The sequence below is a fragment of the Pygocentrus nattereri genome, chromosome 4 (genome assembly GCF_015220715.1).
Source record: "Pygocentrus nattereri isolate fPygNat1 chromosome 4, fPygNat1.pri, whole genome shotgun sequence".
Classification (NCBI taxonomy): Eukaryota; Metazoa; Chordata; class Actinopteri; order Characiformes; family Serrasalmidae; genus Pygocentrus; species Pygocentrus nattereri.
In genome coordinates, this window is record NC_051214.1 from 36,359,213 (window position 1) to 36,503,391 (window position 144,179).

Here is a 144,179-nt window from a genome sequence, read left to right on the forward strand (position 1 = left end):
TGTAACATCTTGCTTGAATTTCTGTGATTCATAGAGCTTAAAGTGCTTCTGATTTGTGATAGACACAAACTCAAAAATGAATAACAAGACAATGAGTCACAGGTTTCCACAAATGTAAGGGAAACTGCCCTTGAGGTGTAATGTTCTGACAGGTCATAATGGAAATATAGCAATGTGTTTTGCATCTGATGCCGATTTTTACGCTTTTCTACATGATAACTGAACAATCCTACAAGACAAGTGCTGCATAACTGTGATGCAATGATGCAACAAATTGTGATGTTAACCCTGTAAGTCCAACACACTTAATCTCACATTCACATACAGATTTACTCTCTGCCACCCCCAACCAAAATAAACCCCACAACAACCCAAACCTTCCCCCCAAAACAAACAAAAAAAAAAAACACCAAAAAACTTTCCCCACTATTCTGGCTTCTGGGCACCTCCCTGTTATTTTTACTTTTTAAAACAAATAATAAAAAAACATCAAAACATGGAAACGAAGGCGTCCCTGTGCAAAACAGAACATGAGAAATGTAAAACCATAATGCATATGCATTCATCCATTTGGACTTGATCACTCATGTTTAAACCCTAAAACATGATTGTAGTAAAAGATTTATATAAAACTTAATACTTTACATTTAGTAAAAAGATTACTCAGTTTTCTGTGATGTCAAGAATAAGAAATTGCATATACCCGAACTTTTGCATCCCATATCTAAATAAATGATTGATTCATTGTCATATATTGCTGATATGCTATATCTCACTACCTACTAATAGTTTACGATCATAAATTCACAATTTATGCTGGATTGTCTCCTTAAAATTTCTTTCCATAGTGATTGGCCTTCACTAAATGGAAATAACGTTAAGAATGGTGTCGGTTATGAAATATATCTCTCACGATCTTGGGATTTGCACTAAGTGGGGTTCCGTGTTATGATGTTTCACGAGAATGTTGAGGTCTTTTTGTCCGTTCATTTTTATTGTTTTTTTTTTAAACCTTTTGAAAAACAAACAAAAGCACAAAGAGCAATACATGTATTTCATTAGAGTGCCCACACTGACCACTGTAAAATGTATCTCTGAACAAAAGATGAATCTTTATGAAGTTCCGTAATATTGTTACAAAATTAACCATTTAACATCCATTGAACAACCTGCACAGCACATACTGAACTCCTCTTGTTTCCAAAAAGAAAAAAGCTTATTAGCTGATTGCCCTTTACATTCCCGTTTACCTCTCCTCTTCAACACTGCAATGTTTTTTTTCTCCCCCCCATTTTGTCAGTAAGCTTTTAAAACAATGGATGGTTTTGTTTACAATTAGTAAATACATATACACTAAAATGTGCATACATTAGCAGCTATAAACAGTACATCACATTATGTCAGGTCATATGAAAAATGTACAAAACATGAATGTTCCTCAAAACATTTGCCATTGGTAATCATCTTTAAAGCAAGGCAACAAATAAGTTAGGTATTTTTTCCCCCTCAAAAGCATAACAGAATCATAAATAATGCAAGATAATACAATAAATTACAGCAGCAAAAAATCATAATCATTATCCGCATTTGTACATGTTTTTTTCTTGTTTCTTCATTCCTCTTTTTTGTTTTGTTTTTGCTGATCAGCGCTTGCGTATGCGACCCCATTACCTGGCAGCGTCTCGGCGAGCTACACCTGGATGCCCTGCACAGCCTGTTTGATGTTCTCCAGCAGGGCCTTGTTCTCAGGGCTCTGGTACTGGTCCTGATGAGTGTACATATCTGTCAAAGTGCTCACGTAACTATCAAAGTTTTGCTCGTTCATCGGCTCCTGCGAAACAGATTGGAATCAGTGAAGGTTGGCCAAAGTCAGAAGTGCTCTTGAAGATGAACTTAGAATTTTCACTTAATGTTACTTAGTACAGATTTTGTAGAATATAACAGAAAAGGGACAGGGGAGAGGTAAGTTTTAGGGAAAGAAGGGCCTCTTTATTTTAATATATCTAGCTAAAAGGGACAGAATAAGTATATAAAAGTAGAGTGTATACATAGTTAATAATTTAAAATGTCAAGCATTACCTTCAACAATTTCTTTTGACACATCTAACAGACTTATTCTACAGGCAAATCATTCTAACCAAGAAATGTTCTTTTATTTTACACTAAACTGACAAAATCATAAGATGGACAATGTAACAAAAAGGCAAATGTGCTATGAGTGCATGCCTTATGGTGAATTTCATGCATATGAGTGTTTCAGCAGTACTGATACTCACTAATGAAGTAAAAACACAAAAGTGGCAGTGTCATGGAAGGCAAAGAAGTATCAACAAGCACCAGCCCACTAAATGTCACTCTACCACAGGCATGTCAAACTGTGAGGCCCTCCGGGCCAAAGTGCTGCAGATATTAACATGTACCCTAATCTAATACTCTGAATTCAGTTCATGAAGGCCTTGCTAACTGGTTGATAAGCTGAATTGGGTGTGTTTATGAGGCAGTGTGCTGAAGTCTGCAGTGTTTTGGCCCGCAAGGACTGGAGCTTGACACATGTGCTCTACCTGGTTGGAAACATTTTAACGAAAGACATTATGCAAATGAATAAATATGGCTCATACTGTAACCCCAGCTTGTAAAGTACGAGCTGCAATAAACTGTTGTTCTGCACTTTTTTAAACTTATTGGCTAAAATGTGGCAACATGTATGGACATTTGTGATGTATATACACCACAGTGTGTGTAACGGAGAGGAAAAGGGCTACAGGGAAGAAAATGATAGTGAGGAAAAGGATAAAGTTAGACTATGGAAAATGAATCTCTTACTCTGTGGGGCATCTGTAAACAGCAGTAATTTTTAACAGGGGCCTCTTTCAGTGGCACCGGTTTCTACAGGGGAGAGGTGTAGAGAGAATACTATTAGCTGGGCATGAAGCTTTCTTACAGATGGTGCAAATTTCTCTGTATGATACAGTAAAAAATGCACAGCCAGTAATCTAACAGTTGATTTTCAGAAACGCTATGTACCCACTTTGGTTTTGGACTCCTAATATACAATGTAAAGAATTAGAACAGCACATAAAAAGCCAACAGTCATCCAATGCTGATGAGATGTGAGGAACCCCAACAGGGTTCCTGCATTCAGTTCCATTTCACTGAGGTGGAGGTGGAGAACTGAGGAGCCATATTCAAAAGGGACATCTTTCAGTTGTTTACCAACATGGCTACCGCTGAAGAGCAGGGATTGTCCAATCATACCCTCTTTCAGTCAGTACAGACCTGTCATGGTCAGTACCATGAGCAGGCGCAGCAGCCATGTTCTTACTCAACTGAAAAGCAGTCGCTGGAGTGAAGTTTTTTTCATAGAATGACCAGTAAGGGAAGTGACCTAAGCACAGAAGCACATGGAGCTGCGAGAAACTCAACAACATACATAAAGAAGCAGATGGAAGGAACTCAGCTCTATCACTGTCCCATTAGAAAGACTTGGGCTATGTTAACACTGTCCAGTGCTGCTTCATACTATACATTATGGGAAAATTTTGATTTGACATGACTTGATCTTTTGAGTTTTGCCAAATAATTTGTAGACCATTAAAGGAATAGTTAAATGAAAAATCACGTTTACACAATTTCCCCCCAGATGATTAATCAAGACAGGTTTGGTGTCTGAAGCTTGCTTTCTTAGTTTTGCACTGGAGCTATCAGACTAATGTAGCCAACAAGTAAGTAAAGCTTAGCATAGTTCAAACTGCAATCCTAAATAATCTAACACTTGCTAAACGCCAACCTAAAATTAAAATGGACCTTTTTCTACTTTGTTAGAACTGGTCTCTGTCCATATTATCACGTCATATAATGTAAAAGACAAAACTCTAGTATTTTCTGTAAGCATGGTGCATTTTCTTGTGTGTTGTATTTTCTGTTGACTTTTACCTGCTTCTAAAACATCTGCTGATTTTTGATTGCATCACTGTGCACTAGTGGTTGGTAAAAATCCTCCTCCCACCACCTCATCAAACAAAATGCTGAACTAGCTTAGAAACCCTCCTTGATACCACGTTTCATTTCAAAATATATTGCAGTACACAATGAGAATGAATCTCAGCATGAGTTAGAAAATGAATTCAAAGTCATGTTGGCTTTAGACCAAATAAATTAATCTCAAATAGACTTGCTTATGTGATTCCTAACATTATAGGACATTGTTTTTGTAGCAGCAGCTGTCTTGAATGCTATCTGTTTTTTCCACTGTGCTAATATGTTGCATTCCTTGATAACTAATTTACCCTCATAGCTCCAGTGCAACACTAAAGAAACATGTCTTTGCTGATTGTCAACATTGGGAATTATGTAAATTTAATCTAATGCCATCCTATTCCTTTAAGGAGATTAAACATAAAATGGTTTCCTTCTTAGATGCTCTATCATTGACTTCACTGTTCATAAGTAACTTGGTTATTAAATTTCTGTAACATATTGAGTGTGTGATGCAGGTGCTACACTGTCTCGTACCATATGAGGGAGCTGGATGTTGGCCAGGCTGTTGATGAGTGACTGGCTGAGGTTGGCCAGCTCATGCAGCAGTGAGTCATTCTGCTGCTCAATGGCCTTGTTTTCCTCCTCCATGGACTTCAGGTTGGTCTCCATGGTGGTTATCTGGATAAGGACAGAGCCAGTTGCCATGATTACAGATAAGTGAATTTTTGCAGATCATGAAAAATGAGGGGAAATGTCTTACCTGAGTCCTAAGTTTAATCATGTCTGACTCTACTTGATTGTTTGATTCATTTAGATCTTTGATTTCTTCATCCAGCTGTTTGATTTCTTCATCATTCTCTATCCCTAAATAGAAACACAAAGTGACCCCTCTCTTAATAACATGTGGAACTTCATACTGACATACTCTACTTCTGTAAACCAGGAATACTATCACATCATGTCTGTTGGATGAAATTGCTGTCACTGTGTTTATTACAAAAAGTTAAATTATAAAGTACCTTTGCTTGCACGCTGCTTGATAGTAAGCATTTCCACTCCAGTTATCCTAGACTTCTTCATGGCTGAAGTGGCACGGGGACAACCAGACAGACTGCACAAAGGAAATACATACATATACTTCAGCAGTGAGTTTATCACAATATACATTAGAATTAAGTCATATTCATAATTCAAATAAACATAAAAACTTGTTAATATCACCAATAACATCATGAGCACAATTTAATGAAGCACTGATTGGTCAAATCAGGAGATGCTTCTTAATTACATATAATACTGAGCTTGCTTGAGGAGAGGTTTGAAAATGGTCAAACAAACACACTAAAATCATTATTGAGTAATATTCTATAAATTATAAATCTATAAAATTAAAAACTACACAAATAAATAGATAATCAATTATTTAATTATAAGCTGCACTTATTTTATTGTACTTCACTCTGTATTGTAGTTTATTGTATTGTATCTTATTGTTATTGTATTGCATTGAATGGCACAGAGTTCTGCGTTCAACTCTGTTTCTTTTTCTCTTGGTGTCTGCAGTGACATTTGTTTCTAGCAGTATCTGAGCTCAGGACTGTCTTTTTCTCTAAGCTATTGTTAACTTGCAAAGATACTTTCTCTAGGTTGACAAAGCACTTCTTGTAAGTCGCTCTGGATAAGAGCATCTGCTAAATGCTGTAAATGTAAATATTGAAAATGTGTCTTGGGCGCCTAAGACTTTCACACATTACTGTATATATATATATACACACACACACACACACACACACACTGAGTGACACTAAAGCACTTGTACCAGCACAATATAGACTAAACACTTCAGTTTCACTGCAGCGCTGAGATTGATCCACCACCCAAATAATACCTGCTCTGTGATGGTCATGTGGGGGTCCTGACCTTAGATCAAAAGAGTATAAGGGGGCTAATAAAGTGTGTAGAGAAACAGATGGACTACAGTCTGTAACTATTGAACTAGATATTGCATCTATATGGTAAGTGGAGCTGAGGTATACATGCTCTCATACATACCTGCGGTGTGTGAGGAAACTGCCACTGACATGGCCTGAGCCATCACAGCCGGGCGTGGGGCATGTCATGCCATCCGTCTTGCCAGACTTCCAGGCAAACGGAGCTCCATTTACGAAGCCATCCTTCTGCCGCTTAGCAGCCAGTGGGCAGCCGGAGGCGCTGCGGTGAGACACATACTTTCCTGTCACATGACCCTGACCGTCGCACCCTGGTACAGGACACCTGCAGATACGAGGGGAGTACTGAGTTCTGAGCATGTACACACACTCATACTGATGCTCACGCTGTAACACAAACAGAGCACAACATGACCCCAAGACATACAAGCTGAGGAAAACTTACTTGATCGGCTCCTGGTCGTCCTTGTCCTCCTTGCTGTGCATGATTTTAATTCCACTCTTTTTTGCTCGAGGACAGCCTGACAAACTGCAAGAGAGAAACCTTATTATGTTTTGTTGGCACTACTTAAATCAAAGGTTTGGAATCACCTGTCATATTAACTGGGTAATATATGAAATCGTGTAATCTTGAAACAGCTCAGTTCGGTAGCTGGCCTGGAAGATTGGACACATTTACATTTACAGCATTTAGCAGACGCTCTTATCCAGAGCGGCTTACAAGAAGTGCTTTATCAATCTAGAGAACGTATCTCTGCTAGTTACCAATAGCTTAGAGAAAAAGACTGAGCTCAGATACTGCTAGAAACAAGATGTCACTGCAGACACCAAGAGAAAAAGAAAAAGAGTTGAATGCAGAACTCTGTGCCATTCAATGCAATACAATAACAAACAATACAATAAACTACAATACACAGTGAAGTACAATAAAACTCATGCCCTATTGAGTATGCTTCATACCCTACATCTACCACACCTCATCTACGAGTAGCACTTTTATTATCACTGATTTTTCAATCTTCAGATCAGATTTGATTGTTGCCAGTCCTGTGCACAAAATTAATTTGCAGTATTTTGCAAACACTTTTATCACGAGAGACGGTTACCCTGTTTCAAAGGAAACCAAACCTAGTGTTAGGAGTTCTTCATATATTGCAAAAGCAAAGATTCAGACTGCAGGTTTTTCTGCCAGCATAATGGAAATTGATTCATAAAATCAACTGGAAAAAAAAGATTTGTAACTTATCAGATTAACTAGGACACTGTTGGCTCTATGTGTGTGAAACATTGTGATTCTGTGTTGAGCTGCTAGTGAGTCATGAGGGGTAAAAAAGGAGGGATGAAAATGTCATACTGTGAAAACAATTCACACCTATCCACAAAGATGGAATAGTGAAATTGGCACTAGGGGGACTGCAGAAAGAGGTCAGAATAATTTTTTGCAATAATCTCCAACAAAACCCAATTTCACATTGTTGAAAATGTGATTCTATCATTTCAAATTGTGATTTAAAACTTTTGGCCAGCATTGTATCTAAATGTGTATTATACAGCAAGTGTAATGTTTGTGTATATGTGTGTGTGGTTACCTCCTGTGTGAGGCGTAGTTGCCTGTTATGTGCCCGGAGCCATCGCAACCTGGAGTTGGACACCTGTACACAGATACAGCAAGAATCCACAGGGCTAGACCTCATTTCTGCACAGCAGTGAAGGACATGTGACAGGATATGAACATGATATCGTCAAGCTTACTTCAGATCCTGTGAATTGGTTGCCATCATGCCACGCATGCCCTTGTCAGCCAGCTGGCAACTGGACAGCCTGGGGAGACAGATTTAGAATTAATGACCATTCTAACGTTCTCAAAAGCCATTATTTGTTAAAGAATGTGAGGATGCCGATCTTACGTGAGGAGCTCTTTCTTGCTCTCCTTGCAAGGGGTGTATTTGTGTTTTGGGCTGGGGAGGGACACCTCTCCTGGGTACTGCTGATCCTCCAGCAGCTCCTGAAATGGATCCAGCTCATCCTGATAAGGACAGAAACACAGCAGGAAATGTATTTCTCATTTATAAACAATTGTCTTGTTTGGGGTATATGGATTATACTTAGTCCTTAATAGAAATTTGCATTTTGACATGATTTCAGTGACATTAGAGACCCTAATAACATTAGAGACAGAATAACATACTAATCTGAAGGGTGTGTATGTGGGACCAGACTTTAATCTCCCCCCTTTCATAACTGCATGACAATTATTTTGATAGGTGCCTTAAGCTTTAAGATTACTAACTGAAAACTAAAATTTAAGGAGTAAAGTTATCATATTTTCCATCACATTACCCTGCTGGTTTGCTCAAGCTTTCATTCTTCACCTCTGTACCTTAACAATATGTGATAGTTTTAACCTATAACAAAAAAAATCACATAAAACTGAACAATAAGCCATAGGATGTAAAACATTTGGGAATTTAAAAGGTTAATCCTTTGACTAGTCAGGCAATACGCAGTACTAGCTTTTACCACTAGATGTCACTCATGTTCTTTTGGTGGAATAGCTCATCCATCTTTTTTTTAATACTACAGCAAAATACCTACTATATCCTTAGCTTTTATATCCCAGCATTTGCCCCAACGTAAAATGCAACAGCCTGTAGTATCTGCTTTATCTGCCACCCTGTTAAAATGTCACTGATTACTCCGATAAAATACTCAGTACACTGACAAAACGCTGATCGATCCCATTCTGCCATCTATCTGTATTCACTTCTATAAAGCAGCAGTGCTCCCATGTGGGGAGCTGGAGGCACTACCTCTTTGTGGTCCTCATGCAGCCGCTTAATCTTGGTGTAATCCACGGGCGGGTCCCAGCAGTCAGCTGGGCTCATCTGGTAGCAGCGGCTATTGAGCAGTGCCTGGCGCTGCGGGGACATGGGCTGTAGCTGGGTGAGAACTGTAGCCTCCCCCAGCCCACCTGCACGACCCACACTCAGATCCAGTGTACTGTTCTCCTCTGCATCCCGCTCATCTGCACTCTGCACAGCACAGAACAGGAGAGGAGACAAGGAAGGGTGGGAAGAAAGATAGAAAAAAGAAGAAAGAGTTAAGCAGAATTCAATAAAAATTCATGGAAATACACACAGAACAGTGCATAGTATCAAATCACAAAAATGATCCTTCCTAGGTCCCTCATGGCATGTCAGCCTCAAAGCACCACATCTTATATTTTATATTAATTATTTCTCTCCCGTAGCTCACTAAAACAAGTAAAAAAATATGGTGGATTCAAAACTTTGAAGTAGAAGAAGAGATATTTTAGTATTATTTGGATCTGATAAGTTATTGTTATGCATACAGTTTTTTTTACCAGATTTGTTCCACCAACTTAGTCATGGACAATTTATACCTAATACATGATGCAAAAAACTATTACAGTTAACAAGTTCAAATGACTAAACTGTTTAAGCTTGGACACTAACTTTTTTAAAGCTCAAACCCCCTTTTTATCTCCTTCTACGATGATACAAAGCTGGGAAGATGAATGCTAACATGTGCATCTTCTGATGCACATAAAGTGAGCCACTACATGCTTTCAAACTACGGCTAACATAAAGTCAGTGACAGCAACACATCTAGAGGAGAATGCTAACTGCCAATTCTGTTACATCAGCTAACAGACCCCCATGTTCACTAGTATCACAGTGTTTTATGGGGAGAGAGGCCATCCTACCAACCTAGAGAGATATAACACGCAGTTATGCTCTCTTGGCATCGTCAGGGATCAATTTTTGCCGTATTTGTAACAGTTTGTTTATCATCAAAACATGCAGAATTGAACCTGTTGATAAAGTATGTAATCTGAATGTAAATGTAATTAATTACATCATTTTGTATTAATTACAGAATAATGTAATTGTACATAAACAATTATGTAAATTAAATTAAATATACAATAAATGGATAATAACTGTGGCTTACAAAAAAAAAAGAGAAAGTGAGTTGTAGGAGGTGGTCAGAAGAGAGGCAGAGGAGGAAACCAAAAGAAATATGGAAGGAAGAACAAAGAGACTGAAGGCAAAGATAAAGAAAAAATAGGAGTGGCAATATGACGATATTTGCAGAATTAGGTCACAATATGTTTTTCTAAGTAAATCATGGATATCGTCAGTAGTTCTACAATACGGAACAACTGCATGTTTTTCTTTAAAAGATAGATATAGAGTACATATAGACAGCCCTCAAAAACAAACTGTAACTACACTGTAACTGAATTGAAATTGCATAGTAACAAGGAACTGATTTGATGTCAGCTAATTATCCCATCATTATCATTTTATTAATCAATTATTTACTAGTTTTTTACTTGTTTTGATTTTTCTTCAGGTCCTCCTTAAATAGTTTTTTTTTTTTTGAAAATGTGGAATTAAGAAAAAATAAATCATTTCTGCACTACTGGTTTCCCAGTACATTTCCAAAAATGGTCCCTAACAGTGGTTTAACCACTGGGGCAGAAGGGGCAATTGCCCATGGTCCTCCAAATTTTTTACTGGGCTCCTTCAGGCTCAGGCTGCCCATCATGAGTACCGAGAGGTTTTTTTTTGGCTAATAGCTTGACAGTCACTTGACTGAAAGCTAACCTAATGTTTATTTATACTAGAGCACAGCCACATGCATTAAGATGTTAACTTTATTGATAAAAACTTTATTTACTCTGGAAAGTTTAAGTGATTGAGCAGATTATTGTACTGTCATGCTACGTGGATGATATCATAGTTGGGTAGGTTATTTGGTATCACATGATACAGATATATAGTTTGATTGCCCAGAATAATTTATTATTGTGCCTAAATAACAATATTCTGACATAAAAACACTAATCTAAAGCTATTTATGTTACCATCTTATTAATTGAAAGGAATTTCCAGATGGGAGGCTCATTCATTTTTTAGACCCTAGTTATAGCCCTTTCCCCCAAACCTCTGGAAAACTAAACATTATGATGCATATTGTTTCTCATGTAAATGTGAAATGTGATGTTCTGTTCTTTTCCTGCTGCCCACCCTTATGAAAAAGGACAGCAGGATGATGCACTGTTCCCTGTCCTACATCTCCATCTATAGTCCCTCATTAGTGATCATCCCCACTGCCTCTTTCTCTTGCTCTCTCTTTCTCTAGGCTTTGGCTCGTCCCAGTGTCCTTAAAGAGAGGTCACACTCTTTCTACTGCACCCAATGGGAGGACAGGCCGGGCTTGAGCTGTAGCTGAAAACACCATCGATCCAACTTGTCTCATACAGAGAGAGAGAGAGAGAGAGAGAGAGAGAGAGAAAGACAGAGAGAGAGAAAGAGAGAGAGAGAGAGAGAAAGAGAGAGAGAGAGAGAGAGAGAGAAAGAGAGAGAAAGAGAGAGTGAGAGACAGCGAGAGAGAGAGAGAGAGAGAGAAAGAGAGAGTGAGAGAAAGTGAAAGAGAGAAAGAGAGAGAGAGAAAGAGAGAGAAGAAGAGAGAGAGAGAAAGAGAGCGGGCTAATACTGCACCAGCTTTCTTCCTGCTGTCAGATGCTGCTTTCGCTCCTGTTATCACCTTTCAGATTATCTCCACAATCGATGTGTCACTAAAGCAATCAAGACCTGCTCAGACCATTAAGCTCATATGATGACCCACATAGCAGCTGCTCGGCATGCCAAATCAAGGCAGCCCTGGCACCTCTGTAACACCACACCCAGCACACGCAGTCTCCATGCCACCCGCTGTACCACTGCACAGGAAAATGGAATAAATGACTTGCTTCAGACTGCTCAGAATGAGATGGAACTAGTTTATCATTCAGTCAGAGCAGCAAAGCAAAATTTAAATATAGTTAGAGGAAACTAATGTCTATCTGCCATATCTGTAACATATGACTGATTACTACTGTTGACTATACTGTATATAACAGAAGGCAATGGAAAGGCCTGCCAAGAGCTGGAAATATTTGTCCAAACCTGACTGCTAATATCATATTTGGTCAGGTTTGGTTGTCCAAATATGCTTTGTGCTCGAGTTCTGCTCGGATGTTCAGATTTTCATAGCCCACCTCCAACTTTGAACAGGTTTTACCCTGCATTTCCATTGCTTTAGTTTTATACCTTACTTTATTCTTCTTTGCTACTGTCTTTACCTGCAAATAGTTTTTAATCTAGCATGCTGGAATTATGCAAATTGACAGAATTTAACAAAAAAGAACAAGCTCATGAAAAAATAGATGCACTGGAAATAAACAGCAAATTTAGATTAATTTACGTCGATTTGGCCAAAAAGTAGCTCATGACATACATTAAATATGTTGTTATATTACTGCTGTCAGAACAAAACTTGGCATCTCCCTGTAAATGGTAACTTTGCAGGAGAAAAAAAACATACTTTATTCTTAATGTGAGTCAACATTATAAATAACCAGTATTTTTTCACAATTTAAAGAGTAGCAATCTCTATTGTATTATAAAAACGACAAAAATGTAGATACAAGGTTTGGCAGCCATATGTTCTATGTAAAAAAAAGAGTTTCATCTTTCTTCAAAGAGTTAAAATCTTGATATGTACATCTTAAGAATGGCATATTGTTGAAAGTTTATTAGAACAGCTGAGTATTTTATTGTGGCATACTATTTTAGATGTTTTATATTGTTTAGCTATTATTGTAACTACATAGCAACTAATACCATCCTGTCAGGTTTAATTTTGTACTGTGCATGATGATGGACTGGCTCAGGTCAGTTTCAGACAGAAAATTCTCATATTATATTTGGTTTCAGACCAACATTTCAGACTGGATTAGAGCACTTATCTGCCTTATTGACTATTATTGTAAATTTTTTCATCAACAGAATTTCTGTTTTCTAAGTAAAGGCAAATGCATCAAAATGATTGTCTATGGCAATCAACTGTGTGCAACAGATGCAGTAGATAGAGATTAAATTAAAGATGGAAGATTATTCCTTTAAACCTGTAAAAATTAGAGCAACAATAAGAGAATCAGACATTGTCAGAAAACTAGACCACATACAAATAAACCGCACATATTTTCATAATTTCATTATTAATGAGTAACTCATGGCCAGTGTAAAAATAAGCCTCAAATTTCTGCATAAATCAATTGTTCAGATGCAAACAAGTCATTCAAAGTGGTGTAATGTGAGACTGCAGTGTACAGAACTTTATTGACTCAGATTTCTTTACCATGGTGGTGACACGAACCAGGGGTTGTGATGTCTACAACTTAACTTACAACTACAACTTATTTGATTTAATACACAATATAACGAACGGATCTGCACATTCACAGTTCTGGCCACAGTTTATACATGCAAAATTAATAATGTTAATAACTTTCTGTGAAGTAGCTTTTAGAAACTCCTGGATGTTCTTATCACCACCAATGGGAACAGGTCAGTAAGTTTCTTTTGAACAGAGCATTTCACATCAAACTACTCTGAATGACACTCCTTACATTTTAACCATTTAACTGTGCAAACTTTTAGCAAAATCAATGAAATCGCCATTTAAGACATCTAACTGAACAGAACACCTGGGGTTTAAGTGGTGAAGTGAGAGAGACAGAGCAGGTGCTGGTGCTGACCTGTGCGAGCAGTTCGGGGCCTTTGCCAGTCAGGCTCTGGGGCATCTCTCTGCAGCGTGTGGACAGGTTGAGGATGGCTGTGGCTGCCATGTGCGCCGCCTCCATGTCGTGTGTGTAGTCGAAGCTGCTTTTGCTGCAGGTACTGCTGGCACTGCTCTCTCCTCCTCTGCCCCCCCTGCCGCCCCCACAGCTCAGGCTGCTGCTGCTGCTGCTGCTAGGAGCGTAGCTGCTCGTTGTACTGCTGGCCGGACTGGAGGTCTTACAGTAGCGCTTAGCTGCTGTCACGCACAGCCCACACACAAAAAAAACATACACACATGCACACTTACTATCAGAGATATAGAACTGTGACATATGCAAAAAAGTGCATATGTCTGGCACAGGTGAACAGACTTAAAGCAGGCTTAGTGGAGGACAGAACGATAAATAGATAGATAGATAGATAGATAGATAGATAGATAGATAGATAGATAGATAGATAGATAGATAGACAGCTTTGATAAATACTGTGAATCTATCTAAACAGATAGATAGATAGATAGATAGATAGATAGATAGATAGATAGATAGATAGATAGATAGATAGATAGATAGATAGACACCTACAAGACTCGCTTATTGGATGATCTGATGTTCCATGATGAATGCTGAGAGCAAATGTGTCTGAGAGAGAAAAACAGAGAGATACAGAGAGAGAGAGGGAGAGAAAGAGAGAGAGATAAAGAGCGAGAGAGAGCGAGAGAGAGAGAGAGAAAGAGAGAGAAAGAGAGAGAAAGAGAGAGAGAGAGAGAGAGAGAGCAGTGTGACAGTGTATCTACGTTTCCAACATAGGGCTACACATTGTTAACAGGAATTCACTAGCACCTTCACTAAAAGCATTTTCAGGCAGAATTGTGGAAAAATTAACCTTATGGAGGATCAACCATAAAAACAGACCAGAATAAAACATCATCCATTATTCCACTTCAAACAAGCAGTTGCTTAACTGCAGGATAATATACCATGGCTGTGGATATGGTAATAAGCTCTCTTTTGTCTGACAGGACAATGTAAATTAACACTGGCCATGAATGCCACTGGAATCCCTTTACATATATTTAAAATATTCATCAAAGTAACCTTTTTCATTTGTTCGGTTGTTTCTTTTTTGCTTTGTATGAATAACAGCATTTGCTGTGCAGTGTAAATCAACTGCACAATTCTTATACAATGTCCTCTTTCACATCACAAAACTAACAAAATAATAAAAAAAGAGTAACAAAAAGTGAGTGTACGTGTGGGACTAACTTCACCGAAAGATGCAGATTCAAAAACTGAAAGACTGCCCACGTCTGACTGGCCTTCTTAAGAAACATGCAGTTTAGAATTGAAGCGAAAATAATCCCATGTCAGTGTGAAGTACCTGCAAATCCTATTTCAATGATTTGCACATCACTGTCTTGGAAACACAGTCTAGTCTCTTTTATTTATGATTTTTTTTTGCATTTGTACTTTACACAGAGCCTGCTCAATACTCTTGCCGCAGAGAGTATTGATATAGGCTACTGAATCTTTTTTCAATCTCCTAATGAATATTTTTAAGGGCATAGATAGCAGAATCTCACTTTTCTGTAGGTTCTGCTCTGTTTAAACCCTCCCAACATGACCCCATTATTATAATTATATTAAGTATCTGCACTGTCTGATTTAGAACTTGAGACAAAACACATAAACATTGGATTTGTTTTACCAGAGAAAGTTCTTTAATGAGCAATATAATGAGTGGGACTTGAGTGGCCAATTCACGCTTAACTAAGTGTCTGTGTAATTTCCTGTCACATTTTAAAAACCCCGGAGGTTCACATCAGAATGAAGAGACAGGCCCCACACTCAATAACAATAACAACGCAGTCATGACTAATAACAGATTTTTGTATTGACGCAGGAAGAAAAGGTGCTGCAGCATTCTCAGATTTCAGACTTTAGATTTCATGTTGCTAAAGCACAAGAAAGTTGAGGTGCAAAGAGACAGAGTGTGTTCAAAGCTTTCTGCCAGTTTTGTGTTCCAAAGCTATCTAATACTGTTCTGTTAGATGTAAAAAAAAATAAACGTAATAAATTCTCATCTTTTGAATACATTCATTTTTTAATCAACCATTATATCTCCCGCTAAGGGTCTGTTTGAGTGTTAAATCTCTGTGTGTGACTGTGGGAGTGACACAATCAGTCACTGTGCCGAATATCAACAATCTGATTAGTTGCCACTCAAATATAAAGTTGCATTAAGTTTGCATCAAGAACAAGAAAGCAGGGTGGGTATTAACTGTGTCAAGTACATGTGTATAATGTTGTCTCTTGCCACATTATAGCATGTAGTAAGATGTTATTCTGATCATTTATATATGAAAATATATAAATGATCAGAGTTCATATGCAAAAGTTTGGGCACCCTGGTCAAATAACGTTTTATTGATGTTGTTAGTGAACATAAGTTAACACCCCCTCTACAGAGAACATACTTGTGCACATTTTAACACAAAATTTTGGTGTAATTGCTGAATTTCACATATTAGGAAAAATAAAATATAAACCATGGCTTGTGCATAAGCTATGGTACATTTTATAAGTGATGTTTGTTTTTCAGTATATTAAACTCAGACAGAAATTGTGCACTAAAAATGACAAAAATGGTATATGTAAGTGTATTCTCTTAGATTAGTTAGATTACCTGCGTGCATCAACAAAACATGTCATTTTGGGTTTTCACGCAACTGTGTACAAGTTTAGATGCTGCTTAAAATTTCAGCAATCTGACTAAAAAACACCTTCCCCTGTCCCTGGGTTTTTAGTATTGTATTAGCATGAGGTCAGTTTGAGCAGGACTAATAGTAATACTCCAGTAGAGCTCCAGGTTCAACTAGTGAAAGGAGGTTAATAGGAGGTTATTTATTCCACAGTCATTACTGTCAGGCTGTATAAAACATAGACGTTGCCAGTTCATATTGGAATTAAATCACAGATCTTAATGATAATCACTTAAATTTGTCCCTTCCCAAAGAAAACCAATCCACCTCAAATATGAAGGTCTGACCAGGGACTTATCAGTTCCTGCCTGTAAGCTTGCCATTTGTCAAAATGAAGAAAGGCAGATCACCACCAGCATCATCTCATAACCCAAATCTCTGACAGACTCAGGCTACACGGCTCGCCTGAGATTTAGGAGGTGAGCTATTTCTACTGTAGGCCAGAAATCATCTTGGGAACTCCACCCCTCCACTGCTCCAAAACACTCGCCTTCCATTCAATGAGAAAGCTTACTCGTGTAAAAAAATGACCTATGCTGCTGAATTCATAATGATATCTTCACTGCAGATCGACAAGAGATTCTGAGATAGATGTTTTCATACTTCTGGTAAAGTAGATGCCCCAGTGCAAAGCTTTGTGGACTAGCTATCAAAGACTCAAATAAGGGAGCCCAATTTGTGCTGGATTCTGGCCTTCAAAACATCTAGAGTCTATATCATTTGGAGTTCTAATATAGAGAAGAGATTCACAGCAGCGATGTTCACTACTGTTGGCTGAAGGTCTTCGAGATTAAAGCTTTCTGATAACAAGATGAATGAATATACAAATTGTTACATCCCACATCCAGAGAGAAGATCATCATATCTTAGATTTGTTGTTAAAGAAAGCTTCCAGAAAAAGAAAAGAATGAGCAGGTTGTACTCACCATCGTATCCCCTGGGCAAGGTGTCTCGTCCATGGTTCTTCTGGGTGAGGGAACGCTTACTGTAGGCATGGGGCTGGCTGTCATAGCCCCCACCATAGTCGAAACTGGTCTTGGAGTATTTCTCCAGCTCCTTAGCCAGGTTGGAGCGGGGCGTGCTGGTAGAGATGTTGTTCTTGTAACCGTATTGTGGGATCTCCAGTTGTTTCACAAAGCACATTGGCCTAGAAGATAATCATCAACAGAGAAGGCCTGTGCATTACTGGAATTGAAAGTCAGTGGTACTGGATATTGCTTGGTCTACATACAGCTACTCTCAAAGTCTATGTCAGTTTTACATTATGTTTTATGTTAGTCTATGTCAGTTTTACATTACCTATATAAGTTAACTCTTAGAAGATGAGAGTAGTGGTGGGAACATTATTTATTGTTATTGTGATAAGTTATATCACATTAAGTCAAAATATGCCTTTCTGTGAATACTTTGAACATCTTTAGTACTTTAAAAAACTGACAAACATAATAAAGAGAACATAATTAATGTTATTTAATTGGATTTCAACACTTTTTTGACAGAAAGTATTGACACTCTGTACTGTTAGTATCTTTCTCCATCACCTAATGATTATTTTTAAGTGCATAGAGAGCAGGATCTCAATTTTCTGTAGGTTCTACTTTATTTAAGCCCTCCTAATATAACCCCATATTAAGTATATGTACTTAAACTTGAAACAAAACACTGGTTTGTTTTACCAGAGGAGGTTCTGTAATTTAAACGATCTAATGTTGTTCTGTTAGGCATAAAAATAACATGTAATGGAATAATGTAACATTTTTAAATAAATTTTTTAATAAACCGTTAAATTCAACAAAATCATTGTATTCATAGTTTTTGAGATTATTTTTAAATGTACCATGACTGGTTCTTTTTATCATTAAAAAAAGATTGTCTTAATACAAAGTAAGCCTGTGTGCATAAATTCAAATCACACACACATCTTCTAAGCCGCTTCTCTTTCTGGGTCGCATGGGGGGGGGTGCTGGAGCCTGGACAGGTTGCCAGTCCCTCGCAGGGCAGACAGACAGACACATTCACTCACAGCAATTTACCATGTCCAATTGGCCTGACTGCATGTCTTTAGACTGTGGGGGGAAACCAGAACACCCAGAGGAAACCCACACAGACACAGGGAGAACATGCAAACTCCACACAGAAAGGACCCTGGTCACCCGGCCGGGGAATTGAACCCAGGCCCTACTTGCTGTGAGGCAACAGCACTACCCAGCATGCCACCGTGCCGCCTCATTAAGTTCAAATCATAAATAAATATTTCCTGTGCTACTTAAGCCCTGTGATGGACTGGAGGCCTGCCCAGGATGTATCCTGCCTTCTGCCCTATGACCACTGGGATAGGCTCCAGCTCCCCCCTCGACCCAGATGGATAAGTGGTTTAGAAAATAAGTGTGTGTGTGTGTGTGTGTGTGTGCATATGTGTGTTCTACTTAAGTTCAGAACCACTATTTCTCTGCTTGTTTCAATAAGCTAAGTGTGACAAATGTCCTATTACACCATCCTTTTGTTCGCAGAGACTTTTAAGGGGATGTTGCAATCAGAGCATACTCTATATCCTAGAAATGTTCCTTTTCCTGCTGTTAATACACTGTTAGATGATGGTAAATGTTCAGGACACATTCCAAGACCATTATTCCAATCTCACTTTTAGAAACTGCAGTGATTTGTGAGTTTAAGAAACATTAGTGTTTGAAAATTAAAGTCTGATGAATTCTAAAGGCACATCTGATCATTTCAGTACGTAAATTCTAATACATGTGACTTCATTTATTGATGATGGAAACAGCTGTATATCTAAACGAAGGCTATTAATGTATTAGTCTGTATTTATTAAAACATGGCCATGTTGTTCTCAGAGGCAGAGATGCTATATACAAAACTCAAAGTTTAAATGAGTGTAGTACCTTAGCACACGGTCAGACGCTTGGTTGGACTTGGTGCCGTCGCAGGACTGGTGCTTCTCCTGAACCTTAGCCATCTTCTCAGCAGCAGCTATCGGACAACCCGAGAGACTGCAACATCAGCAAAGCAATCATCAATGTAGTGTTAACACAACATTAACACACACACACTGTCATGTATTGTGAAAGGAAACACACAAACATGCACACACACACAAACACACACCCTTCAGAAACAGAGAGATTTAAAGGAATATTTAATAAACCCATAAAGGGGTGAGCTTGTGCCAGTCAGAGAAGGATGACTCCTTTTGATACTCCAGCTCCAGTTGACTGCCAGTGTTTGCAGGACCACTGTGTGCATGTGTGGGGCTCACAGGGATATTTACATGTGAATTATGTATCTCTTATGGCCTAGTTGTGTATCATGAAGACCCAGCTTTGCAGAAATCTGCTGGGCTTTTGTGGCTGACTGGCTTCAGAGAGATCCTTACAGCCAGCTACTGCAGTGTCTTCAGAGAGAGAGAGAGAGAGAGAGAGAGAGAGAGAGAGAGAGAGAGAGAGAGAGAGAGAGAGAGAGCGAGAGAGAGAGTGAGAGAGAGAGAGAGAGAGAGAGAGAGAGAGAGAGAAGAGCTGGTTGTTTGTAGTTCTATGTGGCAGTGCCAGTGCTTTTCAGTGTATTCCACCCTAAACAGCCCCCTACAGCATTCAGTTTCTCTCTCTGTCTCCTTCTCTCTCTCTCTCTCTCTCTCTCTCTCTCTCTCTCTCTCTCTCTCTCTCTCTCTCTCTCTCTCTGAAGAGACTGCAGTATCTGGCTGGAAGGATTTGTCTTTCTTTCTATCTCTCTCTTCATTTCTATTTCTTTTGCTCTATTCCTTTCTCTTTCCATTTTCTTTCTTCTTCATTCTCTCATTTTTTCTCACCTTCTACCTCTTTCCTTTTCTGTATCTCTCTCTCTCTTTCTAACGTTCTTAGTCTCTCATTTTCCCTATCATTTCTCTCTTTCTCTTTTTACTTTTTTCTTTCCTTCTTTCTCTATTGCTTTTCATCTTTTGCATTTTTTCTCTCTTGCTCCTTTGTTCTTTGCTCTCTTTCTTTCTTTCTTTCTTTCTTTCTTTCTTTCTTTCTTTCTTTCTTTCTTTCTCTGTCTCCCTTTCCATCCATCTAACTCTCCTTGTCCTTCTTTCTGTACGTGCCTCTCTTTCCATTTCTCTCTCCCTCTCTTGCATGGCCTCTTTGTCATTCTTAATCTTTTATTCACTCACTTTCTCTTATCTCTTCCTTTCTTTTTGTCTCTGTATCTTTCTTTTGCTCACATTTTTTTTCACATTTTTTCATAATTTTTTCATTGCTTTCACGTATCCATATCGTACACACACACACACACGCATATTTATACACATGCATACTTCAGTAAAAAATAAGCATGAGTGAAAAAAATGACAAACAAGAACACAAAGACATGCACTTTCAACTGCCACTCTGCAATTTCACGCGCACTCTGAAATTTCTGTGAATCGCCAGAGCCTCTCATTCACACTGCACCGCTGAATCACAGGGAGAGGTGTTGACAGGTAGACAGAAGGAACGCTGTCGATATGCTGAGTTGCCATGACAACCGAGGGCCGAGCATTGGTAGGCACATATACATGTACATATATGCAGCACAGTGTGTATGTGTGAATTTATTCCCCCCTTTTGGTGTGTTTTGTTTTCCTCAGCTCCCCCTGCTTCATATCTGCTCAGTGGGTGTGAGTCTGTCCCACAGGAGCTGTTCTATATAACATGGCCTGCAGCGGCTGTGAGTAGGGAACAGGGTGTGTGTGCCTGCGTCTGAGAGAGCGGGAGATCAGAGCAGTACGCACAAGGAGGAGACGCATCTAACACTGCGTGCATGTGCAGAGAGTGTGTGTTCGTGAATACCTTGCGCAGATCATACATATGTACCCTGTTCTATTACATGTCACTCATAACTCTAACAATAGCATACTAACGGCATGCTATTATAAAACTCTTCTTTAGGTGTAAATGGTATGAATACTCTTACCTAGTTCAAAAGATATCAGTGACTACCTACAAAAATTTTTGCTCTGCATACTTTGTAAGTCCCCCTCCACCCTGTTCTTCAATGGTCAGGACCCTCATAGGACCACTATAGTGCAAGTATTTTTTGGGTGGTGGATCAATCTCAGCTGACATGGTGGTGGTGTGTTAGTGTGTGTTGCACTGGTACGAGTGGATCAGACAAGGCAATTCTGCTGGAGTTTTTAAACACCTCAGTGTCACTGTAGTATTCTGTGGGCAGTGTCCTATGACCACTGATGAAGGACCAAAGAATGGCTATAACAAACTGTGCAGTAACAGATGAGCTATAATCTCTAACTGTTCATCAACATGTTGGACCAAAAAGGTCAGAGCTTCTGATAGAGTGGACAATGAGGGGACAAAGTGTTTAAAAACTGCACTGTCGTGTCTGATCCACTTGTACCAGCACAACACACACTAACTTGCCACTACCATGTTGGTGTCACGTAGGTGTACCTAAAATGGTGCTCAGTAAGTGAAATTATATACATTATCTTATTTAGAAATGATCGTTTAATATAGTTATAAACTGAACAAATGTCCATTATTTAAGATAAAAATGAATGTCAATGTCATTTATTTAATGAGATGTAAGCTGATCAGTATAAATACATTATAAATACATGTAAATGTCATTAACTATTTCAAATATAAACAAACATTACCATAAAACACTTTTATACCACCTCACAAAAATAATATAAGAACACATTGATACCACTTTTGCCTTCCCATACTGATACAGTTACCTGATCCTTAAGTATTAGCTGACATAGGGTACTGGTACTGATATGTGTAATGACTGTATCCTAACTAACTTATAAGTCTTGATATTTCTACAATTTCACTGTTTGTAAATATTTTATTTTTGTAAAAGTCTGGTAAAATTGTCTGTGCCTACTCATATATCACCTACTAATATTTTACCAATACTGACACTTTTTATTGTTAACCTAAATTTCTTCATCTGTGCACTTTTGACCAAAATTAAGTTGTGGCTACATGAAGGAAAAAAAGAAAAGAAAAAAGTAGTGAGCAGTGTGTTTTATAAGGTCTAAGGATCAAGACAAGCAAGCCTGGGCAAAAACCTTAATTCCTCAGATTTCCCAGCAGATCTCAGAGAGACAGACTCCTCAACACTGACACACAAATCTCTCCTCTCTTTATTCACACCTCTGCTCAAACACCAGGGCTTTCTAACATCCATGCCTGCTTTAAACAGCCTGAGAGTCTGAACAAAGTCTGAACCTGTACTAAACTGACAGCTCCTTCAGCCCCTCGGCCCGGGTGCAACACTCACCTGCGGTGGGAATTCCTGTTGCTATTAACGTGGCCGCGTCCTGAGCAGCCAGGCGTGGGGCACTTTAGAACATTCTCATGCATTGCAAGAACTTTAGGAAGACAAGATAGGAAAAGGCCAGAGAAAGTGTAGGTTAGGAACACCCAATGAGCAACTGTAAGCCTTGCCTTCTGATTGGCTTGAATTAGTTTGAATTAGCTTGCTGAAAACATTAGGCATGATGAGAACAGAGATAAAGATATCAGGCCGTACAGAGAAAGGACAGCATGCAAAGACATGCAAGCGCAATGTTAGTAGTGGGCAGTGTCACTCTAGAAGAATATAGGGTAATGCTTTATTTGGATAGATGATATTTAGATGCAGTGCGCAAAATACTCCCTGGTTTTTGGGGGCTACCGTGTGGGCTAGGGACTCCAACGTTGGCTGGCTGCTAAAGCACTCACCACAGCAGTGCTGATGTTAGCTTCAATGGCAATAAAATCTTTTGTTTAACGATTCTTCTTTTGGAAATGATCTTATCTAGTTTGGTAATGAAGTTTTCAACACATCAATTGAGATCTCTTCTTTAGTCTCTTTTCACCAATCACTTGTGAAATTGGCCAAGTTTTCAGATTCACAAATATGCTATGGCATATTGTAACGTTTTTGAGAGTAATCCCAGGCATAGTTACAGCTGCTAGTTCATGAAAGACCAACTGGTTAAACTAATTTGCTATAGCGCCGCCCTGAGGCAGACCCATTCGCCAATTGTAGGTGAAGCAAGCTAAACAATGACCTTTCCCTGAATTTGTATTTGAGCATCTATTATAGTTTAACTTTATTACAGCATAACTTTGTAATAAGTTTATTTTCAGGGACCGCCCCAGAATTTAGATGAAACATGCTGGACCCTCCAGAAACCCCTGTATTTTGTACCTTGTATAGATGCTTATCTTGCATTTGACTTCAACTAAATATCTATTCAAATCCCCTTAACTTTCTCTTACCCTAACTGTAAAATTAACTCAAAGCTGAAACCTAACACCAATCTTGGGGCTAAACCTAACCCTTATATTAATCCTAACCTAAAGGCGATTAAGAATCAACTTCTTACCATTCATTAATAACTTCTGTAGAATATCTGTAAATGATCTATGGTCTATCCAAATATAGTGGAACTAAATATAAATATTGTTGAAATCATTGAACTGCTATAGACTAAGCTTAGAGTAAGGCTGGCCGAGGTATAGAAGCCGTACAGATGTTCAGACAGCAGGTGAAAATCCATTTTAGTTGGAATAACTGCTGCATCAGGACAAAGAACAATTGCTACCAACAAGAACAACGTTTGAAGGTAAAGTTCACCAATTTTTCAAAAATTTTGCAACATGCTCTCGTCCAAAATGTATGTGAAGAGAGTTTTCAACTTTTATATGGTGATTCATAGCAGGAGCGATCAGGCCCAAATAAAGAGAGTAAACATGCACCAGTAAAAATTTTGAAGAATTGGTTAAACTTTTCTTTAGGACACAGAGGGCAAATAAACTGAAAACAAGCAAAAAATAAATAATTCAAGAGGAAACTAGTCATGCCTTCCTCATAAGTTTAAAATGCAGAAGTGTAGCCCTTGAAGTGGTTCCCTGATACGTCTAGCAACAGGCCACACTCACTGATAAGCCACTTTCAGTGACATGCAGAATATCTAGTTCAAGGTAACACAGCACACACAAGCGAGCTGTTCTCTAACTGCGTTCACAGACACACATCCATGTGTCAACAGTCACTGAGTTGCACCAAACACCAGGTACAATCACCAATAAGAACAATAAGCAAGCACGTCACATGAATGCCACACTTGAGCATGTGTCTAACAAATGCAACAGCACACTTATACTGCTCAGAGGTGAAACTACACCCATGGTCATTACAGAAGTGCAAACGAGACATTCCATTAAAAGTTAAGTGTCCTCAGAGATCTTACTTTCTGGTGGTACACGGTCTTTGTGAGGGCAGCCAGACAGACTTCGGTGGTGCGGGTACAGGCCAGTGACGTGGCCCGTGCCGTCGCATCCTGGGGTGGGACACTTGCTCTCTTTTTTCTCAGCCCTTGAGGAATCTGCACATGATAAAGAGCACACTTTGTTACATTCCAAAGGTTTTCTGTGCTAAAAAGCAATGCATGAGTGTTCTTGATTTGAATTTGTAAATCGTTTTCACATTAATAAAATATACTATATCACTACCACTATAGCCAAAACGTGCCACATGGCCTAAAGTGTGTAGACACTAATTAGTGGGTTTAGCTGTAATAGCAACATACATTGCTAAGAGGTGCATACAATTGCCATAGACATTAGCAGTAGATTGGGTTGCTCTGTAGAGTGATGTTCAATGTGGCACTGCCATGTGATGCCACCTTTCCAAGCCAGTTTAACATATTTCTGCTCTTCTAGAGCTGCCCTGGTAAACTGTAAGTGCTACCATTGTGGAGTGGAAACGTTTAAGAGCAACAACTGCTCATTAACCCGCAGAAGCTCACAGACAATAACAATAAGTGAAACAATCATCTATAGTGATCTACTGAGTTACAAGCTGCTTCTAGAAGCAGCGTTAGCACAAGAACTGCTCATAGGGAGCTTCATGAAATGGATTTCCATCACTAAGCAGCCAAACACAGATCCAAGATTACCATGCGCAATGCTAAGCACTAGCTCGACTGGTCTAACGCAAACTGCCATTGAACTCTAGAGCAGTGGAAACTCCACCTAGCAGTCTGGTTTGGCAGATGTTAGGAGAATCCTACCTGCCCAAATGCAAAGTGCCAAATGTAACTTGGAGAAGGAGGAATCATGGTCTGGGACTATTTTTCATAGTTTGGACCCCTTAAGTCCAGTGAAGAGAACACTCAATGTTTCAGCATATGATGACATTCTAGAGAATTCTGTGCTTCCAACTGTGTAGCCTTGAAGGCCCTTTTCTCTTTTACCATGATAGTGTGCCAGTGAACAAAATGAGCTCCATTAAGAAATGAGTTTGGTGTGGAAGAACTTGACTGGTCTGTACACAGCCCAGACCTTAACCTCATCAAACACCTTTTGGACGCCCTGGAGTGCTGACTTTTAGCTAGGCATTATCAGCCAACATCAGTTCCTGACCTCACTAATACTCTTGTGGCTGAATGGAAGCAAATCCCTAGAGCCATGTCCCAAAATCTAGTGGAAAGCTTTCCCAGAAGAGTGTAGGCTGTAATAGCAGCAAAGCAGGGACAAGCTCCATTTTAGTACCCATGGGTTTGGAATGAGACAAGCACATGTTGATGTGATGTTTGGGTGTCTACATGTTTTTGTACATGTAGTGTAAGCAAACAGAAAACAAAACTATATAGATGTATTATATTTTATTAATGTGGAAACATTTTTATATTTCACTATTGTTCCTCATGCACCAGTGAATATGTTCCTATGCAATGGATAACAGCAACAGTGATAGCCACATTTACTAAACCCAGTGAAAATGAGGCTGAAAGGAAAACTGACTAAATCTGTGGAGCACATCTGGTTTGTCTGCTCAATATGCCGTTGCATATTTCTATTGTTTAAAAAGTCTGTTCAACTGCTGGTTCTTAAATGTTCCCAGAATGCCATTTCATATTTCATTACAAATGTGCATTAGCCAGGAGATAATGCAGAATGACTAGGCCTGTTGTCAAGCTCGCTTATCAGGCCTTCCTCCGTGTGCATGCGCTGTTCTTCTTGGGGTGAATAGTGTCCATTTTCTTCATTCTGAATTGGGCTGCAAAGTTATACATGTGCGGTTTTAAAGGGGAGACCTTTACTGACATGTTATTGGCTTCCATCTCACTGTGGAGTGAGTGTTTGAGAGAAGAGTTAGTTTGCTGTCAGTGGATGAGTGATCTGACTGGCTCTTGGCACTAATCATGAAATTATGTGGCCAAGTTTGATTTTTTTAAAGCCAAATTAGTCTATGGCCAATCTTTTTTTTTTGGCCAATTTTTATTAACTTATGTTTTTCTTAATCCAAAGCTCACACTATGCAGGCAAAGTGAACACATGAAACATCTCACACAATTCCAGTACTTAAAGAAAATATATAGAAATATATAGAAAATATAATAGAAATGACATATATAAAACTAGCATTTTGAATATTTAAAAAGAATAATCAGTTTTGTTTATTCAGCCTATTTAAAGCTGCACTATGTAAGACCTCTTTGCTAAAATAGAAGGAAGTAGAATTACTGATTCAGGACAAAAAAACACACAGCTGTGAGTTAACAATGCTGTGAGTTAACAATGCTGTGAGTTGCCCTGTAAAACCTGAAATAATCAGTTAAAGGTTAGGGGAATTGAGCTGGATTTGGTGGGAGTTATTCTGAACCATGTCAAATGTCTTGTCAAACTCATACATACATTTAATGCCACACTTATAGACTCAAAAAGAAGGTCTGACTCAATGTTTAGATCTCAAATGCAAAATCTGAACTGTAAAATTTGAAGTACAATTATTGCTACAAAATGATCTTCTCCACATTGCGTGCAATCCCAAATGCCCACCAGAAAGGTCTCCAGATTCCCAAAACCTACAGTGTAGCTTTAAACAAAAAAGTCAAATGAGGTGCTACACTGATACTAAGAGGCAGCTGGCTACTTAAATACACATATAATTTCATGATGACATGCTGTTATAAGTGTAGCTTTCAAAAATAGCATGAGTGCATTTACCAGACTGATGCTATTTACATCATAAAATTGCAAATCAATCAATAAATGGGCAGTCGTGGGGTGGAGGTTAAGGAATCAGCCTCGTGACCAGAAGGTCATCGGTTTTATCCCCAGAGCCGACAGCACATGACTGAGATGTCCTTGAGCAAGACACCTAACCCCCAACTGCTCCCCGGGTGCTACGGATTGGGCTGCCCACCGCTCCGGGCAAGTGTGCTCACTGCCCCCTAGTGTGTGTGTGCTCACTAGTGTGTATGTGGTGTTTCACTTCACGGATGGGTTAAATGTGGAGGTGAAATTTCCCCGTTGTGGGACTAATAAGGGTCTCTTAATAAATTGGTCGATTCTGTTCTTGGCCAATTCAGCTTGTGCACCCTATGTATAAACAGGTTCAAAACTTTGCTTCAATTTTAAAATCAGATGATGAAAATGCCCAATGTTTTAAACTGGGAACTATTAAGACAAGTTAGAAGAAAATAACACAATATTTTAGTTTGCTTTATGTTTTTGCTTTGCTTCACTAATCATTTGGGGCCTTTTTACAGGTATGTACAAGCAGTTTGTTTGCATGTATATAAATTTTGAGAGACATTTCAGTAGATGACTGAGTTTTATTTAAGCAGGAATGACCGTTTTCCTATATCCATTCTTGCTTTTTTACAGCTTGGCCTGGAAATACTTAACTTTGACTGGGACTGCTGAGCAGTTTCTAAGTGTACAACATCATTGGTATCCCTCTCTTTCCTGTGGAGTATATGTACTGTATCAATGCCACCAGTATGTGGCGCAGCATTAAATATTACAGAGAAAGCTTTTTCCTCATAGTTGTAATCAAACATTTTAAAGTCCTCGCTACATGAACTTTATTGATGGCACATCTATTGAAAATCCTTCAATGCTTGTATAGAATGTTTTTCTTTCAATGGCATCCCTGTTGCAATCCATTTATTTATCACCATAATTAGCTATCTGAGTTCTCCTAAATGATACATTTCATTGTTTCTAAACAAATGGAAATTAATCTTAACTTGACCTTTTACCTGAAGTGATTCAATGTTTAATTAGGCAAAGAAGAAAAGAGAACTCTAATTGCAATGACAAAACATTGTTGTTTTTCTTTTTCTGGTGCAGTCTGATCTCATCATTCACCTTTATAAGCAACAATAATGTGTTCCCGTAGGACATTGAGACCGCAAAACATGACACTTTCCTCATAATTATCAGCCAGATTGCTTCCAGGAAATTAAAAATGACTCAGTATATCATTCCAAATTACTTTAGAAAGCTTCATGACATGCTCTGGTCATGCAGTGACCCACAGTAGATCTACTAAAGTAGTGATCTTTTCACTCCAACAGTAGTATAATATCCTGAATGGTAAATTCTTAATGTAGCCTGACTAATAGCTGCACTATTTGGATATTTCTGCAAGCTTCATACACTAAGCAGGTTGCTAAGCTGTGCAGAAAAAAAAAGACAAGGCCTATATTACATTGGACAGTATCCAGAGGTGAGCAGAGGAAGAGACGGCTTCTTAGCGCTGTAACAACCCTTTGTGAGATGTTATGCTGATACAGTGTGTCAGATTCTCATGGATAATAATAAGAGCTCATGGCATAGATGGCTCTCTCCCAGTGGCGGTGGGTGTGAATCGAAGTGGATTTGGAGAAATAGGCCGTGGACACTATCCTAGGGATAAGATTTGCTGTCCTAACGGGCCGTGCAGATTGCCATTACTCATGCCTGACAAGGCGAGCCTCTGATGTTACCATGCAGGCCCATTTTAACAACATAAGCTGCTGCCGCTACCGCTGTCACTGCCACTGCGATGAGAGTGTCTGAGAGCGGCTGGAAAAATGCGTCTGTCCCACTCAAGGAGTCCTGCAGCTAGCAAACACATGCCACTGGCGCAGTGTGTTGGAAACCAAGCTGAGACAATGGCTAAGACTGAGTGCTAAGACAACTACTGAAACAGCAATAATTGTAGGATTAAAACTTTAGAGGTTCTGTACCTCGTTCCATTTATCGTAGGATATTTGCATATTCAAGACATCTCATGGCTGAGGTTAGCAAGCACAGAGCACTAAATGCTAGGGTTCCACTTGCACATAAAAGGTATGAAAAATAGGAATTTCCAAAACTAGAGTTTTATTTTACAACACGAACAGCCATGCAAGACCTGGTAGACCATCAGAACTGTCACCATCTGAAAAAAATGACAGCTGTTTCAGTCCATCTTTCCACTGTGAGGAGTCAACTCAACACTATAGGTCAGTGAAACAAAAAAGCTGTTAGTGTTTTCAGAACAATGGTCTGACCACCCCAGCACCCAGACCTCAACATCACTGAATGTATTTGGGATTACTTGGATCGTGAGAAGCAGAAAATGCAACCAAATTCTAAGACTGAACTTTGGAGGTGTTTACAAGAAGCATAGAAAAATATATCTGAAATGATCTGAAATAAATCTGAAAGTAAGTCTCCTGAAAATGATGGATGCTGTAGTAAAGACAAAGGATGCATGTTTGTTTAGTAAATACTAAAAAAATTCTTTATCCTTAAAGGCAGTCAGATTTGACTGAAAATTAAATAAATAAAGGGTGGTCTTTAACACTTTTGCATTGAAGGAGAACATTAGGAAGATAATCGAAGTAGATAAAGCTAGCTACTTAGCTAATACTAGCAGTGTATTTACCAAATTGCGCCATGTAGCAAATCTTATATATTTCAAAGCATGAGAATTGACATTATGACTTTGCAAGTGGTGTTATGGGTCCATAAAAGCAGCATGATTCTAGCGCAAGTGTTTTAAGTGTGTGAGTCATACCTTTAGGGTAGTATGCTCTCTTTGCCCCATCATGGTTGAGTCTGACTTTGCGCTCTTCAGCTCCACTACTCTGTCTGGGGCTATGTTCCCCATGCAGCCGTGGATGGTCCCTGCGGCCCATTCCATGCTCCGAAGGCAGCATCCTGTCCCGCATGACCTTGGCCCGCTCTGACTCCAGTGCAATGGCCTTCTCCAGCAGGGACAGGTTACCCTTGGTCATGTCAAAGGCTTCGTCTGAGCGCTCTGAGGCCACAGATGTAGTGTCTTCATCACCTTCCTGGACGGCGACGCAGCTGGTCGTGTATCCTCTGGATGCTGGGCTGAGTTGCTCTTCCAGCTTCATCAGGTTGACCATGTCTGAGTAGCTCCTTTCCAGTGTTCTGGGCTGCTCCATGGGGACAGGCTGGCAGGTTTCATAACGGGGCATGTGAAGCAATTGATGTTGTTGTTGCTGCTGCAGGTGTTGCTCGATATTGTGCTGCAGCATGGGCTGCTGATCAGCCGGCTGCGTCTCGCTGAGCTTGCGGGCTAAATCAAAGCATTGGTTCCTCAGGCACTCCAGGCTGCTGAGGCACACCTCCTCCTCATTCTCCTCGGCCTGGCCATTGTGGGCCTCGGGGAAGCCCTCGTCTGGCAGCACGGCCCCATGGCCCTGGGCCAGGAGCTTCAGAGAGTCCACAGTCTCCCGCACAACATCGCTGTCCAGGTCCACACTTAACTCACCCTTCCGACTGCTCTGTTCATCTTCTTCCTCATCTTCCTCCTCACCCGCACTATTGGAGGAGCTGCTGTTCATCTCAGATTCCGTCATGGCTTGGTAGGCGGCATCCTCTGCTATCTTACCCAAGTTCAGCAAAGACTTGGCCACCAGCTCATCATAGTTTTCATACTCCTCGTTTGTCGCATTATTGTTGTTGTTGTCTTTCTCCATCATCTGACCGGGCTTTGATTGTCCACAACTGGAATATTTTTTCTCTAATGAAAGAAAATGAGATAAAGAGTTTATAAGCATATCAAGGCATTTTACATATTCAGTACAAATAGTTGATTCTCAGTAAAAATCACCTCAGTAAAAATCTTTCACGAATGCAACAGTCTCAGGAGAGACTGTATTTTTACATTACATCCATGACAAGTCTATGACAACTGTAGGTTTTCTCTGAGATGATTCCTTTTATAGGTATCATAACCTTGAAAAATATCTGTATGTAAACATATCCAGCAGTAATATATGGCAAGAAATGGTTTCCTCTCTGATGTAGTGACATGTAAGCAGCACAGCCAGCTCCGGAAATCTCCTCTTTCCCCTTAAGGGATTTCAGTATTGCCTGTATTTGGGACACGGCAGGATGAGACTGCAGGGATAAGCAGAGGATGAGGTGCTCCGTTTCTGGAGCCAGAAATATCCTCAGGAGGAGCCCGTTTCCACAGGGGAGGGGAGGGGGGAACTGAGTGTTTCTGACACCTCCTGTAGAATGGCAATGTGTCTGTGTGGAGGGGGGCCAAAGTTAATAACTCAGAGAGCCTCCTCTCTCCATTGCCCTGGAAGACACTGTCAGAAACGATTGTAGAAGTCAGGGAATGAGGCTAAGACGCATACTAAGCAAGCAGTCGCATCTGCTGCTCTCCAAGTTCAAGAGGGGAGTGAGGGGATGTTCCCTGTTCTGCACAGCACCATAGTCAGAATACTAAGAGCGTTTGTCCACTGTAGACTGTGCAATGATATGACTGTAATTCAGCCAATTAAGTGGCTCAAAACAACTCAAGAAATTAAAGAATGAGAATAATAATGACTTTTGCAGCACAGTTATTGTTTCTTGATTCATATGTCAGTTAAAAAAGTGTTCGTGAAATCATGGGTTTAGAGTTTTGGAGGGCAAAGGTATTATTACCCACTATTAACCACTACTGTTGAACAGTAGTCCAACAGCAACAAAACTCCTGATTCAATTGCCATATGTGGAATCAACTCTATAGCCCTATTGTGCAAAAAACAAAAGAGCAGCCAACTGTCGAATTACTTATGATGTCTTGTAATTGGGGACAATTCCCATATGGATCACCGAGAAGTAAATACTTTTACATTAAAGATGACATTCTGCACTTTAATCTAATAAAATTAATACAGTGTTGACCTGGACAGCCATGTTCACTAAATATGGAGTGCCAAATATGGGCTGCATTACAAGCAACAAAATTAGTACTGTCCAATTAAAGGGAAAATTTCTGCATATTTAAAGTATTAAGATGTAAACAAAATCATTTAGAGTGATATGATGGGAAACGCACAATTCTACAGAAACTAGCCAAGGTAGAATTGTGGTAATAGGAACCAGATGTCAACGTTTATTTATTTTTTAATCCATTCATGGCATTGAAAGGCTAAATAATACCTAATGAAAAAGTAATTTATTTATGTAAAAATTTAATGTCAAATATATATTTTTTTATTAAAAAATTAAAAGTTCTAACCACATATTTCAAGCTAAGAACCATTTAGGAGCGTTATGTTTTCAAGAGTGTACAGTGAAATGTTAATAAAAGAATGTATAAAGGAATGACTGACAGAAAAGATGAGTTTTGTGTTAAATTTTCCCATTCACAGACCAGCGGAGAGAAGGTCTTACCTCGCTGATGAGTCTGATCTTCATATTCCTCCTCTTCCTCATGCTCATCCTCATCTTCTTCTTCTTGTTCTTCCTCGTCATCTTGTTCATCATCTCCATCCTGCTCCACCACTTCCTCATCGTCCTCCACCTCCTCATCCATCTGCTCTACCTCTTCTCCCTCCTCCCTCTCCGCCTCTCCTTCCTCTTCCTCTTCCTCCTCCTCTTCCTCCTCTCCAGGCTCGTCATTGTCCTCGGAGCACTCTTCTTCTTCCTCCTCTCCTTCCTCTTCACCTTCCTCCTCCTCCTCTACTTCCTCCTCCAGGTCTTCCTGCTCTCTCTCCTCGACCTCGTCCATAGCATCCATCTCGTAGCCCTCGTACATCGCCGCCTCTCCGTCAGCCATGGTTAAAAAAGGTCTGCGTTTGGTGGCTGGCTCCTGTGGAGGTTTCTCCTGGCTTTTCCTCTTCTTGGCCAAAGGACATCCATAGACACTGCAGGAAGCACAACAAAGGACAAAAATTGGAAGAGAAAGGTGCACTTCTTTGTTCTACTGAGTCATTGTTAGAAACAGCTTTGAACGCAATATGACGCAATCCATTTTTAAGTTGCATGCTTTAAAGTTAAATGGCTATGGAGTGTCTGTTGCAGAGCAAACCCCTCAGAGACACAGAAATATTAGAATTGTTTAAAGCCATAGCGAAGCATAAATAACCACTGGCACTTTTATTCATGAAAACGCGGGAGCCGCTTGAACTCCGTTCCCCCAAGACGGCACTTTTGCGAATCCGCCCAGCCCCGTTTTCGACTGAACCTCCAGAATGTAGAAAGCAAAGCTCATTCAAACAGCCCTCAATTACACAAATCCCTTAATAATCATTAGCTGTTGAGAAATTCCACTTTAATTGCTCCAAAACAGCATGCACAATTATGCACGGTTTAAATGTGGAATTCAGAAAATCAATTACTCCATTTCCATATGAAAGGGCTCATTTGTGGCTTGTCAAGAGGGGTGAAGGTTGCTGCTCCCCTGGTGGAAAATGAACCCCTGGCTAAGACACTGGCAGGGTAGAAATCAAAGGCCAAGCGCACAGTTCCACTTTTGAACCAAAAATCTGTATTTACAACCACAGGCAGACAACAGTACCTTCTCCTATGTGCCTGTCCACATTTTCACAGAGTTACTGAATACTGTAAAGAAGACACTGAAAAACCTATTTAAAGAAAAGAGGTGGATATTAGAACCTGTTGCTATGGCAGTTTCCTACTACCTGATAGTACTTGTATGCATTGCAATGAACAAGATATTCAAGCAGACACGACTTCTACTGCCCATTTCAATACCATTTTTAACAAGTCTTGACAAGTGTTGACTTGGCCTTGTCCCCTTGACCCCTTAAGGGAATCCTAGACAGCCTCTTAAGGGCTGTTTCCTTACTATATTGGCACAAGTGAAGCTCATTACTCAGAAAGGAAAAGAATAAAGTGAACATAAGTGTTGACTTTGGCAGCAAAAATTGCCACCTGATGCAATTCTCTTTTTTAAGCCCCCAAAAGTAGTAGACCAAGTTGTTAATAAGACAAAGTGATAAAACACTTTAATAATGTTTTAATATTTCCCTACCACAACATTCCCTTCACTGTGTTCAGACTGTGATGTTTATTTAAAAAAGTTATTTAGCTTAATCTGGCTAAACTTACTCTGCCATCTTATTACCAGCAAAACCAGTTGTGTTTTGGATGTTAGCGTGCTGGTCAGCAGCAGTGAAAGTTAATATGCTGGTCGCCAGCAAAACCAGCAAATGTTTTGGATGCTGGTGTGCTGGTCAACCAACATGAACACGGTTGGTGACCAGCTAAACCCACACCAGACCAGCACTGAACTAGTATAAACCAGCATAAACCAGTATCAACAGGTATAAACCAGCATAATCAGCAAAAATTAGTTCTGATTCATTCGAGTAGAAAATGTAATTATTAAAACATGTATTTTATATGTTTATGTTCTTTTTTACCATTTTTTACTTAGCACACCTGTTGTATAAAAGCAACCATACTTGTATAAAAAGGCAACTAAATCTCAGTGATAACACATCTTTCAGAATCTGTTGCTTAATAGAACAATAATGATTACCAAAGCAAATATTCACAAGGTGCATTAGCATAAATGAGTGTTTCCCCTGAGTAGTCCTGAACTGCTCATTTTAGCATTTTCCCAGCTCAGACACACCTGATTCAAGTCATCATCTCATTAATAAGCTATTCATATGGTCAAAATGAGTGTGATAGAGCAGAGAGTATTTAAAAATGAATCAGTCCAGGATCAGGACTAGCAACCACTAGACTACAGAAGCCACATGAACAAGAGCAGTTATAGTGACTTTTACTGCTCTGTGCTTCCTCACATGCTTGGTTAGGAGGCACAAATCAGGACCACCAGCAGTAACGTATTCTGGCCTAACAGTATAATGGACTGAGCATTCACTAAATCGTGTATCTCATGAATAATGCAGAACAATTTGACTACAGCATGCATACCCCATATTTAACGTTAACAGTGGCACCAAACAGAATTTACAGCCTTCCACTGAAAATCACAGTCACACAGGGATTAGTTGTGTAAAGGTGATATATATATATATATATATATATATATATATATACACTGATCAAAAAAATAAAGGGAACACTCAAATAACACATCCTAGATCTGAAAGAATGAAATATTCTCATTGAATACTTTGTTCTGTACAAAGTTGAATGTGCTGACAACAAAATCACACAAAAATCATCAATGGAAATCAAATTTATTAACCAATGGAGGCCTGGATTTGGAGTCACACACAAAATTAAAGTGGAAAAACACACTACAGACTGATCCAACTTTGATGTAATGTCCTTAAAACAAGTCAAAATGAGGCTCAGTATTGTGTGTGGCCTCCACGTGCCTGTATGACCTCCCTACAACGCCTGGGCATGCTCCTGATTAGGTGGCGGATGGTCTCCTGAGGGATCTCCTCCCAGACCTGGACTAAAGCATCCGCCAACTCCTGGACAGTCTGTGGTGCAACGTAGCGTTGGTGGATGGAGCGAGACATGATGTCCCAGATGTGCTCAAATGGATTCAGGTCTGGGGAACAGGTGGGCCAGTCCATAGCTTCAATGCCTTCATCTTGCAGGAACTGCTGACACACTCCAGCCACATGAGGTCTAGCATTGTCCTGCATTAAGAGGAACCCAGGGCCAACCGCACCAGCATATGGTCTCACAAGGGGTCTGAGGATCTCATCTCGGTACCTAATGGCAGTCAGGCTACCTCTGGCGAGCACATGGAGGGCTGTGTGGCCCTCCAAAGAAATGCCACCCCACACCATTACTCACCCACTGCCAAACCGGTAATGCTGAAGGATGTTGCAGGCAGCAGATCGCTCTCCACGGCGTCTCCAGACTCTGTCACGTCTGTCACATGTGCTCAGTGTGAACCTGCTTTCATTTGTGAAGAGCACAGGGCACCAGTGGCAAATTTGCCAATCCTGGTGTTCTCTGGCAAATGCCAAGCATCCTGCACAGTGTTGGGCTGTGAGCACAACCCCCATCTGTGGACGTCGGGCCCTCATACCATCCTCATGGAGTCGGTTTCTAACCGTTTGTGCAGACACATGCACATTTGTGGCCTGCTGGAGGTCATTTTGCGGGGCTCTGGCAGTGCTCCTCCTGTTCCTCCTTGCACAAAGGCGGAGGTAGCGGTCCTGCTGCTGGGTTGTTGCCCTCCTACGGCCTCCTCCACATCTCCTGGTGTACTGGACTGTCTCCTGGTAGCACCTCCAGCCTCTGGACACTACGCTAACAGACACAGCAAACCTTCTTGCCACAGCTCGCATTGATGTGCCATCCTGCATGAGCTGCACTACCTGAGCCACTTGTGTGGGTTGTAGAGTCCGTCTCATGCTACCACGAGTGTGAAAGCACCACCAACATTCAAAAGTGACCAAAACATCAGCCAAAAAGCAGAAAGGTACTGAGAAGTGGTCTGTGGTCCCCACCTGCAGAACCACTCGTTTATTGAGTTTGTCTTGCTAATCGCCAATAATTTCCACCTGTTGTCTATTCCATTTGCACAACAGCTGTGACATTGATTGTCAATCAGTGTTGCTTCCTAAGTGGACACTTTGATTTCACAGAAGCTTGATTTACTTGGAGTTATATTGTGTTGTTTCCTTTATTTTTTTGAGCAGTATATATATATATATATATATATATGTTTTGAATATGCTTGGCTTTTATGCTCAACTGCCATAACAACTGCCATCCAACCCCCTAAAACCCCATAAGTCCCTTACACTCTGTGAATATTTCATGATAAATTTACCAATAAAAATGGTCCTTAAATTACTTGAACAAGCATATAGTAAAACTATTTTAGTCAATACTTTGGAAATACAGTGTTCAGTTATAAGAGACAGACAGTATGTTACAATATGCTTAGTCTCTGTATGTCTTCACCATTCATTAAAAAAGGTTCAAACTGCCAGCAGTGGCACACCTCAAATTTCTTAGTTTAGTCTGTCTTCCACCACCTCATTTACGTACGCCACACGAGCGGAACATATGAGCTCCAGAACTGTGTGGTGTGTTTGGTGGGCAGGCAGCCAACAGTGTCTGTGTGGGGGAGAGTGCTCGTGAGCCACTCGCAATGACCTTGGACACCTTCGCGTTTCCCACTGGCAGGCCACGCCAATTAAAATTCCACAGGTAATTAAACCACATTTGAATGAGGGAGCAGTGCAGGCAGGGTTTGAGTGGGACTGCTGTAATTACGCAGAGAGAGAGAGGGAGACACATGGAGAGAGAGAGAGAGAGAGAGAGAGAGAGAGAGTGAGAGACAGAAAGAGAAAGACTTTCAGCACTGCTGAGAGAAATAATGACTTCAGCCTGGCGGACAAATGCTCTGATGAACTCTACTAATGCCAACAGAAAAGAGAAGAAAAGAAAAAAAAGAAGAAAAAAGGCTACAATGTTTGCTGGAGCCTATTCTATTCTATTCTATTCTATTCTATTCTATTCTATTCTATTCTGATGATCTTGAGAGGCACTGTTGAAAATCTTTTTTCTTGTAAATTTACAGCACTTAAACATAAAATTCTCTTATTATTGCAATTATTATTACAATTTTGAAAAGTACAAATTATTTTTGCTTTTCTTTTGCAAAAATTTGAGAAAACTGTCAAAAGTAGGAGATTTTTTCCAGCCATACAGAAACAGCTAATATTAGCCTACTGAAAATGTCACCTTTTCTTATTTCTTTCAGCTTTAATTGGTCTGAATGCCATGGGTCCTTTTGAGGTTCTGGCCTGTTGTTACTGCAGTGTGCTATCCCACATATCCCACAGCCCTGGAGCTCCACAAAGCTGGAGGCCCGCTGCTGCCTCTGCCGGAGCGAGTTGCCATAGGAGCGAGCGCATAGCCTCAGTGTCTCTATACACTGCAGCATCCACAGGCATGCGAGACAAGGCACCGTCGCCATGGTGATCTACCCCTCTGGAGCGAGGATTTGCCACTCGAGCAGACAGACAGAGACGGAGAGTGAGAGAAAAGAGAGTGTGTGCAGTCAAGAGAGAGGGAGAGAGAGAGAGAGATAGAGAGAGAGAGAGAGAGAGAGAGAGAGAGAGAGAGAGAAAGAAAGCAGTGATTGGGAGTCTGACAGGCATCTCCCCCTCCCTCATCCTCCCGCTCCAGCAGCAGAACAAAAGAGGCATCGATGCTGAGCTTTCTGGAGGCTTCTGTCTATCTCTGAGGCTCCATCAGTCTCTCTCTCTCTCTGCTGTGGGCACTATGGCCTTCTCCTCTCAGCCTCATGTTTGCACAGCTGAATTACACAGTTTGACACAATTTGGCACAATTCATTTCACATTCAGAAAATGTATATACAGTGTTTTGCATGTTCCCTTGTGCCTTGTCTGTTTATCCCTATGGCTAATAACAAGTGTCTGCTAAGACCTCCAGCACTGGCCAGCAGTGGAACTGGGTTCTCTGGAGTGATGGAGCTCCATCAAATACATTTGAGATGAGTTAGAATACAATTTTTGATCCACAACTAATCATCCTACATCAGTACCTGATACACTAATGCTCATGTGGCTGAATGCAACCAAATCCTTACACCAATGTTACAAGTCTAGTCTTGACATCTAGACTAAACTGCAGTGCAAATCTTGTATTACCATTGGAAATTCTTCTAGGTTTGGGCTTAATCTGAGACATTAGCACAAAAGACTGACAATTGTGATATTGTAGATCCCTCCTGTAGCTTCACTTCAAAAGTTGACAGATGTTCTTCTCCATGTGGCTAAAGCCTGCTAGTCTGTTAACATAAGAAACAAAAAATCCTTATATTAATTCTGACGCAGGTTAACCACATAAACACTAGACTTACTTAGGCTTACCATTAAACTATGAAACTAATTATGTAGGCATTGAAGAGAGCAGGGAAACCAGGATTCACAGATGTGTCCTAAGGGTTTAGAAATAGTCCTGCAGCAGGTTCTAAGCTTTAGAGAGTGAGAGGAGGCCGTGGTCTAGGTTGAGCATGGGTCACTGTATTCGTCTATATGGCATATGATCACACACCCACGCAAGCTTACATATATGTACATATATGAGCTCTTAGTTCAAATAAAAGAGACATCTGGCTGAGTCTTTCAGTTGAATAAACAGTTTGGGCAAATTACATACCAGTCAGATAACAAACAAACCCTTCGCATGTATAGCAAAGGCAATTTGGAGCGACTTGACAAGCGGCAAAGTCAACAGACTGCACAATCTCTGTCTTCAAGACCCAGAAAGAAAGAGAGAGAGAGAGAGAGAGAGAGAGAAGGAGACAGGGAGAGAGGAAAAGATGGCATATGCCTCCCACACAGTCCAGAGCCCATCTGCTGGCGTGCTGTTGGTTAGTAACTAACTAGCGCATGAACATGATTTCTCTCCTGCTACATAGAAAGGTGTAAATTAGTGCTTGATGCTGTAAATGAAATGTCGGAATCTATATCTGTCCATCAGTCCAGGGCTTTATTCATCTTTATTAATCAGTCCTGCCTGGTGGCCTCCGTCTGGTGTCATTCTCCTTTTACAGTGCTAATAATGGGCTATGGTCACAATAGCCAAGGAAAATAGTGTGTTCAAATTGTTGGTTTGTATTTTATACGCTGCATTTTTCAATTCAAACTGCACCTATTTGTGCACAATGGTATATAGACAGTGCTACATTTCAAAAAGCCCATATCTTGGAAAAATGAATGTCCTCATTTAAAAAAAAAAAAACTGATATAAATGAAATAGCATGATTCACTTCCCAGTCCAAAACCATTTTAAATTTACTGCTTTTGTGATGTTACAAAACCCAATATATGTATGTACATATACCTAATAAGCCTATAGCAGTTGAGCCTGGCCCATGTATGTTGTGGTTACAGGCAGTGCGTCAGGTCAAATAGCTTTTTGAGTAAGACCCAATACAGGCCAGCCATTTAGATCAGAGGTCATTTGCATAAATCATTCTTAAAGGTACAGCATGTGTAATTCAAATGGGTAAAGAACAGGTGAACAACTATAAAAAATGTATTATTAATTTTTGGTAGGTAAATACTTGCCTTTTTAGTATGTGGCTGGAAGCTAAATAAATCAGATGAAGTGTACAGTATCCATACACATCATTTTTAATGTAAGCACAAAGATTTTACAGTAAATATCTATCATGCAGTAATAATTGTTACTGTGCAACAGTTTCTTTATTTCTTTAGACATTTTATTTCTTTAGACATGTTGGCTACTTTCTGACGAATGCATTCGCTTGATATTTCCCAAGATTGAAAGGTAGTGACTTGCTGCTAGCTAACCTGATGACCTATCTGAGTTAACTCACCCTGCTGCACTCTTCTGCTCTCCTTTTTAAAATAAAGTCACCATGCAATCACAAACATGCAACTCCCCTTCTATCTGCATGTGTAAACTTAAATGCCAGCTATGGTTAATTTTCTCATTATCAGGGTTTGATTATGTGTCGTGTTCTTACTGGTGCAAGGGAAATAGACCATTTAGCCTACATAGGCTACACTGTAGAGCAAAATGCTGTAAAAAGGCTGTACTGTGCCTTTCCATAGTGATTAGATGGAAATGTACTTGTACTGTTGCGGGTGACACCTTTAGTCTGCTAACTATGCTAGTGTTAGCTTTGCCTAGCATGCCACAGTTCAAATCCCAGAGAACAGGTGTGATTTCAGCTTTCTTTCACTCCAACACCAGTCATTTGACTTTGCTCTGTCAGACTTGAGGTTTTATCTTCTACATGTGTATCAACAGAGTGGCAAACCAGTACTGTGGTTTGTGGCACTGTTTGAGTGTATAGCCCATTTATCTAGGCTGGACTGCTGCTAACAAGGAGAGAGGAGCCAACTAACATTTGCCTAGCTATGAGGATACAGATCCAAACACCATGGTGCAGGTTTATCCATCTGACTTTGGATTGAAAAAATGCACTGTTTAAAACTATTTTGTGCCCATGTAAGGGAACGCGACTTATTTGATTGTTTTTGTTTATGATAAAATGCAGGATAAGGTGGCAAAATATTGACATTCTGTGTGGAATCATGTCCATGTGGAAAAGCCACTGGAATGGTTACTGATCTGTGCTTAAAACTCCTTTTAGTCCTGCATTGAAAAAGATTTCACACATGAGAAAGATGTTTGCTACACACATGTTCTATATAGCACCAAACATGGTTCTGCTATTGTTACAAGCTCATATCGTAACAATAACAGAATCCTTTTGGTGCTTTATGGCACCCTTTTAAAAAAGGTTCTATAAAGAACCATCTACAGCACAGTCTCCATCAATTTGAAGAACCATTTCAAAATCCAAAGATCCCTTCAATAATGCAAAAGTATTTTGAGTATTCATGGTTCTATATAGAGAAGATCACTTAAAAAAACATATTTTTAATTTTGTACTGCTGACATTGGTCCATTCTTTATGAAATTTACATATAATGTAAAGGACAACAGGCATTTTCAAAATAGGGCAAAAACTGAAAAACGACAAAAATGGAGATACAAAGTTTTCTTCCGACAGCAGCAACATAATAATATGCTCTTGAGGCTTGTGCATTGATGTTCTGCTACAGCAAATGTTATCAGATGGACTGGGGAAAAATACACAGAAAATGTAGGATATAACTACCTTTAAAAGATCTCAGTGTGATCTATCACCTATAGTTGCACCTTGGCTTTGTCTTGTGTGTTTCTACAAAAACATTCCAGTCCTAGCCTTTCTGCTGCATTTTGAAGCAGAGAAAAACAAGACAGACACCCAGAAGAAAGAGGCAGGCGTAAAAAAGCCAGTCATCTGTAGATAGCTCAAAGAAGGAGAGGGCAGACAGACTGGTGTGGAGAGAGAGAGAGAGAGAGAGAGAGAGATGGAGGGAGAGAGAGAGAGAGAGAGAAAGGGGTGTAACTCTACCACTTGCTGGCCCTCGCCACCAGTTCTTGGCTCAGTGCCCATCCTTTTAGTGAGTGCTACCTGTCAGGCCCTGAATTATACAGCTCCGGGCTCCAGCGCATGTGAGTCATCCATCAGAGAGAAAGAGAAGAAAGAGAGAGACAGAGAGAGAGAGAGAGAGAGAGAGAGAGAGGGAGAGGAGGGATGAAAACAGGAAGGTTGGGAGAGCAAGAACAGGAGGGTATGAACGAGAGAATGATAGAACGAAGGGGAGGAAGAAAGATGGGGAAAGAGTAAAGGGGGTAAGATAATGAGCTGGGATGAGAGTAAAGAGAGCATAAGACGTATAAAGAAAAAGCTGCAGGCGAGCGATAGAGGGGGAGAGAGAAAGGGGAGGGAGGGGAGTGAGGGAAAGAAAGAGAGAGAAAGCACCTGTACTGTTTTCTCATGACTAACCTCAGTGTTGGCCAGAAAGGTTACATTAAAACACAGTTCAACCACAGAAAGCTGAAGCCTCTTTAGTGAATAGATTAGAAAACAGAGAGTCAAAGGAACTGCAGGCTGAAAAATCATTTTCTGCTTTCCCCAAATGTATTCAATCAGCCAGGACGTGTTTGGCTTTGGAATTTGTTTCTATAGTTTTGCATTAGAGTTACAAGGCTAATGTAGCTAACAAGTAATGCAGGTTTATGCCCCACCAGTAAGCACACAACTGCATATAATCATTGACCTTCCTTAACACCTGTTGTTAAGTAATCTCAAACAGACTTGCTTATGTGTTTTTTGACAAAAGTATGTTGCATAACTACAAACCGTAGCATGCTAAAGCTCAACCTTTAGCTGTAAATTTGTCCATGACAGATAGATAACAGTATTTCAAAGTGTCAGAAAGCTGAAATCACAGTATAAAAGCACCTTTTGAGTATTCCATATACTTTCCCTTGAGAAGACTGTATTTATGACTTAGTAACAAGTAAGGCTGAGCACCTCTGATATAGGTGCAGAAGTACAATATGATGAAACTTTCTGCATGGTGTAATTTTTATGGCTGGTCTGATGTATCGGTTGATCAATAATACTGTATGACATCAGCTGTGGTGGACAATATTGAAGTAAATGTGATTCGTTACTGTATTTAAGTAGTTTTTTTTGTGTATTTGCATTTTACTGAAGTATTTCCATTTAGGTTGATTTTTTACTTTCACTTCACTACATTTCAAAGTTAAATATCTTACTTTTTACTCCACTACATTATGTGTAATCAGTTGTTCCTTATGGTTTATGTGTGCCTAAAAATTTAACATGTCAAAATGAAATAAGTGCAATGGAAAAAACACCAATCAGGGCACAACAGTCACTTTGTTCAGAGCTTGTTTTGACCTGTTGGACATACTGACCTAGAGCAAGGATACAGTTCAACGTCAGTTTGAACTGTGAACCAGCGTGAAACTTTGGGAGTTTCTGTTCAACATGAACTAAACAACATAAACTGGAACTAACTTTGTGTAAATACACCACAATTCAGAAATACATATGCTTTTATAATGCATATATAAATACATAATACATATACAATACAGATATAAATATGCAGTTGTGATTGGCATGTTTTTTTCTGAATTTATACATTAACATAACATTATTTCATTTTATAGTAAATTTGTTTTGGCTAGTTTATGTTTATGAACAGAGATTTTATGAACTACAGATGCAAAGGAAAGATTGTAAGATTGTAAAGGAAAACTCATTTGTGAATCTGTGTTTAAAGGAAGTTTTTTTAAAATTAAATTTAAACTTGTAACTAAGTTGTAAACAAATCTAAAACTGGAACTTTGTTTGTTCACAAAAGGTTATTTCATTCCACCTAATGAAAATTATTTGCCTTCAGTGTTTTGTCCACCACTGGATATCAGCAGCTGTAGGTATTGGTATCAGCTGATATTATTGCAGATAGTATGCTAGTAATTAGTAGTAATTCTTTGATTGCGGCAGGATTTGCGCTGGGATTTGAAAAATCACAATTTATAATGGGGCAAAATCCCAATTGCGCGAGTTTGTCAGCGCTGATGATAAGAGGTGATAAACAGAAGCAAAAGGCGAATTTGCTTCAGTTTATTACCCAGCATTCTGGGTAATTCTGCTCCCAGAGCCAGTGTATTATTTAAGACTTGAGTTTTTGTAGGTTAATTGAGTTGATAGTGAAGAAGTGTGATAACTGAGAACTGACAATCATATTAGCCAGGAACCACTATTTAACTAAAAATATTGTATAAAATATTTATAGAAAGTATAGACTTGATATATAAAAAATAAACATAAGATTATGTAGTTTTTGTCATAATTAGCCCTTTTGACACTGCTATTAGTATTCGTCACAAATTTTTCAAATCAGTCAGACTATAGTAATTTTACCCATTTCCCACAACAAACACACAACAGGAATGATAAAGAATGTCTAAAAAGACACATTACCAGTTGAAGCCATCAAAATGTAACACACGGAACATCTGCTCCAATGTACACGGCTAAGTTTGCTAACTAGCAAACGTGGCTAGCTAACAAATTCTTTCTTGGTGACAGTTAACAATTAACCTGTATTTAATATGAGTATTATCTAGTTTATCTACAACTGAATGTATATAAAATAAAAATTAGCTTACTTTGCCTTAACTTAGCTTATTGTTGCTGTTCTCTCTACATACACTATATTGCCAAAAGTATTCACGCACCCCCTCCAAATAATTGAATTCAGGTGTTACAATCACTTCCACAGGTGTATAAAACCAAGCAACTAGGCAGGCAGACTGCTTCTACAAACATTTTTGAAAGAATGAGTCACTCTCAGGAGCTCAGTGAATTCCAGTGTGATACCATGATCGGATGCTACCTGTGCAAAGTCCAGTTGTGAAATTTCCTCACTACTAAATATTCCACAGTCAACTTTCAGTGGTTTTATAACAAAGTGGAAGTGATTAGGAACGACAGCAACTCAGCCACGAAGTGGAAGACCATGTAAAATGACAGGGTGGGGTCAGCTGCATCAAACATCACGAAGCAAAATGCAAAGAATGGAATGCAGTGTTGCCACTGGACTCTAGAGCAGTGGAGACGTGTTCTCTGGAGAGACGAACCACATTTCTCTGTCTGGCAGCCCGATGGAGTCTGGATATTTGTTCCAACATAACTGCACTCCAGTCACAACGCAAGGTCCATAAAGACATGGATGAGCGAGTTTGGTGTGGATGAACTTGCCTGCACAGAGTCCTGACCTCATCCTGCTAGAACACCTTTGGGATGAATTAGAGTGGAGACTGCCCCATAAACACACTCCTAAACCTTGTTGAAGAGTTGAAGCTGTTATAGCTGCAAAGGGTGGGCTGACATCTTATTAAACCCTATGGATTAAGAATGGGATGGGATGTCACGCGTGTGAAGGCAGACGAACGAATACTTTTGGCAATATAGTGTATACTTTTCTTAATTTCCTTCTGTTTCTCTTTAAAAGTTGCTCACTATCTCTCTTTCTTCACCCTTTTCTCTGTCTTTATGTTTTTCTCTCACTCCCTCCCTCTCCCTTTCTATTATTCCTTCTCTCTTTTTCACTTGTTATTCTCTCTTTCTCTTTTCCCCCCTCTCTCTATCTCTCTCTTTCACTCTCTATGTTTCTCTTTTCTCTCACTCCATTTCTCACTGTTCCTTCACATCTTTTCCCTCTCTCCTCCATTTTTTCTCTTTCACTTTCTCTCTCTATTTCCCTCATCTTTCTTTTTTTGCTTTCGCTCACTATATCACTAACTCCCTCTTTCTTGCTCTTTTTCATTCTCTTTCCATCTTTCTGTTCCTTTTCTTTCTCTGTTTTTCTTCTCTCCTCACTTTTTCTTTGTCTTGCCACCACGCTTACACGCTCATCACTCTCTTCCTTTCTTCATCTCTCTCAGCCCTATGTCTTTCTTTCTCTTTCTCACTCTACCTTCTCTCTCTCTCTCTCTCTCTCTCTCTATGTGTTTCTTGTGCTATCATGCTCTCTCGCAGTGAACATCACGTAGCCACAGATGTCCCCCCACACACGCTTAAACATCAGTGAGGTAGAAGTTCTTGGCGGGACTCAGATTCGCTCTTTAACGCAGACGCCCTCAGATGTGTGTGCAGTGTTCAACATGCCCACTAATGTCTAGCGCTGAAAGGCTATTAGAATGAATAATGCAGACACTTTCCTTTATACATTAGTCCCCCACCAGAAGGGGAAGAACCTTTGCCATGGTCTAACCCCATGAGCACACAGCAAGAGCCAGAAACAGCAATTGCTTTGTCATCATGGCTCTGTAATGGCTGGCTGGGGTGCAGCAGATGCAGTGTATTTCTCACAGGTGAAACAGTGTCCTCATTACAGACACACCACAGCACTCCCTATGATGCACCGGGCCTGTGGCTCTAGACTCTAGAAGCAGTGTCCGAGCCTCATTCCCTTCAGTTCTATAGGTGGGGAATTCATCACATACAAACGCTTGGACACTACCTTTCAAACATCTGGACTTGTATTGATTATTTTTTTTATTTCATATTCAATAATAACTTGTACAGTTATAGATTTAGGCTGGTTCACACATGGCAGGTTTGGTACAAAAACAAACCTTGGTGCAATTGCTCTGTTAGGGTGCCTTTATATTACCAGTTTGGTTCCTTTGGTCCAGACTAAAACAGAAGAAGAGATTCTTTTCCCCCCACTGTTCTTGGTTGCTTACAGCCAGGACTCAGACTCAAATATAATGGAGAAAATGTAAATTTATTAAACTTATTTTATGATATTTTAGCAACAATAACTGGCATATCTCTCTGAATTACGCTGTAATCTGGGTAAACTGAGTTTGTGGGCTTTAAATATGTGCTTTGATATTATGGAACATCTCAAAGCACTAGCCAGCTTCATATGGCCTGTCATATATTTAAAATTTATTCTCAAATCCAACCTGCAAATGCTCTTTTCAGGCTTTTTCTCGAGCTACATATTTACATTTACATTACGGGTAGATTTGCTTCATCTACCAGATACTGTGGCTGACACCCAAAATAAGCTAAATAAAATCAGCTCAGGCTGATGCTTACAATGCTAAAACCACAAATGGAGCATTGCATGCTAGACAAACCATTCAAACAAAGACATGATACAACATGCACACTGAGTGGGCATATCTGTAATTTTAGCTACAACTAACTTATTTATTGTATTTTAGGGTGATAATTAAGTCTATGTTCATAGATTCATTAATGATAGCAGTAGATTCCACATGTCAGAATCACTAAGAAAGGAATGGAAGTATCATACAAATCCAATGAGAACACAGATTTAAGCACATTACCAACACTTCACTTGCAATAACTTATGTTACTTATGTTAACAATACTCATGTTCAGCAGAAACGAAACACCAATGCTGTCACAATAAGAGTCCCATAGAATTCTACTGTTAAATGTAAGTTTACTTGGTTTAATTAAACATTAAAATTGTTATTAAGTCCTATGCATCTATACAACTAAAAATGATAAAAGCGTAGTATTATTGTTATTATTAATAATGTTAGTAGTAGTAGTATTAGTATTAGTAGTAGTAGTAGTAGTAGTAGTAATAGTAGTAATAGTTACTGTTGTTGTGGTTTGTGGTTACGTAATTGCTAATAAATATTAAATAAGATGTAAACAATAAGTGATAAATAAGAGTGCATGTGTTACATAGTTAAAATTTCATGTATGAAAAAAGTTTTTGCGTTACTTTTTCTTGCCTTTTTTGAATCTACTTCCCTTACATGTCTCCCTCAGATGAGTTCATTTAGAGGTGGACTGAGACCACTTTCGGGGGCTTATTTGGTGAGCACTAGCATTTGAATGGCAATGTTCTCACTTGTCTGAACGAGCGCTAACAAAGCATTAGCAACAGGGTTAATTTTAATCTAACTAAACCAACCTAATATGAGCAGTTCTTACTGCAATTGAGAATGCTACCATTCAAACTTTGGTTCACATCCCACGAGGAGGTCTCAGTAGGCTTGCAAACAAACTCTGGCATATTTGTTTGAAATATGAACACAAACACAAATGAATACATCCTTTATTCTCTTCTACAGGCAAAATATACATTTCTGATGCTGTTTTGACTCATTAATGTGTTTTATGATCTAATTATTAGCGCTGAAACATTAATTACACTTGTAGCTATTACAAAATGCTCCCATCAGATATGACAGCACAGATCAATTATATTATGTATTAATACACCAGATTTTTGCTATAAAAACAAGAAGCTATTCACGGTTGTATGTTACAGTAATTTTTTCTGCTTTACACTATGGGAAAACCATGGTAACGCGCAGCCTCTTGTGGATTGTTGAGTTCTGGTAGGCCATAGTACTGCGTGTTTCATCATCTGTGTTACATTACATCATTAAAATATCCACAGAATTCAGAGAAATCTCTGTATGCAAGGGACAAGGTTGAAAACCAAGACTGGCTGATCCTGATCATAAGGCCTTCAGATGGCACTGCATTAAAACAGACACAACTATGTAGTGGAAATCACTGCATGGGCTCATGAACATATCTGAAAACCACTGTCTGTGAACACAGTTCATTGAGTGAAAACTCTACCATGCAAAGAAGAAACCATATATAAACAGGATCCAAAAACACTGCTGCTTTCTCTGGGCCTGAGCTCATTTAAGATGCGCCGTGTGGGGCCACAATTCAATACAAAAGGGGGACAGTTCAAAAGCCAGCATCTGTGATGGAATGGGAGTGCATTATTGCACATGGCCTTGGTGACTTGCATATCTGTGAAGGCACCATTAATGCTAAATGATATACAGGTTTTGGGGCAACATATACTAACATCTAGATGATGTCTTATTTATGGAATGCCTTGTTTATTTCAGCAAGATGATGCCAAACCACATTCTGCATGTATTAAAACAGCATAGCTCTGTAATAAAAGAGTCTGGGTGCTAAATTGGCCTGTCTACAATCCAGATCTGCCACCTCTTAAAAACATTTGGAGCACTATGAAACAAAGAATACAGCAAATCCTTAACCACTGAACAGGTGAAATCCTATATTAAGCAAAGATGGGAAAACATTTCACCTTCAAAACTACAGCAATTCATCTCCTCAGTTCTCAAATGCTTACAGTGTTGTTAAAAGAGGAAGTCATGTAAACACGCCCCTGTCCCTTTTTTGGAATGTGTTGCCAGCATTACATTAAAAATGGACATGTATTTTTCAAAAAAGCAATCAAATTTATCAGCTTCAACATTTGATATATTGTCTGTACTATTTTATTTATTGGTGTCCCAACTTTTTTGGAAGCAGGGCTGCAAATCGCTTCTGTTCTGCTTATTACATCTGTTCACATCTTTTGGTTCAATGTCAAATATATCAGTGTGAACTTGAAGTGAACGAGAACTAAAATGCAACAATGTGTCAATGTGTTTCTTCTTTAGTCCAGACTAAGATTACTAGAGATATAAAAATGTTATTATATAGTTGTTTAATTCAATGTTTCAAGCATTTGGGGTACAATTACACAGAAAGTTCTTAAACAGTAAATGACAAATCACCTTTTTTGTCAAGTTTTTTACAACCACTTTAAAAGTTCTGCATATCAATTTTATTATAACTTCATTCTTGATGCTATACAGCTTTCTCTGTCATTGTAGACATGACTCATCATTCTTTTTTGTTTTTACATCTTGCCAGTTGCTAATAATTTTTTAAAATCTATTTTACAATAATTTTACACATTTTTCTGCAAGCAGATTGATTTTATATCATTGTATATAAATGCATATACAATTTTAAATGGTAGTAAATGCTCACAAACACATTCTCAATTGCGTGAGGGGCCTGTTTAAGGTGTTTGTCTTCCGCAGAAATGCAGTTCCCACCGGCGGTTCACAGACTCCTGATGATGGGATGAAACCATAAACACATCCATCAATCTTTTGTCTGTTTTTGCTTTTCCACTCTCTTTTCTTCCCTCACAGGACTAAATGGCATCAGTTGATGATGCACTGGCAACAGCTGTCAAGGCAGGGGTCCTAAGTCAGTCAGCATGTGAATCAAAATAAAGGTGCCAAAAGGGGATGTTTTTGGAGTCATCCCATAGAAGAACCACTTTTGGTTCCCCAACAATCCTTTCCATGCATGCTTCTTTAAAGAACCATGTTTCTGAATGAGATATATGGATGTGTAAACAACCTATAAAATTTAAAGCAGCTCCACATAATGCAGTGTCTATGCCATTTTAAGCTATGGAGAGTAAACTGAGATAGAGATAAATGAATTCTATTGAACTGCTGCAATGAACGTCTCCTGATGAGGAAGGAATTAAAAACTGTCTAAAAGTGTTCTAGAACAACTAATTCACAAAGTCTATTAGTGTTTCTGCAATCCTCTGCATTCAGGCCTTGTTGTAAAGGACAAAAGACAAGCAACAAAAGAAAAACAAGCAGCGCGGAAGGAAACAACCAAGCACACTCCTGCAAAGAGCCCTCCTCAAGCTGATTAGCATATTAATGATGCCAGACTCACACACTTTCCTGAAACATGCTAATAAGAGGCACGCACAAGCATCCAAGCGTAGCGGCTAGCCACACAATACCGGCTTATTGTGCTCTAACATCGCTTTTATTTATCTACAGCTTCCGTTTCTCAGAGAAAGAGAAGGCTGTGTTGCTTCATGGAGGGCCTACTTTATGTCAGGGGAACATGGCGGGCTAACAGGCTAATTGGATAGTGGATTTCCATGTCTGCTTAAGAGGTGAGTCAATGAGGCACGTGCTGCTCATGAGCACAGGAAGACAATCAGAATGTGCCAGAGATCCACCTCCTTGCACAGTTTGGCCTGACAAAAATGTTTGTACATTTTCCTGTTTGTTCTGATGTAAAGATAAATTGTATGCGAAGGTTTTAACACTGGAAGTGAAATTACATGATTGGTTGTTGAAATGAATGCATGCTGTACAGGGAATAAAATTAAATATGCCATTTTTCAGTACAGATTAGCACACAATTTCTATTTATTTGCTGAGTTTGGCAAAAAAAACTTTTGCAGTTTGTTTTCTTCCTTTAATGTGTCAGATTCAACAAATAAACAGTAAGTGTGCATTAAAACTGTCCTGTAGGGGATGTGTTAACTTATTTTGACTTAGAAAAGCAACAAAACCTAGTTTAACAAGGGCCAAACTTTTGCACAAGGCAGAACTGTCAAGCATGTTGTTTTTCATTTGGCAAAACAAGACTGTGCACATCACAACAACTTTCCATCAAATTCAAATCATAATAAAATATCATGGATTGTCACAAAGTGGAGGCATTGAGGAAGTGTGTAGGAGTGAGTTTACAACTTTATTGAAAATACCAAACAAAACACTTTGCATGAACTCAAACTCAAACAAAAAGAAGAACAAGGACAATGACTCAACAAACTGAAGCAACGTATAAGATCACAAGTCAGATTCAGACTTCAGCGGCCATTAAATACACCTGATTCAACTCTAATTAGCAAGCTAATTAGCAGGGACTGCATGAGTTGAATTCAGAGTGGTAGAAGAAGAAAAACACCAGTCTCTGCAGAGCTGCCGAGACTAGTCTTGTGGCGCCTGATGTGATCTTGTAATGGGAATACACACCTGAGGACAACTTGTTGAACTTTTGGTGCTGGATTATGGAGAAATCTGCTGCAAACAAGCATGCACACAACCCCCCCCCCCACAAATCTGCCCCCCAGAATTCATCAAGGCTGTACTCTTTTAACCTTCAAAGTACGCCACTGTTTGCTAACAGGTCTGTTTTCTCCTGTAAGAGTTAATGATTATGTAATGTGTTCATCTCACGTGATCCACATCTGCATGCTTCATTTGAGTTTTTTGAGGGGACTTGTCTACTCTGCTAATTTGCAAACATGCTACATCTGTGGGTAAGGGACAGGTTTATTGATGAGGGCACCGTCACCCCCCTGCTATGAGCAAAGCCTTCACGAGCCATTGGACTTGTTCAGAAATTTCACAGTCAGTTTGTCTCTGTCCTAATAAGTCTACATTCTCAGCCACATTAAGCACGAAAGCCTGCATGGTTATCCTCAGACATTCTCCTTATGGGATCACTTCTGGCCTTTCAAGACTAGTGCTAGACATACAAGACATGTAGATGCACAAGACAACCAAACCAAAAAGAAATGAGGGAGCTTACATAAAAGACGGGATACATTCGGAAAAAGAAAGGAAACAGATAAAACACAGGTGTAAAGACTAATACATAGGCAGGACAAGGGAAGAGACAGGAGCAAAAAGGAGAGAGCCAAACAAGGAAGACAAATGTGGAATCAGTTGTAAGTTTAAAATTTGCACCTACAGTGCTTCTTCAATGAGCTATGAGTGAAAAATAATTATTATAAATTTGCAATATGATTGTGTTACTGTTGTTGATAACTGCAACTTTTAAGGGTTAAGAGTCACCATGAACATACAAAAACAACATTAAAGTCAATGCTTTATTGATCAAACGCAGTGTATTTTGATGTAGATAGAAACTAAATTACTAAAAGCCAGTTGTTCAGTCATATGTCAAGCACTACATTAATTATAGTGGGGTAGTTGCCGTAAGAGTAAAAGAGTCTTATTTCACCGTAGTCCAAAGCATCCTTGAAAAGATGCAACAACATACTCCTCTTTGGATATTCAATATCCCTGCAGGCTATTTTCCATTTGCTTTTATTATTTTCAGTTTGTTCTGGCTTATATTGTATTTAGGCTAAAATAAGAGTCATACCTTTTCTGCCCCAGAAAGTAATTACTATCAACAAGTGTGCCAGTGTATATGGCAATCTCTAATGAAAAGGTTATATTCAAAAGGGGACATTAAAACTGCTATTTGTGGGAATTCCAGTGAGAGTTGTGAATGAGAAACATTCCCTCCTGGAAGGATTTCCCAGATGCTCTGCAATTACTTCTGTTCTTCATGAAGTCTATGTGGGAAGGCCCAAATAAGACAACTAATATCTAAAAGAAATACTGACTATGAGGACATAGTAACACATCATGTCTGGTTCTGATTATATTGGCTCATTCAGCCTCTTGCTCACTCGGGTGCCATCATTTCAAAGACAAATGCTCTCTGCACAACTCACAGGCAAATCACTAACAAATTGTGTAGTGAACACTTCATGAACATACATGTGCCAAGGCTGATTATTCGCTTACTACATGCAAATGAAGCAAAAGTAAGTAAGGGATGGAGTCTGTGAATGTTAACCTCCTACATGGTCAGGGCCAAAAGTTTTATTACACACTTAGTTAACTAAACAAAAGCTTAACCAGATTGCATTGAAGTCCCCGTAGTCACTGAATAACAAGTTAAAGTTGACTAACAGTGACTTACCACACTAACTGCACTACACTACAGCTGGAACCTGCACTCTTTCACAGAGATAACTGTGATAGCATCGCTCTTACCTTCTGTGCCTAGCGTATTTGCCCCTCACATGCCCACTCCCGTCACACCCTGGTGTGGGACAGCTGTAGACAAGAGGAGGAACACGTACTTGTTTTTATACAGTGTCTAGATGTGAGGTCATGTACAGTACACATTATGTCCCATATGTATCAAACCAAAAGTCAGAGACCACCTTTCATTTATTTCATTTGCAGTCAAAATAGCAGTGCAAGTCAATTTTGAGGAAATATTTCTAAGGAAAATAGATATAATAAAATCCACTTGCAGGTGTTTCTGTTGCACCGAGCGAAGAAAACTCAGTACTATTGGTCTGAAAGGATGTGTAGCTCTCAAGAAGCCCTCACTGAGAAAAAGAAATGTTTAAAAAATAAGAAAAAATTTGCAAACCAAGCAAAAAAAATGCTGATGTTTTGAATTTTGAGAACTAGAAAATGTAAATGACTTCTAAGACTAATCTTTGGAGGTGTGGAAAAGTATTCAAAAGTATTTTTCTCTCCCAGAAAGAAGGGAGGCTATAATAAAGGCAAAGGGTAAACACAACAAACAGTCAAAAATCTGACTTTACATTAATTTGTTGAGGCTTCTATATAATTTTCTGTTAAATATATATTTTCTGCATTTTTTCTAATGCTGAAAAATAAATAACATATTGGTCTCTGGTGGTCTCTGACTTTTGCACAGCATGTTATATTATCACTGTTGGGAAAAAGTCTTGCAATATAATTTTTGCATTATTATTATTATTATTATTATTATTATTGTTATTGCTGTTGTAATTATTATCATTTATACTATTTGACAATATAGACTGCTCTTTGCGCAAGAAAAATGGACCAAGTGAAATGGCAAAAATGACTTATAAATGTAAAACTACCATTACTTCAGTTAACATATGTTATAAGTTACAATGTTATATGGTTCTGCCATTTTCTGTAAAGTTACAATTTTGGAGATGCAAAGTTTTGTTTCGAAAGCAACCTAAACCTAATGGTAATATTAACCTTAATAACATAACACTTAAAAGAAAAAGTTTTGCCCTTGAAGTTATTAATAATGAAACACATAGCTCTTTACAAAGACAGGACCATTGATATTATAGGTTAGATATGTTTTCAAGGCTTTTTGAAAATGTACAAAAACAAACAAACCCACAGACATCACTACAGCAACGGCACATCAGTCTTCACTGGAGATTATAGATCTTCAGTGTCCTCCAGGTTGGTGACTCACTAGGCTGCATATTTCATGCTGCACTTCTTACCTCACTCTCTGCTGTTCTAAAAGCTGTGAGGAAACACTGCCAAATTGGTATTCTCTGACCTGCTAGAAGATGTGGTCAGATATGCTACCTAATCTCCTTTATTCTGCTACCACAGACTGTCTTGAGCACACTACAATGTATCACCTTCAGAGCCTTCAGCAAATGCTCTACTTTCTATTTATAGCCAAACTAATATGTCTCTGTCTCTGATTGGCAATGTACTAATCTGAAGATCAAGTTCTTGGTCTTGAGCAAATGTCTCAATTGCCTTTTGTGCATGAGGCCTGGTGTGGATCTGGCCATCACTAAAAACGGTTTGGTCCAGCATTTTATTTGGTTTCCTCAAGGTGATGCTGGCTGTGGATCTATGTCTGATCACAGCTGGTGACACATCCATTATTGATATTATGGATGCCTTCAGCTATAGAGCGGGAACATTCTGCTGAGGCAGCAGCTCACAGCGATGGGGCATTGGACAGGCAAGAGGAGAGGAGTGAAAGAACGTGGTTTATTTATTTGCACTGTCGTATACTGTGGCAATAAAAGAAGGCATGGCAGGGAGAATGGCCATTGGCTGCACTCCCATAAACCACACTGTCCTTGCTGTTGTCATTTTAATTGAACACATCTGAGAGTAACAAGATGATATAAAAATAAACTTTTAGCATTTCTTTGGTGGGTGAGGAGTGTTAAACAATTCTTAATGATGGAGATGCTAACATTAACCAGGCCCATAAATTGTGCCAAAAGCAGCACTCGAGCATCTGAAGTGAAGGGAGCAGCGCCTGATAAAAATCTCTCTCCACCCTCGAGGAAAATCCAGTCCATTCAGCCTCATTATGATGCGTGATTTCATTAGGAGCACAGGGATACTTACCAATACTAATTGGGAGAATCATATGTTCTCACTCAAGGCAATTAAAGTAGAAGTTTTATTTATAGGCTGCACCCATGGCGCATGCCATTCTGAGTGAATCACATCGAATGATATTGGTTAGCAAAAATTATGCATTGCCACCTCTGCTGTAAGCACAGCCTGTGTCACAAACGCCTCCTTGTTGAAACTCCTTCACCAGAGCCAGAAAATAAAAGGCCCTCTTGGATGTGGAGCAAATTTGCTCCACTGTATGTGTTTTTGCCCTTGAGAATCATTCAATCACTGCTACTTCATAGTGGGTCACTGAATGTGACGTGTAGAGAATCTTGTTTACGTGCTCCTTTCATCGCATCCCAACTAACCTGAACAGCTCCTGGGCCCCAGTCTCCACGGCAACTAAGAGGAGAGAAGTAAAGACAATTAGATGGAGCGAACATCAATATCAGCTGTATCATAGTAATATTATGTGGTCCAATCGTATCAATATCAGCATCAATGTTTGAATCAGTCTGCAGGTGAAATCAGTAGTACAGGCACAGCCCTGCTGTGAAGCAGTGGTTTATTTTTTAATGAAAGGCCAAATATGAATAATAAAGTGGTCAAGCTTGCTGGGTTAAAATGAATTTTGGTGTGTTAAGAGTTCAGCCACAGCACTGTGAGGTGCAAAGTACCTCGCACACCTTTGGATCGCGTACGATGGCGCTTATCAGCTGCATCCACCTCCATCTGCAGAACAGAGCCATCCATCAAAATATAACACTCTAGACTGCCTCATATTGTCTTGTTTTCACTAGTGCTTTGCTTTTATAGGGAAAGCCTTTTGTTTTCTGTGTGAATAAGCTCTCAGCTCTAATGGTGATTCAGTTTCATGAACCGTTTCTTTTTAACTGCCCTTTTCAATTAACGTAACTGATTTAACTGGTTCACCTGAGTCAAAAAGGTTTTTCGTAATGTGTTACAATGTAGTTCTTGATTTTATCACTATTGATACAGTGATTAGTGTACACTAATTGTGTTGCCTGTGCAAAAATTATGGCACATTTAATATGTCATGTTTTTTTCCAGTTTGTCAAACTCATCAACTAATTAGAAGTTATAATGGAAGAACATAAATTAAATGCTAAAATTTGCAGAAATGTGCCATATTTCCATTTCAGAAACAAAAACAATAATCTCATTTAAGTAAGGGTTTTTAAATATTTGCATACAGCACCATAGATACTCACAATTAAGGGTCAGGCAATAAATAAAATAAATGAATAATGAACAATACAAAACAATAAAACAAATTTTAAAATATTGAGACAGACTTACAAAACACTAGTGCCACATTAAAACAAACAAAGACATAAAAACTATATGATATACAATACAAGTACTTTTGTATTAAATGTTGACCACTGACCATGCCTATTACAATGATTGAGAACACAACCAAAGTACTGCAACAATAACGATATCCAAAAAAGATTTGAGTTTATATTGTAAAACTCCAAAAAAGTTTGATTCCATTGATTCAATTAATAAAAAGAATCAGTTCAAAGAGTGTCATTGCTAATGTACAGTGGTGGACAGTAACTAAGTAAATGTAATTAGTTACTGTACTTAAGTAGTTTTTTTGGGTATCTGTACTGTACTGTTTACTTTTTACTTTCACTCCACTATATTTCAAAGTCAAATATCTTACTTTTTCCTCCACTACATTTTGAGAAATCTGTTGTTCCTTTCGGCTTTTGTGTGTATAAAAACGTAACATGTCAAAACAAAAGAAGTGCAAAGCAAGAACACCAATGATGGAACTAACCTAACCTGTAAAAAGACCACAATATAGAAATATGTACCCATATGCAGTCGTGACTGGCTCGTTTCTTTTTTTCTGAATTCATACAAACACTTTCATTTTATAGTAAATTAGTTTCGGTTAGTTTATGTTTATGAACAGAGACCTACAGATCAATACAGTAAAGGAAAACTTCTTTGTGAACCTGAGTTTAAAGCAAGTTTTCATTCAACTTGTAACTAAGTTACAAAGTAATCTTAAACTGAAACTTTGCTTGTAAAAGTGATTTCAGAGCCACTCAGTTCTATCTGATGGAAACTGTTTGCCTTCAGTGTTTTGTGCTTATGATCATTTTAATAGACGTCAGCATCACTAATTAATGACCTTCTATTAAAAGACTGGTTTACCAAGAGAGACACTGGAGGATTTTCACCTAAAATGAGTTCATGAAGCGAGTCTCGTTTAAAAAATGATAACAGGACATTAGAGCCATAATTAATATTTAGGACTTTTCATTCCGATACTTAAGTACATTTGAAGCCAAATACTTTTGTACTTTTACTCAAGTGGAGGTCTAGAGTAAGGAGTTCTACTTTTACTGGAGTAATATTTTACCTTGGGTATCTCTACTTTTACTCAAGTACATGATTTGTGTACTTCGTCCACCTCTGCTAATGTATAGGCTTTAAACCTAAATAATGTGGGGTGGCAGTAGAGCAGAGGCTGTACCTGAGATCAGGCGAGTGAGGGTGGAGTGGTGTGTGTGAAGCTCTCCTCCTGCGTGATGGGGTTTCAGCAGAGTGTTCCTGGTGCAGAGCTCACAGCTCCTCCTCAAAAGTCATTTTCTGAGTTAAAAAAAAAAAAGAAGTTCCACAAGTGACTCACTGTGCAGCACTTTACAACACATAGCTTACCACTTTCAGCTTACTGTTTCACACCAATTATTATAAGTTACACACACACACACACACACACACACACACACACACACACACACACACACACACACATATATATATACATATATATATATATATATATATATTTGTGTATTTGTCTTGAAAACAGATGCTCAGAAAGACTGGTGCTTTTTGCACATGAATCAGTCATTAGTATCAAGCCATTAGTATCAAGACAAGTCACAAAACAAATCTTGTGGAGCTGCCCTGAAATCTGTTCATCATTAGCAAAAAAGAAAACAGCCTATTTCTATTAAAAGGGCATCTCTTTGTGGACTTCACATAACTTACACACATGTGCAGACACACACAACCCCTGTCCACTGACACACCACTCACTGTGGTTTGTCAGAGCACTGTATGAAGCCCCCATCCTCTCTTCACTTGCACAAATCAGTGCATATGAGCAGCAGCTGTCCCCAGACCACTGCTGCTCAGCCCAGCCTGGCCGACAGTGAAGGAAACACTCTTCAGTATTCCAGCCAACCACCCCCATCTGTCTGATATAATATGATACAGTGCTCCCTTCCCAAAGTGGGGCATGCAGCTTCAGAGCCACAGAATAACACTATGCTTTCTGATCTGCTCTTTCTCTCTTTTCTGATCTGATCTTTCTCTCTCTCCATCTCCTGCTTTTGGTCTTTCTTCCTCTCTGATCACTTTCTTTCTGTCTCTCTCACACTCTGTTTCATTTTCTGTGCCCCATCTTTCTTTCCTTCTTTCATTCTAATCCTCTCTCCCAATTCCTCTTATTTCCTCTCTCCTGTATCTCATCTCTCTCTGCTTCTCTCTCACTGACTCTTTTTCTCCCTCCTTACCTCCTTTTCTTTCTTTGCTGTATCTCTACCTCTCTCTCCTTCTCTGTCTCTTTCTCACATCATTGTCTCTCTCCTGATCTGTCCCCCTTTCCTTCTGTTTCTTTCTTCCTCTCTATCGCTTTTTCTCTCAGGTGCCCTTCCTCTCTCTGTCTTTCCTGTACTTTATCTCTGTCTCTTCTGCATCTCTCTCTCCTTCCTTTCCCCCATCTCTTTTTTTGTTCTTTGTCTTGATTCTGTGCCTCTCTCTCTCTCTCTCTCTCTCTCTCTCGTTCTTGCTATATCACTGTCTCTCTATCTGAAATCCATCTTCATGTGTTAGCTGAGTTATTCTGTCTGTGTGTTCTCCACATCATGGAATTCACAGGGACATATATACATACACTACATATAGTTTTTAGGTATATAATTACTGATTTCCATGCCAATGCTGTGCTGAGAATGGTTCACCACCAGTGGCGTAATTTTGGATAGGCTGTATAGACCTACTCACTGCTCAGTCAAACAGGCAATTTTTAATAATAACATTTCACTTTGGAAATAACAGTTTTTATTCAGTTACTACCAAAGGTAGTAATTGCCCCTTTATGGAATATCCCTTATTGTTATATGTTGGCATCAAGCTAGCGGAGGGTTTATACATTTCCATTTTATGACATTTATTCCAATCTCTAGCTTAAACACAGACATTTAAAATTTGCAACTGGCATTTAGGTAAAATACTGTTTAACTTACATATGGCTGCTGTGGGAACAAAACCTTGTAACTCCAAAACCTTACAGGAGATGGAAAAGATGCACTTTACTTTTAATGTACGTCAATGGAACCAAACTTTTTCCAAGTCCGTTTGGGATGCTTATTTTGGTCCATCCTTCATGACATTTATGCACAATGTAAAGGTCAGCAGTCATTTTCAAGTGATATCAAAAACTGAAAATGGGCAATAATAGAGATACAAGATTTTGTTCAGACAGCAGTGATATTGTAGTTTTACAGTGACTCCTCAAAAGGAGCAAGTCTCTGGATATTACTAATGGAGCCTGTCTGTTAACTATCGACCCACCTATTCATGCTACTATTTAAAAAATACATGCATTTAAAATAATGTGGCCTTGACATAATTAAGTAATGGAAAACAAGGGAATAACATCATGATTGGATGCAGTGCAATAGGTTATAATTTGAAGTTAACAGAGAAAATCCCATTATAATTACAATTTATCAATTATGTATTTATAACATTTTTGATAATTTGTTTGCTAACTGTAGGGGTTTGTGAATGTCCACACATGGGTTGTAAAATCTACTACCCTATTCTACTGTCCTTCACCCAAGTAATACCTAGTCAGTGATGGTCCTATGGTGGTCTTTTTCCATTGATGGGTGGAGTAGGGGAGGGCTGATAAACTGTGTAGCAACAGTTAATCTGCGGTCATTAATCATAATCCTACAAAGTGCACCTGTATGGCAGGTTTATCTGGAAAATGGCCAATGAATGTAGATAAAAGGAAGCTGTATTAGCATCTTAGTCTATAGCGTATCTTTATACAACAGAAAATTATAGACCTCAACCCATTTGCAGCAAAATGGACTGTGCATGGTAAAGTTGGGTTACAGTGAGCTCAGAGCATGTCCTCTATCTCTCCACTGCGGGCCTCCACAGCAGACGTCGCAGCTAATTCATCTCCCAAATGTTCCATGCGCTCTCTTCCTCTCATTGAGCACACAAGACTGAGACTTTGTGTGTGTGTGTGTGTGTGTGTGTGTGTCTGTCTCAAAGGCTCACTACAACTGGGCTGAGGGAGTCAGAAGCACAAAACCCTGCAGCTCCCAAGCCAATTTCACTCTCCTCCACATCACTGCCGACAGCAGCTCTCAGTCTTAACAACACAAAACCTTATATTAAGTCGATACAAAACCAGTTTGTTCGATACCTCTCCACTGGTGTGAGTGTCCCTCAGACCAGATGGCATTTATATGGTGTGACCAGTCAGATTTGCTTGGCTGGTTGTTCCATGTCCTCACTTCAGAAGACATCACATCTAGCAAAGCCCTTAAACTACCATGTGTCATGAGATATCATTCATTTCATTGCTCTCACATCAGGAGGATGAAAACAAGCTCCTCATGAAGCGGTCAAGCTTCTGCTCAGCACTCGAGGGGACAATCAAATAAAGCAAGAGCGTGCTTTCCAATTGGCCTAGACTAGAGCATCACTTATAAGCTTGATGAGGACTTCAGACTTTGTCTCTACCTGCATCAGACGGCCTAACTCACTCGAAGCGACTCTAGGACGTATGTATGTGTGTTTGTTTGCCCGCAGTAATTCAAAGATGCCTGCACAGTCACCAGTGAGAATTCTCATCAGATTTTGCCGCTGTAAGTTGAAGCTAATGGTGTTTTCTCACTTTCATTTGCTCTCGGAGCACAAACACACAAGAACACTTCATGATTAGCCACATGACTGGTCATGTAACCACAGGTTATAATAAGAACACAGGCTCTGGTGCCTTTAGTATGAGCTGCTTGGAGAGACCTTGAAAAACAGCCCTGCCATACATTAGGCTCTAATACAGGTCTGCTGATATGGCATTTTTGGCAATAATGGTATCAGTCCAGAACCAAATTTCAAGTAGTTTGGTTCCATAAGGTAGTACGACTGATTTACAATTGATATTCTGTTGGGTTCAATGCAAAATACTGATACTAGAAATTGCCAACTTGTATCCCAACACCAATCCAGATATTGATTCGTCTTCTGTACATAAAATAGGGGGATTTTCATGATTTCTAATTTGAAAATTGGGGTTTGCATAGACAGGTCATCTAATCACCCCAATAAATAGCACTGTGGGCAGGAAAGGGCCATTTGATTGACATTCAAAGTGACCAATCATACAAAACAAACTTGAAGTACTGGTCAACAAATGCACAAGGATATTTTATTTACTTGCAACATACGGTTGCAAACACAATTCTGGAATAATTTTTGGGATATCATATTTCCTTGTTCAGGCCCACATCTTGCTCTGTTTGCAACTGTTTGCCACTAGCACTTGACAAACAATCATTCGCTGGACAGTAGCCAGTGTAAATCCTCAGTGAAAGATGAGTTTCTAAGAGCTGTGATTAATTTAGTGTGCAGTTTATATAAGTCAATGTACTTCTGTAGGCCTGAAATACATCATAAAAATAGTACATTTTAATACTTCAGTAATGTTTACTTAGTACATATACCAAAAGATAGGACTGAATCTGTTATATAATGTCTGCTCAGCTTTGTAAAGACTTTAAAGAAGTTCATGAAGAATGGATGAGAAAATTAAAATATAATCAAAGAATGTAATAATTAATTTATTCTGTGTAACAATTAAATCATAAAAACATTATTAATCTAAAACTAAATCTAAGACAGAGTAGAGGAGCCTCACTTGAGTTGATATTGGGTATGGTATGGATGGAAACCATGAGGAAACTATTTAGAGACCAATTCCTTCTTTCCTCCTTCTCACTCTCCTTCTATATCACCCCCTCATCCACCCGCCACCCTCCCCATGGTCAGAGGTATCATTCTGCTCCATCAGGCTGAAAGGAGCTTTAATTGCTGTTTCTGCGTGCAAGGCCTGCTCCTGGAGAGTGGAGCTCATGCCACCAAGTCTTAATGATGCCTGGCAACCATTGGAGATCTGACCAACACGTTGTCAATGGCAACCGAGGTGCTAGAAGTCTTCGCTCACAAAGATGGAAGAGATGAAACCTTCCTGAGATGCAGAGTCCTCAGAGGGAGAAAGGGAGACAAAGAAGAGCTTTCGGCCCACTGATCCAAGCAGTTGGTTAGCAGAGGGCCATTTTGAACCAGCCATGAACGAATGACCCTTTCAACATGCTGTTAAGGTAAACATGTGTTTAGAAAAAGGCTTTTACCTTTGGCAATGTTGTTACAGACACATATAGAGTTTGTTCTTTCCCACTAGTCACACCACAGCTGAGGATGTTTGAGGAGCAGAATCAACAGATTGTAAGAGGTCTTAAAAACCAGCTTAGCCCCCTCCAGTAAACCTGTCCTCAGTATAAATTACACAAATACAAAGTTGGGACAAAAAGACCCTCAAGTAAGCAATTTTCAAATGATGAACATGCACTCTTGCTCTAAATAAAGCTGAATAAATGCCATGTTATGACACATAATAGAGGTAAAAATGTCATGATGAACTTTGCAGTGCTTAGCTTGTTCACAGTGCAGGCCACCTTGCAGCTCTGCCTGCCTGCTTTCACACAACACCTGCTAATTACAGCGCCTTCCCTGCACCACAGCAGCCCGCAGGGCTCACCGCACCTCACGTCTGCAGACAGTCTCGTATTGACTCACTGCATACACCTTGGCTGGTTGATGTTATGGATCCATATAGAGTCCACCTTGTCCAATTCATGTCCATTCTGAGTCCAGTTCACTGCAGAAAATTTGAAGCACATACTCTGTATAACCTATAAAATCTTATATATATATATATATATATATATATATATATATATATATATATATATATATATATATATATAATATTCAGACCTTAGATTCCTTAGGATTATGCCATACTCTATTTAAACTCAAGGTATGAGCTGAGATAAAATAAATTAAATATACACAAATCAAAATCATCATTTATAGGGTACTTTCTATTGGGAGGTGTACACTGAGCCCTTAATCTCAATTTGTGAAAATAATACTTAATGTTTTTTTGTTTGTTTGTTTCTAAGCCTTATTTTAACCACATCCCTGGATTTTAGAGCAAGAAGTGAGACTGCATCCCTGACCCTCAGGGCCACAATGGGAGAAGTTAGATCACATTGTTTTGAAGAAAATGTGCAGAAAATTTCTGAAATTAAATTCACTTTTTGTGTTACAATGAAAAATATGATTTTGTGCACAACTGTTCAAAGCTGCGTTTGCTAGTCATACACTGGTTAGCATTTTTGAGTTATGCTCCAAATTGGCGACAAAAATGGTCACTACAGATACAGACACTATAGAAACATTTGATAAAATTTCAGTGGTGTTATGATTATTTTGCTAGTGACAAAATGTAATATTCAATCATTTATTTAAATAATATTAATATAATTAAGGTATAGGGTCATTCAAAGCAAAAGGATATTAGTCTAAAGTCCAAGTCAACTAAAGGTCAGCAGACTGCTCCCTGCAGGACTCATATTCTTGCATTTTATTCACAAGTTCACTTATAACATTTATACAGACATTTACACATGACCATTTACATGACCATGTCCATTCTCTTATTATTAACCTTTAGAAATAATAATGTTTTCTGTGTTACTGTGCAAACAGATGTATGTAAATGACTTCTGCTCTGATTGGCTGCTCTGCATTGTGGCTCAGTCAAAATGCAGTTTGGGCTGAAGTTTATCAGAACAGTCTATCAAGGTTGAACTGCAATGGCTAGGGGTGTTAAAACAAACTTCAGCATTTCCTTTCATTATGTGTGAATCCTTTAACATTGCAGAGATATATTTCCTCCCATATTCTCATCTAATATCTCTGCTATAGATTGCCTGAAGTTACAACACTCTGCGCCACTTCAGTGTAAATAGATGGGGCTAAACTACAGCACGCTGGATAGGTAGTCATATGTAAATGTGACAAATCTAAGACCTCATTATAGGTGAACGACTGCACTAAGATCTTTTAAAAAGGGTCTATGCTTTCCTTGTATTTTCATTTTTTCATGAACTTTTTTGTTTATGGGTTTATGTAAATGGTCAAAATTCATTTTTAAATGACACACATTTTTAAATGTCCAGTCCCTTAGAATTCACCAGGCTGTTTTTGTTACTGTTTCTGTAAGACTGATATGCGTGCGAGTTCTGTTCTGATTAGCTGTATTGTGCTTCATTCAGAAAGCAGTCAAAGCTGCTCTTATATAACTGATGACTTCAGCGTGAATGGATTGAGATAAACTGCTGTGGGCTGATACGTAAATGCATTGTTTTTGTGACATCACAACCACAATTAGTTCAAAATGGGCAACTGTGTTTTGAATTGAGAACCATTTGTCACTGTGTTTTGCACACTGTGAAATTAAACCTCTGCAATTAACCCATCTGTGCTGTGAAACACCCACATACATGCACACTAGTGAGCACACACGCTAGGGGGCAGTGAGCACACTTGCCCAGAGCAGTGGGCAGCCCTAACCATGGCGCCCCGGGAAAAATTGGGGGTTAGGTGCCTTGCTCAAGGGCACTTCAGTCATGGACTCTCAGCCGAGCGGATCAAACTGGCAACCTTCCGGTCACGGGGCTCGTTACCTAATCTCCAGCCACGTTTTAGCATATGAACTGAACTAAGGATTGAATGGTACATTGTGTAAATTTAATGATGTTTACATAGTACAGAATAAACTTTTATTTCAAAGAAGCAAAGGAAATTGGGTTGTTTACATAATACGTGCCTTTAAAATGAACTTTTCTTGGGCTTTCACTTACATTGAAACATACAGTAGTGCCCAGTTTTCCTGCTCTTGATTGTGTCTCCTGGTTTTGTCACGAACGAGTGCTAATCAGTGAGGCAAATCAGGCCAGATTGGGCTGAGTTGGAGAGGAAATACGATTTTAATCAGCATGCAGCTCCCTGCACTTTCTCTCTCTCTCTCTCTCTCTCTCTCTCTCTCTCTCTCTCTCTCACTTGCTCACTCGCTGCTGTCTGTCTCATTCGCAGCACATTTAGAGATGGCGATGCCATGGAGCAATCAGCTAGACCTCTGCTGCATCCCACCGAGAAGGACGTGCTTTAATTACCACCAGCTAAGACAGGATGTCTCTCTCCCCTTCTCCCGCTCTCTCTCCTCGTGCTCAGAGAGAATGTAGACTAGGGGCCTCTGCATAATTACACGCAATAATGTGTCATTTTTATCCAACTTCTCTCCTTTACGTAAAGCAATGGTGAAAATTACACATCTTGTTAAAAACCCATTTTCCAGCTACATGCCTACATGTGCGATAGGGGAATATGTTCTGATGCTTGCACGTCGCCGTGTTCTGTAGGGGCATTCGGCTTTAATGAATAATTAGCAGTGTGTTTTAGCTGAGTCACTGTGCTCCAGGGCCTGCACTGGACTCTAATGGAGGTGTTGCCTCATATCGCCCATTGCAGATATGTCTCCAGTGAGCCAATTGTATAGTGGCCTGTGTGAGGCATAGTGGGTTTGTGTGACTATGTGTATGTGTGGTAAAAATAACAGCTCTCCCACTTCATGACTCATTTTGTGAGCCTGCCTGTCCGACACTCCTAAACATTGTCTGGAAAGAAACCCTGGAGCCAGCTCCTTAATTTACAGGCTGATCATTTCTTACTGTCTGCGTGTGTGAGTGTCAGTCATGTATGTGTGTCTGCATGAGAGTTTTACTCATAATATGCCATTGAGTGAAATGCTCTCCTAGCTGGTTGCTGTGAGTGTGCTTCCTTATCAAATCTTCATGCGAACTCTGTTTGAAGCTGCTGTTACATAACTTAGAAGATGAAGGGTTTCTTCATGTAGACAATTGAAGGGCCAAATAAACTTGGCCTCATGCTCTGAGTTAAGTCTTTTTGTAAGATAGGACTGAAAGTCAAGGGCCAGAAATGATGCTCTAAAAACAAAGGCTGCTAATTGGTTCTAAGTCAGTAAGTCAGAGATCACCATTCATTTGTGGTCATTTCCAGTTGATGTTTCAGTCAAAACAGCCATTATGTACAAATTATTTAGACGATATTTCTGAGAACATTACATGTAAAATAGTCCACTTGTATAAGGAAGGAGCAAAGTCAAAGGAAAACAAAGTTTTTCCAAAACTGAGGTTGAAGAAATGATTGAACAAGGGAAGAGAAGATGAGACTCATAATAACCGTGCAAGACTGGTAGACCAGCAAATCTCTCACCATCAGATAAACAGCACTTAAAGCGTTCTACTTTGAGAGAGAGGAGAAAATCAAGCTCCACTCTTGCCTTAAATATGAAAAAATCCACAGATGTTGAAGGATGGAAAGAAACACCTGTGGATTTCTTCAGATCAGCTGTACATTTTTTGTGATAAGAAAACTCACTGCAATGAGTCTGAAAGAATGTGTAGCTATTCAACAAGTTATTACTGAGAAAACAGAATAGACAAAAAAGAAAAAAATCAAACAAAGTAGCTGCTGGAGTCCTTAGAACAATGGATTGACCACCCCAGAGTCCAGACTTCAACATCACTGAAAGTGTTCATGATTACTTTTATTGTGAGAAGCAGAAAATGCAACCAGCTTCTAAGACTGAACTTTAGAGGTGCGGAGAAACATTCCTATAGAGTCTCCTGAAAAAAAATTGGAGGCTGTACTAAAGCAAAGTGTGGGCACAAATACTGAAAAAAGATATCAAATTACCACCGTGAATCTTCGCCACGTCTCTCACACTGGGGCTGAATCTCAAACGGCTCCCTGCTCCCTACATAGTGCATTATGTAGGAATTTAAATATCGCTAAGAATTGTCATTTGGGATTCATCCACATCATACTCGACAAGCAGCTCACTATTTGACAGCAGAGGCTACATTTTCTAAACATAATGTTACACAGTGCACTATTTAGCTAGCTAGCTAGGGAGTATGGAGCCGTTTGGGATTCAGCCTGGGTTTGATGCTGCTGACTGAAACATTTGAAGAGTGCAAGCCTTTCAGGTGACATTCTTTCGAATTTTATACTGCTGTTTTTCGGTAATCATATAATGAGGAATTATTTGAAGCCTGTGATATTAATGATGGAGGTGTTTATAGTAACTGTTTGCTATCGTTTATCCCATTAGCTAGCTGACCAGCCTAGTTCTTAGTTTTCAGACCCTCAGTTTATACAAAAACAGGTTTTTACTTCATCAGTACACTCGGTGCTCCGAAATACAGAGTTCAGTTGTTGTGAGGCGGTCATAGTCGTGGTATATCGCAGATTTTACATTTTAGCATTTTGGGTTAAAACTACCACGTAATATGTTATTTGTCTTGCTGCATGATAGTCTGTAGAGTGGCATTGCATAACTCAGCCTCATCAGTTTGACAGAATTCACCTTTTTTTTCATTCTGTATTTTCGGGAAGGCAGTGAAAAAAAACAAAACAATTCCAACGGTTTGCCCTCAAGAATCCGCCCCAAGGGGCTTGTAATTTTTCTAACGTTCCTCCCACCTTCAAAATACATCATTAAAAGGAGGTTTTTCTTGTCGTTAAACTGGAAAATGTCACTCTAGAGACTTCTGCGGCACCACTGTAGGAGGTGAGTAGGCATGTTTACAACACGTAGTAATGGTTACATTTTTCATTTTTGCTGAAGTGCCCCTTTAACAAGTAAATAACAAGCCCTTAGACATAAGGTAAAGTAAGGTGAGTGTTAAAATGGTCCTTCACACCTGCACATTCCTTTCCAAAAATGGTTCTTTAATGAGTCAAACCATTGAAAGGTCCTTTAGAGGTTCTTCTATTGTACACTCCACAGAGACCTTCCTGGCACCTGGTGAACAGCACTATGACCAAAATAAATGTACGGCTTATCCTTATCCAAGTAAATAATGCAGTTAAACATGCCTAATATCCTGACTAAAGTAGATACAAATAAATGTCCTTCAAACTAAATAAATAAAACTAAATAAACTCCTTCATGGTACTTTCAGCTCTCTGAGATCTTCTGGACAAATCAGTCACATTCACTCCATCATATTCCTAGCCAGCTCAAATACCATCTTTATTCTGGAAATACACTATTACAAAAACAACCCGTCTCTCAAATACCCGCTCATTCCAATTTAGGCTCACTAATGTACTCTATAGCCTTTTTCCTTCCGTCATATGTGGAGCGCAGCTAGGGGAGAGAAACCTGCAGAGCTGTGCAGAGCAGGGCTCATATAATCACCTGAGATTAGTAATTAGGAAAAATGCCCTGTCTCACAAAGAGGCCTTTTCTCATTCAAAGAGCAGGATGATGATGATAGTGCTCTTTTCGCCTCCTCTCATTTGCCCGTTTTCAAATTCACTAAACAACAGCACAGCAGCCTACTGCGCCTTACACAAGCTCAGGTGGAGAGAGCTTCTCTCAGGTAGGATTGAATCACCATCATCAGATGGTCTTGAAGAAGAATTGTGCTTTTAATGCACCTGCTGAGATGTCTAACTGGGTTACTGCACAAACACACATGCTTCCTGTTCGAACTGTTGCTGTGTGCTGCATGGAAATGTACTGTAGTCGCATGGTGTAGTAAGAACAGGCCCAACATGAATTCAGGGGGGGGCTGTTGCTGTCATTTTGCAGTCTCTTGAAATTATTGACATTACACATTTGTGGGGAATAAACCCTATGCTATGACTGATTGAACACTTCTTTTGTTTTTCAGAAGGTTAGATGTTGCTGACTGTTAGGTTTGAGTTCTACACATACACAACTGAACTCACAGGTGTCACCAGCCTTTTATGTACTTTAATGTCGAAATGTGAACCTGCTACACAAAATGTGTCTAGATTGGCAGGTCTATATGTAGTTGTTAAAGGTGAATTCCACCAATTATTTAACTTCTTATAATATTTTTGCATATTGAAATGGAAAAGATGTAAACAAAATACTTTAGAGTGACCTGATATGAAAGGCTCAGCTCTATAGAAACTCATGGAGTCTGAACTGTCCTACAGAGCTGAATTCCACTGAAAGCTAACTTACATAAAATAACTTTGGGAATATTTATGAATATGCTGCCTGATGTCTGCCAATTTGTGCTGAAATAGTTTTGAGAATAGTACCCAAAGAAATAGTTTTTCCAGATTTACCACTATTTTACCATCATCAATTTTATATAAAAAAATCTCAGAAATCAAGTGTAGGTTCATTGGCCACTTGGCACACATTTTGCCCCCTGGTTCTTATCACCTATACTGTAAAAAATTTGACTTAGTAGGTTTCATGTCTAATCACTCTAATTGACTTTGTTTACATCTCGACTGATTAATGCATGGTGAAACATTGGTGGAATTCCCCTTTAATCCATTAAATTGCACTTATGTTATTATTATTATTATTATTATTATTATTATTATTATCCTAAAAGGTTATTACACACTTCTAAAACCTAAGACTAGCTTAGCCAGTTTGCATTTAAATGATTGTAGTTATTAAATGATAGGCGTTATTATGTAATAAGCAGGGGATTTTAATTATTCAATGTTTTTCTATCTGTCTCATCTGCAGCAAATACCATAGATAATCTTCGTAATCTTCGTAATCTTATTATTATTATTATTCTATACTCAAAAAAGTAAATGCTCTTCGTACAGTTTTCAAGCCAGAACCACGAACCTTTGCAGGATCGTAGATCCTATACCCATGGAATGTGCTTGTGCTTTTCTAAGCGAGCCGATGTACAGTTTCTGGAAAATTAGTGTTCAAAGTCAATATTTTTCCTCTTAGGGAATTAATGAGCGGAATGTTGGCAGCATGCCACACATGATGTCACAATGGGCTCCTCACTCACACAACACATACAAACTCACACACGGAGCACAATGTCTCACATGCTCCCAGCCTAATGCTCAGCAATATCAGCACACATAATGATTTTGTTAAGGTGGAACTGGCGGAATAAAGTGGAATTACACTTGGGTAGCACTGTGGTGGAACTTCAATTAACATAGCATTAAACTTAAGATGGCACAAACTTTAAGGTGGAATTTCAATTAACATAACATTAAATTTAAGGTGGAACTGCTATTAACATATCACAAAATTTAATGTAGAATTTCAATTAATATAGCACTAAATCTAAGGTGGAATTTCAATTAACATAGCATTAAATTTAAGGTGGAACTGTTATTAACATATGCAAGCAAGCAAGCAAAATTTATTTATATAGCGCTTTTTACAACAGGTGTTGTCACAAAGCAGCTTTACAGAACAATCAGTATTACAGAGAGAAGAGAAAAGAAGAAAGAAAATCCGGGTCCGAGCCCCCATGAGCAAGCCAGCGGCGACGGTGGCAAGGAAAAACTCCCTAAAAGAGGAAGAAACCTTGAGAGGAACCAAGACTCAGAAGGGGAACCCATCCTCCTATGGTCGACACCAGACAGCAAACATTATCAATAAATTTAAGGTGGAACTTCACTTAACACAGCATTAAATTTAAAGTGAAACTGCCATTAATATATGACTAAATTTAAGGTGGAACTTCAGTTAACATAGCACTAAATTTAAAGTGGAACTTCAATTAACATAGCAATACATTTAAGGTGGAACTGCTATCAACATGTGACTAAATTCAATTTGGAACAGAAATTAAGGTAGAACTTCAATGAACATAACACTAAATTTAATATGGCACAGAATTTAAGGTGGAACATCAATTATCATAGAATTAAATTTAAGGTGGAATTGCTATTAACATATCACTAAATTTAAGTTGGAACTTCAATTAACATAGCATTAAATTTAAGGTGAAACTGCTATTAACATATTACCAAATATAAGGTGGAACCTTAATTGACATAGCATTAAATATGAGGTGGAACTGCTATTAACATATCACAAAATTTAAGGTGGAACTTCATTTAACATAGCATTACATTTAAGATGGAACTGCTATTAACATAGCACTAACTTTAAGTAGGCACAGAATTTAAGGTGGAACTCTCTTTAAAGTAGCACTAAAATTAACATGACACAGAATTTAAGGTGGAACTTCAATTAACATTGAAATAAAATTAAAATTGAAATTAAGGTGGAGCTGCATTTATGTTAGCACTGAATTCAAGGTGGAACTTTGGCATAGCAATAAACCTAAGGTGGTACAGAATTTAAGGTAGAATTTCTTTTAAGGTGGCAGTGAATTTAAAATGGAACTGTTTTTAAGGTGGCACTAAACTTAAGATGGAACGACAATTACATAGCACTAAATTAAAGGTGGCAAAGAATTTAAGGTGGAACTTCAATTAACATAGCATTAAAATTAAGGTGGCATGGAATTTCAGTTGGAACTCTCTTTAAGGTAGCACTTAAATACAGTCAAACAGTAGCACCTAGCAACCAATTACCATCCATCATGGATACTGCAGCTTCTGCTTAACAACATTTGGGAACATTTTAACAACTATGAACAGTTTTCAACCATTTTAACATTTTAACGAACTTTACATTGGCTTCAAAAAGTCAGTTAAGTTCGTTAAAATGTTAAAATGAACTTTCTTCATGAACTTTCCCTTTCTAGTTACAATTGCAATCATGTACAATTACCACAGACAATAAATCAGAACAGGTTTTCCTATATTTAGTAATAGTACAGAAAACCCACTGACTCAAAATACTTTTATAATAGCACCGACCCACTGCCTTCTATTATAAGTGTGATTTTTTTTTCTCTGTTCTTTTCTAGGTACAAGGAAAGTATTCCCTGTTGTAATCGACTGTATGCTACAGATGCAGCAGACAGATAATAAACTGAACAATTCCTTTAAGACTTTCTCTTCAGTAACTACTATAAATTATTTCCTATGAAACTAATATGTTTGTGTTTATGTTCATGTTTGCTTACATTACAGGGTTAATGGCAACTCTTCATAACCTCCCCTCCCCCAAAGTCTTCAACAACACAGTTTTCAGCAGCAGTGTCATCTATTCAGGGAGAACTGATGAATCTGGTGAGGTAGTGCTGCACAGCTCCATTGTGTTCAATATTTGCCATTAGAAGATGACCCAGTTGAGGCCTCTGCTGATTTCCAGCTGTTTACTGAGGGTGAACGGCAAGGCTGAAATTGTTTACTGTGCAAGCCTGCTGGGATACAGCCAGGGCCATCTTTTTCTTCGCTACATTCTCTCTTGCTTTCTCGTTCACTCCATCTCTCTGTCTCTCTCTCCTTCTCTTCATCTAGGTCACAGCAGCAGTGTGTCATATACGTAGATGAGGGCTTCCCATGGAAACGCAACAGGAGTACAGCATCGTCTGAGTGACTGTGGCCTTCATACAAGATAACCATGCTGTACTCACGCAGTGTAGAAAAAACCATGGCCTTAAAAAAAACAAAAGCCCTAGATAGCTGCTCCATCTGTTTTTTTCCATTCTGTTTTGTTCTTTTTGTTCTTCAGCACTAACTTAAATCCACAGTCCTACCATATGGTGCTTCTGTTCCTCTATTTCTACAGCTTTTAGCAGAAATAGAGTAGAGCAGACATATCTTAGTCCACTATGTAGTTAGTCAGAATATGCTAGTTTGATTGTCAATAGAAATGCAGTGAATTCCTGTGTAAGGCCTCGGCTTTAAATGAATATTTAGCAAAAACTGCAAATTTGCTGAATTTTTTACTTTCACTTTCAGTCAGTCAGCCAATTTGAGGTCCAAATTGTTTAGAACTGGAGCTGTGATGCAAACATTACTAATAAACTCATTTATATAAAATGCATCACCAAAAGTTCTCACAACCTGCTCAAACTGTACTCAGGTCTTTATTAAGACCTGCTGATGTGGTATAGTGTACAGTATGATTCACTGTGAGCTATAAAAAATACATAAAAATTCACTGTGTAGCTGAACACTATGGCTAGTCTTTTTAAACAGCACAATATTTTCAGACCTGCTTAGGAGTTGGATCTAGAATGCTGTGTCCTAAACCACATTGACGTGACTGTGTGACCTAAATGAAGAACTGGATGCAGTTTGAGCAAGTTGAGAGAATAGTTGGTGAAATATTTTTATGAGAAGGGTTTGGGCTATTAGGGTGACCTTTGTGTTCTAGTGTTTGCTAGCAAATTTAGCCTTGCAGATCCAGTTCTAAACTAAAGAAACTGGACAATAATACATCTTGGCTGACAGACTAAATCTGAGGTAAGAGGAAAATTGTATAAATTTGAAGTTGGCCATAGTACTCCTTTACTTCTCCCTCAGAATTGCAGTATAATTTTGCATTATTGAATGCCAAATGGGAAAGAAAGAAAGAAAGAGTTAGTCTTGATATTCTTAAAATCTTTCCCTGGTCTTCTATTCTGTGAAGTCTCCTGTTATTGCTTTCTGACTTGGCCAGATGTATCAGGCACACTTATATTATAAAAGTGACAAATTCAACACATTAAACTTGGCTTGTGCTCAGCCGCAGTCTGAGACAAGAACAGGCAAAAATATTTGCATCTATTCTTTCTTGTGGATGCAAAGAGCTAAGTCGCCTACGGTACATTAGCCTGACATTAAATAATTATTAATGAAACATACAATTACAGTAATTGCGAACAAAACCATAACCATCATCACCTCCCTATCTATTATGCTGTACATAAATGGTCACAGATGCCCTTAAATTTGCAGTCTTAGACTGTATAACTGCTGTGAAGCAAGGCATTTGTTGGAGAACAATTCATTAATGATAAATGAACATAGACTACACCTAGTTAAAAGACAAGACTTTGACTGCAGTAAGATTGTCCCATTGGTGTCATGATTTCAAATGGAGTCTTTAAGGCCTTAGCAATGGAAAGCCTTTAATGGATTGACAGAGCATCACCAAAGAAATCAGAGTTTACTGCAGGAGGTGGCTTTCTCTCCTGGAAAACTAGCAGAGGGAACGCTGCAGCTCATATGCAATTCAAAATCACTGAGGGGTATTGTTCTACCTCTGCATATTCTAGTGTATGTAGTGAATCTCAACGGAAATGCAAACAATTCTGACCTAAAATTTTATTAAAATGTGGCAGAGCGTGTTTGCATTAAATGTATTGTGATAATTGAAATGACATAGGGTAAGACCCATTTGAATTCTTTATAGGATAAAGTGTGGACACAACAGGTCACATATTCAGTGAGATAATTATGTCATGCATGTACATTATGCACAGCTGAAAAGCCATCCACTTGCTATTGTTCCTCCCCAAGCCGCCTTCACCAAAGAGGCTATTTTTATCCAAGCCATTGCCGCACATCAGACAGTGTGTGTGCATACATGCGTGTGTGCGCGGGCGTATGTGTGTTGGGGTGAGGGTGGGGGTGTTCATTAAGCTTGTAACATTGTGAAACAGGCAGGGTCTCTCTCTCTCTCTCTCTCTCTCTCTCTCCCTTTCTTACTCTCTCTCTCCCTCAGCCAGCTATCTTATTAATGACTCACTGAGCCTGGCTGTCTGAGGCAGGGAAACCCTCTGGGGTCATGGAGCTCTCAGACACATCATTCAGATCTGCTCATAAGAACACATAATCAGCCTCATTCTAAACCTGCTGCCTCCAAACTCATCATCAGACTTATATTAAATGTTCCTGCTCAAAATTCATAATCAGCTCTAAACTGAAACTTCTACCTCAAAATTCACCACCTCCATTGAAATATTCTGCCTCAAAATTCACAGTCTTTTTAAACCTTCTCACTTTTGTAAGAATAAGCTTATCAGTCTCTGATTAGGCATGCCACATCAAAATTCATTATCAGCCTCAAATTCAATCTTCTGCCTCATTTACATCACGTTAATGGCATTTGGCAGATGCTCTTATCCAGAGCGACTTACAATTTGATCATTTTTACAGAGGTAGGTGAGAGTAGTGTTAGGAATCTTGCCCAAGGACTCATAGGTATAGTGTAGGGTGTTTGCCCTGATGAGGGATTGAAACCCAGTCTACAGCATGTAGGGCAGAGATCTACATACTAAAACTTAAGCCTAAAAATACCTTCTAGCTCAAAATTAATACTTAAATATTTTGAGCCAGATTCATAATCAGTCACAGTATTAAATCTAAAAGGTCATATGCTCCATGCTAAAATGTATTAAATTTTCTACATAAACATTCAAAATTAACTCCATACTGACATATCTACTTCAGGAGTCAGTCTGCCTCATATCTTCTGCATTAAAATTCAGCATTATTCTAAACTCTGTACTCATATTGAGTCTTATAAGACATGTGCAACCTCAACATTAATGATTAGTACTAAATTAAATGTGGTCTCAGCTCCTTATTAAAACCTGAAAATTCAAACTTCAATATTGACAGTCTGTTTTATATTACATCTTGTGCCTCAGAATTCATAATCAGCCATATATAAAATAGCCTGTCTCAAGGTTCATACTGAGTTCCATACTAAAATTTCTAAAACCAAAACACCTTACACATCTACTGTAGTTTGCCTCATTAAATATTCTGCCTTAGATTTCACAAATGGCTCAATACTGAAACTTCTACCTCAACATTCACTGTCAGGCTCATATGAAATATTCTGTCTTAAAATTCCTTAACTAGCCTTACACTAAACCTGCCTCATGAAAGTTCTAGTCTAAAAGTACCTCAAAATACTTTCTACCTCAACCTTCATACTAAATAATCACTTCATGAGTAAACCTTCCACCCTAAAACTTCCATTAAGTATTCTTAATATAAAAATGTAATTGGCTTTATGTTGAATGCTCTACCTCAGATTTCATTATCAGCTGCAAAATTCATTCTCAGCTGTGACGTTCTGTCTCAGAATGTCTTTTACTACTATCACAATCTATGCCATATCACATACATTCTACCTTAAGATTCACACTGTGCCCTGCCTCATTTTCAAAGTGAAATGTTTTGCCTCAAAAAATTCATAATGAGCTTCATACGAAACCTTCCGTTTCAAAATTCACAATCCATCTCATACTAGAAATCATACATAATCATACATCATATGTAATGGTTAGCCCCAAACTCCAAAGTCAGACTTTAACCATTTCACTGTAAACCTAATGATGCCTCTGTGTTGCTGCCCCTGAAAGAAATTTCCAGTCTGTCCATTGTGAGATGCAATACATGGCCATCAGAAAAAAGCCCTTAAACTTTTACAGATGCGTCAAAGTTCAGACAAAGACTTAAACTTTGTAAAAAACAGACACAAACTATAAAAAGATCCACATATTAACACAACTCTGGTGTGCAGAACAATATGGCAACTTCTGGGGATCAAAGCATGATCTTAAATTCACTGAGGAATAAATGCTGCGATGAGTCTATTATGTAGATGCAGAATGTAATCATTCATTTAGAAGTATTTGAAGTGATGGCTGTGGAGAATCTGCAGCAGCTCCTGCAGGACACACTTCCAAAAACCTACTCTTAATCAGTGAGACACAAACAGGATGACTGTTTTCACATCAGCGGCAAAAGGCAACTTTTCCTGCTTACAACAACCTTCTACTCTGCATAAACACATCTAATGCTTGTACATATGAATTATGAATAACTAGTTGCTTTAACATTCACAACTTCCAATTGCTTCTTCTTTCACATTGTTTTCTAGACATTTCGACTGTAATTTCTATGATTTCATTGCTGAAGTGTATTCCACTTAAAAGTGCAACATTGCTGTGGCTTATTCATAATAAACATTTGTAAATATAAATGATAAACTCTGCATAGGTATATACTCTCAATGGGTGTTCCACACACTATTGGCTTACCTTGCTATTCGCCGCTTAAGCATCTGTGGAGTTCTCCCTTTGTTTAAAATCTGAGGCTAGTTCTCCCAGAAAGACTTGCACAAGTTTAAATTGCTAAACTTTCACAGCTGCACATTCTTCCTTGTTCCCCCTCAGAATGCAAAGTTACCTGAGTGCTGCATTTACAAGCCATGTAACAAGCACACAAAATTAATGTATGACAAAGATTAGTAAGAAATTACTTATTCAGCTTGAGAAAGAGCTGACAAAGACAAAAAAGTCAAGTTACTGAGCAACTGTGCTGTCGCCAGTCCAGCACAACTCTTACAAATGCACAAAACTGGCCGTAATCACTTTGTCAGATGGCTACTCCACAGTTTAGTGTGCTGGAATGCACAAGTGATTTCTTCACCAATGTATGGCAGTCTCTAACACTCCCTTCTATCATCACGCATACATACATACATATATATACAAGCACATACACATACATCCACATATACACATGCACAGACACCCATACACTCCATAATTTTAAACCAGTCATCACAACACATAATGCCAACACTGCAAAACAAGAAGTAAACAAAGTGAAACCTACTGAAATGGCGACACTCTGTCTTTCTCTCTCTCTCTCTCTCTCTCTCTCTCTCTCTCTCTTTCTCTCCTCCTCTCTCTCTACCCGTTGCCTGCCACCGTCTCTTTCTTTCTTTTCTCTCCTTTTCTTTTTGCACTGTTCACTCGTTCGCACCTCTCTTCCCTCGTTCTATCAATCTTTCTTTGTTTGAGCTCTCTGTCTGTATTATTATCCGCTAGCACTTGGAGAGATGGAGAGGGAGAGGGAGTGGAGGAGCGGGGCGAGCTGCAGCCGCTCTAGAGGAGAGAGAGAGAGAGAGAGAGAAGGAGGGAGGGAGGGAGAGTGAGAGAGGCAGACAGACAGGAAGGAGGGGAGTGAGAGATGGAGAGAGGGAGGGAGGGATGTACGAGGTAGGAGAGAGAGAGAGAGAGAGAGACGGAGAGACAGAGACTGCAGCAGCAGAGCAAAAGTGTGGAGGATGAAGCAGGCAGAGCCAGACTTACCGTCTTCCTCTCTCCAGCAGACAGCAGCCAGCCAGCCGCTATGCAAAGAGACGGGGACAGAATGAGAGAAACTGGCGAAGCTTACACTGAAGCGTCCATTTCCTGGCCTGTGAGAAACAAGGGGAATGTATTTCAGTTTCTCTTTCTGTTGCACTCTCTCTCTCTCTCTCTCTCTCTCTCTATCTCTATCTCTCTCCTCTATGTTATTTTTGTGCTGTAGACTGTCCGTTCTTAGTCACTCCCTGCATAGCTCTCCCCTTAGACCACAGAGTGTACAGAGCCATGTGAGTGCAGTATCGTGTGCAGCAGACTCGGTGTGTGTGTGTGTCTGTGTGTGTGTGTGTATGTGTGTGTGTGTGTGTGTGTGTGTGTGTGAGAGAGAGAGAGAGAGAGAGAGAGAGAGAGAGAGAGAGATAGAGAGAGAGACAGAGAGGGAGAAAGAGAAAGACAGTGCATGCTTGGTATGGAATATGAATTAAAGGGATGCAAAACATACCTCATGGAAAATTAATTCAGTCCCACATTACATGAGGACAATCTCTGCTTTCAGCGCATGCTGTCACTGTCAGCTCACGATTTGATGTAATCCCCAAAAGAGAACAAAGTTTTCCTGTTGCAATGAAATATAGGCCAAAATGCTAATGTATGGTGCTTTCTCTAGGTTATTTTTTAGAATCATTTCTATTTTAGATCTAATACTACTGTGTATTTGGGAAATGTAGGCAGTGGACAGTTCCTGGTGCTGAAATGTAACAAACAGTGGACAGTTCCCAGTTCTGAAATGTAACAAACATTGGACAGCACATGGTGTTAAAAATGTGTATGAAATGTAACAAATAGTGGGCAGCTCTGAGTGCTGAAATCTCCCAAAAAAGCAGGCCAAAATGTGTAGTACTATCTGTAATCATTTTACATGTCTATAAATGCAGCATAATATCCAGACAAATCTAGATAGAGTGTATCTTGTGGTTGTGAATTTAAAGGGTCTTGTAGAAGCTCCTAGAGCTGAAAACCAAGACTGAATGTACAGCTCTTGGTGCTAAACACACTGGTGCTGAGCTGCACAGCGGAGGAAGATTCAGCAAGGGTAGCGACTAAACAAGGCAGTTTAAGAAAGACAAACAGCTCTTTTATTGTGTTCTCACCTTTCTACCTATGCTGTTTGAACAACAGATGAATGGTGGGGGCAACTGAGCTGCCTCTCGTTTGCATACTGTATATAATGGCAGCTGTCTTAGAAATGCCTCTCTAATCACATTAATAGGCTTAATCAGTGAATTAGTAGCGGGGAAATGTCAGAGTAGCCAGCAGAAAATGGAGAGGCTAATTAATGGAAAGGGAGACTGGCTAAAAAAGCCGCCTAGCATCGAGGACATGTGTGGAGGGTACTCTACCTTACTGGCAATGCTCAAGAGGGTCCACTGTAAAACACACTCGTACGGAAATTACCCGCATGGATGCAGACACTCATTAGACAAAAACCATAATATGCAGGAGTCTGATAGCCAAGGACTGTTGCATGCAGTAATACACATTAGCATTTTAAATCAAATGGTAACCACTGTCCAGGATATGTGGTACAACTGTGGCAATAATGATTAAGAAACTCTATGAGGCTTTCCAAAACTGTTTTGTGTTTACGCTGGAGAATGACTGGAGAAGACGCCATTTGTGTGTGCCATGAACAACCTTCTTGTCACTTCTCTGGAAAACAGACCGATCGATAGACGCCACATGCACACACAGAGCAATCACACCACTCTCAAAGCTCTTTCACAGCCTCAGCATCAAAGTCTGCCGTTTAGAGAAGCCTGCAAGCCTGTCTGGCACTTTCCCTTATCCTCCCCACTCTCAGTGTTATTCTGCAGGGGCTGCAGGGGCTGTGACAGCACCCATAAGGTTTGGTCTGAGATCAGCTCCGCTCTAAAATCTTTATTTTCACCATATCCCAAATGAGAAAATGAGAAATGCCACACTGCTCTGAGATCAGAGGCTGGAGGCAACACACCAGTGATGGAGGCGACAGGCACAAAGAGCAGCCTCAGCCTCAGAGAGCAGGGATTTAGGGGGGTGGGGGTGGCACAGGGAGCCATAAGCAGTAATTAAAGGAGATAGCTTGGGGAGGCTGAGAGGAGAAGAGACTGGAGGAGACACACACAGGCATGAGGAAAGAGCTGAGGCAGCGGCGTGTGTGTGTATGTGTGTGTGTGTGTGTGTGTGTGTGTGTGTATTGGGGGGCAGACATGTCTTCACTGGTGAAGAAGACAAATGCAGACTGATAGGCTGGAGGAGCCTCATAGGGGCTGATTTACTTTCAGAGATGGTGCATACATTCTCACACATCTTTATATATTTTTTTTCTATATTTAGTTGAATACTGCTATACCTTCACCTGAAATAACCTCAATAACCAAAACCTCAATAAGCAAGTTCATACTGCCATACAGCACTGCACATATGTCATAGACCTCCTTTAATTTATTTTATTTTCAGTCAAAAAAGGCAAGGATTATTAATTATAAAGATTTTCAGGGGATCTCTTTGTCTTTTATAGGTCTCTTACCATGAGGCTTCAGTGTTTCAGAAATCTGCAATTTATTTCACACATTTGAAGTTCTAGCATTTTCTTCTTTTTTCTGTTTCTTTTTCTCTGTAATGACTTCTTGGCAGCTACACATCCTTTCAGACCCATAGCATTCTCATACTGGAAGGATGGACAGAAACCTGTGAATGTTTTCATTTCCACAGAAATAAAAGAATGGAAATAGCTAGCTAGACAGCTAGGTAGATATATAGATAGAACTTTGTTGATCCTGCACTGCATATAATTGCACATAAACAAATAAGTTAAATATGCAGTACACATAAATTTTACATTTTGCCACTGTCCATGTATGTCCATTTTTTTCATTTTTATTTTTCTACATCCAGCTGTCATTTATGGTGTGTGAAAATTTCATGATGATTGGACAAATAGAAATCCTCTAAAATTGCTTGTAATAAAACCTCTTTATGTTAACTTACATTACAAAATAAGAGCGTTTCTCCTATAAATGTACTATTTTAGAGATACTTGTTTTTTTGGACAGTGATGATATGTAAAAAATAGACAACAATATTTTTTAAATCAATTACATAACCATTTAAATGTATACATGCACTCCCTCTCTCTTTGCAAAGACTAAATAAAAAAGCGAAAATATTTAATATGAGTGTATATGTATTTTACTTGATGTTTCACATGCACATATAGGAGCACAGAGACTGAGAGTCTCTCTCTCTCTCTCTCTCTCTTACAACCCTATCTACAGGTCTTTGTGTCTCTCTCTTCTCTCCCTGCCAAAATTTCTCCTTCTCCGACGCGTCAGAATGCGACCTTCTGCTCGAGCCCTGCCAAACGAGGAGCGCTCATCAGCCATGCAAATGAGCGTGCATCCATTAGCGCTGACAGATGGCCTGCTGGAGCAATGCTGATGGAGGAGAGGAAAGGGAGCGTTTCTCAGGCACAGCACTCACTGAGGGGAGAAACAGAGAGAGAGAGAGAGAGAGAGAGAGAGAGAGAGAGAGAGAGAGAGAGAGAGAGAGAGAGAGTGAGAGAGAGAGACTGGGCGAGGCGCTGGGATGGTTGCCCCACACAGCTGTCACTGGCTTTGGGTTTCTGATGGCATTTTACAGTGATAGGATTACTCTCAGCATTCCTGGTCCATGTGTGTTTTTGTTGTGGTACATTTTTAAGGCATGTGCTGGTTTTATAGTAAAACCTGAGAAGCGTGGAGCTAACCTACATTGTGAGGACCAGCAATATATAGTCAACTGTATATGTGCACCCAGTTCTGACTGAGTGATTCACCTGTGCACACACTGTATAAAAAGCACTGACCAACAGAATGGGATACTCTGAAGCAGCTGTGTATGAGCTGGTCACCTTGCCCAAAGCCAAGCATCAGCTAGAGTAGTACAAAATCCATGGGCGTTCCATGAAGTGGTGGCGTTCCATACAGTACCTCTGGGGTGAGTTGGAATGGCATTTTTGATCCAAAACTAATTATCCAACATCAGTACCTGACCTCACTGTTGTGGTTGTGGCTGAATGCAATCAAATCCTCACAGCAATTCTGCAATATCTAGAGTAAAGCCTTCTCAGAAGAGTAGCCACTGTTACTATAGCAAAGAAGGGACAAATTCCATAATAATACTCTGCAGACCTTTGGACCTTTGCATATTGTGTGACCCCACATTCAGACACTGCAAAAACACGTAGAGTGAGTATTGTTCCTGTTGTATCTTTACATGTATGATGTGATATAATTTTGCCATTTTTAGGGTAATTCAGTGTTGAATGTTCACAAAGCACATGCTATGATGATACCACATGATAACTTTAAAGGAGGACAAAAAAATCATACTTTACTTTTAATGTTAGTCAGTGGAACCAGAATTTTTTCTAAGTAATTTTGGGCTGTTTCTTTTGCTCCATTCATCATGAAATTTACAAACAATGTAAAGGGCAACAGATATTATTTTTTCAAATTATGTCAAAAATGTACAAATGATACAAATGGAGGTTTTGTTCTGACAGCAGCGATATCTATGATGAATGCAAAGTGTTTTATATATGGGTGAAGATGTTCTCTCCTTTAGTGACTGTGTGTGCTGGTAAAGGTATCAGCACACATACAGTACACAAAGGCAGGGAGAAGGCGGCTCCTCAGTGCAGCCGTGCTAACAAAGGTCTCTTGAGGAGAAGAGAGCAGACACACAGAGAGGGAAAGAGAGGCAGAGAGAGAGATAGTGAGAGATAGTGAGTGAGCGAGTGCGAGAATATCACTTTGCACTCTCTCCAGTTTCTCTGTGTTTTGACTGCAGTCTCCCTGTAGTAAATCCGGCTCCTAAATTAGCTGCAAATGGTCATTCCACCCCCACAACACACACACACGCACACACACACATGCACACACACACACACACACACAAATACAAATCTCCACAATCTCCCTGCTATACTGCTATACAACTATGGAACCTCATATAACCGCTGAATTAGAGATTAGCGTGAAAGAACGAGGTGGAAAGCACAGTGTGCTTTTCTGTGTGTGTGTGTGTGTGTGTGTGTGTGTGTGCGCATTCCCAGTCTGGGCTCATTTGAAGGCTATGGCGGCATGACCTACTTAAAGCGCCAGGCTTGAATAATGTATCTCACAGAGAGAGAGAGAGAGAGAGAGAGAGAGATAGAGGGAGAGAGAGAGAGAGAGAGAGAGAGAGAGAGAGAGAGAGAGAGAGAGAGAGATAGAGGGAGAGAGAGAGAGAGTGAGGGTGGGGGAGAAAGCCAAAATTCTTACATCTGTGTTGATATACCTTAATATGAAGAAATAGCCTTCCTTCATGAAGAGACTGAATGCACAGGGGGAAGATGAGAGAAGGTGAGAGAGAGAGACAGAGAGAGAGAAAGAGAGAGAGAGAGAAAGTGAGAGAGAGAGAGACAGAGAGAGAGAAAGAGAGAGAGAGCGAGAAAGTGAGAGAGAGAGAGCAAGAGAAAGTGTGAGAGAGAGAAGGAGAGAGAGATGAACAGGGAGAGAAAAAGAGAGAGGGTGAGAGAGAGACAGTGAAAGAGACCCTTAAATAGAGGAATCTAGAGAGAGAAAGAGAGAGAGTGAGAAAGACACATTTCTTGCTCACACTTCAATATCAACAAGTAGCTGCTATAGAGGTTAAAGGCAGAGCGAGAGAGCGAGAGAGAGAGAGAGAGAGAGAGAGAGAGAGAGAGAGAGAGAGCGAGAGAGAGAGAGAGAGAGAGAGAGAGAGAGAGAGAGCGAGAGAGAGAGAGAGAGTGAGAGAGCGAGAGAGAGAGAGAGAGAGAGAGAGAGAGAGAGAGAGAGAGAGAGAGAGAGAGAGAGAGAGAATATGAAAGAACATTTCAGGGAAATAAAGACGTCAAACTGATGTGGCACATGAGGTACATTTGGTAGAACAGAAGATGGATTGTATTACATATATACATAACTTTGCTGTCACATCTGAAACTTGTAATTTTTTCTTTGCTTTATAAATTTTGTTACATAGCTACTCTTCATATAGTGTGAACATTTCCTGATAAATGGACCAAAAGAAATTTTTCAAAAGAATGTTGCTCTCCTATAATGCTACACATTTTGTTACAACAACAGATACACTTTTTTAAATGATGTGTTAATTAACAACATGCTTTTGTGTTATCTATTTTTAACACATTTTGGGCCCTATTGTCTTAAACATGTATTAAAAGTAACACCGTGACATCTTATTGTGTTGTTCTTCACCTTTTTCAACCCTTTTTCACAGTAGAGCTTATATGTAGTTTCTGATTGTTTTGGAGAAGGAGTTTCAGTTAAAATACACATTTTCCTGAAACCACCACTGTAAAGAAATCCACATCAGTAATATCGTTATAATGAACCACTTCACATCAAACCACCTTGAATCTCAACAAGTGAATTATGCAGAAACTTTGAAAAATTGGTGGGATTCCCCTTCAAATATGGCATTTTAGTATATTATTTTCATTGAGCTTAGATATTGGAAAAGAATAAAGCAGAAAGTATATAATGTGGTTAGTGAACAACAGTCGTGCATTAAAAGGTGCATAAATGTATTCTCCGTGCAGGAATGTGGACTCATTTTCAGAAAATCAACAAACAACAAACAAAATCAACAAACATAGACCAGAAGTGGGCAACCCAAATGTTAGATACATTTTTCCCACCTTGGGAGCCACAACATGTCCATTTTATTAAAGTAATGTAAATACAGTATGTCATCCATTTTCTAAGCTGCTTCTCCATCAGGGTCGTGGGGGGGTGCTGGAGCCTATCCCAGAAGTCTTTGGGTGGAAGGCAGGATACACCCTGGACAGGTCGCCAGTCCATCGCAGGGCAGACAGACAGACAGTCACACCTAGGGGCAATTTAGTATCTCCAATTGGCCTGACTGCACATCTTTGGACTGTGGGAGGAAACTGGAGAACCCGGAGGAAACCCACGCAGACACGGGGAGAACATGCAAACTCCACACAGAGAGGACCCCGGTCACCCGGCCGGGGAATCGAACCCAGGCCCTCCTCGCTGTGAGGCGACAGCGCTACCTACCACGCCACCGTGCCACCCCTCAGTATGTCATAATGTAGTTTGTCATTTGCCAGCTTTTTGGTTTTGGAGTGCAGCTAACGATTTTGCTAATTGCTGTACCTGTCACGATTGGCTCCTCCCACTCCACCATGTGCTATTCTGTTTACTGTCTGGTAGTCTACGTGCCTCTTTGTTTTGATTCTTTGATGTCCTGCCCCCTTGTTTTGCAACTCCGCCCCTGATTATTTCCACCTGTTTACCACCTGTCCCTCGTCATCCCTGTGATATATAAGCCCTGTGTTTGCCCTGGTTTGTGTTGATCTTTGTTTGAGCGTGCTGTATGTGTTTGATGTATGGTTTTTGATTTTTCAGCCCCAGTTGTTTGTGTAACCTGTGCTTTTTCGTCATGTCTGTCCCTCCTGCTCTCTGTGTTGTCTATTTGAACCTGGACCATTATGACCATGACCCTGGATTTACCTAGAATAAATCTCGCTTTTCTCAGCTCATGCGTCCGCCTCATCACTCCTCGTTACAGCACCTTTAAGATGGAACTGGAAAATTCAAACAAGAAGCTGATGAGTGAGACTTCAGCTTTGCAACTTTTTAGTATTTTACAGTTTCTTGTTGCGGATTAAATGTATCAGCAGTACCCAGCTGGACTGATTATAAATGCAGATATGTCCATTTATCTCCAAATTATCAAAGTTTCCCTTAAATTCTCTTTGTCTTTTCACTAGCTACTGGCTAGGCAAGACTGTTTTCTGCATTGCTGTGTGACCAGCAGTCTGTGCTTCAGTCTTCAGGGTTAAAGTGTGAATAAGCAGTTATACATATAATTCCAGCATTTAAGACCATTTTTTAACTGTGTTAGAATGATCAGCAGAGCTTTATTGTACTGCAAAGGTGGATTATTTTATTGTTACCTAAAAATCTAATTCTGCTGTGGAGAAACTAGCAGGGCAGTAAAAGAGCTGCATGTGGTCCTAGATCTGCATGTTGCTGACCCCTGATATAGATAAAGAGACAAAGCAAACTCTACACTCCACCTGCATCCGTTTTCCATTTCTCTGACAGCTGCCACTCTAACTCCAATGACCGCCAGTCACTCCTGGGGTGGCCGTGTCATGCAGACCCATTCATGAGCCATATGGCTGAGGAGCAAGCCAGATACTGATAGCATACCGCTCAGCTGAAAGACAGCCAGTGCTGAGAGGTGAATGTGTGTATGTGTGTGTGTGCGTGCAAAAGGGTTGACGTGAGGTGTAAATGTGTAGAGGAAGAGACTTGCTCAGGATGCACAGCACGGTGTGTGTGTGTGTATGTGTGTGTAGATGCACCCTAATGCAATGTGTCTAATTGGATAATTTCAGTAATGCCACCCAATCAGGCAGTTATTGGCCAACGAGTAGAAAAAAACACTGCACAGACCTGCAGAGACAGACGGGGAGGAGCTAAGGACAAAGTGACCATTTTCATGGTCCAGTGTAAAAATGTAGTTCTTACTGTACTATACTATACTATACTATACTATACTATACTATACTATACTATACTATACTATACTTCTTACTATACTATACTATACTAGAGATCTTTCTATACTATAGTTCTTACTATACTATCCTATCCTATCCTATACTATACTATACTATACTATACTATACTATACTATAGTTCTTACTATACTATACTATGCTATACTATAGATCTTACTATACAATACTACAATATACTGTACTATACTGTACTATACTATACTAGTTTTTATTCTTAAGAGTAAGAATTACACTTTTTAATTTCTTTACTATGTTCAAGTTTTTATTAGTAATTGTTTTAATAACTGTTATTTATGCAAGATCCTCCATTCAATGATACCTGTGGAGAACCATCAGTCTGCTAAACTTAAGTGAGTGTGAATTATAAGACAGGTGCATGAGGTGCATACAACACATATCAAACACATGCCTAAACAGCTGTACAGCACATTTTATCAACATCAAGCACTTCGACCTAGACATAAACAGCGCAAGATTAAGTGATCTCTATCACAATCAGCAATGTCTAGCAAAATGACAAACAAAAATACTTTTAGTTACAGAGCTAAAAAGTCAAAATAACCAGAACAATCAAAAAGCAGGACCATGCAAAGGCAAAATAATTATAAAAATAATTTTTAATCTGGTATTTTTTGATACACCAGCCAAACAAAAACATATTTAAATGAAAAATATATGTTAATATGTTTTCTTCTTTTTTTGCTCATGGTAACTGGTAGGAAGCTCCATAATAACTGAAATGACCCCCATTTCTACTATCAAGAATTAAAAAAAAAGCTAAAATGGCTTACCATAGACACTTCAGCTAACTGACCTATTTGCTGAACCCTGCCCCTGAATTAATATGAGGTAGAAACACACAAATACACACACACACACACACACACACACACACACACACACACACACACACACACACACACTTTCAACAGACAGAGTCACTTTATTTACTAGCTAGCTAACTCAGCTAACACCAGAAGACCCAGTGGATATACATATACATTGATAAACATTAACATGTATATAATGATACATTAATCTATCCTGCAGTCGGGGTGGAAAAAGTGAAAGTCCTATACTGTCCAGCAGCTCCTTGAATGTTGGCTCACATTAACCCTTTAAAATCCCAGGCTTATTATTCTGTGACTACAGGGACTATTCTTAGGTTATACAATTGTATAATAAATCTTGGCCCATCGATACTGGCCATTTAAGGCATTAAATCATAGGTGTGAACCTCTACAGACAGTAAACATTATATTCACAGCCTTTAAGATGTAAAAATTCATTGACATCTGTCATAAAGCCTCTGATCATGTGTTATTATCTATATGGTGAGATCAAGGAGTAAATGTATTTTTCTCAAGTGGATTTTATGTAAATGAGTCCAGATGTGATAACTGTACAGTTTGTTCTAGAGATGGACCTATCAGTGCTTTTGGGGCCAATACCGATTGCCTTTCAGGACAAATTGAGGGTGATTAAAAATGTATACATCGTCAAAGTCAGTTCTTATAACATTATTGATGATTTTATATACCAGAATTCATTTTTACATTACCAGTTTTTTCAAACTCTCTTCATATTTAAGAATGAGTTAAACTGTTTGTTTTTGTGCCTTTAAGACTGGTTAGGGAAAAAAAAAAAAAAAAAAAAAAAAAAAATATATATATATATATATATATATATATATATATATATATATATGTGTGTGTGTGTGTGTGTGTGTGTGTGTGTGTGTATATAAAAAATATATAAATGTATATAAAAGTGCCATTACTTCATGTAAAAGCAAGTACATTTCTATTTTAACTCAAGTACAAATAGAAATATAGGCCTTCTGCTATCACTCAAGTAATGTTTCACAAAGGACATACAGTGGGGTAAAAAAGTATTTAGTCAGCCACTGATTGTGCAAGTTCTCCTACTTAGAAAGATGAGAGAGGTCTGTAATTTTCATCATAGGTACACTTCAACTATGAGAGACAAAAAAAATCCAGGAAATCACAGTGTAGGATTTTTAAAGAATTTATTTGTAAATTATGGTGGAAAATAAGTATTTGCTCAACAACAGTTCAACTCAATACTTTGTAACATAACCTTTGTTGGCAATGACAGAGGTCAAACGTTTCCTGTAAGTCTTCACCAGGTTTGCACATACTGTAGCTGGTATTTTGGCCCATTCCTCCTGCAGATCTCCTCTAGAGCAGTGATGTTTTGGGGCTGTTGCTTCAATTCCCTCCACAAATTTTCTATGGGGTCGAGGTCTGGAGACCACTAGGCCACTCCAGGACCTTGACGTGCTTTTTACGGAGCCACTCCTTCGTTGCCCGAGCGGTGTGTTTGGAATCATGACATGCTGGAAGACCCAGCCACGTTCCATCTTCGGTGCTCTTACTGATGGAAGGAGGTTTTGGGCTACAATCTCACAAAACATGGCCCCGTTCATTCTTCCCTTAACATAGATCAGTCGTCCTGTCCTCTTTGCAGAAAAACAGCCCCAAAGCATGATGTTTCCACCCCCATGCTTCACAGCAGGTATGGTGTTCTTGGGATGCAACTCAGCATTATTCTTCCTCCAAACACGACGAGTTGAGTTTTTACCAAAGAGTTCTATTTTGGTTTCATCTGACCACATGATATTCTCCCAATCCTCTTCTGGATCATCCATATGCTCTCTGGCAAACTTCAGAGAGGCCTGGACACTTAAGCAGGGGGACACGCCTGGCACTGCAGGATTTGAGTCCCTCTCGGCATAGTGTGTTACTGATGGTAGCCTTTGTTACTTTGGTCCCAGCTCTCTGCAGGTCATTCATCAGGTCCCTGCGTGTAGTTCTGGGGTTTTTGCTCACCGTTCTCTGATCATTTTGACCCCACAGGATGAGATCTTGCATGGGGCCCCAGATCAAGGGAGATTATCAATGGTCTTGTATGGCTTCCATTTTCTTACAATTGCTCCCACAGTTGATTTATTCACACCAACCTGCTTGCCTATTGTAGATTCACTCTTCTCAGCCTGGTGCAGGTCTACAATTTTCTTCCTGCTGTCCTATGACAACTCTTTGGTCTTGACCATGGTTAAGTTTGGAGTCTGACTGTTTGAGGCTGTGGACAGGTGTCTTTTATACAGATAATGAGGTCAAACAGGTAATTAATACAGGTAACGAGTGGAAGACCGAAGAGCTTCTTAAAGAAGTTAAAGGTCTGTGAGAGCCAGAAATCTTGCTTGTTTGTGGGTGAAAATACTTATTTTCCACCATAATTTACAAATAAATTCTTTAAAAATCCTACAATGTGATTTCCTGGATTTTTTTTCTCATTTTGTCTCTCATAGTTGAAGTGTACCTATGATGAAAATTACAGACCTCTCTCGTCTTTCTAAGTAGGAGAACTTGCACAATCAGTGGCTGACTAAATACTTTTTTGCCCCATTGTATGTACTTTCACTCAAGTACAGTGTTTTTGCATGTTGATCATTGCTATTGTACAGCACAGTGACAAGTGAAATCTCAATCAGAACAGCCTAAAGACCCCAGGATGCCTCTCCACTGAAACATTTGCAGTGGTGAATATTCTTCTATACATCTGTCTGCTGGACACGAGTGTGAAGGACAAATCTGCAGTGACACGTCTGCTGTACTGTGGAAGAGACCATAGGCAAAAGACTTATCTCAGTCACTCTCTCTCACTCTCTCTCTTTCTTTCTCTGCCTTCCAGGCCTAGCAGATAGGTGAGAAGAATGAGGGGTGGCAGAGGAGAGAGGCGAGAGAAGGGTGTGAGAAAATGAGAGAAGCTTGAGCATGCAAACATCTCCTTGCTGACAGACATTTAACTTGACTTTTGATGGTGCTGTTGTAATTGTAAAGTACAGAACCTGGGAAAAAGGACTGTATTCATAACAGAGTATATATATACTAATTGGGCACTTTATTAGACACATCTACATTGTTGGATCACCTTATAGGTGTACTGTTAGGCACTATAACTCATCCTGTAGCCCTTCCTAAGTGGCCAGTACAATGATGATCTCACTGCTCTGCTGGAAATGCTCCATCACCCACAAGATCTGGTCAGTGGTAGTCCCTTGGTGGTAACTTCCCACTGAAGGATGGGTTATAGGGAGGCGAACTGCAGAAACAGATCAGTAATTGGAACCTATGTGTAAAGTGTACCTATATGGCAGGTGTTTCTGATAAAATGGTCAGTGAATGCAGGTGTACTTAATAAACTGTTGACTCAATATATGTGATTGAGCATCCTTTTGCTCTCATCTACCACGGTGAGTAAAGTGTTTTACAGGTCTTTGTAGCTGCAAAGCACAAAACCAGCAATGTTTGGGGCCAAAGCACCCTTCCAGAGCCCCATTGAGGTCACCTCCTTCAGTCAACGTGGACAAGAACATATGCTGCAATTTCATATGCTCTGAAACCATGAACTGCTGTTTCCACACACCTACTGATCTCTCTAAACTCAGCCCCACCCTCCCTTCTGCTGTTTTTGCCTGGAGCCTCATTTTAAACCTGAAGGCAAATCACAGTAGGGAACTGCTGTTGGGGAAGGTTGTTGAGGAGGCGTCTGATGCATATGCATTTGGCCTTGGACGAGATGAAAGGAGGGTTCTTCCCAGCAGGCTTCAGACCCAACCGCAGCCCCCTGCCAATCACCTCCACCCTGATTCCCCAGAGGAGGCAGGGTTGGGGGGGAAAGGTGAGTTAGTCCCACCTCCAGTCCAGCCTCCACCCTAGAAACACCTCGCTATACTTCATGCTACAGTATATAAACTACAGCTTATTACACTTCTATCAGACACAGTGCATTTGCAATATGAATACTTCAACTGAACACGCAGACTTTATGGTTTAAATAGGAATAAGGAATGCAGAACAGTTTTAATAGGTTTGAAATGCAAACCACCATTCCTGCTAGTGATATTATGTAGCACAACATAAAGGCAAGAACCACAACACACCTACCAAGTCCAGACTGACATATTAGGAAAGAAAGAAAGTGTCAGAAATTACCTACAAATTACCTACTTCAGAATTTTATTTACTTAACTAGCAGCATAACCAGGTTGTGTTCTGCAAGTTTTGAATGGATAATAGTTACATAGCTTTGCACTTCTTTCAAGGTATTTCTGTTCTTCTCAAATTCCACAGGCCTACCACTTACACAACACCTCTTTGAGATTGTGCAGATAAGATTTTACAAAGAAATTCATGAATGCACCACTGGTTATGTTACCTTATGTCATTTAAAATACTTTTACTGCTACCACTACTGTGTTTGTGTTCTCAGGTCTCACTGCGTTTGCAGTTCCTTGCCAGCAGACAACAGTGCTCTGGCAGCTCAGTCCAGAAATAATCCACATTACTCACACTGCATGCCCAGAGTGACATCAGCACATGGATTCTCTTTCTCTCTGTCCTTTTTTTATGTCTGTCTCATCCACTGCAATGGTTTTGTTCCACAGTTATGACTCTTGATCTTGTGGTTCTAGTTTGAGTCTCAACACTTTTTAAAATGTGTTAGCAACTACCTGTCCTGGCTTCTCCGCTTTTGCATCCAAATCAGCATAGTACTATAGCAAATGTCAAAATAGTACAGCAGCATTAGCTGTGCTAAGGAAGCAGAGGAGTGCAGCTTTTAACTTTAAAGAGAATGGACTGGAGTTAGAGGCCCAACTGGCCTCAAAAGCAGCTGAAGCGAGTGGCAAGGAGACGTCCCTCACAGTACTCTACTATCAGGAGAGGTACCGGTAAAGGAGTGAAACATCTTCATGCACTGGTCCCCCAGCTGAAGACTCAAGTATAGTAGCATGTGGTTTAGGCTGCAGCCATGGTGTATATTTAGCTCTTGTGTTTCTTGTTCCTTTGTCAGATTATGCTTCTTTGTTTTTTGTCTGGTTTGTCTAGTTTCTCCTCTGGTGTTTTGTTATCTTTAATACATTCATATGCAAAAGTTTGGGTTCCACTGACCAAATAATGAATAGTTCAAGTTGAAGCCAAGAGCCGTTTGTTTTTAGTTAATTTAGTATACTAGCCTCTTTACATGGTCTAGATAAACATACTCCATACAATAACATGCAACATATGCAAAGCGCAATAACAAAGAACACAAATGTATAAGAATGTACATCCAAAACCAAGTGGTGAACTGTGACAATTTAAGCTAAGCCAAAATTTTACCAAACAAAAATCTCTCTGGTAATGTTAATTTCTGATAGTGACCCAATAGTAATTTTAGCTCCTAATAGTATGTTAGCATTAAGCTAATATTGATGCATATTTTTGGCTGTTCTAAATTAGTCATAGACATTTAATGACTTTTCATATGTTTTATTTGAAAGTTGTATCAAGCATTATCATATATTATATCTTGCATATTCATCTTTCAGTGTTCCATTCTGTTTTTCATTTTGAATTTGAAGCTTACAGCTTATTCAGTGACATATCCAGGGCTTCCAGAAGGTCTAGAGTGACCATTTCCATAATTCCACAACAATTTCAAGATTTTTTAACTGGGAAATAAGAGTACTACAACCAAACATAGCAAGCTTGACAATTTTGTTAAATAAAAATGACAAATGTATATTTGCTTACCAGAAGGCTATTGGAGTTCCCCTCTGCCACAGTGCAGCCATTCCCTAGTCTATGATATTTTCCCTGGACTCTATATATCAAGACAGTAATGAGTATTTAGAGCATAGATAACACAAAGATCAAAACTCTGCACCTTATTGTGCTTTATCTACACCCAGAGGGAAATAAAGAGAAGTGACAAAACAGTGGGTGGTGTTGGTCCATTATAGTAGCACATGCTATTTGGATGAAGACTGGGCATATAAGTTCTAGCAAGTTTGGAGTGGAGGCCAACAATTGTGACAGCCTTTTTTTTTTGCTTATAAGAGTCACTTTTCTAAGCATTTGCAAGTATTCAGTTAATACCTCTAGAGACTATCATAGAGGTCAGAGAAGAAAGCTGAATGTGGATTCACCATGGTTCAATCAGTGCTAAACTTCTATTTTCTTCATAGCTAACATACAGCTATATCATTACAATGCACTGCACTTACAGTATGAGAACACTTAGTAAAGTACTGTGCTCTGTACTGTATTCCTCCTCCATTGGCTGAAGTTTTGGATGTGAATAAAGCACGGCTGCTTAGCCCCCTCTAGTCTAAGCATTCAGCATGCAGTAGATCACAAAGGCGAAGGGCTTGTCAGTCAGTCTTCAATCAAAGAGGAGCCAGGGTCTCTACACGGCCCCCTCTCTCCCTTATTGATTTCCTTCTTTTTCATCTCTGCTGTCTGATGTTCACTTAGGATAGATGTGAGGTTCAGGCCAGACCTGCTAGCTGCAAGGCTTAGCTTCTACTGCATACCACCACACTCCGCTCAGGGGAGAAGTAGTTAGTAAGCAACGAAAGAAATTATATTGGGCATATTCTATATCTGTCCTCAAGGGGGCGATGAGGTTAGGGTCAGAATCTCCATCTTTTTTTTTTGGCAAAAGATGGTTAGAAATGTAAACATCCAGGGCAATGAGCACTCTCTCTCCCTCTCACCAAACGATAAATATACATATAGATATATGGCAAATACAGCAAATGCAGGTTGTATAGGCAAGAGAACTATAGATAGATAGAACAGACAGAGTGAAAGAAAGGAGGGAAGAGAGAGGGAGTGTGAGAGCAAGAAAGAGAGGGAGAGAGTTGGTTGAGTGAGTTGATAAATGAGGAGCCAGGCTGAATGAAGGATGTGCATGGCTGGCTGGCTGGTTGCTGCTGTGTGAGACTCAGCCTACACCGCCAGAATGTAAAGCAGCAGGCACACACAGGGGATACAGCGGCTGTCCCAGGCCCCCTGCAGGCAACGACACGCACATACACACACACACACACACACACACACACACACACACACACACACACACACACACACGCACACACACACACACACACACACACACACACACACACACACACACACACACACACACTCAGGCTTGCCAATCTTCCACACTCTTACATTACTTCACTGAGACATACATAGAATAAGAAAACACAGAATAAGTCTGCATAGAGAAGCTTCTAAATCAAACTTTCCTGTTACACACACTGTACTCTATAAAAATTTCAACATTTTAACTGCTTTGACTGAGCTTGATCTGTTTCTCCCAGAATGCATAATTCTTTACAGCAGTCTTACAGTAGATTACTGCAGAATTTACATCCGTTACTTACAGTGTTCTATACTATAAGCCATCGGTTTCAGTCATGGCATTCAACACTTTTATATTTTGATGTTTTCTTTGCTCTAATGATCACCATTTAACTCATAATGGGCCTAAAAATTCCATACCTGATGAGCTCAATCGAGTGCAAGAAGTCAAGTGTTATTACTTTTCCTTTGCTACTTTGTTCGAATGTAATTACAAAATTTCATGATTAATTGCATAATTTGTTACCTTTACACTCACCCTCTGTTTGAGTCTGCACTTCTGACATGTTTCTGTTAGTAGAGCTAAATCAGGTGTATTAAGTCACTATTCCAATGAAATTACACAGTTACATGAATAATTACATAATTTGTTATATTTACATCTAGATTTACTTTCTGAGTCTGCACCTCTGAAACCTTTTTTTCGTTTTGATTTCATTAAATGACAAAACCATTGCAAAAACTGGATTTTATGTTTTTCTTTCTGAAAAACTAGACTGTATAAACAACAACACGTTTTGAACAAATTCAAATGAATCCAGATGAACACTTATGAAAACAAGCATGAAAGTGATTGGACATATGAATAAGCACATTATCCACTTGTTTTAATGAGCTACTGGTTAGAAACAATCGAATTGCATCATGCTTTTGTTAACATCAGTGACTGTGGTAACTCATCAACAACAGTTAAAGAAGGTATTCAGTGATCTCTCATATCTATGCAAAAAAATCTATTTCTAGCTTTAAATCTACACTTCACAATGATTTCTACACAATGCTGATGCAGTTACTTTGATATTGAAAGAAGATGATTAAACAAAGCTGGTAAGCATGTTTACTGTGAGAAAGCTAACATGAATAGGAACAGTTCAGGCAACTTTTATTGCTCCTTTGATAGAACAAATTAATAATAAGTGTCTCCATTCAGAGCTGGACGAAGTACACAAATCATGTACTTGAGTAAAAGTAGAGATACCCAAGGCAAAATATTACTCCAGTAAAAGTAGAAGTCCTTACTCTAGACCTCAACTTGAGTAAAAGTACAAAAGTATTTGGCTTCAAATGTACTTAAGTATCGAAAGTAAAAGTACTAAAAAATGGATGGATGGATGAATGTCCTGTTATCATTTTTATAACAAGACTCGCTTCATGAACTCATTTTAGGTGAAAATCCTCCAGTATCTCTCTTGGTAAACCAGACTTTTAATAGAATGTCATTAATTAGTGATGCTGACGTCTATTAAAATGATCGTAAGCACAAAACACTGAAGGCAAACAGTTTCCATCAGGGAGAATCGAGGGGCTCTGAAATCACTTTTACAAACAAGCAAAGTTTCAGTTTAAGATTTACTTTGTAAATTAGTTACAAGTTGAATAAAAACTTGCTTTAAACTCAGGATCACAAATAAGTTTTCCTTTACTGTATTGATCTGTAATTTACTATAAAATGAAAGTGTTTGTATGAATTCAGAAAAAAAGAAACATGCCAGTGACAACTGAATGTGTACATATTTCTATATTGTGGTCTATTTACACGAAGTTAGATAAGCTCCATCATTTAGGTAGATGTATGTGCTCCCAAATATTTACGCTGCTGCACTGACATTGAACCGTGTGCTTGCACTGGGTCAGTATGACCAACAGGTCAAAACAAGTTCAGAACAAAATGACCGCTGTGCCCTGATTGGTGTTCTTGCTTTGCATTTTTTTTGTTTTGACATGTTACATTTTTATACACACAAAAACCAAAAGGAACGACAGATTTCTCAAAATGTAGTGGAGGACAAAGTAAGATATTTGACTGAAATGTAGTCGAGTGAAAGTAAAAAGTCACAAATTGGAAATACTTAAGTAAAGTACAGATACATGAAAAGACTACTTAAGTATAGTAATGAATTACATTTACTTAGTTACTGTCCATCACTGGTTTCCATAATATATAGTGCATATGTACAGTGCATCCAACAATAAAGGCAACCTGGTCTTCTTTTATACAGGGATAACATGTTAGCACACAGAAAGCTCTGACAGTTTTAATGATTAAAATAAGACAAATGCAGAGACTGTGAATGTACCACTGAGAAGACTTTCAGTTTGATAGGGGTTAAAGTCACAGGAGTATATTTTCCTCATTTCAGTAGCTAAACTCTGCTCTGAGCTCTTATAATACCCAACACCTCTGGACTCATATCTTTAAAAGGGGCCTGTGTACCTTAGAGCCAAGGTTCACTTGAGCTTAATTAAGCATAGACTGCAATCCCCAGCAACTCATTCAAAGCTGAACTGCATGTGAGCGGGTCGGAAATCATCAAGAGTTTATTTGGGATTCTTCCTGGATAAAACAGTTACTCCAATTTTTCACCACAGTGCTTCCACTGACTAATAATAAGACTAATAGTCTTTTTACACATACACATACATTCCGGATGCAAACCTGCAGGAGTCTGCAAAAGCACTGCCCAAACGACAGCAATCAGAAACTCACTAGCCACCTTTTCAAAGAAATAATGTTGGGATGGTCTGCTTAAGTTAAATGCCACTTTCTTGATGTTTGGTTTCCTAACACAATATATATTTTAAATATAGAACAAATGGCCAAAATCTTTTTACTTTAAAATTGTTGCATTAATTAAATTTTATAAGATTTATTGATATTCATGAGCATAATAGAATTCAATATGAATTTGCTCACGTGAGGATACATTGCTGCTTGCTAAGAAAACTTGTCCATGGCTGGGTTTTAAATGGACATTCTTAACTCTAAAACGGTCAAATCTAATCACTTCACTCAGATATGATTGAGTTGTCATGCTGTGCTGGAGATTAATCTGTGAAGAGGGAATCTACAAGTCCAACAGTGCTGGACAAAAGTGGGAGAAGGATTAAGATAGGTAGCTACACATGTCCTTGAGACTGTTTTACCTCCTAATAAAACTGAAGAGAGAGAGAGTGAGAGAGAGAGAGAGAGAGAGAGAGAGAGAAAGTCAGTGGGGGGGGGGGGGGGGGGGTGCAATAAGAAGGTAAATAGCAGACATGCTCAAAAACGCCTTTGGCCACAGCACAAATAAGAGTGTACTGGCGTCATTAAAAAGTTAATTAATCTTAATTAACTTCTCCTTTGTCTCAGAGTTCTTTATTGCGGGCGAAATGATTTGCCACACAAGGGGAAGAATTGGGCTGAGCCTAATGCTGTAATCAGCGGGCTGCAGGAGGCCAGACGCTCCAGCTGCTGATTGCTTTTCTGACAGAGACTTACGTTCTGACGCACTGCTGCTTGTTCTCTTTCTCCTTTTTTGCCTCTCTCTCTCTGTCTCTCTCTCTCTCTCTCTCTCTCTCTCTCTCTCTCTCTCTCTCCCTGTCTGTCTTTCTCTTCTGTTTGAGGAACAATATACATCAGGCACAGTTTCAAACGAAAGACGTATAATCCAGCATAAGAATATGGCAGTTTTTTGTAGAATGAGGTTAGAATGAGGTTCTTTCTCTCAAGCCTAACTGTTTGGTAAATACACTGCTGAGCATAGCAGGTTATGGTTAGCGGGCATCGCTCAGTGTTCATTTTTGGTTTTAGTTTTAAAACCTAATGGCTGTGCTTTGTAATAGGAGTTGGCTTAAGGGTTTCCAACAGACCACTAGTTTGCTTTAGAATACCTTTCTCAGGCCAACAGAACCAACAGAAACACCCAATGGTTTTTCAGCAAGGGTATGGGAGCAAGTGCAAGAGTGGGCTAAGAGAGAGAGAGAGAGAGAGAGGGAGAGAGAGAGAGAGAGAGAGCAGATATAATTCCCTCCCCTCGATCCTGCTCTGCTTGACTGTTTGAGAGCTGCCTAGGTTGGGACGTGCAATGAATCGCAATTTTTTCAGCTGATCACAAACAAGAAAACACAACAATCGGCTTCTTGCGGTGCAGCACAGTACTGGTGCTTTAAAGCTCCACAACCACTTCAGCACTGACGACCAACTGGTGTTCTCTCCTGTGGGAGAGTCTTTTTTGCTAGAAACTGTTGGTGCATTTGCTCATGCTCTAGATACACTGTATGCAGGCTCCCCTTCTGATTAGTGAAGGTGCACCCATTACTGGCATTGCACACACGAAGACTGTACAATCTCCCTAGAAAAGCATTGACCGTGGAATGGCCTCACATGAGCCTAAGGTCACTGTGCCCATCAAAGCATCAGCTAGAGGAGTATAAACCCACCAGCAATGGAAGCAGAGAGACTGTGTACCCTGGAGTGACTGAGCTCCACTGCCTTTGGGATTAGCTGGAGTGGTGTTTGTAATCCAGAACTAATCATCCAATATCAGTAACTAACCTCACTTGATGCTCTTGTGGTTGAATGCGATCAAATCCTCACAGCAATGTTCTAACAGCGTGAATCCAGAAGAGTAGAGGCTGTTAGAGTAGCAAATAAGGCACAAACTACATATTCATACACATGATTGTATGATGTAGTTCAGTTCCAGAACTAAAATACTGAGGGTGAATCAGAAATAAATGGGCACACACACTAGGAATATGCATGATTATTCAGAAATGATTTGCTCAGCTGGCATTGGTGCATAATCATATAACCACAAATGAAAACGTAAAGGAACTTACTGGAATATCTCATACTTTGAGTGCTAAATCACAAAGAAAGCAACAGGAGTAATACATCACAGTGATGCTTTGCACAAATACACAGTTTAACAGTATGTTTTTTCTTTGGGATATTTGAACATTATCGGTGCATGTACAGGCTCGTAATCCTACTCCCTAGCTAGGTTTGATGGTATCCTATAAATACAGGATGCAGCACAATACACTAAGTGCATTTACATGTACTCGATAGTTTGATCATAATCAGATTTCTGCAGTTAGCTGATTTTTTAAATGGTCATGTAAACACATACTCCAATCTAGAAATCTGATTAAGAAATCTGATAAGGTGAGATTGATTAGCTCAGTAATCAGATTTCTCAGTGCATGCATACCCTTATTCTGATTTCTTTAGTCTGTGCATGTGCAAACACAGATGGTGGTACCAGAAATAAGCAAGCAGTATTGCCATGAGATGGCAGCAAAAGACATTTGGAGCAATGCTGAATCCGACTACATACATGAAGGACTTAAAGATTCTTTATTTTTTAGATGATGTATGTTCATGCTTTGTGGTAAAGTGGTACGATTTGTTTTTAAAGCTGTGGAATGAAGTTTGAGTTTACGTCACATATTCTGTGAGTTTATTGGCTGGTTCAAAGCAGAATCCGATTAATGCCTGAGTCATGAACCTGGACCTGACTCAGCTTCAAAGCGCTCATTATAAAATGTTCCTGTGCTTCAAAAACTAGCTCTACATCATGCTGAGTTGTCAGTTTTTGGGTAGTTGTACTATTATAGTTGTTTTGTGGCTACAGTGGGTTTTATCAGAAACACCTACCATACAGGTACACTTTGTAGGTTTACAACTGCTGACTGTAGCCCATCTGTTACTGCACAATAAATAAGTCGCTCTTGGTTGCATACCTCAGTGGATAGCGACCATCAGTGCCACTACTTACCATATATTATCTGGGGAGTGGGTCGTTCTAGGCACAGAAGTGACTGGTAGTGGCCACTGATTGTAGGCAAAAATAAACTGGCAACTCATACCAACCCTGAATAAAGGGGTTAGTGGTCAGACCCAGGCCTGCAACAGGGATTCTTCTGGAAGTCCTCAGTCTGTCTTTCACGCCTAGGGCTCCCTGTCCTTCAGTCTACACTTAAGCCCAAATAAACAGTCTTACATGTTTGACTGATTCCAGACGGTCTTATTATTTCACAGTGCAGTGTGAGGTAAATATGAAGGGGAGTGCAGAGTGACATGCCGTGGCTGGGCACTGGGAGTTGCAGGGAGAGCATGGCGGCCATCTTGCCTGCCTTATCTCTCTCCCATATGTTCACCCTAGGCTGCCTCATGCCGCTGTAATTGACTTTCTCCCATGGAGCCCAGCCATAGCTGCAGGCAGGAGTGCACTCATGTGCCTGCGCTCACCCTGATAAAACTATTACACACTCCCCAGTGATGCTGTGTGTGCACTCGTCTGTGTGTGTGTGTGTGTGTGTGTGTTTGTCTCTGGTTCTAAAACTGTAACCTCGCCATTGCAGCATAATTGGAATCCAGAGACATGGAGAGCTGGACTAAAAGTTCTGCTATGGAAAGATCTGCTTGACTTGGGCTGAACTCTGGATTAGGTCGACGAACATGTGCAGGGTATCAGCCACCCAAATATGCTCCACACAGAGAACATACACATACAAGCTGTCATGCTTTTCTCTGTGCTAGAACAGAATATAGGGCTTCAGAACTCCTGCTCCAGCAGCAGCACTGCATTACGGCTGCTATAGCTGGCTCCCTGCTTACATATGAGAAAATAACTAAAGGCTCACTGCTGTTCCCATACTGCAGAACCCTGCTGATTTTTTCTGGCTCCAGTGCGATCTGTTCCTGATAAAACTTCACCTGTGGCACACTACCGTTATTTTTTTAGCGATCTGCCTCAGGCTCAGGAATGAGTGGCTCAGACCGGGGGCCTTTTGAGTGTCGCAGCTCTGATTGTCACCTGGGCTCGTTAAATTCGTTAATTTTATTGAAGGCTGTCACGTTTTCATGAGGGGAGAGGAGCAGTAAATTATTCATCATCCCTTGAAATGCAAACGACAGCTGAGGCAAGGGAACGGTGCTATGTAGGTCACTTCCTATCCTAACACCCCCCCAACCGCCAGTCAGAAAGAGGAGAGAGAGAGAGAGAGAGAGAGAGAGAGAGAGAGGAGCTCAACTGCAGCAGAACCAATTGCAGCTAAGCCTGCTGAAAAGCCATACAGGAAGAATACAGATAGCAAGAAGCTCTCATACACAGCATTCTTGGATAATCCTCAAGTTTCCTAATTGCAGGCCCAGGAACAACTTCTTCAGACCAAAAATCCATTCTTATGTCTTGTAAGCCAAAACGTCAGACTGGTCTCTGATACACTTTTTTTCCAAAATTATCCAGACACCCCTTCTAATTACTGAAATCAGCTTCGTTAAGGTGCACTCATTGCTGGTACAGTTGTTCAATTGCACACACATAGCTTGAATCATCTCCTTAGAAAAGCAATAACAACAGAAAGGGACTCTCTGGAGTAGCTATGAATGATCTTAAGATCTACGTCCAGTGGCAAGTGTTGGCTGGAGGGGTACAAAGGTCCCCAGCATTGGGCTGTAGAGACATTGTGACATTGTTAGGTCTAGAGCCACATTCAGTGCCTTTTGGAGTTGGAGTGCTATGTGTGAATTAGAACTAATCATCCAAAATCAGAAGCTGAACTTAAAAATGTTTTGTGGCTGAAAGCAATTAAATTCTCACAGCAATGTTCCAACATCTAGTGTAAATCCTTCCCAGAAGAGTAGAGACTGTTACTAAACTAACCCTATATTAATGTCCTTGATTTGAAAGAAACACTGGGTGAGCAGGTGTCCACAAACATTTGGACATATAGGCCTCATTAGCTGTAGTATAGAGCACGCTAGTTCATCAGGGTCTTTTTACATATATCTAGTTTTTCGGATTTTTGACTTTTTTATCTTTAAAGTCAAGTTGGCTTTTTTGGTGTTTCTCACTACATTTCTCTAAGAGTTTATTTGGACAAATGAACAGCGTTGTGCTATTTCTGACCAGGTGCTTCCTCTTCAGATGTCCTCTCAGGGGAAACAGTGGTCTGAATGCAAGTCCTATCAGGTTACTTTTCTTTTTATTGCATGAAAGTTTCGAAAACCTACCAGGTGATGCGTCCACTGTAGCATCCTATATAACATCCTCCATTACTGATATTTCCCTTTGACTCCCCTTTCATCACATCAAGCCTCAAGGCCTCAAGGTTGAGTAAACGCTGATCAGGATAATGGCAGCAATATAGGTGGAGTTTACCCAAAGCAGGGGTCAAGCTTGTGACCTGCCACATGCTGAAACTGCATGTAAGCAATTTAGCTGGTTTAGTGGACCACGCACAGACTGACAGCAGTAAACCTGACCACATCACACCTCTGAGTTTATTGGGATGGCTGACTGCAGTTGAAGCATCCATGCAATATTACTGCCTGGAAATCAAGGTTAACATTTCAGCTTTGCTATATTAGTTGTCTATGCTGTGAAAAATAAAGGTACCAAGTGGAACTAAAACATGATGCCACTGAGAAAGATGCCACTGAGTTTTGGTTCCCTAATAAACTTAACATAATCATTATTCTTGCTATATTTAAACACTATCAATATTCAAATCATGGTCTTGGTTGGAAACAAATGGATTGAATTCATGGAATGGCCAATAGAAAATGATTCCATCAGGATTTTTTTCTCTGTTGTATCTGGGTAGTTACAGCGAAGCTAGTTCTCCCATCAGTTGCTCAACTAAAGGCCTAATGGGTTGGATTAACCATAAACACAAATTCATGCAGAACAAATAACATCTTCAGGAAGTCAATAAGACAAAATATATGTTAATATGTCTGTTGCACACTTTAAATACCTATGTTTAATTTAGAATGGCCAAGATATGCTCATGTGAGTCACAATAGCTTCATGCTATTGCAACACTATTAGAATCCCACAGGGTTGCTAACAGGAATTTGCATTATCATAGAGGTGTGTCTTTTCTCATTTTTGACAGAGGTTTGACATTTATGGTTGTGACATTTATGAAGGCCCAGATATAATCATCACAGTTCACCATTATTGTGTCTATTACACTATATATTACCCTATAAGCTACTTCACTAATTATCTTTAACAAGCTTCCTTACTGACAGAGAGAGATTATGGGAGTAACCCTATAGAGATCAAACGCTATCAGATCTTACTGGACTTCATGCATGATCAAAAGAGGTCTAGATGTGTTAATGTGATGTAAATGTGATGTTGGTGCAGAATATTTTTGAAGTTAAAAGTTTTACAACAAAAGAAGCTTCCACATAATATACAGGCTCTATACCAATAAAAGGATTTTCCCAGAAACAACCAAGACCAATTAGAGACCTTTTCAAAGGGATCTGTCTCTATCTTATCTTCACCATGAAGAATTCTCATCAGCTTCATTAGACAGTGATGTCCACATCATCAACATGTCAACAAGCTATTAAAACCATGACTTCTCTTCGCTCTCTCTCCATCTCTCTCTGCCTCAGTGTGATGAAGTTTTGCTCTTATTTCTCTTTCATTATGTTGTGAAGTCAGTATGCTTTTTAGTCTGCTGTGCTGGCGGGGGGTGTCTGTACTCTCTGTGGGAACAGGCAGCCATTTTGGCTGCATACAGGGAACCTGATGGCGTAAATACGGCTGCCATCAATCAATCCCTGGAGCCCTGCAGCGACACCATCCCTGATCTCTCCCTCACTCACGCACTCTCGCTTTCTCTCGCTCTCGGAGTAACATTTAAAGACACAAGGCTCTCTAACAAAGCGCCACATTGAACTAAATGATAGTGATCAGAGTCGGTACACCTACAGCACACATAGTGTTCAGCCAAATGCATTATATGTCCAAAAGTTTGTAGACACCTTCTCATCCGATATTTCTTCAGAAATCCAAGGTATTCAGAGGAATTAACCTGCCTTTGATGTTGTAACAGTCTACTCTTTCGGGAATGCCTTACAAAAGATGTTAGAACATTGCTGTGAGGATCTGATTGCATTCAGTGGCTCTGAAATAACTTTTTACAAACAAGCAAAGTTTCAGTTTAAGATTTATTTGCAACCTATTTAGTTTACATTTAATAAAAACTTGCTTTAAACAGGTTCCCAAATGAATTTTCCTTTAGTATATTGCATCTGTAGGTCTCTGTTCATAAAAATAAACTAGCAAAAACTAATTTACTATAAAAATCGTTTGTATAAATTCAGAAAAAAGAAACATTCCAGTCACAACTGCATAAGTGTACATATTTCTATATTGTGGTTTATTTTCACAATCTTAGGTTAGTTCATCATTTATGTTGAACAGACACTCCCAAAATTTTACATTGCTGCACTGACGTTGGACCGTGGGCTTGCACTGGGTCGGTATGGCCAACAGATCAAAACAAGCTCAAACCAAAGTGACCGCTGTGCCCTGATTGGAGTTCTTGCTTTGTGCTTCTTTTCTTTTTGACATGTTATGTTTTTATACACACATAAACCAAAAGGAACGACAGATTTCTCAAAATGTAGTGGAGTAAAAAGTAAGATATTTTACTTTGAAATGTAGTGGAGTGAAAGTAGTAAAAAGTCACCCAAAATGGAAATACTTTAGTAAAGTACAGATACACAAAAAATACTAAAGTATAGTAACCAATTACATTTACTTAGTTACTGTCCACCACTGACTTTAACACTTTTGTCACACTATAGCTATGTGAGTAGAAGTCACCTCATGCTTCATCAATGGCTGCGTGAAGCTGTGTAAATCTTGCCATTGTAATAGGTTCTGCTCTAGTCACTTTTATTTGTTTAATGTACAAAATGCACAATGATGCAAACCTACTAAGTTCCTCACGTTGCTGGCGCTGTGAGAAGAAAAATGATACATTGTCTTCAAATGACAAAGACATCTTTTTCTCCAAGAACACTGTGGAAACTTTCAAAGCTCAGGTGTCTGTAGCCCAGTCTGAGCTGACTTTGAAGATGCAGCACCACAAAGTTATCTGATAAAGGACATGACAAACCAATCCTCTTGATGTTTGTCACAAGTTGTATTTGTTGGAATTTCAACCATCCAGTCAGCTGCATGTTGCTGTGCCAACCACAGAGACAACAGCCTGCTAGGAAAACCAACTTAGACCAGGAAAATCAGCATAATCATGTTGTGTTTTGGGTGCGGGTGTCCTAGTCAGCCGCAAAGGAAGATGTCATACTGGTCAACACCATAACCAGCATATCGCTGCTGTCGGAAGAAAACCTCATATCTCCATTTTACAGTTTTTCAGTTTTTGACAAAATTTTAAAAGGCCTGTTGTTGTTTACATTGTGTGTAAATTTCATGCTGATTGGACCAAAAGAAATGGCCCAAAATGACTTGGGGAAAACGTCTAGTTCCTTTGACTTCCATTAAAGGCAAAGTCTGTTTTTTCCTTCTCCTGTAAAGTTACCATTTTGGAGATACGAGGTTTTCTTCCGACAGCAGCGATATGCCATATTTTGGATGCTTGCATGCTGGTGACCAGCTAAACTAATGCCACTTTTTGCCAGCTGAACAATCCAATAATGTAATCTGCCTAGTAATCACTCTGTGTTTATTGTACCTGTAACATGATTACTGGCATTTTTCTGTAACAGATGACAGCTACCTTTTTTGTATTCTGATTAGGTTACCATGTTACATGTGTTCCATTATGTGTATTTCATTACTACCTAACACTGCTTATAATGAGGATAACCACCAGCACCCTACTTAATTGTAGCTACCATAACCAGAGAGATAAAAGTTGAAACTTTAAACAAAATGTACAGTTGCTAACCTTGTATTTATCTGCTCTTTGTATAGATGTCTGAAGCAAATAGTTGAAGACCATCTCAACTTCTTTCTGCAATATTAAACAGTACTGAATTTCTTTAGCACAGTCAACTTTACTACATACCTTGTTCACTTGCTAGAAAAGCAATAGGCTACAGCAGGAACTACAATTCAGCTAAGTTTCTAAACTTTGCAGAAACAGTCAAGCAGAGCAAGGAGCCTTTTGATGCTTCCAAACTTGCATGCCTTCAAAGCTGTCTATGCAAGAAACACAACAAAAGGAAAGTGCTCCTCTAGCCTGTGCAATGAGTACTGCTTTTTTAAGTTCTAAAAGCATTTTAATTGAAAAAAGGCAACCTTTCTACTGAGCACCCCAGGAATGGCACCATCCAACCTAAAGGAGAAGGCAGTTTTGTCACATTTCTAACACGATGAATTGCACTGTTGCTTTTTCCTTTTAATTTGTGTTTTAAAATTATTATCTGCATTTTTTGTTTATTATTATGCGTCAGTTTAGAAATGTTTGTTGGTTGTCTCAATCCTTCATGTTCATGTTTACTTACTTGTAATTCAAGCACATTAACATGCCACTATGAAGGACAACCTGCTTACTTTTTAAAAAGGTGTCACCTGAATGCACCCTAATGCTGTGTTTGAATGTTGGCAGCTGAAAACTGTTCTGTGCTTTTTCACAGAGCTGGTGTGAAATAGGAGATGGTAAGTGATCAGTGGTGGCATGCAGCCTTCATGGTGTTAGTGTACACCAAAAATCAGTGATGACTCAAAGAGAGCTTTATTAGTGTCTTTCATGAAGATGAAACTCAGCACCCTTGGGTTCATACTAAAGCAAAAGACGAATTAGAGACCTGTTTCAATTTGTAAAAATAAATAAACAAATAAATAAAATAAAATAAAAAAAATTCAATTTGTAGCGCCTCCACTCATGCTACATCCCTGCTCTGGCTCCACATTTTTAGGAGTGTGAGACTTTTATATGAAAGCAGACTTCAAGGCCTACACAGGTGATTGGCTAAGGGTCACAAGCATATGCTTTCACATGGCCCTGTTTATTATAGCTCCTACATTGGACCTTTAGCATGTTGCTAATGTCACAGTCATAACAAAACCTTGTGTGTTATTTGAATCATGAACTTTTTTTTTAGCATAGTATCAACAAGACCTAACTGTCTTGCAATGATGCTTGGATTCAGCACAGCTTCTCAGTGGAACTGAAGAGAGCCATGTACGTTAATTGTTTGCCTGTGGCATGCAGAAAGAAAGAAGTCAACAAATCCTTGCTTGTCATGAATACTTGTTTTGTACTTATATTGCCATCTTGAAATGTGGCTTGGCATAAACAGCACACAAGTAGAATCAACTTAATATTTATTTACTTTACCTTTATCTAAATTAATATTTTATGAAGTGTGAAAGAGTATATGCTCATATTTGGCCAGATTTTGCAAGGATTTGGCAAAGTTTTCTTCTCTTACACAATATAGGCATCATGGTCAGCATGTCTCACTGTTGGTGCATCCTTGGATTATATGGGGGAAAGGTGTAGACAATTGCAGTCAAGTGCATTTTCATTCTTATTGTTCTTATCTGTCCAACAAATCATTGATGTAGAAGCGAGCAAATTTGAGCTTAACTAAGTAAACTAAGCAACAGTGTTTAACAGTCATGTCATTCATTTTGTCATGCTGAAAATCTGTAACTACACTTGGTGTTGAAGGGTGTTAACTGGAATGGAAACATTTGCATAAAATCACTCTGTAATCTGTCTGGAGTGTCCTAAGAGGGGTAAAACACTAGAGTGGTTAAGAGAATTAATATAAACTAAGTTGCAGGACAGAGAAAAGATGTTCTGAAATGAGCGTTTGTTTAAACATATCTCGACAAAATATCTCACACCATGTTTATTTCAGGCATGTTTAAAACTGATGATTTTGCCATGAATTACTGTTCAATTTACTTTCAAAGGGGAATTCCCTCACAGCGGTGGTGATAGGAGCCTGATGTCTGAAGCATTTATCGCTTTTAAAGGCTGCCTTACAGAAAGTTTATACACAAAGTGCTTATGAATACACAGCTTTATGTCGGAGAAATTTTTGACAGTTTTCAGATGACCTTCATAGGTCATTGATAGAGAAGTACATGTAGAGTATAGCAAGGCAAAATAGTCCCCAATTATAAAAATAAAACTTATTTTGCCACTACATATAAAACCACTGAGTAGTAAAATTATTACAGGCATTACGACCCTTGGTTCCTATCACCTTTACTGTAAAGAAATCTGAGTCTATAACTTTCCCCACAATGAACCTTTTTACATGCACTTTGACTTTGATTACATCTCAAACAAACTGCTAAAAAATGTGAAAATTGCAAAAGCAGTGGAATTCCCTTTTACAAATAAAGATACCAAAAACATGCTATTTTCATCAAAGCCATAGAAAAAAAGCACTTTTCCATTAAGAGGTTTCAGTTAAGTTGTTTAACCACTTAAAATTTCAGGCTTATTACATATCAAGGCTTATTATTCAGCAACTACAGGGACTTGCAAGTCTATTACTATTCTTAGGATATAGAAGTGTGTAATAAAACTTTGTGCCATCAGTGGGCCCTGACCATTTAAAGGATTAAAGAGCCATCTTCTGAAAAGTGGCTCTTCTGTGGCATTGCTCCAAGGACTATTTTTTGGCACCTTTATGTTTAAAGGTGTACTACTCATAGGCTTTATATATAGTAGCTGGAACACCAGCCTTTCCTGGTAAAATAGAATAAGCATCAGGAAAATCCCAGAAATGCAGGAAAAGACATCTTTATGTACGCAGTGACTGCTTTGATTTGAACAGTAGTGGCTTAGTTGGTGAGTGTCAATTTGATGGCCACCTTATTAATTCACAAAATATACTGTAGACAACATACTTACAATACTGGATTCACAAAGACATGTTTGTAACAACATTACAGGAACACTGGATAAACTGGAGAGAAGCAGAACATCATCTTCTTCTGCAATGATCAGATTTTTTTCACACTTGACTCCGGAACACTGCTGGGAATGTTACTAGCTCTTATCAAAGTCTCCAAATCAACTTTCTCAACATTTTCACCCTGAAACTTGTTCACACACAACTCTATCCTGAGAATTACACCTTTAGGAGTACAAGTGCATGTGTGAACAGGGCTTGATACTTCTAAACGAATGCTCAAAGAAGGAGCAAGAGTGAAGAGAGTCTAGTGGTTTATTAACATTTACTGAACTGAGCTGGATGGTATGGTAGCGGAGGGGAGACCAGACGGCTGAAGCTCTAGCATTGAGGAGACGAGAGCAGAATGCTAACTAAAAAGGAAAAGGTCGCAGCTCAAGGGCACAGATTAGCACTGCTCCGCCAGCAGGCCCTCCCACAGCGCCTCCCTCTGCTGGCTGGAGCTGTGCAGGTTCACACTGTCTACAATTACTATTCACTAACAGAGCTGTACTTCTGTATGAGCTGCACCACAGCTGGATGATATGAAGGCTATATCTATATATTTCCTTCAGGTTTGTATAGTCTTAAAACAGTAGTATAAAAAATAGTAAAAACAATCAGAATTTACTTTAAAATGACCCTTTTCCAGACTTTCTTTATCCTTTAGAATTATTAATCTTTGTTACAGCACCTTTAGGACTGATGTATGTAAATGATGTCTGTTGTGATTGGCTGCCTGTATTGTGCCTCATTCAAAAAGCAGTCCAAGCTGAAACACTCCTCTGAAAACACAGACTGTAAATGGGTGGTGCTAAACTGCTGTAAGCCAAATAGGTGGATATATGTAAATATATTGTTTTTTGTGACATAACAGAATTAATGGATTCAAAATGTACTGTTTATGCAGCTTAACTTCTAGTTACGGACTTGGTGTGGGGAGTGAACGGTACATTTTTGAGCAATTACTTATTACTTATTATGTTCATTTGTTTTCTCAAAAAATGTGAGGAAAATTTGTTTTTCCATGAAATTGGCCCTTTAAATGTAACAGAATAGAACAAAACAGTCCAATCCAAAAAAACAAAAAAAAAACAAAATGTTTCTAAGACATTCCTTTAGCACATAGTAACAGTGTTACATAGAACTAGTTTATTAACTTAAATATCATCTTAGAGCATGACACCACAATATCAACACTGCCCAGCACTGTGTAAATCAGAAAAAAGTAATATAAACAGTCTTCATTGACCTTTTCCATCTGAACATCCTCTCAGAACAAGGAATACTGTTGCCCTCAAACCTACCATTCTACCACATGTGCTCTCAGGCAGATATATATATATATATATATATATATATATATATAGAGAGAGAGAGAGAGAGAGAGAGAGAGAGAGAGAAAGAAAGAGAGACCGACAGAGAGAAAGAGACAGAAAGAGAAAGAAAGCGAAAGAGAGAGAGGTCCAGATAGCCCTTGTATAGAGGGAAATCAAATTATGCAAATGTGTAGCTTTTAAGTCCTTAACAAAAGTACTTTGTTTTTATTTTGCTGTGTGTGGTGTAGAGTCAGATGGTAGAGAGCAGGGCACCATGGATGAGGTGTGTGTGTGTGTGTGTGTGTGTTTGTGTGTTTGTGAAAGTTCAAAGTGAATGTGCATTATGACAGAAAAAAGTGTGCATGTGTCTTTGCAATATTGCATATAAAACAATGTAGTCTCATTTCATTAGTGGCGAATCATTCGAATGGTGGTACCCCCCCGCCAAAGCACACCTCAGTGACGCTTCATCTGAAATGCCGCAGTGCCCTTAGCTGGCAGTGCCACTCAACTCCCTCTTGGCTGCCATGCCAGGCTGACTTCAGACTGGGAACGGTGCCAAGCCTCCACTGCCTGAGAGAGAGAGAGAGAGAGAGAGAGAGAGAGAGAGAGAGAGAGAGAGAGAGAGATAGGGGCAACTAACAATGTATAGATGTTTAACATTTCTGTAAGCTTTTTTATTGGGTTTCAACACAAAGAGTTTGCAGAAAAAACATATTTTCTCACACACAAATGAAAGCAAGATATATATATATATATATATATATATATATATATATATATATATATATATATATATATAGGGAGGGAGAGAGAGAGAGACAGAGAGAAAGAGAGAGAAAGAGAGAGAGAGACAGAGAGAAAGAAATAATGAGAGAGGTATAAATGGCATACATGTTTATGATTTCTGGAAGAAAAATGGGAGTTAATACACAAGAAGAGAGCATGAGTACCAAGCAGCTAATCAAGGAAAAAGGGAGAGACAGAGAGAGAGAGAGAGAGAAAGAGAGAGAGCAAGAGAGAGAGAAAACAAGGTATGAATGTTCAAGATTTCTACAGACATTAAAATGAGTCTCAACACAAAAAGAACCAACACAAAGAACACATTCTCATACAGAATTGCGCATGTACCAAAGAGTTTTAGAGAAACAAAGAGAACTGAAAAAAACTGCAGCAAGAAAGTGGGGAATGAAAAAGAAAGAAATAAAGAAAGCAAAAATGTTTAGAAGCAGAGCGGAGAGAGAGAATAAGTGCAAGACAGTGAGAGAAGGAAAAGAGAGAGAGAGAGAGAGAGAGAGAGAGAGAGAGCGAGAGAGAGGGGGAGAGAATGAGATTGCAGTAAACCTTGTCTTTTGGTTGAACTAGTCTCAACACAAAGAGAGCGTGGAACATATAGATGTGGCAACACAAAGAGAATTGCAGTGAAAAAGGGAGACAGAATGAGAGAGGAAAGGGAGAGAAAGAATGAGAGAGGAAAGGGGGAGAGAGAATGAGAGAGGAAAGGGTGAGAGAGAATGAGAGAGGAAAGGGAGAGAGAGGGAGAGAGAGAATGAGAGAGGAAAGGGTGAGAGAGAATGAGAGAGGAAAGGGTGAGAGAGAATGAGAGAGGAAAGGGAGAGAGAGAATGAGAGAGGAAAGGGTGAGAGAGAATGAGAGAGGAAAGGGAGAGAGAGAATGAGAGAGGAAAGGGTGAGAGAGAATGAGAGAGGAAAGGGTGAGAGAGAATGAGAGAGGAAAGGGTGAGAGAGAATGAGAGAGGAAAGGGAGAGAGAGAATGAGAGAGGAAAGGAGGAGAGAGAATGAGAGAGGAAAGGAGGAGAGAGAATGAAATAAAAAGGGGGAAACAGGGAAGTGAGAATGAGAGCAAGGCAGGGAAAGAGAACTGGGAGAGAGAGAGAGAGAGAGAGAGAGAGAGCACGCTGAAAATCAATAGCTGGGTTCCATGCAGGGCAGGTTGCTGTGGGTTGTGTTGTCAAGGTGACAGAGGAGCTGTGGGGCTCGGCGGTGCTGGCTGATAAATGGGCGGCGGGTGAATGACCTCACGCTACCAACACTCTGCTCTGCTCACTCCGCTCCGCCCCACTCCAGCACACAGGAGCCCTACTGGGCCGCCACTGCGCAACAGTGAGCTAGCTATGTGTCCACAGCGCACTATCACAGAACGTTCCTTTAACCACTTTTCCACTGGTCAATGCAGTACGGTATCTAATCCAGATCTTGAAGTATCCATACCCTGTTCTAGTTCCTGTGTCCTGTTTCCCATCACACAACAGGACTGTGAAAATAGGCAGAGTTATCTGAGATTGAGTGGTAGTCATATGAACTCTCATGGCACAACAAACCCCCCTGTTGTCTAAAGTGGCTGTGTTTAGCTGCAGTTCACAGGAAGTCCTAAACCACATAGATGATGTCCTTCATGGAATACTGAATTCTTATTGCATTAATGAAATAAAGTTTCAAAATGTACTGTTCACTCTCCACTCCATACAGTCCATATATGGAAGCCACTCATTCATATTGAAGCTATAAGGAGCGTTTCAGCTCCGGTTGCTATTTGATTGAAAGACAGTTCAGGACAGTCAATCAGAATAGAGGACATTTTACACACATCAGTCCTGAAGGCACAGTAACAAAAACAGCCTGTTTAATTCTAAGGGATAAAAAGAGGTTAAAACTGGTTGTCTAAAAATTATTCACTTTTTAATAGACAAGTAAGTGGGACATAAGGGAAAAATTTAATTTAAAAAAGGAAAGATATGGGCCCATTGATGAAGACCTGTGGTTTGAATGGGTTGAAGTAAGTATTTAAGAAAAGATTTGGGTCACTATTGGCTTCTTGTGTTTTTTTTAGCAAATTGTGGAAAGTTGTGCAAATTAGATTTTTTGCAGGACCATTCCAACTTTTTTATTGTGCCATGTTCCTTGTGACAGAGCTTTGACAATACAAATTTAAAAACATCAGTAAGGTAAACCCTGAATTTGTTTTTTCAGTTTAACTGAACTGAACTGAAGAAGAGAGAGAGAGAGAGAGAGAGAGAGAGAGAGAGAGAGAGAGAGAGAGAGAGAGAAAGAGAAAGAGAGAGGTCCTCCACCCACGGGCACAACCATGCTGCCAAGCCCAGCAGATGGCACAGGCTCAGTGCAGAGATGCGTCACATCATTTTCTTTCTCCTTCTCTCTCTCTCTCTCTCTCTGATGATTAAGCGGTGGCTGGGCAGCCAGCTCAGCAGCTCTCTCCAGGGGGCCCACGGGCACAGTGGCCATGAAGTGGTCCCTCAGGTGGGGGGGAGCAGTGGGTGGAGCTTTCAACCTACAGATTCTCTGTTCTCATGTTCAGACTGCACACAACACAATATCACATTATTTTCCAAATATATCAGCTGATCAGATAATATATCAGATTACATTTACATTACGTTAATAAAGTTAATGAACCCATGCTTCATCAGTTCCAGTACTCTATACTGAAGGAATACATTACAACTTGGCCTGTTTTCACTAAATTGTTTTATTCAGTTGTAATAACACCGGATTTGACCATAAAAAAGTTTTTTTTTCCATTTAAAAAGCTGTGCATTTTGTTATAAGTGTATAAATGAACAAATAAGTGAATGCAAGTTTCATTAGAATAACTTTATTACTTTTAAATCCATTAGTTTTATTGTGTTAGTGAGTGAGTTCACATGAGCCTGAACATGAAAATGACATGAATATTACTATGGGTGTACAGGAAAACAAGGTAAATGCAATTTCTAATTTTTATCACCAGCATCCAATGACAGCAACAATATCTGCTCCGCTGCGATTTTAGCCTCTCACTCTCACACTGCTCTGTTATTTCTTGAACTAGAGCTTTCCACATTGCTGTTGCTTTTCTTTCTATCTCTCCTGAGAGCTCTGTCTAGTGTGTTCTTCTGAATTACTGATATTACTGCATCAGTGGTGTGTTTCGCTTATGCTATAATTTCACTGATGTGTATTGAGTAGACTTGAGATACATCAGTGATAAACAAATTCACAGGATTGCAGTAAGTGGAAATAACATTTATCAAGAGAGCCATCACCGGAACTCAAAAATTAAAATTTGTATTTGATTGAGAGGACTACAGTAATGAAGTTATAGCAATGGTATGTATAACTACGGATAGTTCAAGGAAGCAAACTAGGTTTTTATGAAACAAAAAGAATCAACGAGTGTGCTATATATATATATATATATTTAAGAACTTTACAGGAGAAGGAAAAAACCTACACTACTTTTAATGTAAATCAATGGAACCAGACTTTTTAATGTAATTTGGGGTCATTTCTGTTAGTATATTGATCATGGTTCAACGTAAAGCACAACGTTCAGTTCAAAGACAAAAATAGAGATACATACACACACACAGACACACACACACACACACACACACACACACCCACACACACACACACAGTATATCTAGCTAGCTAGCTATCTAGCTAGCTATCTATCTTTCTCTCTCTCTCTCTCGCTCTCTCTATCATATATATATATATATGTATATATGTATATATATATATATATATGTATATATATATATATATATATATATATATATATATATATATACATAATGTATGCCATAACAGATTTGTGTATTGTGCCATAACACACATCAGTGTTTTTTTCAATATGCATTACAATGTACAGAAGTGTGTGTGAACTTACTTTCACTTAAAAAAAGAACATAACATAATTTGACTGTGGACATCCAAACTTTTGCATATGGCAGTATATTAATACTGTAGAGCTGTTGTTTGACATGAATACCGGTACACTGCGATAGATGATATACCGTCCAGCAGTAACAAACCTGGACACACATCTACTGTGTACCCACAGCAGCACAGATGATTTATGCTTGTGTAAATGGGGATGAACTCACAAAGGCACGTTTCATTCTGGTGTTTCCGACCCACTCAGATTTCTAGATATGTGTCAGCGGCTGCTGGTGAATCAGTCTCCTGCCTCGCTCCTCCACTCCTCTGCTGCTCCATTTTGAAACGAGCCGTGCTATTGTGGTGTGTGTGCGCACACTGAGGGGAGCTGCGCTCCAGAAGGCCATGCTCCAACGAGACAGAAAATGAGGCACAACAAACCTTCACCCGCTCTGACTCATCTCCCAGAGAGAGAGAGACAGAGAGAGAGAGAGATAGAGAGAGAGAGAGAGGGAGAGAGAGAGAGACAGAGAGAGATAGAGAGAGAGAGAGAGAGAGAGAGGAGACAGAGAAGAAAAGCAGGAGAGAAAAAGCAGAGAGACAATAAAGAAACATAAAGAGAAAGGAGAAAAAGAGAGAAGGATGTAAAGAGAGAAGAAAAGAAAAAATAGAGGGATAGAGAGAAAAGCAGAGAGAGGATAATGACAGGTAAAGAGAAAGGAGGAGGAAAGAAGGAGAGAGTAAAAAGGAGAGGGAGAGAGAGACAGAAAAGCAGAGATACAGAATAAAGAAAGAAATAAAGAGAAAAAAGAGAATGAGAGAGAGAATAAAGGAGAGAGATAGAGAGAGAGAGAGAGCGAGAGAGAGAAAAGAGAAAGATGGACAGAAAAGCAGAGATAAAGAGAGGTACAGAGAAAGACATGAGAGAGAAGGGCAGAGAGAGTGGGTGAAGGAGAGAGCGCGACATAAGAAAGAGAATAGCGATAAAGAAAAAAGATAAAGAGAACAGAGTGAGGGAGAAGCAGAGATGTGATAGAAAAAGAGAGAGATAGAAAGAGAAAGAGTGAGTGAGTATGAGAGGGAGAGATTGCACCCCCGCGGCGCAACCAGACGTGGGCTGAGAGCAGCCTCTCTCTCTTTCTCTCTCCGTCTGTCTCTCTCTCACTTTCGCTCTCCACCTCTCTCTCTGCAGCCCTCTGAAAACACGACTGCACCCAGTCAACAGAAAAGGGACATTCCTTCACGGTTGATACCGACTGCGGAGACCCCTGCACACTCGCTCTAATACAAGCTCACATACACACACAAACACACACCCCTTTGGGCTGAAGCCGTCAGTGGTGGATCTCGGGGGAGACTAATTAAGTTGAAGGCTGGCCCGGCTGTTTGCTGATGAGCTGCAGCGTGCCCCGGCTACTCGCTGTGTCTGAATCCTCACAGCCAGAGCGCGCTATCCAAGCAGAGCCTTCATATATGCCCTGTCAGTACAGAGGGATATTGACTGCTAGGGAGGAACAGAGAGAGAGAGAGAGAGAGAGAGAGAGAGAGAGAGAGAGAGAGAGAGAGAGAGAGAGAGAGAGAGAGAGAGAGAGAGAGAGGATTTAGTTTTAGTACCCGAAAACATTCCTCACACAGCAGACAGGGGGCACTGCTGCAGCTATTTATTATGGACTCCATAACATTTAGCTTTTGTCAGCCAAATGATTCCAACATGAACATTAGACCATTCAGCAGTCTGTCTCTCAGGTCATTCCTCGCCTCTTCTGTTGAGACTTGGCTCCTTTTATATTGGTAAATGCACATATTATGTAAAACTGAACTTCCTTTGATGTTTGAAATTTATGTATGTAAATATTTGTAAAGTTTTACACTTTACACTTTCTTTGGGTGGTCCCCTATAGATGCTCTACAGATACTTAAGTAATTAACAAACTTTCTGGTGATGTTCCGTTGAGTGTGGTTAAGGTTAGGAGTAGATATAGGTTTAGCCTTGAGGTTAGGGTTAGGGTAGGTTTAAAGTTCGGGATAGATTTAATCAGTGATGGACAGTAACTAAGTAAAATGTAATTGTAACTTAATTATATAAGTAGTTTTTATCATGTATCTGTACTTTACTTTACTGAACACCAATCAGGGCACAGCTCGCACTTTGTTTTGAGCTTGTCTTGACCTGTTGGTCATACTGACCCAGTGCAAGCACACGGTTCAACATCAGTGCAGCAGAGTAAGATTTTGGGAGTGTCTATTCAACATAAATGATGAACTAACCTAACTTTGTGTAAATAGACCACAATATAGAAATATGTACACATAAGTAGTTGTGACTGGCGAGTCTTTTTTCTGAATTTATACAAACACTTTCATTTTATAGTAAATTAGTTTTTGCTAATACCTACAGATGCAATATAGTAAAGGAAAACTCATTTGTCAACCTATTTAAATTAAGTTTTTATTAAACTGAAACTTAAATGAATCTTAAATGGAAAAATACTTGTTTGCAAAAAGTTATTTCAGAGCCACTTGGTTCTACCTAATGGAAATTGTTTGCCTACAGTTTATCAAGAGTGACACTGGAATATTTTCACCTAAAATGAGCTCATGAGACTTCTTACAAAAACGATAATAGGACATTAGTCATAATTAAGCTTTTCGTTCTTTTACTTTTAATACTTAAGCACATTTGAGGGCAAATATCTTTTATTTGTTTATGTGTTATATGTATTTTTTATATGTATTTTTACTCAAGTGGTGGTCTAAAGGGAGGAACGTCTACTTTTTTTGGGGTAATATTTTACCTTGGGTATCTCTACTTTAACTCAAGTACATGATTTGTGTACTTTGTCCACCACTAGATTAAATAAACTCTTTCAGACTGAACTTATAGTTCAGTTGCATTTAATAGGTATTTAGTTGAATGTTACTTTTAAACAGACTGAGCATTTACAAAGCATCTATAGTGGATCCTCTAAATAACAAACTTTGTCATAACATGGTCATTTCCACACTCACCAGCATTTCATCAAGTTTAGTTATTCAACATATCAGTTAGTTATAAAGAAAACAGTATAATCATATATTTTTCAGGAGAACTTGTTTAATGAAAAAACATAGTAATGAAAAAATTACATTATGAAAAAATCTACATCATGACCTGAAGCTCCTTGGTAGCTAACATCAAAATCGTAATGGCAGAATGTGTAAAATGCATTTGTGAGTTTTTAGGGGAGAACGCAGGGCTATTGCTCCTCATATTTTGTGAAATGTACTTTCTAGGTAATGTTATTTCTGCAGCATGTGCACTCACTTTTTTCATTCTGCAATGATCTGCTCTTTATGATTACAGGTTTGGTTGCAATAATAATTATAAATACAGTACTAAGAAAAGTCACATTTATCTGCAACACATGGACAGTGTAACGGAAAGTTACTTTGCCAACTTAAGTGCCTGCCGAACTGCTGAATGCCTGCAAATTATAACGGTAAATATCATCCCAAGGGTGGCATATCTGCATGAACTTAAGTTGACCCTGAGTAAACTTAACCTCTTATTCTCCAGGGTATATTTAGTTTTTTTCATCTGAATTTACATGACCAAATTGTAAGGCAAATCATTCAGAAACTGCTTAGCTTATGAAATATGAAAGTTATGAAGAATGTGACAAGAAGACTTTATACCCCTCTTGCTCACGCACTGGGCATGGTGACTCATGTACAGCCCCATTCTATTGCCGATTTTCTATAGAGATGTGAGTACGCAGTTGAACACCTGTGTCAGTAATGCATGAACCATACAGTGGATTAATTCACTAATTAGAAAGGGTGTTAAGATAATTCTGGACACATGGTGCACATTCCTCTGTTCTGTCTATCCTGTTCTTTGTTCTTTGTCCTCACTTCTCTTTGTTAATCACCAAAATGAAGATTGAAGGTTCCTTACAAACCCTGCAGTCTCCTACATTTTCACACACACACACCTCTCTACCTCATCCTCGGCTTTATCTCATTCATGTATTTTTCCTTCCTCTCTCTCTCTTTCTCTATCCGCTAATGCACTGATTCTCGGCAGGCCCCAGCACCCTGCAGTGTCTCTCCCTGTATCTTGCTCTCATTAAGATTAAATGTGGGTCTCTGTCAGTGTGGACTGGAAGCCTTGGGCTTGGAGGCTAGTCAGGTTCACAAGTTGATTGTGGCAATTATGATTTTATTTTTGAAAGCCCTTCAAGTGCCAGGGGAGGACCATTAGCACAATTTGACGTCTAAATGCAACTCAGCGTTATTTTTGCTAACAAAATCAACTTGCTTCAAAGATGAGCATCACTAAGAGATGAAACTTCATGCTGCTGTTTCTCCCTCAGTAAGAGCCGAGTTATTCGAGTTTCAGCACTCTGCTGGCATGAATGTTTTATTTTTTTGGTTCAAAGATTTAAAGGAATATATTCTATATTTTTTATTTCTCTCTTTTTTAAACATTTTACATAACCACACATAACATAACTGTGATGAATTCAAGGGTTTGAATGCATCCAAATGCTTGGATTAGTACTCAACCCTTTTAGACTAGTACTTGATAGAACCACCTTTTGCTGCAATACGAGTTGTTGTTGATGCTGCCACCCCCATACTTCACTACCAAAATGATGTTTGTTGAGGAATGAGCAGTGTTAAGGTGTGCCTTTTGGTCAGAAAGCACCATTTTTGGCTGATCTGACCATAAAACTTTCTCATATTTTAGCTGGGTCAATCTGGTGCTTTCTGGCTTTGGTAATGGCATCTTTCTAGCCACCTTTACATACAGGCCAGATTTATGCAGAACTCTGGTGTACCTTCACTCCAGTCTCAGCCACTAAATGCTGTAGCTCCTTTTAAGTGATTATTTGGACTCTCTAAGTCCTCTTCTTGCTTTGACACTCTTCACAGTTGATCCTCACAGTGCTCACTGTGATACATAAACTCCTGGATATTATTTTGTTGCCTTTTCCTGTCCTATGCATATCTGTTGCTTTATCTCTATTTTCCTTAAAATTATGTTTGGTCTTCATTTCTACAGCTTTCCTTCAGATTCACAGTGACCAATAGCACTAGATTTAAGGGGATGTTTTATCCAGAAAAAGTGATTAATGATTCACTGTTGGTTGCCTCATTAGGGCAATATCTGGGTAATTTCAAAGCACTGGTGTTGAATTCTTATGCAAACAGCATTTTTCAGTCAATATTTTTTGTCACTGATTTTTTTTACCTAAAAACAAAAAACAATATCACTATAAATCAGTTAAAGTAAAGTGGAGTAGGTGATTTTGTAGGAACCAAAAAGCTAGTTTTTGAAAAATTCCATCTGAAAAAATTCCATCCCTGACATTCAGCCCTCCTACAAAAGCCACTGCCCAAAACACATGAATGTGCATGGCCTACATAATCCAGAAAAATAACAAATTCCCCCATAAACAAAACAAACCAGATAATTACCTGTCCAACAGAAAAACAGCAACTTTGGCATCACTTTCAAGGCCTTTCAGCTCTCTCAGGTTTTGCCACTATTGGAAAGCCACACTGATGTTCACTCTGGTTTGGTCTCTTGCTTTATCCAATCTCATTTTCTTCCCAGCCTTTTGTACTTCTGCCTTTCTTTTGTTCCTTTAGCAGTGTAAGCTGTTGTACATACCTGTGTGTGATTTTGTAGAGCTGTATGACAGACTCCACACATGTGAAAATGAGTACATGTGCAGAGCATGTGCAGGGATGGTGGAGTAGCTAAGTAGCGTGTTATTTTTTGTAGCTAACAGCTGTAACCACTACAGTTTTATGAAATGCAGCTAGTAACTGTAGTCCCAGAGCTGCCAGAATGTACTACTGCGCCATTTAAGGTAGAACAGGAAAATTCAAATGAGAAACTGGTGAACAAGAAGCTGACTTAGTGTTTGACTGTTTCTTATTGCAGATTAAATGTATCAGGAAACCAACTGGAGTGATTATAAATTCAAAAGTCTATTTGACAAATTATCGATGTTTGTCTTAAAACCTTTCTCTTTGCCTTTTCGTTTGCTTCTAGATAGGTGAGACTGTGTGTTTTGCTATGGTGACCAGCAGTCTGCACGCCAACCTTCAGAGTTAAAGGGTGAATTAGCAGTTCTATATTAACTCTGGTGTTAAAGAACTTTTATTGTGAAAACTGTGTGAGCTTTATTTTACTGCAAAGGATTATGTTATTTTACCTAAAAATTTAGTTCTACTCTATACTTGCGAATCTTGAAGGACCCATATATGCTTTTGGAATCAAGCCATGTACAGGCACATAGCCTGTGGTCTGCAAAGTAGCATGTTGCACTACTTTAGTAGCAGAAAGCAGCCTTTCATATATTCACCTTTCTCCTGTACAATGTGTCAAATTCAAATACACCAAATACACAAAACTAAGCTAAGCTACTAACTTGGTCAGGCAAAGTGAACTTCTTGCTAAAGGAATTGTGCTTTTATTCACATTTCTTGACAATGCTGCAATTTCAGTTTAACATTTTCTTGTTAAAACGTCCCACTGTCACTTCCCAGCAGGGCTGCTGCTCCATATGGCCTGCACAGAACAAGCTGTGCTGCAGTGAGGGGATGTCGGTAGGGTTCAAACTGTAGGAGTTCAGGATGTATGGTTGAATTAAGTTATGTATAAAATTACTGAAATTTTAACCCTTTGATCTTTACTTGTAGAATGGACCACTGCCATTTGTGTCATGGCATGATGTTACAATGAATGAGGGCTAATTGGTAAAAACTTTAATATTCACTTGGATGTTTACATAATACGTCAAACTCTTGCATTTCAAAAAAGAACAGAAAATTCAGGTTTTTTTTCATGTTATGGGCCCTAAAACTGAGCCTGTGCAGCTCAGTGCAGGATGCCCCCCTGACTCTCTCTCTTCTGTTCTCATCATGATCAGCTTCATTGCCTTCCTCGCTGAAGATGGTAAGGAGGGAGTGGAAGGTTAATATACAGAAGTGAGTGGATCCAGCTCAGCGTTCCTGCTAGCATCCCCTGCCAGGCAGACCACTGATCCTGAGATGGAGGGGGCCTCTCCCATCAGGGTAATGATATCTCACGCCTGGTTTGAAGCTGGCTGCATAATTAGAGGAGCAGGGGACTGATGGATGGGGGAGCTGTATGGAGTGGCGAATAGCGACGCTGCCCCGCTGACCTTGTCATCATTACGGATGGCAGGGTCAGACCAGGCAGCACCAGCTCCTGCAAGCAGCTGCTTCCTTTAATGGTACCATTTGTTCTTCACCTTGTCCTCACTTGCTCTCCATCTCTCTCTCTCTCATTCTCGATCTCCATAGATTCATGGTCAAGGGCAGCTGAGAGCTTGCCAGCTGACCACTGGCCTCTCTGCAGGATAATGGCTCCTGCTGGTCAGACAGTAGTTAGAGTAGAAAGTGGCCTTTGCCGACCTCACGACTTCATGTCTGCTCACCTTTCTTTTCGTACCTGTGTATCTTACTCAATACTTTTAGCTGTGTGTGTGTTCCAAAAACTTTAATCTTTAAAGTTAATACACGTTTGGAATTTTGAAAAATATATATATGCCTTAGGAATCTCGGAAAGCTAATATGCTTTTTGAATCTTCAAAAGAATCTTGAAAAGTCTATATGCTTTTGGAATTTTGAAAAGTCTGAATACTTTTGGAATCTTGAGAACGTGTAAGCTTCTGGAATCTTAAATAGTCTACATGCTTTTGGAATTTTGAAAAGTCTGAAGACTTTTGGAATCTTCATAAACATGTATGCTTCTGAAATCTTAAAAATTCTATATGCTTTTGGAATTTTGAAAAGTCTATATGCTTTTGGAATTTTGAAAAGTCTGAATACTTTTGGAATTTTAATAAACGTGTATGCTTCTAGAATCTTACAAAGTCTACATACTTTTGGAATTTTGAAATGTCTGAATACTTTTGGAATCTTGATAAATGTGTGGTATGCTTCCAGAATTTTAAATGGTCTATATGCTTTTGGAATTTTCAAAAGTCTAATGACTTTTAGAATCCTGATAAACATGTATGCTTCCAGAATATTGAAAATTTCATATGTTTTTGGAATCCTGAAGTCTAAATAGCTTTAGAATCTTGAAAAATTTGCTTTTGCAATCTTGGAAAATATAGATGCTTTCAAACTCTTGAAAGATCTACATGCCTTAGGATTCCTGAAATAATTATGTAATTAGAAAAATGTAAATGCATTCATAGCTGTCCTCATAAAGACATACAATTCATGGTCTTTGCATGCTCTCCATTTCTGTCCCTCTCTGTAGGTTCATGCACAACAGTGGCTCCTACTGGGAAGACGATAGTTACACCTTGATCCCCTCCTGGGAGAACAAACAGTCAGAAGCTTTCACTATCATTGAATACAAACAACATCTTCACACAGAATTAATAATTTCTTCCTATAAGCTAGTTTTAGCTCTTTTTTGTCATATTCTTAATCTGGTCCTAGTTTCCTCTAATGGCCTTGACGAAGCACTATTTGACATTTGAAACAGTCTTTCACTGTATTCATTTTGTTTTCATCCCCATGAAGACCATCTCAGTGAATGAGATGTTCCATTAACAGGTTTATGAAGCTACCAGCAAATCTTAGATTAGGAACCAAGGATATCCCTAACACATGTGGAATGATAATGGGCTCTTTTCTCTTTTTCTGTATTTCTCTCTCTCACACACGCATACAGTGTCTTCCTCAGTATTAGGAGGATGAATCTCCAGCCGCAGGGTTCAACTCAGCTCTCTGGCGGCTTGATGAGTGAGTCGCAAACAGTGTGAGGCAGCCTGGAGGCCACACGACACTGCACACACTCTACCGAATGCTCATGCTCAAGTGGCAACTCATAACCTGGCCATCTGCACGATTCGGGTCAAGGACACAACGTCTTCATTGTACACACCAACCGCAGCCAGGTTTGTGTACTGAACAAGAACAAGGTTACACTCTCTTTCAATATTGAAGCGCTGCACTTAAGTTCAGCATATAAAATCTGTCTTTTACTGCAATTCACAAATTAGCTAGAATGATCACAGCTCAGTGTGTTTGCTTCACAATAGGTAGTGTTCACTGCTGCCATATTGTTTACTTACCACTGGCTAGTGTGTGATGACAGCGGCCACTGTTTGTACACTTTAGTTAATAATGCATCCTGACACATAAAATTTAGCCGTGGTGTGTTGCATGGCTCATGGCTGCACAAAAAGGAAAAACAAAATGGCTATCTGACATCATGAGGAGAATGAGGCAGAGGAACTCAACCAGTGAAGAAAACATCTTTGGATGGTAAAATTAAACAGGGAAAAACATTATTTTGTCACAGCTAGACAAAAAACAGTTAATGCCAGAACAGTAGGAGTTAGGGTTTGGGACAGCCACCACCTAATAGAACATACCCTATAAATATAGATTTTGTATATTAGTTTTCAGTTAATGCCTTGGGTTCAAACAGATCATAAAACAATGCTTGTAAATATCAAAGGCCTAAATTATTAGTTTTTCTTAATAGTTTTTTTTTTTTTAACTAATCCAGTAGAATGATCTTTGCATGAAATTATGAACATTTTGTGAAGAATGAATAGAAATAGAAGTTTTTGCAGACTTTTAGAGAGGTTTTGTAACAACAGCAGTGATATCATCAAATTCTTTCTTAGAATTATAACAGTTACATTTCATTTTTGGCCATTTTTCTCTTTATTCAAGTCATTATATTACCTCTAATAAGGCAAGACCTGTACATCGAGAAAAAAAGATCTCAACAATTGTTACTGTGCAAACAATGCGCTTTTGTTGTTCTGAATACGGAGGTGTGTGTTTATAGGAGCACTGCTGAACAGGTGTACTGAGAGCATGAGAGGGTGGATGTGGGGAAGAGAGAGAGAGAGAGAGAGAGAGAGAGAGAGAGAGAGAGAGAGAGAGAGAGAGAACACAGCAAAATGCCACAGTGCCAATCCTCACCTTATTGGTCCCCCTCCATGAGTTTAACTCCCCTCACAACCATCTGTAAGCCAGACAGGCCAAACCAAGACCAAAGCACAGCAACATACACTACAGGAAGAGTGGGGGAAAACAGCAGCTCGAACCATGTTATTAACTGCATGCTGGAGGGCCAGTGGGACAATCACTCTTCAGACCATCCTTACCGTTCGCCAGGCCTGGTTTGAAAAGTTTGAGATCCTGACAGCAATTCACCAGTACGGGATTGGTGTTCGGTGTCAGGCAGTATTTTTAAGACCTCGATGTGAGCAAACACTGAAGATCGATCCAGTACCAGTGCTCTGTTAAGGTACTTGTATTCCATCATAAATATGCAGTAATGCAGTGGGAGATAATTACTATTTGCTTCTATGCTGCCATCTTGACCTTTTCTGCTCATTATTGAAAATTCTGAAAAAAGTAATAGAGGTTAATGAAAAAGTCATATATGTTATGTTTTGTCACACAACATTCTCTCATAGAATTGTGCAAATTTTGAATGACATTGGTTAAGAAGGTTTATAAAATAATGACCATGCCTAGAAACAGTACTAAATCTGATCTCTCATTTCTGACTGATATTCAGTTAGTTTATTAATATCAGTATTGTCAGTTTGATCAGTATACACAGGTAGTGTTAGGAGTCTTGCCCAAGGACTCTTATTGGTATAGTGTAGGGTGCTTGTTCAAGCAAAGGATTGAACCCCAGTCTACAGAAGAGAAGGCAGAGGTGTTACCCACTACACTATACCAACCACTAATGCCAACTCGGCGCTGATGCCAGTCAGGTATATCAGATCAGTGCTTTACAAATTGCACCCTCAGATTGAGTCTTTATCTGAGTGTGTAGATATGCATGTCTTTGTGGGACAGGCAGTTACTAATGGTCTCAAGATACAACATACTCCTATGGAAACATTTGGGCACCCCTTGTGAAATGATAGGTTTTGTTGATTTTTTAAATTAAGACATTCACTATGGAGAACACACATTCTGCACATTTTAATGCACCGTTACGGTTTATTTACTAAATTTAACATTAGAGAAAAAAAAAACACAAAAAAATAAAATGTGGCCTAAGTGACAGTTTACACTTTCAAATTTTATACTTTCTCTCCCCAATATGTTAAGCTACAACACGTAATCTGCATGCGGGTCAGATTGAATCACTTAAACAAGTGTGAACCATGGAAGAAGAAATTTCTTCTTAAAGAAAGAAGCGGTTGGTGAATGAGGCCCTTTATTTTTGTCCATTATATGTAAACCAGTCACTTAAAGACAACACAATAGACTTATTTAATGTTGACACATTTCCAGTTTGTGAGTCCAACAGCCCTGTTGGTTAATTCTGTGAGTGTAGCTGCAGAGCAAGCTTACCACCACGTCCATTTCTAAGGCACTGCTTTAGTTCTGGAGCTGCGTTGGGAACTCAGTGAGTTAGTTCGCTGCCTGTTTTCAGCACAGCAATGTCTGCATTACTTCCCACTCCACTGAAACATCTCCCCCACACTTCATCTGACTAAGATCACTTCTACACCCGTGCTCACTCCTCTCATCTCACCTTCATTCCGCGTGCTCTGATCCTTCACACACACACACACACACACACACACACACACGCACGCACGCCCTTCCAAACTGCTCTCTTTACATTAGCGCCACCAAACAAAGCAGCCTTCCTGACACAGTCTTCTTCTCTCCCGCCTCCTCGTTTTTGCTCCTCCTGCTCGAGGTATCACAGTCGGGCGAGTTCTGAGGCAGGGAGTTAGTTAAGGCTCATCCCGCTCCAAACAGCTGTCATGGAAACAGATGTCTGCTAGGTGACGAGGCGTGCGCCTGGCTCCCATAGCAACGGGCCCGTTTGATTGTGACTCCTCGCGCCGGCTCCGCCATTGATGTTCCCGCCACAAAGGGGCCGCGCGCCGGATTCGTTAGCGGGAGATTCCCGCCACGCCGTCCTCCACGATTTGTGGAGCCGAGTCAGCTGCGTTTGAAGACAGCGGAGAGACCAGATGTGCGGTAATGACGAAGGGTGTGCGTGAGCGCGCACGCGCTCCCTCCTCCCTCCTCGACAAATTACTGCGACGTGTCGGACTATCAAACGGCTCCTTTCATAAACGCACGCGTTGTGCAAGCAGTTTACTTCTGTAAGCGTGTCAGAACAGCCCTCAGGTGTGTGTGTATGGCTGGGGTGGGGGTCGGGCTGGTGGGCGAAGTCTGCCTCATGTTGGGGCTGGCTGATGTCAGAGCCTACTAAAGCTGAAAAAGCACATTTCTACTTAAAGTAAAAGTATTTTTTAAATATCGTACTATTACTTTTTAATTTAAGTTTTATTTAACTTTATGCAAATCGATGGCAAATAATGACATCAGGTATTTATCAAAATTAGTAATGAAATAAATCAGTTAAGGGTGGGCAACATGATATTTTATCATGATCAAGATAAATTATGTTAAAATATGCTTTCCTATAAGCATATCGTAGATATCGTCAGTACTGTTATTCCTTATATGTGGCGCTACAGGATCTTAAAAATCTCAGAAAAACTAAACATCATACATCAAGTTTCTGACTGTCAGTATGGCAGTGAACCTCCAACAGCTCAGAGCTTTCGTCACTGGTACCAACAGTTCCAAGGAAAAGGTCACCAGCATCACCAGATCTCATGCAGTGTGACTTTTTATGTGGGGGTACGTTAAGGATTCTGTTTATGTGCCACCACTCCCAACAACACTGGGTGATTTCCAAAATTGCTGTGAGTGCAGTGACGCCTGACATGCTCAATCTAGTAGGGGATGAATTTGACTATGGCGTTGATGTTGTCCATACAGCTGGAGCAGATCATATTGAGCACTTGTAAAATTACATAATAAACTTTATTTCACTTGTAAATCATTACAGAACAATGCAGTAAATTGTAAATGGTGAACATAAAGTTTATTATGTAAAAAAAAATCAGACTTTTCAATCAGGCTTTTCGAATCACTCTGTATTTTGACACAATGCCCACCCCTAAAATAAATGCACCACATTGGTGTGCCTGAAACCAGTAGTCCTATTCACCAAATACTAGAAGAAAAGTGCATTTTAAGGTTGCATAGTACCCTCTGATCAAACCCTCAAGCATGCTCAAAAAATATTTTTTATTTGGACTTGAATTATGAAATTTCTAGATTATTAAGAAATGTTGCATCCAAAATTGACTTGCCAGCCACCATTTCACTTTATTATGGTTTACATAGCACAACATTCAAGTGAGTGTGAACTAACTTAAAGTGATAGTTCAGTGAGAAATCTAATTTAGACAATTATCTCCTTACTCCAAATAAAGCCAAAACATGTGTTTGTGTCTGAATTTTTTTCCTTTAGTTTTGTATGGATGAGTCAGCATGTAATGGAAGCTTTTACCCCAAAAAGTTTTTAAGCAATCTTAAAAGACTTGCGTATGTGATTTCTGACAGTGTATGAGATGCTGTTATCTATAAAAATGGAAAAGAGAAAAAAAACAGACAAAATTCAGCCTTCGGTATGGCTGCAAGTTTTTTTCTTCTAGCAGTGTGACACCCAGAACGTCACATAACCTAGTTTGAGTACTTTTCATATACTCCGGTTTTAACTAATTATGGCAAAGTGTTTAAAATATACATTTGAGATTTCGAATGCAACTCTCTCAGCTCTAGTCTGCAGAGTTTCTGTTGTGGTGTGTTTAATGTAGTATGAGGAAATTAAACTGATAGTGTAACAAGAATGTTTGAAGTTGAAATCATATGTGTTAAAACTGGAAGTGAAATTATCCATTTTTATCTTAAATTCCATGTTGAAAGTTAAAGACTATAAATTTGGTTGCATGTTATGTTATTTATCCATCATCTAACCCATTTAACCTCCTGGGTTGGAGGGGAGGTGCTGGAGCCTATATCATCGGTCACTTGGTGGAAGGCAGAAAACACTGGACAGGTTGCCAGGCCATCACAGGGCGCACACACACACACACACACACCTAGAACCAATTTAGTATTAACAATTGGAACTGTACACAGACATGGGGAGACCATGCAATCTCCACACAGAAAGCACCCTGGTCACCAGCCTGGGGAATTGATCCTAGGCCCTCCTTGCTGTGAGATAACAGCAATTGTATTGTATTGTATTGTATCAGCACTAGCATGTTAGCTTGTGGCTGGAACATTAGACTTGGACACCATAATGCACAACTGTTGTTTCAAATATCCTACTTTTATGATGTTGAGTAATCTAAAAGCTAAAAGTTGCAACATATTATCATAACACATATTTTCTTCCACTCCTTATTGCTGTATTGAAAATCTTGTGTGTATCATACTCTACCATATAGCTATAGTAACTTATGTTACTTATAGTAACTATTTCAAAGATCATTTGGTATACAAAATACATTCTATCAGTAAAAGTATGTGGACTTTTCTCCTAATTACTGCATTCAGGTGCTTCAGCCACACCCATTACTAAAGAGTGTATAAAGCCAAGCAATCAAACGCTGCATTTGACTGGGCTATCTGAAGAGCTCAGTGACTTTAAAAGTGGCACTGTCATAGGATGCCACCTTTTCCACCAATCAATTTGTGAAAGTTCTGCCCTCCTAGACCCACCCAGGTCCACTGAGTGCACTGATCATTGCAAAATTGGAAGTATCTAGGAGCAACAACAGTTCAGCCTCGAACCAGTAGACCACGTAAACTCAGAGCAGGGCTGCCGGTACTGAACCACATGTGTAACAATGGCCTATCCTGTGTTGCATCACTCAATACAGTTACAAGCTGATCCTGAAAGCAAAATCAGCTCAAGACCTGTATATTTGGAGGTTCATAAAATGGCTTGATATGGCCAAGCAACTGCACACTAACCTAAGATTAGTATATGCACAATGGCAACCATCATAATGTAATATAATGTAAAGCACACAACCACTGGACTCTGCAGCAGTGAAAACGTTTTCTTTGGAATGATGAATCACACTTCACTATCAGGCAAGTTTAGTGAAGGACGGATAATGGTCTGGGCCTGTTTTTCAGGGTATGGGTCCCTTAGATTTGCTAATGTTAGGAGGGAAATGTTAATCATACAGTTTACAAAGACATTTTAGACAACTACATGCTTCCAACTTTGTTGCAACAGCTTGGGGAAGACCCTTTCCTACTGCAGCATGACTGTGCCCCAGTGTACAAAGCACGGTCCATAAAGATATGATCTGATGGCCTTGGTGTGGAGCATCTCCAGTGGCCTGCACATAGCCCTGACCTCAACCCCACTGAACATCTTGGGGATGACCTGGAATGTTGACTGCGATTTCTGAAGAAATTAACAAATAAAAAAAATTTGAACTCTTTACATGTCAGCCAAGTTTGTGGTCTAAGGTGTCTCTGTATTTAAAATGAACAGGTTAACTTTGAAAATGTCAACTATTCTTGTCACACCTGAAGGGATTTGAGGGGAGTCTCTGTGAGGTGATGCACGCTGAACCATGCTATATGTAAGAAACACCTTTTGTCTGGCCCAGAGCTACTGCCTTGATATTCCAATGTCAAGGACATGAGGCAGGAACTCGCACCTGCATTCTTCTTGAGAAGTAGAATGTGTTCTCACACTCACTCTCTGCTGTGAAGCTTATCAGTATTTTAACCAACACGCAGCACTACTGTCTAGACACAGGCTTACTGCAGAGGGCTGGGGAGAACAGTCATCTGGCCACAGAGTGGAGATAAATAGCTGAAGCTCAGAGGACACCATCATACCAGCAACTGCTGCCCAGAGAGGCTTGTCTTTTCTAGGTAAATGAAGCCAATGCATGATAATATATGTAGGTTGCAATAAGTATTTATAAAGAATATAAACAATGTATGATGGTCCTATTCATACCATGCCATGTCATGTCTGGATTTGACAATTAATCATACAAACATACCCAATAATCAGATGTAAAAGCCGTTTCCCTCAAACATTTCGTATCCCATACTGTGGACACAGAAGAATCATTTCAGTATCTCAACACAAAAACAAAGAATAAAGTAAGTTTAAATACATGTGCAATTCAATGGGCTAATATGCTATTGTTTACTTTTTCTTTTGATAATTGGTATGATAATCACAGAAGAGAGAAATATGGGAGTAAAAAGCAGGATAACTTGCCTGTAGACTTACAAAAATTCAGAAATTCAAAATTTCCCAAAGTGCAAATAAAAGAAAAACATTATAGGTCCTCATAATGAAAGAGTATTTCAGTACCACCATTCTGTAGAATAACCTGGGGTGCCATCTCGTGTTAAAATAGGGTATTACAGAAGGGTGGACGCTATGAAAGAAACAGCCACCCTTCGATTCCTGCAGAAGCATGGATACAAGTTCTTTATTGACATAAAAACCAAACAAACATATTATTACAACATTTTTGATAAGTAAAAGTTAAGAGGAACTTAAATCTTTGACAAGGATTGAAAAAATGTGCAGTTTCACTGTCCATTATGGACTAATAACACAAACACAGAACTGAATTGCCTCAGAAAGATGAATATTAACACAGCAGTCTTCAGCTAACACTCGGGCTTTGCTGCTCCTTCTCTGGAGAGTCTGTCTGCCTCTTCGTTTCCTTTGTAACCAGCATGGCCTGCAATGTGCATCTGAAAGCAAAGGACAATAGAGTTTAGCATTGGTGTACTATGTCTAAACGGATTTCTTTAGGGCTTTTCAATAATGTAGAGATTATATATGGCAGTGACTACCACACATTTAAAAAGAGAGATTTTGTTAAATGTAATGCCTTTGTTTTAAAGAAGATACATAAATGGAAATCCCATTTTTTTGCTTGCAAAATTCATTTACATGCCTAAGCTGAGATGCCTTGACACAGACTAAACCGTATAAATACATCCCACATCAGGGAACATACCCATATAACCTCAAGCTCTCCATTCAGTTTGTCAAGCTTTTGGAAGTCCTCCTTATTGACCACTTCTCCACCAGTTCGTAGCCTCCAGCCATTGATCTTCCAGTTCTTCACCCAACTTGTGATGCCTTTTGTATAGCAAAACACAAGGGTTACATTAGCTAAACTGACTCTGTATAAATGAATACCATAGGCTTTCCCCTTATGCTCAAACTCTCAGTCACGTGAGATTTAATTTTTAAAAAATGAGAACTTACAAATTCACTATGAATAAACTCAGATAGCAGGCTGTGCATACCATTAATTGTGAACTTGCTGTCTGTGTAGAGCACAAGCTTTTTGATGTTCATGTCTCTGGCTTGCTCCAGTGCCTTACAGGCTGCCTGAATCAAACACAGAAAATGATCAGTTCATCAAGTGGAGAACAGAACAGCAGTGAGACAAGCAGCGTGGTTAACACAGGCCCTTTTTACACTTGGAAATAATATTCAACCCCTCTGATCTGATCATCATCTAATCAAGACACAGCACTTTAACACTTGTCCTTTAAAAATGTAGTGACTGCAACCATGTTTAATTGAACTCACTTCACCTTTTGTAATTTTTCAATTATGCTGGTGTGTTGCTGGATCAGAGCAGTTGTGTGCTATACTTGCTGTGTTGATTTTAAAGGAGTCATACACTTTTTTTTTTTTTAAATAACAGAGGGGGGAAAAAAGAGAGTAGGTTAAAAAGGTCTTTAGTTCTTAGTTCTATATAGAACCATGAACATTTAAAGAACCATTTGCATGATTAAAGGGTTATCTACATTGTTACATGGTTTTTCAGATGGAGAATGTGCTGTAGATGGATCCATATAGACTTTTTTTAAAGCGTTCTGCTAATGTTACAATCTTCTGTGAACTTCTATACTGAACCATTTTCATTACTAAAAACCACTGAAGAACCATTTTTTAGCGTGTATTTTGCTCATTTTCCAGTTAATGCAGTTCCCTGTGATGCTGCCACTGTAAAGAGCATAAAAGCAACACCTTATTTCAGTCTTAATATGATGTGTTTTACTCTCTCAATTACTCTTCCATAAAGGACAGAGGTGATTTTATATATTAATGACTGCTGCTGTCATTTGCTGTCATAGGAGAGGGGGCAGGATTAGGGCTGTGGCTTGGCATGGTGGTGAAGAGCTCCTCAACAGGTACTGCAGAGCACGATATAGAAAGAGGACTTTTTAAGCCAAATGATCGTATACAGTCCCAAAATCAGTAGCATGAGCCAAGCACGTGAGTATTACCACATAGCAATGTTTAATGCAGAAACCTTGGAATTTCTTTTTAAACGTCTTAACCTTGCCAAGATATTGCCAATTTATATGTAACAGGTGATAAGGTACACCTGTTATGTTAGCATCAAGCTAGTGGGGGTGAATTTGGAATTCTATAGCAGCTCTCTAGACTGTACAGATTGGAAGCTCATATTAACTCAATTAACATATTTTAACATTTTATTTGTTTTGGATATTAGAGTTTAGAAGCTGCCTCCTTTCATAAAAGACTTGAACTCAAAGCCTTTCTCTGTATATTTATTGGAGCCTTTAGCTCAAATAAAAGCCCACCATGCTCAACTGAGGACAGAATATTGCACAACCTGCCTGCAGAGAGCCTGCTAAAATCAACAAAATGAGTCTGCTGAATCAGTCGTTAGCACAGACGTTTCATGTCTGTTATGTGAAATGACTTCAGTTTTACACTTTCCTGTCCTTTAAAGATCTGTGTGCGCGATGACCGAAGTGATGGTGAAAGTTTGAGAGAGCTGACTGAGTGGATGTGTTTGTTCATGGGAGTGTGTGGGAAGGGGTACTTGCTCAATGTGATGCAGAGGCAGGAACAATACTAAAAGGTGTGGGTGGAATGCATGTGAGTTTAGACTGTTAACGTAGACAAACGACACTGCATTTGAACAGAGATCCAATCACACTGTGTGCTCAACTACCTCAGGATCAGGAGAGCTAGATCCATGCACATTAAAATCACAATGCCAAGTATCAACAGGACCAAAATTTCCTGCAAGGCTTCTGGAATTGTATGCACACAAACCTACCTGTAACTCAGCTCTTTGGTTCGTCTGTCTCCCTGGCAGCCTCTCAGCAACATTACTGTTGAAAGAAAGCAGCAAAATCACTATATCATGGCCAAAAACAGCTTTTATACAGTTCCAATATGGCAATGCTTAGTTTATTAGGTATTTATTAGAAAGAAACTTTTTAATCCAGAAGGAAGATGCACAGACAGTTGTACGTAAAAAGTCAAGTTACATGTTTTAATGATATTGTATGTGAAAGGAAGTAAGCAAGCACATCCTCTCCATGGAACAAACATAAATATGACATTCTTCTGCCAATTTTAACACACAATTTCTATTTTTTACTAAATTTAACATATTGGGGTAAAAAATAATTTAAAAAAATAGGCTGTAACTTTTGCACAGGCCACATTTTATTTTTGGATTTTCCCCCCATAAATAAACAGTTGTTGTTTATTAAAATATGCAGGTGTGTTAACTTGCTATTTAGACTTATAACTAACTTTTTTTTCTCTTCAAACGCTTTTATCTTTACATTAGTCTTGGTTTTAACCTTGGGGTTAAGAGGTGCTATTTAAATTGAGGTTTAAGAGAGTCTGTTTCACATTTCTACTGTGTGTTGTATTAGAATTTTATTCAAACTAAATCACAACACTTTTCCTTCAACGAGTTTCAGGTGAGCAAGTTATGTTCCTTGAGTTGCTGACTTCAGTTATGACAGCTGTGGCACTAACGCAAATTTATTTTTGGCCGCTGTAACCTTCCCTCCAGCTGTTGATGCCTTAAGTCCCTATTACTGCATGTAATTAAAATGCAATACTCACAGAGGGTGATCAGGACCCCAGTATACTCCGATTCCCGCACGAGCTCCATTCCTCCCATTGCCTGAACAACAGCCATCTGTATACACTACCACAGCATCACCTACACACAAAACCATCACAAACAATACAGACTTACACTGGCTGCACTAGTGTTATTTATAAGGAAACTCATACAGCCAAACAGCTGCTGACAGGTGAAGTCTGGGACCATTACCCATATGAGTGAACCCATCAGTACTGCCTGCAGCAGATGAGGCCTTAGGTTGAGTTGGCTCCTCAGATACTTTAAACCGTTTCATATTTGTTTCATCGTCTTTGTTATCCTCACATGGTCTTTTGGCTCCAACTGGAACACTTTTAGGCAACTGAACATCACCTACAGAAACAGAAGCCTCAATTAGTATTAACATCACCATTAACTAAAATATTTTTTAAAGGAAAGCATAGTTTTAGGGAATAGAAGTAAATGAAGATATCCCACATACTGTCTGTTGTCAAAAGTAATCCTGTTGCTTCATTCCTTACAAAAGCCCACGCATCCACTTCAGAGGCAAACTTTTTATATTGTGCACATGGAAACTTGTCAACTTGATGCTTGCATTCATCCCTTTAGGACAGAGAGCAGAAATGGTCATGTCCAGGTGTGTTCAGTAAGGGTGAGCAGATGGACTCTGATCAATACTCCCTACCCTGACTTTTCTTTAAAAAAAAAAAAAAAAAAAAAAAAAAAAAAGATCTTTTCATGAAAATATACAATACAGTGCAAAAATCAGAGACTACCCTACGTTTATTCAATTACCAGTAAAAACAGCCATTATATACAATTTAATCCTTTTCAGGAGGAGGTTAGATACTAGATAATCTACTTGCAAAAAGGAAGAGGAAACTTGAGTGAAAATGCATGATAAAATAGAAGTTTTGGAAAATTCATACAGAAACCGGAACTCCTAACAACCTTGCAAAGACTGGTAGACAACCAAAAACTGCCACCATCAGATAAACTGTTCTTAAACCTATCTTCTTTGAGAGAGAGGAGAAAATCAAGCTCCACTCTTGCATCCACAGATGTTTCTGTACATTCTTCCACTGTGAGACAAAGGATGTATAGCTCTCAATGAGAAAAGAAAATATACAAAAAGAGGAAAACTTACAAATCAAATAAGGAAGCTGCTTAGTGGTCTCAGAACAATGGACTGACCAGCCCAGAGTCCAGACCTCAGCATCCTTGAATGTGTTTGGGATTACTTAGATTGCAAAAAGCAGAAAATGAGAACAGTGAACTTCAGAGGTGTGGAAAAATATCCCAGCTGATTTCTTTGATGATCTAAAAGCAAGTAACAAAGGCAAATACTGGACATTCTAAATACTGAAAATTTTGATGTTTTATTTAGCTGTTGAGACTTGTGTGTAATTTTACGTTAATTATTTTATGCTTATTTCCTGACAAAAAAAAAAAAACTTGCATGGCCATTTTAACAGAAAAATAAGTAAATGGATAGTCTCTGACTATTAGCTGTAATTTAAAAATATATTTTTATGAAATAAAAATGTGTCTTAATGCTGAACAACCCCTGCATACAAGTGTGAAGGATAGAAACCTTTGCCTTCTCCATCTGCTTCTCAAATACATATAGTCACAGACAGCCATAAGAAACAGAATGACTGCTTAGTGACAGCAGGTCACGTTATTTCAGTCCACCAAACATTGCTTAACACTAGCATGACTGAGATTTCAGGATCCTCAGGACATCACCCCTCCTTCTTGCCAGCAATTAGCAGGACCATAAGACAACCTTTATTATGTTAAATCACAGAGAAGCACTGAGGCAGCAGCTCTGTGGTGCATCCAGTAACTACTAGCAACATCTGTCTTTCTCCCCCTATCTCTGTAAACAGATAAATATACAATATACTGATTGTTGATTGTTGTTGTAATACCTCCATATCATTATCATCAGTATATTTGATTTTCTACAGTAAATTAAAATGTTTTTGCACCGCATGTATTTGTTTTATCATTATTTACACACAATATATATATATATATATATATATATATATATATATATATATATATAATTCATTATAAATACCGTTTCTGCATACAGTTATACATTACTACTAAATTGTGCCGTGTCTCAAGGAGACAATGTCACAACTGCAACCTGTGTTACAAGCCAGGCCAACATGTTTTTATTTTTAATAATTAATAATAATATTTTTTTTTATATGTAGAAAATCAAATATACTGATGATAATGATATGGAGATATTACAACAACAACAACAACAATCAGTATATTATATATTTACAGAGATAGGGAAAGAAAGACCGATGTTACTAGTAGTTACTGGATGCACCACAGAGCTGCTGCCTCAGTGCTTCTCTGTGAATTAACATAAAGGTTGTCTTATAGTCCTGCTAATTGCTGGCAAGAAGGAGGGGTGATGTCCTGAGGATACTGACATCTCAGTCATGCTAGTGTTAAAAGCACATGAAAACAAAGTAACGTTACTGGCATCGGATTTTTAGCCAAGATATTAAGTTCCTTAGTCTCGGACAGAAAAGACAATAAGCGGTGTCGCTCCCTGACGTTCAGAGCAATGCTGAACACCTGCCATGCTCACCATGTCTGGTATACTCCGGGATTGTGCCCCTTCCTCACGGCGTAAAAGAAACTCCCCTTCTTCCCCATCTCTTCAGCGCTGACGCAGAGGGCTCTGCGGACAATACTGCACAAAGTGGGCAGTCTTAACATAACCCCCACTCACACCACAGTCATCGCCAGCTAAAGCGAAGCAGTTTTACTCAGGCGTGTTTAGTTAACTTGCATATTTAACCTCTTACACGGAGTAAACACAGGCCAGTGGCGTGCAGGGTAACGACGTTATGAGCTCCGCGGGCAGTCGGATATTACACAGACCTCTCAGTAGAAGAGCAGCTCAGCTGAACAACTTTATGCCAAGACCCTGTAGATCATAAAGCTGAATAAACACACACTTTTAAAGCTGAGAAGAGTTTCTAGCACTCGCAGCACTGCAACTAACCACGCACCCTTCTTCGTTTACTTTTAGGCACTTTGCATCTGCGCGGCCTTAGCGCCCCCTTCCGGCACAATGCAAAACCGCCTTAGCACAGTGGTCTGGCGTGTCCCCCCTTCCATACCGTTAATGACGGCAAGAGCACTTTTAAAATGAAAAGATTTATTTCACTTTCTCTGCACGGATTTGTGATTTTTCCCCTGCTTTCATTCTAATGCTTGATCGCTGTTGCCCGTTGGATACTTGTGGACAAAAAATGAACAACATATTAAAGATTCTGACGTTTATAAACCTGTGAGGTTTCTTTTTATTACAGAGAAAGCAAGGATACCTACTGTATGTATATATGCATGTATACATAAAATGGATAAAATTAGTCGTAAATTGAACAAAATTGCAAATCATTTAAAGAGAATTTTAGTATAAGCACTGCAAAATATAAAATAAAAAAAGTCAACAAACAAGCAAAAAAAACACAATGATGAACAGTCTTTGTTACACGATATATACATGATATATAGTAGCATTACCTCATGCAGCATGTGACCTTTGCGTTTTTATGTTGTGTTATATTTGTATACTTATATTTTTGGTACTTCTTAATCAAATATTGATATATTGTTATCCCAGCCTCTTTGGTAATGCCCAGTTAAAATTAGTCCAAACTCCTTTCTGTTCTAAACTGCGTTCGAATAGGTTTATACAACCTATACGATGTCCTTGACTTTCTCTGATATGTTGCTCCTAGTTCTTGCAGGTGGATCGCCATGGTTATAAAATCAAGGCGTTGGAAATGTAAATGTCATTAAACAGTTCGAGCGCTGCCCACAACACCCTCTTAGCTGCTTTCAGCTGAATCGTATTTATTTTCTAACTGCCTTTTTGTTGGCTAGAAATAAAAGTGCGCCTTCTATTGACTAAAACAGTATTTCTTCTGCTTTCCCATAATGCTCACGGCGACGCGCTTTTACCGGCCTCTCGCGAGATTTCGGCCTCTTCCCAGGCCGTCGTTGAATGAGGTAGGTTACTCGAATGTGTTCACTTGGGGGGATAATGTGGTTAAATGTTTAAAGTTTGCGATTTATTGCGTTTATTTGCGATATAGTGTTTAAGCATATAGGGATACGTTAGATAAGGGTGTTTGTATCACTGGATGGCAAGTCAAAGAAGCATATTTTTGATACTCTGAAATGGCTAGCCGACGTGGGTTACTTTTATACCGAGTAGCGGGCTGAAGGGCTCAGGCCTGCATCAGCCTTTTGCATACAAATGGCGTGTATTAGGCGGTAAGCCGCTGCAGGGCTGTTTTTAAAGTAATTTAGATGGTTTTTTGCCAAACTAAGGTTAGTTAGCTGTAAGTTCTTATTAATGAAGTGCCTGATTTGTTAGCTAGCGATGCTAGCTAATGGTGTCATGCAAAGTGCCTTCCTTACCGGAGCTTTAGATTGAGACGTTATTAGTTTATTCGAAGAACTTGATGTTTAATTTAGCGCTGGAGTAAAGCGTGCCAAGACGTGGCATGTTAATTTCTGCTCAAGGGGACTTGTAGCTTGTAAGCTTGGTGTTTGCTAAGCATGTAGCTAAAGGTTTGGTGAGGGTAGATTCTTCCTTAGCCGAGAAGTAGCTTGACGTTACTGTAGGGTTAACCCACTTGGTTCCACGAATGTTACATGTAGACATCGTCTTGTGTTTCAGACATAGGCCATGTTCAGTAGCAGCGCGAAAATCGTGAAGCCGAACGGCGAAAAGCCAGATGAGTTCGAGTCTGGCATTTCCCAGGTAAGACGAGTTTTTATTGCTGCCTTCATAACTGCAGTACATCCTGGACCTGGAGTGTGTCTGCTAGGCATACTTTGGTGGCTGTTCTCGAACATGTTTGACTCAAACGAACAGTTAATTAACAAGCCATTCCTGAAATTGTTGATGCAGAGGAAACACTAAAGTGTGTCTGGCAGGAGTGCTCCTGTACCAGGGCTGCTATGCTGAATAAATGTTGGCATCAGTTCTGTTCAATGTTCTTTGTTACAGGCTCTTCTTGAGCTGGAGATGAACTCTGACTTGAAGGCTCAGCTGAGGGAGCTCAACATCACAGCTGCAAAGGTTGGGCATGGTCTTGGTTTTGTCAAAACATGTTTTAAGTTTCAAAACTTGAGTTTGGGGTTTTAATCTATTGAATAGAAAATGACCAACGTGGGCACCCTGTGAGATGGCTCTCATATGGCTCTGTCTGTGTGGCGTATGGGAGCGTAGCACAGTAGTGCCATGACGTACAGTCCCGTTCCACGACGTTGGATAGCATGCATGTTCCCGGCTATGAGCTGGTGAGGACTGCGGCCTGTATATTCCTAGGTCTTCCCAGAGCCTTTCAGGCTGTTACTGGGGAGGTAAACCATGCAGTGCACAATAGAATTTAAGGGGAATTAATGCTGAGTATAGGGTTGTTGTTCATGCCTATGAGCAGCTGGTTGAGTTTTTGTTGGCTTTATGCTTTCAGGAAATCGAGGTTGGTGGTAGCAGGAAAGCCATCATCATCTTTGTGCCTGTGCCCCAGCTGAAGTCCTTCCAGAAGATTCAGGTGCGGCTTGTGCGCGAGTTGGAGAAAAAATTTAGTGGCAAGCATGTGGTCTTCATTGCACAGGTAAGGACACCACCACACCCACATGCCGTGCCTGTGACAGCTATAATGCTGCACTGTTGTGTGTAAGCCTAAGTGAGGCCAAAGGAGTGATGTATGTTTTAATTAAAACATAAGTGGGCTAGTAGTTTAAACCATAATTTCTAAAAGGCTTATTTGAACTTGAAGCAAGAGATTTCTTGGCAGATCACAAGTCTTATCCTGAACTGCTGTGTAAGTGGTCAGACTTCAGTGTTGAGCCTATTTTCTTATTGTGCCAGCTTGATGAAGTGGAGCTTTTTGTCGATCTTTATTTTTAAACAAACGTGCATAACTTCCTGGATTAGAGTACTGCTGTCTGGTACATTTTAGAGTAGAGGTCTTCTGTCTTGTCTATGCAGGGCTGGGGTGGCTGAAAATTACACCAGACAAGTGAAAGCATACTTTTTCAACTATGAAAACAGACCAGTTGATTTTAAAGTGAAACTTAATGTTTCTGCTTGATTGAGATTTAAAAAAAGGACTGGTGTGACTGCAAGTTAAGGATGAAATTGAAGACCCTTGTTTCCCTTGGTCCCAAGTGAAGAAACCAAAGAAATAAAAGGCCCCATGAGTTAAACTAGGTGTTAGAGTAGGGAGAACATCACAGCATACAGGGCAGTGGAACTACAGGACAGGCAGTGAGAACCAATGGCCTTTTGCTTGTCTCATTAATAAATGGTTTGTTAGGCTTGTCTGAGTTTAGTGTTTGTGTAAAACCTGGTGTTGTAGTGATGGGCAGAATAGCTAGTACTGTAGCTTTAAGGTTTTTTTTTTTGGCTTGAATATTTTAACTTTACACTAGAGGAGCTGTCTGTTTTTTGGGGGGGGGCATTCAAAGTAAATTATCCTCCTGCCTGAAGTTGGTTCCATTTTACTTAAGATATTTCTCTTCAAGTAGTTTTGCACTACCTTTTGTAAATGATCCAAGATTTTAATGTTGAATGCCTGTAAATGACCAACGAGGGCACCCTGTGAGATGGCTCTCATATGGCTCTGTCCGTGTGGCGTATGGGAGCGTAGCACATTAGTGCCATGACGCGTGGTCCCGTTCCATGACGTTGGATAGCATGCTTGTCCCCGGCTCTTGGCTGTTGAGGACGGCGTCCTGTATATTCCTAGGTCTTCCCAGAGCTCTTTTGGCTATTACTGGGGAGGTAAACCATGCAGTGCACATAATTAAAGGATTTAAGATGATTTGGTTTAAAAACTGCAAGATGTTAACAGAGTTTTCATTGCAGAGAAGAATCCTGCCCAAGCCCACAAGGAAAAGTCACACAAAGAACAAGCAGAAGCGTCCTAGGAGGTAAGTCTGACAGCTTGCTTCATTTGACAGATGCATAAAGCTTTTATACTAGGTTTTTTTTTTGTGTGTGTAATCAAAAAACCAACGTGGACATCCTGTGAGATGGCTCTCATATGGCTCTGTCTGTATGGCATATGGGAGCGTAGCACGTTAGTGCCATGACGTACAGTCCTATTCCATGACGTTGGATAGCATGCATGTCCCTGGCTCTTAGCTGGAGAGGACGGCGTCCTGTATATTCCTAGGTCTTCCCAGAGCCCTTTGGGCCATTACTGGGGAGGTAAACCATGCAGTGCACAACAATTTTTTTTTTTTTTTTTTTTTTTTTTTTTTTTTATAATGCTGAACTGTCAGCTGTGCATAAATGTTGTGGCATTTAAAGTTTGAACTCTCTTCCCATAGCCGAACTCTAACTTCTGTGCATGATGCCATCCTTGAAGACCTGGTCTTCCCAAGTGAGATTGTTGGCAAAAGGATTCGCGTGAAACTGGACAGTAGTCGGCTCATCAAGGTCCACCTTGACAAGGCACAGCAAAACAATGTTGAACACAAAGTGAGTATTCCTGGCTCCTTAAAACCAACCAACGTGGGCACCCTGTGAGATGGCTCTCATATGGCTCTGTCCTTGTGGCGTATGGGAGCGTAGCACATTAGTGCCATGACGTATGGTCCCATTCCACGACGTTGGATAGCATGCATGTCCCCAGCTTTTGGCTGTTGAGGACGGCGTACTGTATATTCCTAGGTCTTCTCAGAGCCTTTCAGGCTGTTACTGGGGAGGTAAACCATGCAGTGCACAATCTTTATTTTAAGCTAGTCTATAAGCCTGGTTCTTTATTTAGCCTTTATTGCTCAAAGGAAGAAAAGGCTTTGTCAACTTGAATGTTTTCACTCATATGGTAATGCCTTTCTGTGAACTTGTGCCAGAAATGTGACTTATTTCTTGTAAATCGAGCTTTTCCATGCAGTTACTTGCTTTGACACTTAAATTTGTTTTTCAGGTCGAGACCTTCGCTGGTGTGTACAAGAAGCTCACGGGCAAAGATGTTGTTTTTGAATTCCCAGAATTCCAAC

At 39.4% G+C, this 144,179-nt stretch overlaps 3 protein-coding genes and 4 non-coding genes across 19 annotated transcripts in view; 5 read left to right on the forward strand and 2 right to left on the reverse strand.

Annotated features, from left to right (window-relative positions):
* Positions 1-930: 930 nt before the first annotated feature.
* Positions 931-79,319, reverse strand: myt1la (myelin transcription factor 1-like, a). Of its 10 annotated transcripts, none has more exons than XM_017682469.2 (24): positions 78,946-79,319; positions 58,395-58,510; positions 56,557-56,611; positions 56,248-56,281; positions 53,747-53,809; positions 32,780-33,252; positions 30,153-31,127; positions 24,565-24,699; positions 22,605-22,695; positions 19,223-19,330; positions 17,249-17,469; positions 14,146-14,202; positions 13,540-13,817; positions 8,738-8,959; positions 7,835-7,953; positions 7,680-7,748; positions 7,517-7,579; positions 6,373-6,456; positions 6,031-6,252; positions 4,998-5,089; positions 4,739-4,842; positions 4,513-4,656; positions 2,824-2,886; positions 931-1,831 (listed from the first exon to the last, which is right to left on the reverse strand). In XM_017682469.2, exons 3-24 carry the CDS (start codon positions 56,609-56,611, stop codon positions 1,691-1,693), a joined length of 3,813 nt encoding a protein of 1,270 aa, XP_017537958.1. In that variant the 5' UTR covers positions 58,395-58,510; positions 78,946-79,319; the 3' UTR covers positions 931-1,690. The 10 variants fall into 10 exon arrangements, with proteins under 10 accessions (XP_017537958.1, XP_017537972.1, XP_017537966.1 ...); XM_017682483.2 differs by lacking the exon at positions 78,946-79,319 and adding an exon at positions 78,467-78,729 and having other exon boundaries at positions 56,566-56,611; XM_017682477.2 differs by lacking the exon at positions 78,946-79,319 and adding an exon at positions 78,467-78,729 and having other exon boundaries at positions 13,540-13,814.
* Positions 79,320-132,637: 53,318 nt separating this feature from the next.
* rnaseh1 (ribonuclease H1) lies at positions 132,638-139,229 on the reverse strand. Of its 4 annotated transcripts, none has more exons than XM_017682422.2 (9): positions 139,160-139,229; positions 138,733-139,074; positions 136,591-136,712; positions 136,320-136,481; positions 136,106-136,205; positions 135,300-135,354; positions 133,501-133,585; positions 133,206-133,330; positions 132,638-132,936 (listed from the first exon to the last, which is right to left on the reverse strand). In XM_017682422.2, exons 2-9 carry the CDS (start codon positions 138,861-138,863, stop codon positions 132,850-132,852), a joined length of 867 nt encoding a protein of 288 aa, XP_017537911.1. In that variant the 5' UTR covers positions 138,864-139,074; positions 139,160-139,229; the 3' UTR covers positions 132,638-132,849. The 4 variants fall into 4 exon arrangements, with proteins under 4 accessions (XP_017537911.1, XP_017537919.1, XP_017537928.1 ...); XM_017682430.2 differs by having other exon boundaries at positions 138,733-138,837; positions 138,953-139,192; XM_017682439.2 differs by having other exon boundaries at positions 138,733-138,837; positions 138,946-139,192.
* An 860-nt stretch (positions 139,230-140,089) lies between these two features.
* Positions 140,090-144,179, forward strand: part of rps7 (ribosomal protein S7) — a 4,131-nt gene continuing 41 nt past the window's right edge. The window contains exons 1-7 of the mRNA XM_017682450.2: positions 140,090-140,165; positions 140,842-140,925; positions 141,175-141,246; positions 141,641-141,784; positions 143,041-143,105; positions 143,508-143,658; positions 144,107-144,179. The exon at positions 144,107-144,179 is cut by the window's right edge and continues 41 nt beyond it. Coding sequence (XP_017537939.1) covers positions 140,851-140,925; positions 141,175-141,246; positions 141,641-141,784; positions 143,041-143,105; positions 143,508-143,658; positions 144,107-144,179 — 580 coding nt within the window. The 5' untranslated portion in view covers positions 140,090-140,165; positions 140,842-140,850. The remainder of the gene's footprint in view (positions 140,166-140,841; positions 140,926-141,174; positions 141,247-141,640; positions 141,785-143,040; positions 143,106-143,507; positions 143,659-144,106) is intronic.
* On the forward strand, positions 141,332-141,552 carry LOC119263346. Its single transcript, XR_005130260.1, has one exon. It is a non-coding gene; the product is annotated as a small nucleolar RNA SNORA73 family (small nucleolar RNA).
* On the forward strand, positions 142,758-142,978 carry LOC119263348. The gene has a single exon (XR_005130262.1). It is a non-coding gene; the product is annotated as a small nucleolar RNA SNORA73 family (small nucleolar RNA).
* Positions 143,187-143,407, forward strand: LOC119263344. Its single transcript, XR_005130259.1, has one exon. It is a non-coding gene; the product is annotated as a small nucleolar RNA SNORA73 family (small nucleolar RNA).
* Positions 143,687-143,907, forward strand: LOC119263347. The gene has a single exon (XR_005130261.1). It is a non-coding gene; the product is annotated as a small nucleolar RNA SNORA73 family (small nucleolar RNA).

Bases quoted from the DNA above. Each gene is read 5' to 3' on its own strand.
- myt1la (XM_017682469.2), bottom strand. From the start codon at position 56,611: ATGGAGGTGGATGCAGCTGATAAGCGCCATCGTACGCGATCCAAAGGT. The intron at 56,282-56,556 runs GTACTTTGCACC...CTCTCCTCTTAG, and splicing joins GCGATCCAAAGGTGTGCGAG to TTGCCGTGGAGACTGGGGCC. The intron at 8,960-13,539 runs GTCAGCACCAGC...TGTGCTGTGCAG, and splicing joins GCCCCGAACTGCTCGCACAG to AGTGCAGATGAGCGGGATGC.
- rnaseh1 (XM_017682422.2), bottom strand. From the start codon at position 138,863: ATGTTAAGACTGCCCACTTTGTGCAGTATTGTCCGCAGAGCCCTCTGC. The intron at 133,586-135,299 runs GTAGGTTTGTGT...TGTTTGATTCAG, and splicing joins ACCAAAGAGCTGAGTTACAG to GCAGCCTGTAAGGCACTGGA. The intron at 133,331-133,500 runs GTATGCACAGCC...GCTATACAAAAG, and splicing joins CAGCAAGTTCACAATTAATG to GCATCACAAGTTGGGTGAAG.